Below are 144,179 nucleotides of genomic sequence, written 5' to 3'. Positions count from 1 at the left end.
TCTTAGTTCCACTCCTCAGCTGAGGCCTCTCTGGCTTGGTTGGACCTGCCGGTAGTTACACTACCGCCAGCACAGCCCTCATACATCATTGGAGTGATTAAGCCCCCCCACCACGTTAAGGTGGCACCTGCGGGGGGGTCAAGGTGGCACCTGCAGGGGGAAGACCTGGCTCTGGCTCACAAATGGGACACTGAAGAAGGAGACAGAAGGCCTGATCCTTGCAGCCCAGGAGCAAGCCATCAGAACAAATGCAATTAAGGCCAAGATCAAAAAATCAGCTGATGACCCAAAATGCAGACACTACAAGGTAACCGACGAAACCATTGATCATATCCTCAGCTGCTGTAAGAAAATTGCACAGACAGACTACAAACAGAGGCACAACTATGTGGCCCAAATGATTCATTGGACCTTATGCCTCAAGTACCACCTGCCAGCAGCAAAGAACTGGTGGGATCACAAACCTGCAAAAGTATTGGAAAATGAGCACACAAAGATACTGTGGGACTTCCGAATCCAGACTGACAAAGTTCTGGAACACAACACACCAGACATCATAGGTGTGGAAAAGAAAAAGGTTTGGATCATTGATGCCGCCATCCCAGGTGACAGTCGCATTGATGAAAAACAACAGGGAAAACTCATCCGTTATCAGGACCTCAAGATTGAACTTCAAAGACTATGGCAGAAACCAGTGCAGGTGGTCCCGGTGGTGATCGGCACATTGGGTGCCGTGCCAAAAGATCTCAGACGGCATTTGGAAACAATCGACATTGACAAAATCACGATCTGCCAACTGCAAAAGGCCACCCTACTGGGATCTGCACGCATCATCCGAAAATACATCACACAGTCCTAGACACTTGGGAAGTGTTCAACTTGTGATTTTGTGATACGAAATCCAGCATATCTATCTTGTTTGCTGTGTCATAATAAAATAATAATAATAATAAAAATAATAATAATAATAATATTTATATACTACAGCTGGACAACATCAAACTTGAATTTGTAAAAACTGGTCAGCAAAGAATACACTCAAAGGCTCAGAAAAATTCTCAAAAGCAAGCTCAGTGGAGGCAACACCATCAAGGCCATAAACACCTGGGCCATACCTGTCATAAGATATACTGCTGGCATTATAAATTGGACACAGGTGAAACTGGACAATTTGGACAGAAAAACAAGAAAACTCATGACCATTCATCATTCACTTCATCCTCGCAGTGATGTTGACCTGCCTAGAAGATCAGGTGGCAGAGGACTCTTACAAGTAAAACAAGCAGTCAAAGAGGAAAAACATGCCCTGGCAGAATAAGTAAAGAAAAGTGAAGAACCTGCTTTGATTGAAGTCGAAAATCAGAAACTCCTCAAAACACAGCAGACAAAGAATCTGTACAAGAAGACTGCACTACAAACTAGAGCTGACAGCTGGTACAACAAAGCATTGCATGGACAGTTCCTTGACAAAATTGAAGGAAAAGCTGATAAGGAGAAGACCTGGCTATGGCTCACCAATGGAACACTGAAGAAGGAGACAGAAGGTCTGATTCTTGCAGCCCAGGAGCAAGCCTTCAGAACAAATGCAATTAAGGCCAAGATCAAAAAATCAGCCAGTGACCCAAAATGCAGACTGCGCAAGGAAGCTGACAAAACTATTGATCATATCATCAGCTGCTGTAAGAAAATCGCACAGACAGACTACAAACAGAGGCACAACTATGTGGACCAAATGATTTGTTGAAACTTATGCCACAAGTACCACTTCCCAGCAGTAAAGAACTGGTGGGACCACAAACCTTCAAAGGTAGTGGAAAATGAGCACGCAAAGATATGTGGGACTTTCGAATCCAGACTGACAAAGTTTTGGAGCACAACACACCAGACCTCAAGGTTGTGGAAAAGAAAAAAGTCTGGATTATTGATGTCGCCATACCAGGTGACAGTCACAGTCTTGAAGATAGGTTGGACCCGAAGCATAAAGGGCTTTATAGGTAATATAACCTGTCCTTTCATATGCAAAAGGAGGCTTCCATTTACACAAGTGTTGTTCAATTCCATGCTGTGATGTGGTGGGCAAAGGGCAGTCCCTGTCAAGTGAAGTGGTCCTTCAATACTTCAGTGTTCCCAGAAATATATTTTTTTCCCAGAAAAAAATATAATTAGGTTTGGAGTAAAAGTTTGTGGCAAACTATTATGCACTATGAGAGAATGCACTGCACCAAACATGTGTTAAATTTTCTAATAATATCATTTGAATTAATTCTAATTAATTAATTAATTAATTTTAAATATTTTGAAACTTTAATTAGCTAAAAAACTAAAAATTAAAGAAATACCTTAAAATCTAATATTTCCACAGCTGATGCTCTTTCCCAGTAATGCCTCCTTCAAAGGAAAGCTACAGTAATTTTTAAAAAACCTGGCCAACCTGGAAAATGCTCCCCTTTCACCTGCATCGGTCCATTTCATCTAGTGAAATTAATGGCTGTAATGGAACAACCATGAAAAAGCAAGGATCCGATATTATTTTTGCAAGACCCATGGAAGTGAATGGATACTATAATAAAACACTGAATATATGAAATCATTTGTTGCGATGCAGATTTCATGGAAACTTGGACAGGTAATGATCAGTCTCTTTTCTTTAGGTCATATGGATTATCTATGAAAGGCCCCTACTTAACAACTGTTTATACTTTTGTAAAAGAGTTAGAAAGGGTTCCAGAGCATCATAGGTCTAAAATAGAACAATATAGAAGTGATTATCAACCTGTGGGTCCCCAGATGTTTTGGCCTTCAACTCCCAAAAATCCTAACAGCCGATAAACTGGCTGTGATTTCTGGAAGTTGTAGGCCAAAACACCTGGGGACCCACTGGTTGAGAACCACTGATATAAAAGATAGTGCAGGCATTTTTTTCACTCCTTTTTATCCCCCTTTTTGTTCTTCTTCTTTATACTCTATGTTTCTCCAAAAATAGGACTCAAGGTGACCTCCAATTTAAAAATACAGTACAAATAGGACATAAAAATTGAACATTAAAACAGGATTACATTATTGACAATAATAAAATGGTTTAAAACTATACTTAAAAAGATACAATACCATTAAAAGATTAAAAAGCCATAAAACTGTTAGGTCTAAAACAATACAACCTAGTAGTTAAAGAACTTTCCATTTTAAAAGTTTACTGGAACAAAAATCTCATTGCCTGTTGATGGAAGTACAGAAGGGTGGGGGCAATACTGACCTCTCTCGGAAGGGAGTTCCAGAGTCTAGGGGCAGCCACCAAGAAGACTCTCTCTTTCATATGTAAATTAATACCTTTAAAGCTAGAAGAGACATGTCAGGCACCATTAACTCATGGTAGTATATCAGATTGATCAAGAATTGTCAGCTCAAAAGGAAGAGACAACTAATTAACCAGAGAAAACAAAATAAATAGAATGCTATAAACAGACTGAATACGCAGATGTTACTGAAACAGAAAACTGGTTACAAATCAACCTTCAGACTGAGTAAATTTATTTATTTATCTTATTTACAATATTTATATTCCGCCCTTCTCACCTCGAAGGGGACTCAGGGCGGATCACAATGTACATATACATGGCAAACATTCAATGCCATTAGACATACAACACACACAGATAAAGACACAGAGGCTATTTAACATTTTCCAGCTTCTGACTTCATGAGGGTATGCTCGATTCCAGCCACAGGGGGAGCTGCTGCTTCATCATACGCTGTGAAACCAAGTCCTTGATGGAGTACCTCCTCATCTTCCACACGCACACTGTGGACATTTTTATGGTGAAATTAGTTAAATTAGCCTCCCCACATAAGCGGACCCTAAATTTTCCTACTTGGCAGATGCAACTGTCTTTCGGGTTCTTAGGTAAACAACGAGCTAGGCTATTTAATGGTCGGGCACTCAATCTGACCTGGGCTTCGAACTCATGACCTCTCAGTCAGTAGTGATTTATTGCAGCTGGCTACTAACCAGCTGCGCCACAGCCCGGCCTGCTGTGGTGCAGCTGGTTAATAGCCAGCTGCAATAAATGAAAAACAATTCTATTTTGAACCTCAGACAAAAGGTATTCAAGCTTTCAAGTTTTACTCAAACAAGCAATGCCTGCATGAACTGTATGAGAGCTTATATCGATGAGAAAAACATGTTAAAATTAAATGGCTAAATTGCTATTTTAAGGATGGTCTGCTGTGCAAGAAAAGATTCAGAATGGACTGGGATAAACAAATGGAGAACTCTGGGAGAAATAAAATGAAATAGTGACTTCTTTTTAATATGTAGGGGGTGAATTGATGAAGCAAGGTAAACAACGAGCTATCAAGGCCTAGAGATAAGCATGCAAAGGCTAAAGAGAGAATTGGACATACTGAACAAGTACAAAGCAGTAGAAGGACAATAATCTGAAATAAACAGCTAGGGGGAGCGTTCCATGGATTTCAATGTCTCTACACTAATACAGACAACATGGGAAATAAAGGAGATGAACTGGAAGTCTTAGCACAACAAAACAGTTACAATGTAATAAAGGTTAACTCAAACCTGGTTGGATAATTTGAATGTAGAGGTATAACTTATTTAAGAAAAATAGACAAAAAGGGAAAAGGGATAGAGTAGTATTATATGTCAAGACTGTTTGTACCTGCAAAGAGATGAAGGACTTAAATCCTGGCAACCAGTTTGAGAGCATCTAGGTAATAATTTAGGAAGGGAGAACTGGAAAAGATATAGTTGTGTGGTCTACTACAGACCTTCAAGGCAGACTGAAGACCTGAATGAAGCCTTCCTTGAACAAATGATCAAACATGCAGAAAAAAAGAAATATAGTAGCAATGGGAGATCCAGCTATTTTGATATTTGTTGGATATTTGTCTGTCGAGAATACAAAATTCAACAAATTCTTCACTTGCCTTGCAGACAATGTTATTGTCCAGAAGATGGAAGAGGCAGCAAGGGGATCCACTATTCTGAATCTGATCCTAACCAACATCGAGGATCTGGTCAATACAGTGGATCCTTATTTAGGAGTGTCCATGTTTTCCTAGAGTTTGTGATATGGAGGAAAGGTGAAACTAAGAGTAATCAGAAATGCATTCTAGACTTTAAGAGCTAATTTCATGAAATTTAGGGAAATATTGAGAAATTGTACTTACCATGAAGATTAATTCTGGGATGGCAGGAGGAGCAATTCACTACAGCAGGGTTTCACCACTGTGCTTCACCTGGAATGGCAGGATCTAAGGTTCTTTTTCAGTTGAGCTATTAAGAACCCACCCCATCTCCAAGAGTTTTTTTCAATCCTGCCTAACCAAACGGTCATGTTTTCCCTTCTCTAATAAACTTAAACAGCAAGGATGTTAGTAAGGATAAATAACAAGGAGAAAATTAGGAAAGATAAGGAATGATACATCTTCTGGTAAGGCGCAACTTGATTTTGAAAACTGAAGCTCAGAGGCAATGTCTCCAGAGTGGAGAAGGACATTGCGGTGAAGGGGCAAAGACTCATTTGTACTTCCACAATTTCTCTGCAGGCAGCAGGCTCCTTTTGGGTTGAGGACAAGGCTAGGAAAAAACACCAAAAGATGAATCTTCAAATTGCAGAAGCTGTTTATTGCGAGCTTAGCAATAACGACAAATAGCATACAGGAATGCATTCAAAGGATTTGTCGTGTCTTCAAAATGGTTGCAAGACTTTTTATAATCATTACAGAAAGTAGAAACATATTATTGGTTTTCAAAAATCAATCATTTCTTTGGATTAACAATTGATTACATCATCAACATCCTTTCTAACACGCGTTCTTATTGGTTTTTCAGTTCTAACAAGGAAGACAATAGCTTCTTATGTGTTCTTGTCCCTGAGCTATACTTTCCAGGCCAGGTTTTATCTACCCTGTTTCCCCTAAAATAAGACATCCCCAGAAAATAAGACCTAGTAGAGGTTTTGCTGAATTGCTAAATATAAGGCCACCCCCGAAAGTAAGACCTAGTAAAGTTTTGGTTTGGTAGCATACCCGCCAAAGAGAACACCAGAGCATGCAGGATCGGTAAATGTACTTACCATAGAGTGTTGTACATGGAAATATTGGTAGTAACAAGAAATTCTTGATAGGATTCACAGTTTGACTGGTTATGCTGGTTTGTGATGACAACTACCGTACTGTACAGTATATAATAAATGTTCTTTTTTTGTTCAACAATAAATGTGAATTCTTCTTCATGGAAAAATAAGACATCCCCTGAAAATAAGACCTAGCGCATCTTTGGGAGCAAAAATTAATATAAGACACTGTCTTATTTTCGGGGAAACACGGTACTTGTTTGTTTCATTACAAGCCTGTGAGAAATTAGGGAGTGCTGGGGAGCGCTGGCTAGTTTCAACCTTGAGAACACAGAGAATAATCATTTTCCTGTTGTAGCTTTTTCTCTAAGCATCAGCAGGTTTTGGTTAGCAAGGGCTCTGAATCAGGACATATGTGACTTGTAATCATTAGAAAATTTGTATTTAAAATCATGTGCCTCTCAGCGGTAGCAATGATATCTCTTCCAAAAAGTTACAACTGTCATTTTGAAAACTGCAGCCATTTTTAAAACTGAAGTAAATTGATTTAAAGAACAGAAATATCTTTGGAGGCTGAGAAATTGAAAGAGGAATAGTTAAGTATTTCAGTCCCAGCGATTGCAGAAAAGCAGATCGAGGGACGGCAATAGCTGAAAAAACAAGTCGTTCAGTTGACCACTCGTCAGTGGGTCACCGAGTATGAGCATAAACAAGAATTTAAAAGCTCAGAGGCAATGCCTCCAAACTGGAGAAGAACATTGCAGTAGCAATGATATCTCTCTCAAAAAAGCTGCAAATTTCATTTTGAAAACAACAACAATTTTTAAAACTGGAAATCAAAGGTGATGCCTCCAAAGTGGAGAAGAACATTGCTTATCTTTCTTAATTTTTTCCTTCATATTTATCCTTACTAACAATCTTGCCTTTTATGTTTGTCAGAGAAAAATGCAAATATGACCGGTTAGTTAGGCAGGATTGAAAAAACTGTTGAGAAGGAGGCGGAGTCTTAACTGCTCAACTGGAAAAGAACCTTGGAGCCTACAATTCCAGTTGGAGCATGGAGGTGAAACTCTGGGGTAGTGGATTACTCCTCCTAGCCATTCCGAGAATGAGTGTGATCTCATGGCTAGGAACACTAAAAGAGAAGGAAATTAATGGCGGATGGGAGTTTCTTAAAAGTGAAATATTGAAGACACAATTGCAAATAGTGCCAACAAGAAGAAAAAAGAAGAGGATATCCAGAGAACTTTCAGTGGAGCTAAGGTTTTAAAGGGGCATATACAAGAAATAGAAAAGGGGAGAAATAACCAAGGATGAATTCAAACAAATAACAAACATGAGTAGATTACTGTGTGTAGTGTATATGACTACTAGCTGAGCCCGGCCACGCGTTGCTGTGGCGTCGTCTGGTGGTGTTGGTGAGAAATTGTTGAGGTAGTGGTGGTATTGAATGTCTGTTGTATGGTTGTCTTTATGTTTAGTATGCATTTGGTAGTTTGTGTACTGTGAAAGTGGTGAGGGTAGAGGGGGTCTATGTCCCTGTGTAGTATTGTATAGTATTTATATATGTTGTCCATGTGTTGTGAATGCTTGGATTGTGTCCTGCTGCCTAGTAGAAAGGGTTGGGCTGGATGGCCCTTAGGGGTATCTCCAAACTCTTGTGCCTGTCCCCTGGGCTGAGTAGGTTGCTAGGAGACCAAATGGGCAGAACTTAGCCTTGTAACTGGCAGCAGTTGGATAAAAACTATTATTCCTCTCCCTGTAATTAGGACTTTATTTTTCTTTTCTTTTTGTTGTATCAACCTAGAGCCGTGGATGATGGGTTGTGTTGTCAATTTTCGAGGTTGGGGGGCCTGTAGTTTTGTCGGTTTGTCCGCTGCCCTGATGCCATCACTCTTTTATATATATAGATAGTGTCTACATCAAGGGAAATCATGGTGCCCCTCTGTTTTGCCTTAGTCAGATCTCACCTGGAATAACATTGTGTCCAATTTTGGGCACCACAAAGAGAGATACTGACAAGCTGCGATGTGTCCAGAAGAGGAGGAACTAAAACGATTAAAGGCCTAGAAACCATGCCCTGTGAGGAGCTGTTTAAAGAGCTGGGTATGTTTAGCCTGCAGGAGAGAAGGTTGAAAGGAGACAAATAACTGTGTTGAAATATTTGAAAGGATGTCATTAGGAAGAGGGAGCAGGCTTGTTTTTTTGCTTCCCTGGAGACTAGAACTTGGAGCAATGGATTCAAATTAAAGGAGATTCCAGCTGAACATCAGGAAGAACTGCTGATCATGCTGTTTAGCACTGGAGCTCATTCTTTCAGAATGTGGTGGAAGCTGGGTTGCTGTGAATTTTCCGGGCTGTATGGCCATGTTCCAAAAGCCTTCTCTCTTGCTGGAAACTGTTTCTTTGGAGTTTTTCAAACAGAGGCTGGATGGTCATCTGTAAGGGCTGCTTCGATCATGCTTTTCCTGCCTGGTAGGGGGTTGGACTAGATGGTCCATGTGGTCTCCTCCAGTTCTATGATTCTAACTGAAAGGCGGCAATGGAAAGGATGAAGCCAATAGAATTTGAAACTCAAATTACAATTAGCTTCCAAAAAAATTCCTGGTTGTCAAAGTTATTAGACAGTGCATAATGTGATATATGTATCCAAAAGCAATGAGAAACATATAACTAAATACGTTTCAGAAAGTTCTAAAATGGACAGTATACTATTCAGGGATATTACTGATTTTGACTGGATCTCACTGATAACTGACAAGTATATATTTATAATTTTTGAGGCCTGGGGGAAAGGAAATGAACTCTATTAAATTTTTATTTTTATAATGTTTGTTATCTTGGAATGTAGACTTTACACTGGAGCATGTAATTACAACACCATGTCCTGTGTTAGGCACTAAATTGTCCATGTCACCACCTGAACTTCACCATGAAATATAGTGTAGAGGGACCAAGAACACATTCTGTGAGGAGATAATGGCTGAATGTGCATTCAGTTGCGTTGGACAGCTTCAGTCTGCTTAATCCATCGCTCTAGTCCCACTGTGACCATTTAATATTATTACATGGCTTTTGCCCTTGAAATTTGCTTCCAACTCACTTTCCAAGTGAAGTACTTGAAGAATAAAGGTCAAGGCTAGGGAAAAGAGCAATAAAACATGACTTATTTTTAATGGGTAATCGGACTCCTGTTAAGTTGTGAAGAAGCCTCGAGGAATGTCAATGTTCTGGATCATTTTTCCTTTCATAACATGAAAGATAGCTCTGCTGATTACTGTGTTTCAAGACAAATTGCTGCAGAACTGGCACAAAGCCCACAATGCTGTCTAATCTGAAGATGGCACTAGTTTATTCAGAATGTACAATCCCTAACTAACCATGATTCATTTCACCAAGCTAAATTTAACAACAGAATGGTAGGTGGAGTTCACTGTCAACCCTTTATTCTCAAAATCCATCTTATCTTCAATTTTGTTGAACAACATACACTTCCCAGCTAATGATACATACAGCACTAGCGAGGCATATCAGCAACCTAGATGGGATTTGGGATTTTTAGGGAGATTACCAGCGTTTAGCTCTCTATCAATCCTCATGTACTCATTTGAGCAGAGGTGGATTCTCACCTCTGCTTGTATGAGTGAATGTTCTCAATCTGCTCTTCACAGATATTTTAAAATTCTACTCTTTCCAAAGACACACGGTTTTGTTTCTCTTGGGACACTATCTCATGACAGTTAAAATGAATGGAACATGGCCATACAGCCCGGAAAACACACAACAACCCTGTGATTCCAGCCACAAAAGCCTTTAGCAACACAGTTAAAACAAATATTTCATCCACAGCATGTAGACAGAGTTTAGCAAATTAGGTTGTGCTGTGTATTTATTTACAGTATTTATATTCCGCCCTTCTCACCCCAAAGGGGACTCAGGGCGGATCACATTATATACATATAGGGAAAACATTCAATGCCCATATACACATAGAACTGAAACAGAGACAGACGCAGAGGCAATTTAACCTTCTCCTGAAGGGAGGTTCGATTCTGGCCACAGGGGGGAGCAGCTGCTTCATCATCCACTGTGACAGCACTTCCTTATTCCAATGTCGTAAATTAGTTAAATGTGCCTCCCCACTTTATAAGTGGTACCTTATTTCCTACTTGATAGATGCAACTATCTTTCAAGTTGCTAGGTCAGCAACGAGCAGGAGCTATTTTTTATTTTTTAATTGATGGGTGCTCAATTGATGGGTGCCTCGAACTCATGACCTCATAGTCAGAGTGATTTATTGCAGCAGGCTGCTCACCAGCCTGTGCCACAGCCCGGCCTGCATGGAATTGATTTATTGACATCATCATAATTATCATCATCACCACCATCAGGAGCAGGAAAAACCTAGCTTGGAGATCTTGAAATGTTGGGTTGAAAAATCAATTTCTTAACACAACCATTAGCATGTGAGTAACTGAGAAGATTGCACAGTCAATAGTCAGTTAACAAGCTTGCAAATTAGGCTTGCTAATTGCACCCCTTTCACATTTAGTTAATAAACATTGGTTCTTTTTTTCCACCCTGGACATTCCATAGGTATATATAGTCCACTTGCTTGACTACCAGTAGATCCTCTAACCATGCCAGCCACAGATGCAGGCAAAACATCAGGGGAAAAGGCTGCTAGAAGACGGCCATATAGCCCAGAAACCACACAACACTCCTATATTATCTTAACTTGTTAAATTATTTAAAATGTTTTCAATCTTCCAAAGTAATTTTATTGTTTATATTGTTTTAAATTGACTTTATTGTATGTCGTCAAGACATATATACAAAGAAAGTAAGATGATGTTTCTTAAACAAATACTATACGGTTTTTTTTTCCAGAAAGGAAAATTGCAAGATGAGTAACATAATCAATTTAAAAGCCTTCAATGGGATTGTAGCCAAAGGCTCATTAAGAGCTAAGTTAGTGATTCCCAACCTTTTTTTTTAAAACCAGAGACCACTTGATCAGGGACCACTTTGACCAGGGATCATTTTAGCCAGGGATCACTCTCCAACATTAGCAGATCAATTTTTGGTCAACTTTAGATTCGGTTTGGTTATCTGGGGTGCTGATTCAGAAAATTTTATTGGATAGACCACATCAGCTCTAGTTTCTGATACAGAACATATGCCATCCAGTAGTCGCCATCTGTTCGTCCGCAAAAAAAACATATTTAATAATCTAGAACTGATGTGGTCTATCCAATGAAATTTTCTGAATCAGCACCCCAGATAACCAAAGTTGACCAAAACTCCAAGCCCAGGAACAGGCCTAAAAACCAAGGCGCCTCCACTTCCAGGCACCACATGGAACGGCTCCGCTCAGGAGGAGGGAGGAGGAGAAGCAGCAGTCAGGAGGCTTGTTGTCGTGCCTTTCATGGGTAGTCAGTCTCTCCTCTCCCGACATCCCCGTTGCCTCAGCACTATAAGAGGGTTTCACGAAATCAGTCACTCTCATTGCAACGGTGTAGTAACGGTGAGGCCGCGGACCATATTTTAGTTCTTGGGGGCCACTGGTGGTCCACGGCCACAGGTTGGGAACCACTGAGCTAAGTAGAAGCTCATGATTTAGTTACCTTTTTGTTACCTGACACAGCACAGAAAGAGTCATACATGAAAGATGAAAACAAGGCTATAGTAGCAGCAAAAGGTACTAAACTTGAAATTGGCTCTGTTCACTGCACCTTGTATCTGAAAACATTCGTTGTGTTTAATCAAGCATATACTTAGGGGAAACAAATAGCTACAAGAGTTTTCCAGTTGCTTTTGATTAGCATAAAACCATCTGAAACATGCTATTGTCTTTAATACTTTTTATACAATCCCACATTTATGTACATATTCATGCATTTCAAAAATGTTTCTTATACAGGGACGGTTGTGTGTTTTTTTAAAGAAAGAAAGTTTTATGGAAATTTAATCCAAGTGATTTGCCCAGAATAATAGAAATATGTGCTTTTGCATTTCCTTTGGATTCCAAATGTCTGAATCACTCATATCTGCTTTAAAACATTTGGTTCTGTAAAATTAATTTCCCAATAAGTGCACTAAAATTGAAGCCTTAACCGGTACTGATCATTTCTAGGGGCAGAGGTGTAGTTTAATCAAACTTTCTGTTATATTCCCTCCCTCTGCACCCCAGGCACTTTTGACTCTTTTAAAATTCTTACGCTTCTCAACTTGGTCCCAGTGATTTATTGCAGCTGAGTTTTTCTTCTTATCCCACAAGTCTCCTACTGAGATGCCTCCCTTTGGTCAAGGTCAGGCTCTAATTCTCTGTAAAATGTCTTTTGGAATAAAAATTGCCCAATTATTTACAATAATGACACAAATAACATAATTTAGGGTCATTAAACTTCTTGTGTGTATGTGTGTATATGTGTCTATAATTTCTAAAAATTGCTTTCCTTCCCTTGTGACTATTCACATGTATAACTTCCTTGTTTTTTTAATTTTCTGATCAAAACACTTTAGCAAAGGAACTCTTTTATCCAATAGGCCTTTTCTTATGTTAATATATAATCCTCTTGTATATGGACTTCAGATGGTACTTTTACACATGTATTCTACCTACGCTTGTTTCTAAGCTTAGGTTTCTAGGACTGCCATATCAGCAGCATCCCATTCCTTGAGATTGAAGGACCAAACCCTGAGCCCAAGGCCTGACTATTTTTGGTTTTACAGCACTAAGCACTTCATCAGATAGGCAAAATTGTTCATCCTATGACACTTGGACTTCTCTTCAGACATGGAACCCACCGGATCCCATCACATGACGTTGATGTACTTCCAGTGGGGCTCCGTACCTGAAGAGAGGTCCAAGTGTTGCAGGAGGCAGCATAGGCAACACAGAAGGCTTCCTGTGTTGCATAGAAAACAATGGGGAGAAACTGGGCAGCTATGCTTCTCCCTGTGAGATGATATGCGGGGTGAGGCGGTGCGCTGGGATTGCTCCACTGTCCTGTGGATTTGCCACAGAGGCTGGCAAATCGCCTCACTGCTCCTCATCAAAGTGATGAGGTTATAAGCCTGGTAAGAGCTGGGAAATGGACCCTGGTTTTCAATCTAGATCAGTGGTTTCAACCTGTGAGTCCCCAGGTGTTTGGCCTACAACTCCCAGAAATCCCAGCAAGTTTACCAGCTGTTAGAATTTCTGGGAGTTGAAGGCCAAAACATCTGGGGACCCATAGTTTGAGAATCACTGGTCTAGATGCTACTACAGTGACACTATAATCTTGGAGCTGGATCGAGCGGAACTGGTTTTGCTGCGTATGTCATTTGATTGACAGATTTGGAACCGGTTTCGAACCCGGCCAGGAAGATGGTGACATTTACTATGGATGTGGCATTTTTTGGCAGTCCCTGTTTAGGATTCCTTACTGCACTTTAGTAGTGATGGGTATCTATGCACTCCACATTGTGTGTAGCTGATTCCACCTTGGATCTGAGATTCACTGGGATTTGCTGTAGTGTATAACAGACACCCCTCACTCTACACCCTTCACACACGCAAGCACCCTTATGTGAGAGGCAAAAGATGTCAGTTTGATTTTAGATTTTCTTTTAAAATGGTAGCTGCCACCAACCTAAAATGTTTTAGGATTTTTGTTGTTAAATATACTTGAGATAAGTTTCTCCCATTCCCTGCCCACACTGTTTCCACCCCCTGGCTGCCAAACTGATGTTTACTATGAGGCTTTTCTGTGGTATTTAATTGTTGTATTGCTGGAACTATTATAAAGGCTTCTTAATAGAAAGATATACTATAGAGGCTTTTGAAAGTTGAAAATAGAATAAAAAAATATTTTCTTAAAACAGGCAAACAATTACTTCAGAGAGGTACATAAGCATAAACGGTTACAGACGTTCTTCAGCTTAACTTAGTTGTATGTTTCAGATTACTTCACTTAGTTTCAACAGTTCCAACCAAACCAAACTATCTATTGGTCACAGAAACCCTCGCTCTATTTTCTGAGAATAGTCATGAGTTCAACTAACCTAATCTAGATAGCCCCCTGGGTTGTTAACTAACTCTAACCTAGAGTCCTTCTATTAACCAGCCCAGTAGTGAGAGTCAATCTCTTGGATTATCTCCCCCAAGAGATCCAAACTGCCTGACCTATCCTGTCAATTTCACAGCTCTCAGTTCTCTCACACACAACCAAAACTCCAAACTGCTCTTTCCTCTCCAAAACCCAAAACCGAACTGCCTTGGAGCTCTTTTTTTTCCTCTCTACTCCTTGGCTCCTCCCATCTGCTCTGGCCAATCCTAGGATTCTCTCTCTAAGCTCCTCCCTCTTTCTAACCACACTCAAGATGGCTGCCTGGCATTCCTCTACAAAATGGAGGCCTGCCTCACTCACTGTTACCCAGGCTTCATTCCCGGCCTAATAGGTAAGGTTCACTACACAGTGCATGGCTTTTTAAAATGCATGATTCTTGTTTATCCATGCGGTAGCATACATTGACAGTGTACATTTTGTGGGCATTGTAGCAAGTCGGCTTTGAACTGCATTATATGGTCAGTGTAGAAGAACCCACTGATGGCTCTCGTAATGTTTCCTTAGCCTTACCAGGTATTGGGGCCAGTCTTTCTCTCACTGACCTTATATATTCTAGGTTCCAAAATGTAGGCAGTCATACTTGAATATTAAATAAATTGTTTTATCATTATTTACAACACAATATAATACACCTGGTTGTAGTAAAATTGGTGTCAAACTACATTAATTCTACAGTGTAGATTTTGGTCATGTCCACACTAACCACTTACAACACAATATAATACACCTGGTTGTAGTAAAATTGGTGTCAAACTACATTAATTCTACAGTGTAGATTTTGGTCATGTCCACACTGACCACTTAGGTCAGTAATTCTCAACCTGTGGTTCCCCAGGTGTTTTGGCCTACAACTCCCAGAAATCCCAGCCAGTTTACCAGCTCTTAGGATTTCTGGGAGTTGAAGGCCAAAACATCTGGGCAACCACAGGTTGAGAATCACTGCAATAGAGACTGTGTGCTGAATTATATCCACCTTGATTTCAATGCAATCTGCAAACTACTTCAAATAAAAATAAAAATAATTCTAAAATATTTAGATTCATAATCTTAGATTAGTTGTGTTTTTAAACAATGTTTGCAAGCTTTCATAAAAGTCTTAGGGTTACCTGCTGGCGAGCAGAATAATAAAAATCACTAGGGTACTGATTTAAATAAATGTATTTGCAACTCTATATTAATTTCCTTTTTTTCCTTTTAAAAATCACATTCCAAATATCAAGATTGTATGCACTGGAGAAACTTCAACTTATTAAAGTTTTGAATAGGAGAATGCTAACCCATTTGCACTTTGTTTCAAGATGCTCTGACCTGATCAGAGCTTGGGGGAAAAATACTTTTTTACATTCATGCTTTTGCAAAAAGAAATGTGTCCATACTCTCTAACTTGGAGATGAAAACCAGTACACAGGTGGCTGAGCAACATCAGTGTGTTGTCAGACAGGTGTAGTCTGGAAATAAGAAGACAAGTGTTATTAATGCGGAAGAAAATGGGAAACCATTATTTTGATTCAGAGTGCATATGTGCAGTGGCTGGCTACCTATTATAATGAAAGAGCATCAGCACAGATGGCTATAGAAAATAAATAAAATTTTATTACAGGAACTCCATTAGAGATTTGAAAGTTTTCTAATGCTGCTAAAATAATCTATAATGCTTTCTTTAAGAACCACTCAGTTTTAAAATAAATTGAACATTGTTGCCTTTCTGACATATTTTAAGCAGAGAAACCTTGGAATCTAGTTTAATAAAATGTGTAAGTACACATGGAATGAATTTAGCAGTCTTTATAGACTCCAAGTTCAACATGAGTCAACAGTGCTGTTTTCGAACTGCTAGGTTGGCAGAAGCTGGGGCTAACAGTGGGTGCTCACCCTGCTCCCCAGATTCAAACCTGCAATCTTTTGGTCCACAAGTTCAGCAGCTCAGCGCTTTAACACGCTGCACCACCAGAGCAGCGTGTTAATTTTTAGGGAATGTTTTGTTAGTGCATACAATCATGGCTAAGATTGTTCTAAGTGTGGTCATGGGGAAAAAGGATTTCTAGTCCTTGGAAGGCAGAGCCCAGGAAGAAATAGTGGTGTGGATATGCTGAGTCCCTGATTAACTCAGATGTCCAGTTCTATGACAGACAAAAGGTACAAGACCCAAAAGACAAAGGTGATGATTTCAGACACTCAAGAGCTTAACTGCTTCTATAGAGAGTTAATGTATTCATATTTGTTGAGCCATCTCTTCCGTGGGACTCGAGTGGCAGAATCTCAGCTACAAGCTGAACGAACGAACATCCTGAGTTTACCCTTGTGTATGAAGATGGGGACAGCATGGATTGAAAAGAATCGTGTCCCTGCATGTGTGGTAAAGTCAAGTGCAGTAAGGCCCATGAGCTCAAATCACGTTTAAAATTAATTTGTGCAGTAAGAAGAGGGACTAAGCAGGCATGCTCCCATCTCAACCAAGATGGGAGAACCCATTTTAGGAGATATGTGTGATAACGCCCTAAGTCCCTGTGCCACCGGTAGCAGTGGGTTACATGATGACAAATGCAAGTTTATTCTGGAAGCTTTTAAAAGTAAAAGCTCTTGCAGTTCCTGGGATGTGGTTTGCTACATTGCCTAAAGAAGTCTAAATAATATATCTGCACACTGGACCCAGGAAGTGGGCCTTAATTTGGATTCATTTGATTCAAGATTTCAGAAACTTGCATAAATGAAAGAACTCCACTTCCCTGCTGTGTTTGATCTCCAGAATTGCCTGATAAATCATTAGGACCAATATCTTTTTTTTTCCCTACCACAACCACTTTTTCAGTTCAATTACTTTAGCACCTGAACACAAGTGAGGATAATAAATGTCAAAGAAATATTTATAGCTGAGTTCCCAGTTCCCTCTTCTGCCATAACACGGATCCATCTGCTAACATCATTAGCATTGCCTTTTAAAAACAAATAAGATACAAAATTGGATGACTATGACTCTAATTCTGGACACAACCATAGGATATTATTCCTTGCCAATTTATATCCAGATCTGTAATCCAAGCTCTGATCTGGTCTCTCAACTTCATGCTGGCATGTCATAGATCGATCCACTGTAGGAAGAACGAGGTCAGTACATGTATTTTCAGGTGGTGGGATAATCCAAAACTCTTCTCCAATGAGTTTGGGGACAGTGGCATGTGATTGTGGGCATACTGAATTGCTTCACTTCCCCATGGCCAAAGTGCTACTCATTTAGTTTCCAGTGAGAACACTCAGAGAATCTCTGGCTGCAAAGCCATAACTTCCCTCTTTCACCTCATTTGCTTCCTTTTTCAATCCCTTGCTCCCAAAGATTACACCTTTTCCAAACCACTCTGATCTTAACTAATGACACCCCATTCAAGCAATGGACCAAAGATTGATCAAAATGTATATGGCAAGGGGAGATTTAACACTAAGGTAAAGGTAAAGGTTTCCCCTGACGTTAAGTCCAGTCGTGACCAACTCTAGGGGTTGGTGCTCATCTCCATTTCTAAGCCAAAGAGCCAGCGTTGTCCATAGACACCTCCAAGGTCATGTGGCCGGCATGACTGCATGGAGCGCCGTTACCTTCCCGCCGGAGCGGTACCTATTGATCTACTCACATTTGCATGTTTTCGAACTGCTAGGTTGGCAGGAGCTGGGGCTAACAGCGGGCGCTCATTCCGCTCCAGGGATTTGAACCTGGGACCTTTTGGTCTGCAAGTTCAGCAGCTCAGCACTTTAACACACTGTGCCACACTAGCTGACTTTAAAATATACTTTGCGGCATGCATATTAGTCTGGTTCAAAGACTGGATGATCGTGTGAAATGAAAGGTTATTACAAGTAGAGGGACTCAATCAGCATTTTGGTTGGCATGCCTGTTTATGGTATGAGAAAACCAAACTACATGTTAGCTTCAATAACCATTTTATGAGGAGAGTGATATTGAGGAAATTGAATAGCTACAAATCCAAACTATGTTTCAAAACTCCACTTTCAATATCCATACAAGAAGCATTTTACAAGTTGTAAATGAAGAAAGAGGAGAAATGTCTTACATATAGAGACTTGACTGCGGGTTCATAGCCTGGCGTGTCAAGCTTGCCAGAAGGCCAGATGAGATGCAGATGGGTTGAAGATAAAATCAGAAGTTTATTCTCAATTACCAAGGAGGATCTCAGCAGAGAAAACACCAAAAAAAAAAAAAAAGAACCCTGACATACTGCAATTGTGAATACAGAACATATTTATTGTAACAGTTATTAAAGTCTCCTATGCTGGCTCCTGATTGGCTTAGATTGACTGAATTAAACTTAGCCAACATCAACCTGGGCCAGTCAACAGCAGACATGGCAAAGCCTTCTTGCTTGAGTAGCTGTCAAAGTTCTATAAATAAATCTGTATTTATGTATGTTCACAATTACACTTATGTCATTTTTTTTGGACCTCAGATTTTGCAGATATCCATTCTTGGCCAAAGTGAATAAAAGCCTCTGTTCTTTGCCTTTATCCTTTCTCTGTCTTTATTTGATCCTTTGGGAGTTTGACACACCTGGCCCCCAAAACTGTGATTCTTGCGGAGCTGAATTCACTCAACACTAGCATGCTCCAGTTGAAAGCAAGATGTATTTTCAATGCCAGGACCTATTTTTAAAGCCTCATGTTATAATATCCTTAGATACTATGTATGAAAATATTGAACAACTAAAACAATCACTACAGGGTCAACTCATAAGTCAGACTGTGCTACTCCGTTATTTGCCTGCCTGTTAAACAATACTCTCAAGTCCTATCTCAAAAAGATGCCGCAAAATGATAACATAGTTGACGGCACTGAAAGCTGCTGATCAGTTCAGCAGAATCAAAAGGAATACAACTCCGCTGTTCTGGGAACTGAAAATTAGCAGTATTATGGCCGGTACTCTAAGTGATAATAATAATAATAATAATAATAATAATAATAATAATAATAATAATAATAACAACAACAACTACTACTACTACTACTACTTTATTCTTTTATCCCACCACCATCTCCCCTGAGGGACTTGGGGCAGCTTACACATGGCACAAGGTGCCTAAAAAGTAGAACATGAAATAAAACACAATATAAAATACAACTGAATGAAACATATAAGCATAACTCAGAATAAAATAGCGCTCATTTGTCAATGGCGGTAGCAATGTAAACATGACCAGGCTGTAAAAAATAGGGCAAGGGAATGGGATAAAATGCAAAGCTGCACAACAAATTCGTAGATCGACTAGGGACTAGGTAAATCTCTTCAGTTCCTGAGGCAATTGCAGACATCAGGAAACATCTAGAATGAGCACAATTGAAAGGTGTTTTTAGCAAACAAACAAACCAACTGGTTTTGATCTGACTCATGATTATTCACCATCAAAACCTATTTTCAATCCAATGGCTCAGTTCTGGAAATATTAATATACTCTGACCATGAGAAGAAAATCTTTCAATATGAAATAATTACAAACAACAGTGATATCTCTGGGATTAGCGAAAATAGAATTTAGGTAGAGACAGGGTAGGTGTCAGGCAGGCTTATGATCCCATACTTTACATTTTATAAATTAACTAGCTGTGCCCAGCCACGCGTTGCTGTGGCTAGGACATTATTTTTCTTTTCTTTTTGTTGTATGAACGTAGAGGCGTGGATGAGAGGTTGTGCTGTCAATTTTCAAGGTTGTGGGGCGTTTAGTTTAGTTGTTTTGTCCGGTGCCGTGATTCCATTACCCTTTTATATATATAGATAAAAAAACCTCCTACGCTCATCCAGAGGAAAGTCAAACATTCATGAAAAAAATGTTAGATGCATTGGTTTCATCCCTATATAGAAGTCAATCAAAGTATGTATGTATTACGCATGTATGTACCAGAAAGGCTTTTATATGGCTTGATCGATCTAGTCAAACATGGCACACAAATCCTTCACAATCCAGTCTAAACTAATTGAAGAGTTTGCTCTGTGAAATAAATGAAGTGGGTTAGTTGTGGCTAGGTGAAAGATTTCTGTTTTTGCCTTCAGCTCCTATGGTATGTGTTTCATTAGAGCAATTGGGAGCTATAGCACACCAATAGGACCCGAGATTTCAGACACTATGCAAAATAGCAATGCTTCCCAGTTGGATTTTTTTCTACTGCATTCTGGGCCTTTGTTACATGCTGACAGTATCCCTGAGGGAAAACAACTTTGGTCTTGATACGTCTCTGTGACATTATCCTACTGAAAGATAGTACCAGAGCAATCTCTTTCATGTTTATTTAGAAGTAAGCACCACTCAGTTTGTGCATCTGCAACCTAAAAATCCATTTTCTGCTCTTCGATGATTTGAGATTACAGTTGTGTTCCAGTGCCGGTGTGCAACGTTACAGCCAATTTAAATCAAATCTGACGCCACATACCTTGCTGTTTTCTCAGCCTACCAACCCCCCAAATTTTCTTCCAGATCTGACAGAATCTGTATTCATGGAGTTGTCCTAGAATAACAAGTTTTCATTCTGGAGAAGGTTGTGCAGGGAGCTTTGTGGTGTGGCAGCCTGCCAAACAGTGAACATTTAGCAGGGAGTGCTCACTGTTGGGTGGTTTGACATACACAACAGAATCATTAGGTTCCCTCTGAACTCACCAGGCTTCCAGTACTAAATTATGCCTAACATTTGGATTGAGCATTAAGCCATGAGGGTATAAAATCTGACTTCAGCAAGCTTGATCTGTCAAACAGCTATTTACTCCCTTTGGACCAATCATTTTTTTCTGCAGGATTGTGTGATCATTATTTTCATCTTTAGAATGCTATGTGTGTCTTACAAAACTTTCAAAAGTTTTGGCACTTGATACGGCTGCCTAAAAAGTAAAAAAATATATAATATTGGCAAGCAAACTAGTTAAAGGAAAGTTAAGCAAGCCAGACTTTCCACAGAGTGTTGTTTTGAAGGCCTTGGAAGTCAATCCCTGCAGTAAGGTGTTTTATTAATCCAAAGTAAATTTGGAAAACACAGTTTACTTAGGATTGATCTGGGTTTTCCTGAGGCATTGTTTGGACACTCGAGGTAAATCTGTTCCGTATCACGGGTTTTGGGCCTGTGTAGAAGGGCCCTCAGTCATTCCCCATAGAGCTTGGCTTCCAAATCTGTGATTATTTTGGTTGCCCTTCTCTGGACACATTCTAGCTTGTCAATATCCTTTTTGAACTGTGGTGCAGAGAGCTGGACGCATTATTGTATGTGAGGTCTAACTAAAGTAGAATAGAGTTGGACTATGATGTCCCTTCATCTTGACATTATACCCCTATTGATGCAGCCTAGAATCAAATTGGAATTTTTTAGGTGCTCCATCACATTATCGACACATGTTCAGCTTATAATCTACCAAGACACCTAGAACCCTTTCACATGTGCTGTTTTCAAGCCAGGTGTCACCCAACCTATATCTATCATTTATTATTGCCAAGTGTGGCACTGTAGATTTCTTCTGGTTAAAGTTCATTTTGTTAGGTTTGGACCAGCTTGCCAAACTATTAAAATCATTTTGGATTCTGATCCTTGCCTCTGGGATATCAGATTTCCTTCCCAATTTGGTGGAATAAATATGGCTTCTATTCCATTGTTGAAGTCATTGATAAAGATGTTGAATTTCACTGGCCCCAGGACAGTAGCCCATGGCACCTATTTCCCATTTTCCAGGGCCCCTTTCACAGACTGTTCAAAACCAGTCCAAGGACAACCTGCAAAACCAAAGCAAGAGATTGCACGTAGTTGTTCTGGTAGTAAAGAACTGCCATCTGGAAACCGATGTCCTCACTGTGGAAGAACATGTGGATCAAGAATAGGTCTACAGACCCACCACCAAGACTCTACGCTTGGAAAGCCATTCTACTCAGGCACAAGTGATCGCCAATGATGATGAGAGAACTGCCACTTTTTGTCATTAAGCTTTCTGCTTGTAATGGTACTTATTCAACACACTGGACACAGTGTCTTGAACAATGCTAAGAGTTCAAGACATACTGTAGCCATAGTGCTCATCATGAAAAAGTAATCACAAATAGTTCAGGATAACAATGGCTTTGAAATGAGAAAAGACTAGAGTGGCTTCTCCTACAAGGCAGTGAAGCATTTATTCCACGCGTCAGGTTTTGTGCAAATTTGTTCTAACAAAAAAGTGTTGCTAAATCTTCTAGATCTGGATTTCCTGCCAAAAGCAAAAGAATTGAAATCCTTGAAGTATATCTGGCGTTAATATGATATGCTTCAGATTCCTGAACTGATGAAAAATACAAGATGAAAGCTGACTTTCCTCTAGTGAGCAATAACTTTTCTTTGTTTAGTCGTTAAGTTGTATCATATGTGGGGAAAAAGGGAATTGCTTTGGCTTTAGTACCTGAAACATGGCTGTACATTTTTGTATTGAAAAGGACACATTTATTTGAACCAAGCCAGTTTAAACCCTCTTGTTGTACAGCATTAGTTTCTCATTCAAGCACTTATTGGAGCAATCATGCTGCTCAACTGGACTACTCCCAATGTTGTGAACCTGCTGTCTTCTATACTAGCCATGCACCCCAACAGCTAGCATTTTAATTTTATTTATTTTTTTTTAAAAAATATTGCTATTGTGTGCCTCCCAGTCAATTTATGATGATCCTATCATGGAGTTTTCTTGGCAGGATTTGTTCAAAATGGGATTTGCCTTCCTCTGAATCTGAGGAAGCGTGACATGCTCAAGATCACCCCATGGGTTTTCATACCTGAGAAGGATTCAAACCCTGGTCTTCAGAGTCATAGTCCAATGCTCAAACCACTACAATATGCTGAGTCAAAAACATTATACCCTGCTCTATATCTAAAGATCTCAGAGGTGTATAATTTTATTGATTTAGTTTTTAAGCTAATCAAATTGGTCTAAATCATATTAAAGAACAGAATGATTTACCCCCCCCCCCCTCGTCCTTCTCCTCAGGGCCACTAACCACTCACCAGGTCAGCCATGAATAAAATCAGTCATTAGAGGAGATCTGACCCTTTATCACTGAAAAGGCAATATAAACTGTAAACATTTAATGCCATTAGACATACAACATATATAGACAGACACAGAAGCAATTTAACATTCCAGCTACCGGATTCATGAGAGTATGCTCGAATCTAGCCACAGGGGGAGCTGCTGCTTCACCGTCCACTTGTGAAACCGAGTCCTTGATAGAGTACTTCCTCATTCTTCCGCACCCTGCTGGAAGGCTTTATGGTGTTATAAATTACTTAAGTTAGCCTCCCTGCAAAAGCGATACAGTGTTCCCTCACTTATCATGGGGGTTACGTTCCAGGACCACCCGCAATAAGTGAAAATCCATGAAGTAGGGATGCTAGGCTTCTCCTTAGAAAGAGGGAGGGAGGGAAGAAGGGAAGAAAGAGGCAGGGGAAAATGATGCCACTTACTTCTCCCCTTGCTGCCATTTGGGCTTCTTCTCTGCCCTGCCGCCTGCACCCGACTGAGACCACCACCACTGTATATCATATTTTTTATGATTTATAATATTATTTTAGTGTTTATTAAAAAAGCGCAAAACAGCAAGTTCGTGAAAACCGAAGCGTGAAGTACTGAGGGAACACTGTACCTAAATTTCCTACTCGACAGATGCAACTGTCTTTCAGGCTGCATAGGTCAACAACAAGCTAGACCAGGGGTCCTCAAACTTTTTAATCCGAGGGCTGGTCCACAATCCTTCACACTGTTGAGGGGCCGGATTATCATTTGAAAAAAAAACAAACAAACAAATTCCGATGCACACTGCACATGTCTTATTTGTAATGCAAAAACAACAACAACAACAAGAACAATGAAAGAACAATACAATATTTAAAAATAAAAACAATTTTAACCCAACATACATTTATCAGGATTTCAATGGGAAGTGTGCTCCTGCTTCTGGGCAATGAGATAGTCAAGTTAATTAGGATTGTTGTTGTTGTTGTTGTTGTTGTGTGCCTTCAAGTCATTTCAGACTTTGGGCGAGCCTAAGTCTAAAATGTATTTATTTATTATTTATTTATTTACTGCATTTATTTACTACATTTGTATCACACTCTTCTCACCCCAAAGGGGACTCAGAGTGGCTTACAAATTATATGTACATACAATATATTATATTATTAGCATAGCACAATATTAGCATTCTATGTTACTATATTGAACTATACCACTATACTGTAATATTATTAGTAATATTATATGTAATATAGAATATATAATTAATATTATTATATGGTATTATTATTAGTGTTATATTGTATTACATTATAATATTGTCAATATTATATGTATATACAGTAGAGTCTCACTAATCCAAGCCTCGCTTATCCAAGCCTCTGGATAATCCAAGCCATTTTTGTAGTCAATGTTTCCAATATATCGTGATATTTTGGTGCTAAATTCGTAAATACAGTAATTACAACATAACATTACAACATTGAACTACTTTTTCTATCAAATTTGTTGTATAACATGAAGTTTTGGTGCTTAATTTGTAAAATCATAACCTAATTTGATGTTTAATAGGCTTTTCCTTGATCAGTCCTTATAATCCAAGATATTCACTTATCCAAGCTTCTGCCGGCCCGTTTAGCTTGGATTAGTGAGACTCTACTGTACAATATATTGTATTATAAAACTGAGGGCGGGGGCCAGGTAAATGACCTCGGAGGGCCGCATCCGGCCCCCGGGCCTTAGTTTGGGGACCCCTGAGCTAGACTATTAATGGTTGGGAGTTTACTCCAACCCATGCTGGCTTCGAACTCATGATCTCTTGCTCAGTAGTGATTTATTGCAGCTGGCTACTAACCAGCTGCACCACAATATGGTGACGGGTGTGCAAAACCAAACTGGAAAAAAAATCTGATGTCTTGTGCTTTAGGAAACTTAAGACGTCATTAACAAAAGAATGGTATCTTCTTTCCCCTTCAGTTTTTCAGTGTTCAGTGTTCACCACTGTTTTCTTCTATGGGTGATTTTATGGGAATAATCTATTTCAATTCATGCAGAAATACTAATAAAATTGTTTACAAATAAACAAAACATCATGATTGTCTTTATTATGGAAGCACCTGAAAATACCAGAAAAGATCCAAAAATGCTTATATCTGCTGACTTAATCCTTTTAGCTTGGCATCCATCTAAGTGACAGTGACATCCATCTAAGAAGGTTCTGATCCTACTTTGTTTAGAGGAAGAGAAATCTACTCTTAAGGCCAAATTTTTATCCACGTATTATATATCTGTGAATAAGCTTTTAGGTTGGTTTTTGATGCGGAATTGTCTTCACCACACTTTCCTTTCTCAATAATAAAAGACTGGAAGTAGAATGTGCAATGATAAAGCTTTTGAACGCGCCGAAGCAGGGCTACCAGAATGAATGAAATCGCTTTGGTGCTCATTATTTTTCTCAGTTTTTTCTCTCTCCTGTGGTCTGTTGTATCAGTATATTTTCTTCTGTAAGGAAAACATGACAGGAATACCTCAGAGTAAGTGATTGTTGCCATAAATCAGCAGGATTTTAGCATCTGATGACAAACCTAAGTCCTGTCAGAAAGGAGCTGAACTGACCCTTCCCAAACTGTCATCGAAAGAAGGCCATAAAAATCACAGCTGTCACCAAAGCATGCTTGGCCTTCTGAGGAACATGCCATCCTGGGGACTCATCTGCTATGTTCATAGCCAAATTCCTAACCCACAGGCACATTCCAGCTGACATTTTGTCACATCCCTTGTTGGTGCATCTGTTCCAGGGCCTTTACTCATCCTAAATCTCTTTATCCCACCCACCCACCCCCTTTTGCTCTGGAAAAAAAGAGGATGCAAGACATAGATACTGGCCTGCAAGCTTGAGAGAACAGATGCTTTAGAATTAAAGAAGCTTAAAGTCCAGTTGATTCCTTGTACCACCTGATTAGGCAAAGTATCAAACTTCTATTTATTATATACCTGTCGTACAATTTTGTTTGCATTTTCCTTTATGTTTTCTGACATACCTTCACAGCTTACTTGCCTACGAGAAGTCCTATCCCCACCTAGGAGAAAGATGTCTGTTCTGATTTTAGGACTTTGTTGTAGACATTGTTAAGCATAATGTGTCCTTCTGTGAGTACATTTTGGGAATGCACAATCACCCTTGCATCCCAGCAACATCACTCCAGGTGATGAGTGACAGGGCGCTTCCAGACATATTAATGATCTTGTCACACAGTCACTTTGCTTTGTTGGGGGGCGTGGGGAACTTGGTGCCTCACTCTCCACATCACTTGACTCTTCTTCCAGCTGATCCCATGGGGAGTGAAGCATGGAGCACGCGACTTCCCCCCATAGATTCCAATGGCAACGCATGCACCGGCTCTGCCATCCTTCACACACAAAGCCACACTGGCTCTGTGACTGACCTGGGCTAATCCGACGCATGCTTCTGAATGTAGCCCTCTGTGATGCAGACTGCAGCCAGGAAATCAGAAGACGTCTACTTCTTGGGAGGAGAGCAATGGCCAACCTTGATAAAATAGTGAAGAACAGAGACATCACACTGGCAATGAATGTCCGCATAGTCAAAGCAATGGTTTTCCCCATAGTAATCTATGGTTGCAAGAGCTGGACTATAAAGAAGGCTGAGCGAAGGAAGATAGACACTTTTGAACTTTGGTGCTGGAGGAAAATCCTGAGAGTGCCTTGGACCACAAGAAGATCCAATCAGTCCATCCTCCAGGAAATAATGACCGGCTGCTCACTGGAGGGAAGGATATTAGAGGCAAAGGTGAATTATTTTGACCACATAATGAGAAGACAGGAAAGCTTGGAAAATATCATGATGCTGGTGAAAATGGAAGGAAAAAGGAAGAGAGGCCGACCAAGGGCAAGATGGATGGACGGTATCCTTTAAGTGACTGGCCTGATCTTGAAGGAACTGGGGGCGGTGACGGCCGACAGGGAACTCTGGCGTGGACTGGTCCATGAGGTCACGAAGAGTCGGAAACGACTATGTGATTGAGCAGCAGCAGTGATGAAGTTGGTAAACCCATTCCAAAATGGGCTAAAGTAACCCACCCCTCGACCCAAACCCTGGGCTTTACTGGAGGGAGGTGGCTACATGCCATCCCAAGTCAAATCGGGATAGCATGAAGCCCCCCATTTAGCTACCCAAATTTACTGGTAAAGGCAAGAAAGGTCTCACTTTTAAGACCTGTCTGGAAGGGCCCTAGGTCAGGAGTACTACCTTTTGTTTTTCGGGTCTTGTACCTTTGTCTTCTAAGAACTCGACACTTAAATCAATCAAGGAATAATCTGCATACCCAAGTCATCATCCTCTTCAGTTTCCTGCTCTCCATGGGGATGTATCTGCGACTGGACCTTTAATTCAATCAATTATCAGCTGTTCTTCTTCCCTTTTGCCTATGCCAAAAGGGAAACACACAGCCCATCCCTGCACAGTTCGTAGCTGATCCATTTCTCAGCCAACCTGGTGTATAAAAGTGTATAAACATCTCATAGTTTTCTATGAACTTGTGCTTATACATTTAGAGCAGTAACTCAATACTTGCATCCCATATGGCGAAATTGTAATAAATCTCTGTAGCTTGCCTTCAAACCTAGAGTGCTTTGTTCTCTTTCCTGGCTGATCTGGTTTAGTGGACGCTCACCGGGCATAGACCTTCTTAACTGTGGTCCTAACTGAATATTACTTACTTTACTTACTTACTTACTTACTTACTTGCTTACTTAGGCGATCCCTCGTAGTTCGAGGAGGATTGTCTTCCATCTTTGGTGTCTTGGGGGTGGGTTCTTAGGTGGCTGAAGAGACCTATTCTTGATTTGCATGTTCTCCCGCAGTGAGGACATCGGTTTCCAGGTGGAAGGCGGTCCCGGTCAGGGTTGGCTTGACGGGTCTTCCTCTTGGCACGTTTCTCCCTTAAGCCCTCCATTCGTGCCTCTTTGAACTCCGCAGCACTGGTCACAGCTGACATCCAACCCTAACTGAATATATTAGCCTTATGAAATCAGTACATCAATGCCACCATTCTTTCCCACCACAATGCTCTTTGCAGGCACTTGGCCATCATCTGTTGCATCCACTAACATCAGCATGGGGACTCTATGCAATCACCAAGGAGGAGGGAGTTGCTCTACCCCCTCTTTGCTGATCACACAGTTGCCCCATTATGACATCAGCAGATGCAGCACATGATGATCAGGCAGACATAGAGAGCAATGGTGGTAGTGATATAGGGACAAAGGGATAAGCTAGCCAGGGGACAGCTGGACTATCTGGACACTGACCAAAAGTTCAGCATGTGTGTGCTAGATCCAGGGCACCTCCATGGCAGAAATACTGTGGAATAACCTGACCAGGTAAAATTTTTTTAAAAGCAATGTTTTTGGGTTGGAAACATATTTATTATGCAATGCTTTTGACAAGAAATAAATAAATAAACCTGACCAGTATACCCTGTTTCCCCAAATATAAGACATCCTCAGAAAATAAGACTTAGTAGAGGTTTTGCTGAATTGCTAAATATAAGACCTCCCCTGAAAATAAGACCTAGCAAAGGTTTTGTTGGGAAGCATGCCCGCCAAACAGAACACCAGAGCATGGAGGATTGGTAAATTATACATACCATAGATTGTTGTATATGGAAATAATGGTAGTAACAAGAACTTCTTGATAGGATTCACAGTTTGTCTGGTTATGCTGGTTTGTGCTGACAACTACTGTACAGTATATAATAAATGTTCAATTTTTTGTTGTACAATAAATGTGAATTCTTCTTCATGGAAAAATAAGACATCCCCTGAAAATAAGACCCAGCGCATCTTTGGGAGCAAAAATTAATATAAGACACTGTCTTATTTTCGGGGAAACACGGTAGACACAGCCTCAGCTCCTTTTTAAACCAACACAACCCTATTTTCTTCTCTCCTGCCTAGCATTTCTGCTCGGCAGAGGGAAGATATCCCGAAAAAAATATTATTTTTTTGGAAATCTCTCACAAAGATTTTAGCTGGGAAGTTGATAAGATCTACCAACAAGATTCATATGAGACCAGACAGAAAAAAATTGCCTAGAGATGCGGTGGTTAGTTTTGTAAGATCTCAAAAGGAAAGCCATTCAAATGGGAGAACTTGGAAAGAATCTCTCTTAGGTTCAACCAAAAGAGATTTAGTCTAAAGACAGTGCAAAACACAACAAAATCATAGCCATAGAGTTGGAAGAGAACACAAGGGCCATTCAGTTCAACCCTCTGTTATGCAGGAATATACAGAACCTTATCACACATGTTGCAGGAAAGTGTATTTTTAGCTGTCATTTAAAAATGTTTGAGGGGGACTGCCTATCTACTCACCCTATCATCAGCGCTCCCCTCCTTTCCGTATCTAATAAAACAATATGACTTTAACTTATCACAAGGTCGAGGGATGATTCCTCCAATCTATCCAATATTCCCCTATATCACTGTCTTTCTTTTTGGAGGGGGACACAGACTTTGCACAACATCATTATTTCATCCCAACAGAGAAATAAATAGAACTCAATTTGGGAAAGCCTATTTTACAAATCACTAACAATTCAAATTAGAGAATACACACTGAATGTCACTTTCTGGGAAAATAGTGGGGAGAACCATTATATTGGCTTTCAATATGGGTTGCTACACAAGATGGATATGTTGTTCAGTGCAGCAGTCTATTTTCAGAATATCATGTGCAACAAAACAAACATTTTTTAGGATTCTCAGTTTTAACTGTTCTGAAAGGAGAACTAGTAAAAACATATGACTGTAATGGCTTTTCTGAAAGCATGAAGCAACGCTGTTGCCTGTCATCCGGTGTCCACTTTCCTGTTGCTGAACCTCCAGCTCTGCTTCTGTTTCCTCTCATCTGGTCGTTTTCAGAATAATCTCATCCACCTGTTGAACCTGAGAATGTCATCTTGAATTTACAGCAGGGACTGGAAACAGGATGCTCCAGAAAAAGTATTTTAATTAAAGTCCTCTAATTGAATACATACTTCTCAGCTGGGAAAAGCAGCTGGTGAGAGAGGGCTGGTGGTGTCACTGGCTCTCATACTGTGTGCTCTTGGGAATGGACAACAGAGAGCTGCATCTAGCTCAAGGTCTTTCAAATATCTTTAACAATGTTTACTCCATCCCCCAAATATTTCCCATATGTACTTGAACAGGCTCGCTAAAAGAAGAATATACCTCTGTATTACCCTGGGAAATACGTAACAATGTATAGGCACTCGTACATTCAGCCAGGCGTACTGGGCACTCGGAAGCATACCTCAGATTATTACATTTCAGATTCATGGAAGTTCTGGAATCTATTCCAGCAAGTACACAAGTCCTAGAAGAGAGCCAGGGTTATCAGCTGACTTCAAACAAGTTGTATAATTTAAAAATATTATTCAGTCAATTAATCTTGATAAGTTTACATTCAAATAAATTAGATTATATCAAAACACAATGACATTCAGCATTCTATTAAAAGTATATATTTGAGATTTTAGAGTTGGTAAATATACAATTTATGAAATTTCAAAGTGGTTTGCCACTGCCACCTTCTTAGTGTGCGTGACTTGCTCAGGGTCACACAGGCCCCTTCTACGCAGCTGTATAAAATTCAGATTACCTGCTTTGAACTGGATTATATGGCAGTGTAGACTCACATAATTCAGTTCAAAGCAGATAATGTGGATTATTTGCTTTGATAATCTGGATTATAAAGCAGTGTAGAAAGGGGCCCGAGATACTATTGTAATGTATTCTTTCAATGGTAGTGGCTTTCCAAGATCTGGGAAAGGAGCCTTTCCCAGAGCCACTCTACCCTTTGCCTATTCCTACACTAGTATCCCACCCCACTTGCCCACTTACTATCTTAAAATTCATATCTCCCGATGCTGCTTTTAGTAATCATCATTGCCATTGCTACTTTCATTGATTATATCATATGATTTATGCTGTAACTCTGGGGTTCCTAACCTTTTTTTTTGACCAAGGACCACTTTGACCAGGGACCACTCTCCAACATTAATACCAAAAGGGTAACAAATCGGTTTCTGGTCAACTTTAGATTCGGTTTGGTTATCTGAGGTGCTGATTCAGAAAATTGCATTGGATAGACCACATCAGCTCTAGTTTCTGATACAGAACATATGCCATCCAGTAGTAGACATCTGCTCACCCACAGAAAATTATTAAATATGATTTTCTGTGATTTTCTAAGGCTGATGTGGTCTATCCAATGCAATTTTCTGAATCAGCACCCCAAATAAACCCAAGAACAAGCCTAAAAACGAAGACATCAAAGCTTCCCTGCTTCCAGGCACTACATGGAACGGCTCTGCTCAGGGAGGAGGAGGAGAGGAGAAGCAGCAGTCAGGAGGCTTGTTGTCACGCCTTTCGTGGGTAGTCAGCCTCTCCTCTCCTGACATCTCCATTGCCTCAGCATTATAAGAGGGTTTCGTGAGACCAGTCACTCTCGTTGCAACGGTGTAGTAACGTGAGGCGGCGAACCATATTTAGGTTTTGGGGACCACTGGTGGTCCGTGGACCACAGATTGGGAACCACTGCTGTAGCTTAACTGATTTATGCATTTGTGATCTTTTTCCCCACCTATGGCTCATATTTCACAGTGAATCCCACCTGTTATCTAGTGATATTTGTAACAGTAGAAATTTCTTGAGTCCAGGGAGACCCAGGCTTTGTGACAGTCTATGTGACCCCTGACATTTTAAAATGCTTTTCCAACTTTTTTATAGTGCAGTTTAGTACGGCTATCACCTCAAGTAACAGCTGTAACTACTTCTTACCTGAAATTCTCCCAGCAAGGGTTCCTTCTATGAGATGCAACAGAGGCACAAACTGTACTCGTGTTTTTATGTGTAAAACTGAAATGGTGGCCTATATGAATTGACTCTTGGAGGGTTAAATGTTCTTAATCCTGAGGATGTAGGCCATTTCTGTATGTAAGAAACTACAGGTGCTAATGCTCCACTGGTGATTATGGGCAGAAAAACTTCCAAAGCTGCATATTTGCCTGCTTTGGAAGAAGGAAGGGAATGAAAGGCTGACTAAAATATGTATGGCAAGTCCAAGCATTCCAGACAGCTTTTGTCTGAACAAAAATGGTTTTTATGGGACTTTTAAAAAGGAGTAAGGAAAAGAAAAAACAAGGAAAATCTCTCAGTTCAAAAGATCAAGTTCCATCTTCATTGATGTTCGACTTGTAAGAGCTACTCCATCAATCACAGTTGCCTAAAAAACTCCATTAATGGTCCCAAATGTTGGAGATTTCCATATGGTTTATCTTTATAACATTTGGGCATTTTCACTTGAAGCAGCATGTGAATCTGTCAGTGTCAGAACCAGATGCTAGGCTTCAGTTACCCTTCTTATTTACCCAATCATGACCACAGAGAATCCTATGGCAAAAAGTTGGTAGACAACCACTGGTTTCAGAGATATTCTTAAATGCAGAAAATCATGCTAAGCTTTCTCACTGTTCCCAATACAGTAAAGTCTCACTTATCCAACAATCACATATCCAACGTTCTGGATTATCCAATGCAGTCTGCCTTTTAATAGTCAATGTTTTTGTAGTAAATGTTTTCAATACATTATGATATTTTGGTGCTACATTTGTAAATACAGTAATTACTACGTAGCATTACTGCGTATTGAACTACTTTTTCTGTCAAATTTGTTGTATAACATGATGTTTTGGTGCTTAATTTGTAAAATCATAACCTAATTTGATGTTTAATAGGCTTTTCCTTAATCTCTCCTTATTATCCAACATTCTGCCGGCCCGTTTATGTTGGATAAGTGAGACTGTACTGTATATTTGCAAACTGTCAGTCATCAGTGGCTCTTGGTTTGATGGTCTGAACTGCTCAGTTACAGCCCCTTCTCTTTGCAATATGTAGTTATTAAAAGCCATACAACAACTCTGTAATGCATTTCATAAAGTATGTGAAGTGCTTTGGAGACTTAAAAATACTATACGTTGCCAAACATTATTATTAACTGGCCACCATATAACTATCAAACTCATTTATCCTCCTCTGATTTGTTCCCACCAAAGTTTTATGCACACATTTTAATGCTAAATAATGTGTGAAGAGACAAGGGACATCTGTTTATGATTTGGTCAACAGAATCAACATTTGGCATCCAAAAATGTTGCAATTGGAGTCAAAATTTGATCATATATGGCATGAAGCAGTCAGTATTTCATCATATTTGGCAAGCAATGTGTTGTAACAATCATTATTTCACATAGCTGTGCAACAGTGTATCTTGGTAATTTTACAGGGCAAAAATATTATTTTGAAGTTGAAATTTTATTTCTGAATTTGAATATTGAATTTGAATATTAAATTGTGCCATGAAAATATATGGCACATTTTGAATTATGAAATATTTGCAGTTTCATTATAGCTCTATATTTTGTTTCCTTTATGGAGCAATTATGTAGCCCCTGAGTCCACCCTTCAAGGCAGAGGAGTGGAAAAGTCACCTGTTGCCCATTTTTATTTTTACTGCACTTTATTCCTTTAGCCGGCCATAGTCTCCTTTGTTTATGCCTTCCCCAGCACTTTAATGGGATAATGATTTTGTATCGTCCTCTCCCCGACTGTATCTGACACTACTAGCACTTTTATGGCCCAGTTCTTTTTAGGAGCCAACCCAAGATTTTATCAAGCATGTTTGTTTTATATGACCTCATTTGTTTTATGACTTGCTTTATTGTTGATTGATTTGTTTTATTGTTGTGTTTTATATTGTCTGTTTTGCCAGGGCTTGGCCCCATGTAAGCCGCCCCAAGTCCCCTCGGGGAGATGGGGTGGGGTATAAAAATAAAAGTATTATTACTATTATTATTATTATTATTATTAAAAGGGTAGATGTGCAGGGCCACCCTCCCTAGCTTGCTTGCTTCCTTCTTGCTAGGCCCTCCTCCCTCCCTCATTCCCAAGAGCAGCTCCAGGGTGGTGGATGTTTTCCTTTGAAAAGCTTCCATTCCTGCCAAGGTTCCAGGGCTGGTAGGGTTAACCTGGTTGCCATGGAGACCAGGGCTTCCGAGGGACCTCCAGTCGGTTGGCTGTCTGGCCCAGGCCCAGAGGCGGTTCAACCACCAGGCCAACTAGGCAGTTGCCTGTGGCCGTCTGCAAGGATGTTGCCCAGGGGACGCCCGGATGTTTTTACCATTCTTGTGGGAGGCTTCTCTCATGTCCCCGCATGGAGCTGGAGCTGATAGAGGGAGCTCATCCGCGCTCTCCCTGGGTGGGATTCAAACCTGGCAGCCTTCAGTACAGCAACCCAACCTTCAGGTTACAAGGCTTTACTCCATTACGCCACCGGGGGCTCCCATGTGGGAGGTGATTGGCTGGACAGGGAGAGGAGGGAGGGGCCCCTGTGAAGGAGGGGGATATGCAAAGTTTGGCAAGTGGGGATTGTGAGGTAGAGGGGAATTTGCATGTGGGAGGTGATTGGCTGGGGGAGGGAGAGGAGGGAGGGGCCCCTGGAAGGGAGTGAATATGCAAAGTTTGGCAGGTGGGGAATGTGAGATAGAGGGGAATTTGCATGTGAGAGGTGATTGGCCGAGTGATGGAGTGGAGGGAGGGGGCCCTGAAGGGAGTGGATAAGCAAAGTTTGGCAGGTGGGGATTGTGAGGTAGCGGGGAATTTGCATGTGGGAGTTGATTGGCCGGGGAAAGGAGGGGCATATGCAATGTTTGGCAGGTGGGGATTGTGAGGTAAGTGGAAATTTGCATGTGGGAGTTGATTGGCTGGTGGAGGGCAGAGGGAAGGACTCTTAGGAGACCTATTTCAGCACATAATAGTCATCACCATGCAATAGTCGCACCCCTCTTTTTGGCTCGAAACTTGGCATTTTGGCTTCTTTTTTTCATAAGTTTTTCTTGAGCATTTTCAAGTTTTTTTCAAGATGAGAAACAAAAAAGAGGATGAGGGTAGTGGAGTTCTTGTTAGTAAATCCCTGGGCTTTAGTGGGGATTTTTGGGGTTTTTTTCAGATTTTATTTTATTTTTATTTATTTATTTTGTGGAAACTTCTCTAAATTTTCTCACTGGCTCATATTTTTCCCCTGATAACTGAGCTTGGCAAAATATACTATTTAATTGATGAGCCTCCACAGTAATTGTAATTGTTTTTAAATGTTTTTAATGTTTAATATTTATTTATATCTTATTTTTGGACGTTATTATGCTTTGTGTGATTTTTGTCCTTTATTTTATGTTAAATGTGCTTTGATTTGTATTGTGTTATATTTATACACTGTGTCTTTGCAATGTGGCACTGAAGTGGCCAAACTGTAAGCCGTTCTGAGTCCCCTTTGGGGTGAGAACAGCAGAGTAGAAATATAGTAAATAAATAATAAATTCTCTCTTCCCCTTCAAGACCTCCGGAGCCAAAAGGAACCCGCGTGAAGGACGAGTTCCTCTCCGGATGCACATCATCAACGTGAGGCCAGCGTCAAAGGTAAGGAAGGTGGCCTCTCCCTCCCAGGAACCTTCTAGAAATACAGGCAGTCCCCAAGTTACAAACAAGATAGGTTCTGTAGGTTTGTTCTTAAGTTGAATTTGTTTAAAAGTTGGAACAGGTGCATATTTAAAGTGTAACTCCAGAAAGAGAAAGAGAGAGCTAGCGCTTTGGATAGCATAGGGAAGGGTTAACATCGCTGTGCTGTTTGTTTGCTGTCTGTGCTCGTTCAGAAGATTTCACCTCACTTTCTGTCCCTGGGATTATTCGATTTTGAAAAATTTCTTCTGGCATGCCAGGGAAAGACATGGTTTACTCCTCTTCAGAGGACCTTGGCCTACAGTTGACTCAGGACTGCCAAAGTAGGGGGCCATGTGTCATGTCATAGTAGCCTTAGGAAAGACTGTGTGATGAGGCCTCAAGTAAAAACTGTTGGACGGAGTTGTCTGCTGCCGCCTTGGAGTCCACTGAAGTCTCCTTAGAGGTTTTTACACAGGGGCTGGATGCCCATCTGTCAGAAGTGTTACAGATTGATGATAATAAATGGAAGCTCTTACGTGTGCCCACAATCCAGAGTCACCCGCAGAACAATAACATGCCACTCAGGTTTGCAGAACAAAAACACAGGAACTTTACTGATTGCAAGAGATCAAAACAGTAGTATTTACAATGGTCCCTCTGATCACTTCCAGAAGTCCACACTTATAAATAGTGCTTTCTCAATCCACAGTCTCAGCAGCAAAACAGGCCTCAAAATAGCAAGGCCTCTCTGAGTACACTCTGCTCTCTAGCAGTACTCAGCCAGCACTGAAAAACATGTCCAAACTGATTTTGCAGCAACAGAAGAGAAACAGTATCAAATCAATCCCCCAGATCTTTGCAGGCTCAGCCAATCGGCTTCATGCACTTCATTTTCCAGTTAACATACACAGCACAGTGCCTTTGCAAACCATGACAAGAAGGGCTCTCTTTGTGTGTTCATGCAGGGCAGAAAGGGATTGGACTGGATGACCCTTGGGGTCTCTTCTAACTCTATGACTCCAGGAAATGGTTCTCATGGGGCCAAACCCCACCCTCTGGACCCTCCGCTCCCCTTCACCTCCAACTACCTTTTCCCTGGCAGACTTCAGACAGTCAGGTTTAGAAGTCAATAATGAGAATGAATTAATGTGATTGACAAATGGACTATGATTTGAATTTGCATGATTTTAATTGATGTTTTAATAATTGATGTTTTAATTGTCTCAATTTTAATTGTAATAGTTTATTTTGGAATTTGTGTTGTTGGCATCAAATTGTTGCCTGTTGTAAAGCCATCTTGAGTTGGCTTCAGGGTGAAAAGAGCAGGGTATAAATGTGGAAATAAATAGAAGGGGTCCCAAGGGCCATCCAGTCCCACCCCTTCTTCCAGGCAAGAAGGCCCAGCCAATCTCTCCTAACAGATGGCCATCCTCTCGACACATCCAGCCTCTGCCGAAAAGCCTCCAGAGAAGTAGGCTCCCACACACTTTCTTTGAAAGTCTCACAGTCATTGTGAATGAAGGGGATGCTGTGGGTGCAGCAGCACACCTTGATTTCAGGAAGGCCTTTGAGAAGGTTCCCCATGACATTCTCACAAAGAAGCCAGTAGAATGGGGACAAGACAGTGCTCCTGTGAGGTGGATCAGGAACTGGTTCACAGGCCAAACCCAGGGGGTGCTTCTGTCCAGTGGCTCCTCTTTCTTCCTCCTGGAGAGAAGGGACCAGTGTCCTGGTCCTTCCAGGGCTAAGCAGTGTCTTCATTGATGACTTGGATGATGGAATAGAAGGGATGCTTCTTGGATTTGCAGATGGGACCAATTTCGGAGGGAGAGCGGATACCCAAGAAGGGAGGATCAGGCCCCAAAGTGGCCAACATGGTTAATTAATAAAAACCATTTATATTGAATTAATTATGAAAAAGCTTTGAAGGAGTCAAAAGAACTAAGATGGCAAAGACTTCAACGAAATTGGATTGGGAGGATGACAGTGATCAAAATGACGTTTCTACCCAAAATGCTGTTTCTATTCCAAAACCTACAAATTATCAAAAGAATAAAGGTTTTCGAACAGTGCAGGAAGGATTTGGTTAAATAATTATATGGTCTGGTTAAAAAAAGCTAGAATTGCTAATAGAAATGTAATAGATGCTAAAGATAGAGGGGGCCTAGCCCTTCGAGATTTTAGGTACTATTATGAAGCTAAAGGTTAAACCACTGGGCTGCTGATGCAGCAGCTAAAAAGGCCCATGCAATTCTAGATGGAGGGAAGTTCTAGTCTCACTTTATTTTGCTTTGGTCACACTTCTTCACCTGGAATAACCCTGTGTCCAGTTCTGGGCAAAGCAATTCAAGAAGGCTGTTGACAAGCTGGAATATGTCCAGAGAAGGGCAATTAATATAATCAGAGAGTCTAAAACACCAGGAGGAGCACAGTGCTGGTGAAGAGGGTGGTCTGGGTGTCTTTCAATGAGACCTCCGAGAAGATGCTAGATGAACCCAGCATCTGCCCCGAGGGAATGGCCCTCCAGTTGCATTAAGGAGCTAAGGACTGGAGGAGGTTCAGGGAGGAGGCCCAGCTTGATCTCTCTGACTGAATTCCCTCATGGGCAGACATGTAGCCAGGGGGGGGGGGGCTTGAGGGGCTTCACCCCCCCCCCCTCCGAAATTCTCAGAGTGGTCCGTGAGAAGGCCTTACATTTATTATTTAAACTGTTATGTTTATTCATATCATGATCTGATCACCATGCTCAATATATCCCATATGCATGGGGGTATTGGGATAACAATACAAAAGGTTTGTTAGGGTAGACCCTCTCCCGCTCAGACTCAGCCCCCCTCCCTGAACCAAAATCCCAGCCCCTCCTGAAACAAAATCCTGGCTATGGGCCTGCTCATGGAGGTCTCTCTTGTCTCTCTTGTCTTCTAGGAGCCTCCTCAAGTCCTCCTCCTCCATACTCCAGCATCTGCTTTCCACCTGGGAGCAGAAGCGCTGTTGGAGCATTCAGCTGGCATGGTGGCATTCTAAATCCAGGTGTGGAGGGGTGGTCAGCCTGGGTTTTGGGGTTGGAAGGGGCCTTAGGACAGGGCTGGGGAGGCAAGGAGTGGAGAGGCAAGTGCTTCCCTTCCTAGCTCCAGCCCTCTATGCTTCTCTTCTTCTCTTTCAGCTGCTGCACATCGGCCAGCACCCTCACTCCCCAGAGAAGACCTGGACGGTGCTGACAACCTGGCCCCAACATCGCAGCCTGGTTGTCCAACATCAGAGCAAGCAGGGCCTTCTTCTTCTCTGCAAGACCTACAGAGAGGTAGGTCAGACACAGCCCATGCTCTGAGCACCACAGAGAGGCCCAGCAGGCCTTGCTCTTCTGATCATAGGAGGAACGTACAATATAGAAGATCCTGGAAGATTCCTTCTCTAAACAAGCGGGGAGGCCTGTGGTCAGGTGTTCTCTGCAGGGACCTCTTAAGCAGGGCTGCACTTTGACTTGACCTTCCTTTTTCTCTCTTTGCAGACCATGGCACTCCAGGAGCTCCTGGATGAAGTCCTCAGGGGGCTGCAATCCCCCCACACTGGTGTCACTCTGGAGTTCCTGGACCTGGCTGAGGCCCTGCTGCACAATGAAAACTGGGCCCCCGCGAAGGCTCACCTTGCTGCTGGGTGCCGCCTTCTCTTCCCCAAGCCCTAAGAAGGGGCTTCACAAAGGGAAACTGGGAAAAGAAGGTCCCCTTCCCCCCCCCCCCCCTTTTAGGGAGCGGCCAAGATCTGGAAGGCAAGCCTAGAATGCTTCCAGCATCTTTTCTGGCACCTGGAGAATTCCCATCAGGAGTGTTAGACCATCCATGGCTCCTGGCAGTGCTGGTTCATGTGGAGGGTGAGGACAATGAGGTGGCCAAGGTGGGAGGGAGGGAGGAGAGAGAGGGGGAAGGTGGGAAGTAAAGGGGCCCTTGCCCTCCAAGTGAGTCTGACTCAGCTTTCTTCTTCCTTCTCCTCTTTGAAGACTGCAAGGGAAACCCTCAGGGAGGCAGTGGAGGTCCTGTGATGGCACCTGGAGGACAGCATTCTGGCGGAGGATACTTTCAGCCTGCAGGAGCTGCTCCACAAGATCTCCAAGCGCCTGGTCAGTGCCCACCCTGAGGCTTGGGGGTCAAGGGGGCCTTATGTGTGGCGGGCGAAAGGAGCCCCCCTTTTGACCCCGGTCTCTCCTTCAGATCCAGTACTGCAGCTCCAGGAGGGAGGTGAAGGAGCAGGTGTATGGCTGTCTGCTTTTCTTCAAGAGCCGGCATCCCTCGGCAAATAAGGCAGTTGCCATGTTGCTCGGTAAGGGAATGGGAGGGTCTTGACCCCCTTCGTGCCCATCCCTTGCATCCAGATCAGCCTTAAGCGGGGCCTTTTCTCCAGAGGGACCCCCCCCCCACAACACACACTTTAGACCAGTGGTTCCCAAACTTATCTGGCCTACCGCCCCCTTTCTAGAAAAAATATTACTCAGCGCCCCCTGGAAAGGGGGGCATGGCTTAGAGGGGTGGGAGTGGCTCCTGCTCAAGAGGGCGGGGCTGAGCCTCTCCCCTAGTCCAAGATGCAGGGCTGGGAGGGGGAGGTGGGTGGGGCCACAAATGGGCGGCCAGGACTGGGATGGGCGGAGTTACGAGCTCTGAGGCAGGGCTGACCTTCTATCCCTGTTCTGCAGCACCTGCCAAGACACAGGGGGTGGGGCTAGAGGAGGGGTTGGGGCCTCTTCCCAAGTGCCTGACGGGGCTGAACCTCTATACCCCGCCCCCGTGTTCTAACAAGCATCTCAGGGGAGGTATACAGAGGCTCAGCCCTGTCTCGTGCTCTTGGGAAGAGGCCCCACCCCCACCCCTAGCCCCGCCCTTTAGTCCTAAAAGGCCTCTCAGGAGAGGTATAGAGGCTCAGCCCTGTCTTGGGCTCTTGGAAGGAGGCCCCGCCCCCTTTCCTAGCTCCGCCCTCTGTGTCCCAACAAGCGCCTCAGGAGAGGTATTGATTCTCAGCCCTGTCTCGGGCTCTTGGGAAGAAGCCATGCCCACTCCTCTAGTTCCGCCCCCTGTGCATCCTAACAGGTGCCTCAGGGGCTCAGCCCTGTCTCCGGCACTTGGAAAGAGGCCCCGCCCCTCCCCTGGCCCCTCCCCTGGCCCCTCCCCTCCCCTGGCTCTGCCCCCATGTAATAATAGGTATCATCACTGCCCCCCTGGATCGTTCCAGCGCCCACCAGGGGGCGGTAGCGCCCACTTTGGGAATCACTGCTTTAGACCATTGCAGAACGGCCCTTGAAGAGCCTCTAGGAACCCTGAGCCTCTTTGAGGAGAGCAAAGTTCAGGTTCCCCTTCCCTCACTTCTCCTTGAGAATACCCCCCGAGCCTCCTCTGGGGCTTCCCCCTTCCTTGGGTCTAGTGTGGAGTCAGGGAACTCTAGGACACCCTTTGCTCATGAAGGTGGTTCCTCTTTTCTCCACTGTCCGCCTTCTCTCCAGGGAGGGAAGGAGGGAGGGAGGGAGGAGGGAGGGATAAAAGGGAAGAAGGGAGGGAGGGTTCGAGGGACTGTCATATCTTCACCTTAAGCTTTATGTCAGGTATTGTATAGTCAAATCTTCATTTAACTCAGCCGGCCCCAGTGCTTTGTTTTGTGCTTGTGGTCAGGACCCAGAAACCCATCTCTGTCTTGGGAAGTGTGTACCTCCCATCCTTTCATTTGTCAAATTGGAAGGCGCTACCAGTTTAAATGAACATTTGAATGAACAGTCCCTTATATAAAGATTATTGTGGAGATACAGCAGTAAACTGAGGCTGGAACTACACTGCCATAAAACGCAGCCTCTATTGTGTTATAGTCAGTGTAAACCCATATAGTGCCCTTTGAACCACACCAACTGTATTATTTGAGTGTACACCAGGTATGGGAATACCCAGGTCTAGGGGATGGATGCGGCCCCTTGGGCTCTTCCTCAGGCCCTCCTCTCTCTCACCATCCTATCCTTCCTTCCTTCCCTCTTTCCGTCCTCCTTCTCTCCCTCCCTTCCTTACCTCTTTCTCCTTCCATCCTTCCTTCCCTTCCACCCTTTCGTCCTTCCTTCATTCCCTCTTTCTCCTTCCCTTTTGTCTTTCCTTCCTTCTCCCTTCCTTCTCTCCCTCCCCCACTGCATTCCCTTCTATCCTTCCTTTCATCCTTCTCTTCCTCCCTTTCTTCCTTCTTTTTCCTTCCTCCTTTCCTCCTGGGGGATGTTTAGCTGGGAGAAGAGAAGGTAGAGTCCCCTCGGGAGATAGGGCGGGTTATAAATAAAATATTATTGTTGCTGTTGTTGTAGAGAGGGAACATGAAAACCATGTTTCGAGATTTAAAAGGGTGTCCCATTGAGGCCCCTGGTGGTGGCGCAGTGTGTTAAAGCGATGAGCTGCTGAACTTGCCGACCGAAATGTCCCAGGTTCAAATCTCGGGAGCGGAATGAGTGCCTACTGTTAGCCCCAGCTCCTGGCAACCTATCAGTTCGAAAACATGCAAATGTGAGTAGATCAATAGGTACCGCTCCAGCGGGAAGGTAACGGCGCCCCATGCAATCATGCCGGCCACATGACCTTGGAGGTGTCTACGGACAACGCCGGCTCTTCGGCTTAGAAATTGAGATGGGCACCAACCCCCAGAGTCGGTCACGACTGGACTTAACGTCAAGGGAAAACCTTTACCTTTACCTACCCATTGAGGAGGAGTGGAAAAACTGATTTTCTGCTGCCCTAGAGACCAAGGCACAAGGGAGCAATAGTTTCAAATGGCAGGGAAAGATTCAACTGAAAAGAATTTCCTATGGATAGTGGCATAGGCTGCCTCCTAAACCTACAATGCAGCCAGCCTAGACTACAAAGCATGTCCCATAACAACACTTCACAGTTCTCAAGAGAGTATTTTATGATTTGGCTCTTCCTGAAGTCCTCACAGTTTCAGACAAGTGACTTTTTGTTTTAAATGTGTGCTATTTTGCTAGAACTATTTATGCTGCCAATTGTCTAATGTATGTGCTTATCTATGTCCCGTTCTGTTGGCCTATACATATCAGTCATTTAACAGCATAATAGTTGACATGTCTACACCTCAGTGCCAATGAGATCAGTGGAATCTCATCTCAGATGTTTACATAATTGCAGTCAAAAGAATTTAATAACTAGGATGTTTATGAGATTTAAAAGCAGACTTGTGAGATATTATGGCAAAAATTGGCCATTGTTTTTTGCCATCCCCTTAGGTGGCCATTTCATAGCCACTTCATTTCCAGAGCAGTACAAATCAGGGGATTATTTCCTGCTCTCAGTTGGCAGCCAAAATGGGAAACACATGGGCAGCAGGTGGCTCAGAAATGTTGCTTTGAGGCCAATAATGGGATGAGTTTTAATGTGGCATCAACATTGCCTTGCAAACTAGAAAGCAACAGCTGTATGAAAAATAACTGACCAACTGTGTTTATTTCTCTCAAGTTCATAGATACACTACAATGTTCCCTCCAGATCCATGAGTTCCGGATCCATAATTGCCATCAACTGTGGATTGTCACATTCCGTATTGATTAGACTGCAATGAAGTGAGTACAAATATACTGAAGTATGTGCATTCATACAGATGCCATTTAACGTGATCATCTACATAGCTACAAGGGGTCCCAGAAGTGAACCCTTCCAGATACTCTAGGTCCACTGTTCTTATCAATGTGATGTTAGAAAGACTTAAAAGAGTGGATTTATATAGTATGCACTTTTCTGCAGCATTTTGCTTTGTGGCTCATGATTTTAAAGCTGTTTTGATGTCATTCAAGTCATTGAATCTGAAACCATACGTAGGTTGTCTTTCAGAGGTCCAATGACTTGAATGACATCAAAACAGTTTTAAAATCATGGGCCATGAAGCAAATCCCTGATTTTTTCCAAAATGGTTTTGATGCCTGGGTTAAACAATAGCGCAAATGTGTACAAATTGATGGTGACTATGTTGAATTGTAGTTTTGTGTAGAGCAGTGCAGTCCAACCCGCAGACTGCATGCGGCCCACCAATTCATTTTTATTGGCCCTTGCACTTCTTACTGGAAAAATATTTTAATTATGTAGTAAGGTAAAGATAAAGGTTTCCCCTGATGTTAAGTCCAGTCGTGTCCGACTCTGGGGGTTGGTGCTCATCTCCATTTCTAAGCCGAAGAGCCGGCGTTGTCCATAGACATCTCCAGGTCATGTGGCCGGCATGACTGCATGGAGCACTGTTACCTTCTCGCTGGAGCGGTACCTATTGATCTACTCACATTTGCATGTTTTTGAACTGCTAGGTTGGCAGGATTATTTAATTATGTAATTAAATATTAATTATGTAATTCGTTTTCTTTCTGGAATGTCTGTGGCTCTCACATTCCTATACTAAAGTTTGATTGGCCCTCGGTTAACTAAAAGTTGGACTACACTGGTGTAGAGGATACAGTGGAGTCTCACTTATCCAACATAAACGGGCCAGCAGAATGTTGGATAAGCAAATATGTTGGATAATGAGGAGGGATTAAGGAAAAGCCTATTAAACATCAAATTAGGTTATGATTTTACAAATTAAGCACCAAAACATCATGTTATACAACAAATTTGACAGAAAAAGTAGTTCAATATGCAGTAATGCTATGTAGTAATTACTGTATTTATGAATTTAGCACCAAAATATCACGATGTATTGAAAACATTGACTACAAAAATACGTTGGATAATCCAGAACGTTGGATAAGCGAGTGTTGGATAAGTGAGACTCTACTGTAATTCAGGCTATGATCTGTAGCAACTTATGCTATTATATGTTCATTCATAACCTTTTTATGACACAGGAGGCAAAACTTTTTGACCCACCCTCATATATGTATGCTTTCTTCTAGATAGCCTACATGCTTATAATTATGGATTCAAAACTAGGTAATTAATTTCAGCTCAACCCCACTGGAAACAGAGTTGTCTTTTTCTCTCCTTGTCTTCCTGCACTGTTGCGGATGGCTTTTTTTACTAGTCAATGTAACAAAACATTAAAAGAGTATTAATTTTATATACAGTAAAATTGATATTATAAATGTACCATGATTAGAGAGCAAAGATGAAGAATATTTTTAAAAGGAAGACAAAATATATCACCCTGTAGCAAATAATGGTAGTGATATAAAGGATCTGGTGCTGTCTTTTTCTTGCTACATGAAAAGAATACCACAGAGAGAGAAGGAGAAGTGATGAAGCCAGGCAATTCACGATTGAAGACTGCTTGGATGGATGAGTATGATGGGAACATTAAATATAGCGCTGGTTCACTGAAATCTTCATGGCTCCTTTTGCCTTTCCTAGCCTGGGAGAAGCATTAGAGCAGTAATTTAGATATCATTAATAATCTTGTTCTACTACAGCTATAAAGGTGCTAGGGGAAAATTAATAATAGTAGCAGAATACTGAACTAAAGCATCTCCCAGTAGAGCAGTTTTGCCAGGAACTGATAAGGGGGGAAATATATATATATCACAGCTGTGGACAGAGAACATTTCTGCTACACTTGACTTCTGTTAAATGGCAACTGAAGATATTACATCGATATAAGCAGGAGACACAGTGGGGCATTTATTCATCTTCTCCTGTCATAGAATAGAATTGCTTGGCCATTTCCCTGCACATACGGAATGGGTCCCAAGGCCAGTCTTCCAAGATTTGGAACATCGTATTTGAAGCCCGACAGTGAAATTAGGAAACCATCCAACAGGCTTAAAAAAACTTTGCTACCATGGGTTTTCTCAATAATAGAGCCTGTATTTCTGCTGGTTTGCTCAGACAATGATAATGCTAGCCATACCATCTGAAAGGCACTGTTATTGAAAAAGCTAATTAATTTTTTTCCAGCTATGACATCCTGGTGCACGCAGCACTCCATTCTGCTATTTGGAAAAATTAGGACTAATGAAAAGTCTGGTGTAACAGATTAGCCTACCCTGTGGGGATGGCGTGTAGGGGCAGCCATTCTGTTTATATAAGCCTTGATTCCAAAGGCATGGCTGAAGCCGGGGGGGGGGGGGGGGGGAGCGATCCGGCAGCCAAATCAGGGAGAGCAATCTGATTGGCGGAGGAAGGTGAAGTGTTTGCCCAGTAGCAGAATGTGGGTGGGGCCAAAGTGACAGTTACAGCTGGAAGCCAGAGAGGAAGTTGGAGAGTGAGTGGTTTTAAAAAGGGACAGTTCTAAGGAGAATGGGAGTTAGGAGGTTGGAGAAAGGAGAGTGGACATATTTTTGGGAACTGTAATTTGAGTTGAGGAGCCTCCGGTGGCTCAGTGTGTTAAAGCACTGAGCTGCTGAACTTGCAGACCGAAAGGTCCCAGGTTCAAATCCGGGGAGCAGAGTGAGCGCCCGCTGTTGCTCCAGCTTCTGCCAACCTAGCAGTTCGAAAACATGCAAATATGAAGTCAACCCCTCCCACATACCTTTTTTTTTCCTTGTTCTTTCTTTCATTTTTTTTCTTCATTTTTCATTCTTTCTCTCCACTAATATTGTTCTCCCACTTTCCATGTATTTTTTATTTTTATTTTTAAATTTACCATTAATAAAAAATTTTCGGGAAAAAAAGAAAACATGCAAATGTAAGTAGATCAATAGGTACCGCTCCGGCGGGAAGGTAATGGCGTTCCATGCAGTTATGCCGGCCACATGACCTTGGAGGTGTCTATGGACAATGCTGGCTCTTCGGCTTAGAAATGGAGATGAGCACCAACCCCCAGAGTCGGACACGACTGGACTTAACGTCAGGGGAAACCTTTACCTGTACCTTAATTTGAGTTGAGAGCATATCATTGAGAATTAATTTGAGACAAAGAGAACTAAGTGGTGATTCTCTAGGCAGAGAAAGAGATTTAAGAAATCTGAAGAGTTCTGTTTGTTGAATTATTTAACATAGTGAAGTTACCTCAGCATTCAAAGTTTTGGAACTGTTCTAACTAAGCCAAGAGCCTGACTTAAGTGCCTGACTGTAACCACTATGCATTCCTGATCAAACTAATAAATATAATATCTTGTTTTCCTCAAAAATACTGCCTCGTGTGTATCTTTCCTCAGTGCTGTAAAACACCTAATAAAACTAGAAGAGTACATCTGAGATACAAGAAAGAACATCTATATTTCTCTCTCTCTCTCTCTCTCTCTCACTCTCCCATACAAGAGAAGAGGGCTATCCGCTGTGAAAAGCTCCCCCCTCGCCCTTACATCTGGCCTGGGTCTACAAAGAACATCTGATATATCTCCTGGACACAGTTCCCAGTTGTGCTCGAAGAGCAGCATAACTAATTCTGCCAACATCCAAAAGATACCAGAATAAACAAAAATCAGGTTTTTCCACCCAGGCTTGTTTTTAAAGAAAAAAATTGTGCTGGTGAATTGAACAGTCTGATGTCAATGCCCCCATATTACAGGTTAAGAAAAGGGGGGACTACAGATGGAAAAAAATACATTTTAACAATCCTGAAAATTAGTTCAGCTTTATCATAACTATCCAGAGGGCTTGAACCCCTCTGGGATTGTGTGGTGCTAAACCACACTGAAATGATCTGTCCAAATTGGACTACCAAGACTCTTATATAGTTGAGCTTTCTTTGGTATTAACAGTTAGAAGAGTGCTAAAATATAAGGTATCAAAAAGTATTGAGACAGCTGTGTTTTTTTTTAGTTCTCGCAGGAATAGTAAAGGTTGCCTACACTCTATCTATTATTTGGAATTAAACTACACTGATTGGGAGGGGAGTGTTACTTCTAAGTATCTCTGTACTTATAGAAGTCTTGCTACCTAAGAATGTTTCAGTGATAATATAGAAGTAATTTGCTCTCCTGCAAGTATTTTGATGCTATTGTTGACCCCTCAAACCTTATACACAGTTCTTGCTATTTTTGGCACAATGGTTAAGAAAAAGCAGTGTACAACAACCCTGCAACCCTAAGAGTTGGTGGATAAAATAGAAATGCTTTTGTGTTGCAATCCAATGTTAAGTATCCCTGACAAGAGCAGTGTCAAACTAAAGATAAAAATAAGGGGTTAAGGTGGAAGATGTTCAAGTTTTACAAAACAAGACAGGCAAAGCTGGTGTAAGAGGGACCATCTACATAGGAAAACCCTGTGTGGACCTTTTGAGAGTCCATTTTGATGCAAGAAACATGTTAAATTAAATGGACATATGTTTACTTTAAGGATGGCTTGACTTACAAGGAAAATAATGAGCCTGGATGGGGGCTCAACGAATGGAGAACTCTGGAAGGATTAAAATAAATTAACAACTTCTTTCTTGATGGAAGCGGTGGATTTTTGAAATTAGTAAAAGGAAAGTGAAATATAAAGAAGAAACTACAAAAATTTAATTTCTGACAACATGTTTACGCTACTTGTAGTAATATCATCTGTGGGCAGGTGGAATATTTAAAATGAAGGAGGGGGAAATAAAATATATTGAAAAAATATTGAAATACAATATTGAAATAGATTAGAGAGAAAAATGGAGGATAATATTAGGCCCATCTACACTGCCTTATAATGCAATTCCAAACTGCATTATATGGTCAATAAAATATGCAGTTTAACTGCACTGAAGGGCATTGCCTACACCAGGCCTGCACAACATGTGTCTCGAAAGGAAGGAATGAAGGAAGGAAGGTAGGCAGGAAGGAAAAAGAGAGGGGAGTTGAGTGAGAGGAAGAAAAGTAAGAAAGAAAAGGAGGGAGGTAGAAAAGGAAGAAATATATGTAGATAGGAAACAGAAAGAATTCACAAAGCATGGTGTAATGGTTTGTACCTTAGACTATGGATCTGAACTCACTGGGTGACTATAAATATGTCAAACGCTCTCAACCTCAGGAAGACAAAGGTAAACCCCCTTGTTAAGAAAACTCTATGATAGGGTCACCTTAGGGTTTGTCCTAAGTCTGAAATAGTTTGAACACACACAACAAGAGCAATCCAAATTAAACATGAATTATACCCAGGGCCGGCCCAAGGTAATTTTCAAGTATAGACAAACAGAATTTTGGCGCCCCCCCCCCCATCACTGAAAAATAAAAGTATTGGATAAGCGAAAATGTTGGATAATAAGGAGGAATTAAGGAAAAGCCTAAATAAAGAACAACACTATGAAAATGGGGGAAATCCAGACAGGAAACAATCAGGGCCAGCTAACACCTCCCAACCAAGGATGCCCCCAGTGAGGAAGCAGCCAGGCTTTGAATCTGCAAGACCATTAAATGCTAATCAAGCAGGCCAACTGCAACATTCACACTAGACTCAAACAGACAAGAACTCTTTCTCCCACCCTGGACTTTCCACAGATACATAAACCCCACTTACCTAGCTTCCAACAGAACTCAGAACCTCTGAGGATGTCTGCCATAAATGTGGGTGAAACGTCAGGAGAGAATGTTTCTGGAACATAGCCAGGCAGCCCAGAGACCTGGCCTCGAGGAAGGGGCGAGAAGAAAGGCGTTCGCTGCTTTGGGGAGCAGAGAAGCGGCGTGACTCTGCTCTGCAAAGCGGGGAACGTCTTACTTTTTGCCAGGAAGGCATTTGCTACTTTGCCGAGCAGAAAAGCGCCCCTTCTCTGCTCTGTAAAGCGGGGAACGTCTTTCTTTTCGCCAGGAAGGCGTTCATCACTTTGCCGAGCAGAGAAGCAGCGCTTCTCTGCCCTACAAGGCAGGGAACATCTTCCTTGCGGAGGCAGGAGCGGCGGCGGAGGCAAGAGTTGCCTTAATGGCGCCCCCTACAGGATGGCGCCACAGGCAACTGCCTAGTTTGCCTCGCGGTTGAACCGCCCCTGATTATACCTTACTTGGAAAATGAGGTGCTAACTATTTGCAGTCCCAAGAGGCTTAACCTTTCTAATTTCGGCCCCTTACTACTCTCAAGATGTGCAGACCTGGTCTGCATTGACCATATAAAGGAAATTCAAACTGCATTACATGGGAGTGTAGATGGTATCTACAATAAGATTTGATTAATTAAAATCTATTTAAATTCAAAGAGATTCAAATTTGGGAGACAGTAAGATGATGATTTAAATATGAATTTACAAAAATTTAGAAGAGCTGGAATTCTAGTAAAAAAGGATACATTGTTCATATGAATATTATTCATGGTTCATACTTCAGCTTACAAATGAAACAACATACAATTTTTTCGACATACTTGCCGGCACTCAGCCTGTTTCTCACTTTGCGATACGGGCAGCGATCCGAGTTGTGTGCTGAAGGCCTCCTTGCAGCGCCTGGTGGAGGAGTCCACACGGAGCTCTTCTCCATCTGATGTCCCACTGAAGGCTGAAAGCGGGCCTTGCTCTGGGCCTCCAGGCACCTGGTGGAGGAAGAGACTCCAAAGGCCACAAGCAGGCCTGGTGCAAGAAGAGGCCCTGCCAAAGGCCATACTTAAGACAGCAAGTACTCTCACACTAATGCTACCTCTTGCAAGGCTTGGGGCGGCTCTCTCGTGAGAGAGATGAATGTGATTTCTTCCACATCCTGTAGTCTCACCCCCATTCTTAACTATGAATTATTTGTAAGTCAGATGTTTGTAACTCATGAATTGCCTACTGGTAAGTTTTATGTTGGTTAAAATTGTTTCTTATTTCAAATACAGTGATACTTTGCTTGAGAATTTCATTGTTCCGTGACTGTGCTCTTAAGTCAAAACATTCTTATCTCAAAGTGAATTTTCCCATTGAAATGCTATTAATCTGTTCCGGCCCCCAAAAACCACCCCAATTTTTGTTATATGCTTTTAAATATGAAAATGTGCTTTATAATGATTAAATAATGTATAAATCCACATTCACATGGAACAATAAAGAAATATCAACTTTAAAATACTAGAAGCACAAAGTTGTGGCAAGAAAGCACATTTGAGACAACAAAATGTGTGCTGACCAGTGTAACAGCAAGGTAAAACAGCATCATTTTCTTCATACTGTAATTCCAGTCTGTCTGTCTGTCTCCCTCTCTTGCTCTCTCACTCCCTCTCTCTTCTTGATGAAAAACATATAATACCAGGAATAAAATGCACACAAAGTGAAGTAACCCAAACTTCCCTCAGTGGACAGCAATCTCCCAAAGCAGAGAAGAGCAAGTGGCAAGCAGACAAAGGCATGCAGGCTGAGGCACTGAGCTAAAAGATACAAAGGCAGCCCGGTCTGCTAGAAGCTCTGTGATAGGGTTAGTCTGAAGCTCTGCTGCACCAGGGTGAATGGCAATCTCTGGAGTGGAATCTCCAGTGTGGACTCCTCCCAGAACATTCAGGGGAAACAATTACATGGAGTGGAGTTTCTGCCTCGCAGAAAGAGGAGCCAGAGCTGCTCTGGCTAGGAACCCAATCCAGATTTTGTTTCTCTCTGCTTTCCTGTTAGAACTGGATATATGCAGTCAGCATAGTAATTCTTTCATTTTTTTCAAACTAGTCTAGTTTTGTGTTCCTGTGTATGTATCTTTTTTATTTTTGATGCATTTTATTTTTAAGTTCACATTCTGCTATTTTTAGTAGGTACTTAGCTGTAGTGTAGTAGTTGCAATAGACTAAAAGTATATGTGTAGTTTTTAAATAATATATAATCTAAACACTTTTTGTATGTATTATTACTAGTAATCATATATTTGTTTTTAGAATAAAAATTATTTTTTAAAAAAAGATCCCAAGATTAATTGCTATGCTCAAAGCCCTGAGTTCTTGATTGAATATATCAATCTGTAATGCACTTTTCCTATTTTCCTTCTACTTTACTGCATTATCACCTTCTCCAATGAGTCACATCATGATATGTTCTAATTATAACAGGTTCAGTTTAGCCATCTTGGCTTCTAGTGAGAGTTTAGGCTTTTTTTACTTTAGGGCACATTTGCTTGTTTTTGTTTGTTTTAGTAATTCATGGTGTTGACAAAAAAAATTTCAAGCATCAAATTATGAATGTCCCAATTTTCTTCCCATTAGATTTCTTTACTTTTCAGCTTTCATAACCATATATAGGAGCCGCGGTGGAGCTATGGGTTAAACTCTTGTGAACTGCTGACATGAAGGTTGCCAGTTTGAATCTGCAAGACGGGGTGAGCTTCCATCTGTCAGCTCTAGCTTGTGGGGACATGAAAGAAGGCTCCCAGCAGGATGGTAACACATCTGGGCGTCCCCTGGGAACATCTCTGTAGATGGCCAATTCTCTCATACCAGAAGCAACTTGCAGTATGTTCTCAAGTCGCTTCTGACATGATAAAAAATAACCATACATAAAACCAGAAATATTATGGTCTGGATGGTTCTGACTTTGGTATCTAATTACCTTTCTTTCTATCAGTCTTTTTCTATTTCCATTACTGCAGTCTCCACTTTAATATTTGAGCTAAGATATAGGAAATCTTTAACTATTTTAATGTCTTTGCTACTTACTTTAAAGTTATGTAAACCATTTGCCGTCTTTATTTTTGTCTTCTTCATATTCAGTTGTAACTCTGCTTTTGCACTCTTTTCCTTAGCTTTAGTAGTGTGTTGCCACCTGCCTATCTCAAATAGTTGACATTCCTTTCTTGGCTTTTCACACCTGCCTTCCATATGATATGTTTTGCATATAAACTGATAGGGTGAGAAAATGCAGCCTTGGCTGACCCACTTGTGAATGGGAAATCATTCTGTTTCTCCATATTAGATCTAGTATCACTCTTTAAATACTCAACCCTCTTTTGCAATGGAGATTGTTATTTTGATACTAACTTTAGATGCTGTTGGTGGCTTTTTTCTTTGAAGATAGTTGTCAATTGTTTTTTTTCTCTCCAATCTCACTCCACTCTCTCTTTCTCTCTTTCCAATTCATTGTGATTTAGTATATCTAGTAATTGGGCAATCTACTTTATCCCTGGAATAATAAGCATAATGCACTGGAAGTTACAGCTGTTCAAGCTTCAGTGAGATAAACAATGCAGATTATCTGGGATCAGATCCTGGGATATCAGGCAATGTAGATCCAGCCTAAGTAGAACTTGAGCAGAAAATCCTCCGGGAAGCAGTGTCCAAATCAGTCTCTGAAATACTTGGTTTGGATGTAATGGAAATGCCATTTCACAGGGTAAATAATTTTGTCTCATTTTGAAATGGGGAAAACCAATGTGATGTAGTAGTTAGATTATTGGACTAGGACTCTATAGGCCATAATTCAAATTCCTGTTCAGCCATGGAAAATTACTAGCTCGCTTCGAGCAAGTAACACTCTCTCAGTCTCAGAGAAAAGCAAACTCTTGCTGAACAAACATTGCCAAGAAAAAGCATGATAGCTTTGCCTAAGGGTTATTTTATATCAGAAATGACTTAAAGGCACATAACAACTCGAAAAGCGGGGAAACAAAGAACAGAATTGTAGAATTGGAAGAGACCACAAGGTCCATCCAGTCCAACCTGCTGTCATGCAGGAAGATACAGTCAAAGAATTTTCAACAGATGGCCATTCAACCTGCTTACAAATTACATAACATAGGCTAAGATAGCTTACTCCACTGTCAGACAGCTCTTACTGTCAGAAAGTTCTTCCTAATATTTAGGTAGAATCTCTTTTCTGAAATTTGGATCTATTGTTCCATGTCCAAGGACCTCATCACACTAGGTAGCATCTTCTTCCCATCATGTTTCATGGTGTTCTGTCTTGAAAGAAGACAGAATTTACTCCACCCCATCACACAGGATACACCTTTGCCCGTTTCTAGTTAAAACGTGTCCTTTATTTTTCATCACACATCTATCCTCCTTTTTAAAGAAATGTTGCTGTAACTGCAATTTCAAACCTTTAAAATGCTGCAATTTCACAAATGTGATGTGGGCACTCTGCAGATGATGCGAGTGGAAAGTCACAGATTTTTTTTCATTTTTTTAAATGTGCAATTTAGAATTTCAAAGGTTTGAAATTGCACAGTTTCAGAAACAATTTTTTTTCCAAAATAAGGAGGCAATTATTTACCAGTCCTTCTCCTGTGTCTGATGAACTACGGTGGCATTGAGGGACATGTGCACGTCCATACTGAAACATCAGAAAACGGACAGAAAATGGGCAAATGCACCATTTCCTGTCCCATGGAAAAATCCAATTTCTAAGCATTTCTAAGTGCAGGAAGACAAGTGGAGTTGATTCCAGCCCATCTTTAAAATCCACCCATTTCTACACACTGCAGAAATGGAATCTCACAGGCAACTAATGGAACAGGTTTCATGTTGTTTGATGGGCCCCTGGGATTTCACCTTTGAAGTATGTAGAAATAGAGGTCACATTCTGTGCGATTAGGCTCCTAGTCTCCAGAGCAGAAAAAAAATTGAGCCCCTCCTCAATGTGACACCCTTTCAAATATTTAAACATGGCTATCATGTCCCTCCTCAGCCTTCTTTTCTCCAAGCTAAACATACCTAGCTCTCTAAGCCATTCTTCGTAGGGCTTGGCTTCCAAACCTTTGATCATTTTGGTCACCCTTCTATGGACATGTTCCAGTTGTTCAATATCTCTTTTGAAATGGGATATTGAAAGCTGATTTTTCACTACTAGAAGGCTGCTTGGAACTACAGCTAGGTTTAGATTTTTCTAAAAGAAAATTTCTGGATGCAACAATAAACTCTTGGTTTTGCTTGCCCTCAGGTTTTGCTTGTTTTTGGCCTTCAACTCCCAGAAATCCCAGCCAATTTACCAGCTGTTAGGATTTCTGGGAGTTGAAGGCCAAAAACATCTGGGGACCCTAGGATGAGAACCACTGCGCCACTCTTCAAATCCTCCGTACAGAGAGTGCATTTGCTAGCAGGTCTAAAAGATGGTATTTTTCAACTTTGTTTGTGTACATGTATGCTATTTCTATGACTTATGGGTGCTAACGTGCCATGGTCAGAGGCAAATCTGTTGCTTTGTAAAGAGGATTTATCTTTTTATAACATGTAAAATATCTGATTGTACCATCTCCTCAGTATGGTCGAATTTGGAAAAGATTCATTTATCATAATCATATAACCTATCCCCCAGATCCTTTTGACAGTTGTATTTCAAAGATGTCTTTAAAGGGATATGTGTGAATGTATACTGAATGCAGTAAAGTGTAAAGCTGTATTCTACAAATAATAGTTTTTAAAAGCCATGTAATTTACCTAATGCACAGGAGAGAAGCAACACTGGCCTAGAACTCAATTGTTCATGGATATGTGGAGGAACATGGAGGAAGATGGGCTTATTCCAAGCAAGAAGAGGTCTCTGTAATTCTTTGTTGATATAATATCTTCTTCCATTCTCAACGATATCATATTTTCTTTCATTCTCAATAAGCAAAACCAGTACTTTGAAATCTTTTACTTCCAGAGAGACAAAACACAAAAGGAACGAATATTTATTTTGCATCAATCATGTTTCTTTCACCTCGAAACAAGAGTTCCCTGCATAGGGCAAAGCTTTATACTTTTTCTTTCTTGATATATATTTTACATGCCCATTTATTACCTCTTTAATGTTCATTATGTTGAATACCCTCCCTCCCCCACACACTAGAGACATAAATACATTTATCTACAACACATCAAAACAAATCTCTATATTGCAGTTTCTGTATTCTGTTACTTTGCATTTGGATTTTCACACATACTTAAACTTCTTAGCTTGAGCATAATTTTTTTTGCTTATTACACAAAGAGCTGGAAAAAATCAAAAGGGAGCAGTATTTTCAGAAGGCACTATTACTTGGCCAAACTTGGAGGATACCACAAGGGCTAATGATTGTTCCTGCCATTAATAATTAGCATTCTTCTGTAGAACTTGCAAGGTAGTTGGAGCTAAAATGTGTACGTATGCTCATGACCTTTTTCTGGCCATTGTTCAATATGAAACCAGTTCAGAAACTTCCGTTTGTTACCATAGGCTTTGTGGGTGGTTTTGGGTAGATTTAGATTAGATTTTAATTTGGATTAGTATGTAGATTAGTAGTAGTTTTAGTATGATTTGCCATTTATTTTTTATGTCACCAACTGTACAAATAAACATTATTTCCCCCTTCACAGCATTTTCAAAATGGGATCCCATGTGATAATGATCTTGCCTCCCCCTACCAAGCATATTACCAAACTTACAGTAAACTTTTAACATTAATGGCTACTCCTGTCCACATCACCTTTCAATCTGAGAAACTTCAGTAAACGAAAATATATATTTCTCTTGGAAGCACCACAAACTTCAAAGGTGGGGAAGAGATAGATTTTTTCGTTCATACACAATGTTCTTTTGCTAGAATGGATTTGAATTAATAGTTACAGAAGGCAAGAAAAAGGAAGTGCAACATTATGAGATGAGGTCTTCAGGGACTGTTGGCTGAATATGGAAAACATGGAAGAAACAGCAGGACCATGGGATTTTCTTCTGTTGTGAAGAATTCGCACCAAGATCAGATAATTATTGCTTATACCATATAGGTCATTCCACCCCTGCCAAACGCTGTCATTGTTTTGCAAACAATGCAGTTTTGAAAGAAATCCGCTGGGCGAAGTAGCTATTCAGTTATGCAAAAGCCTTTTAATTCCAATGTGCAGCTGTCATATTCTTTGGAATATAGCTAGAAATCACTTGCATTTCAAATACACATCATTCAAATACACATCCTCTTTTCTACTGCAAAGCAACAAGGATAAAATCACCATAGGAGAAATAATGAGATTTTTGCACATTGTTGAACAAGATGATGAGTTGTGCCAGTTAGACCATGTGCACAGACATTTGTGAGGAGGGTCCTGGAACAGCCCCATACTGTCTATTCTCGCAGGCGTTGGCTGTCGGCTGGTTGTTGCTGGGAGGACTGATAACATGCATCCCATGATCCATCCCAGCTGGGAGATATTGCCTCTCACCAAAGGCTCCGTTGGAAGGTGAAGAGCAAAGTAAAGTGCTTTGGGTAGTGGCTAGTTTCTCAGGGCTTCCTGCCAATCTTGGAGAAGCTGAGAAGTTGTACCCATACAAATTGTATGGGTTGTGAAGGGAGAAGGCATTGTAGGAGCTCTGTTGCATGTGCCCACTGCTATACATGGGAGAAGAAGAAGAGCTGGAAGCAGAATTACCTGTTTGCATGACGTACTGGAACTGAGAAGTTGGCAGTGATCCCAGCTGGCCATTATAGGACTCCATCTTGCCATTGTTAGGCAGTGAAGAAGGCATAGGTATTCCTGAGATTAAGGATTGAGTCCGCTGAGGCATGAAATTTTCAGAAGGCTGAATGGCAGAACCAGCACCACTCTGGAGCCGATTGTAACCACTGTCACTCAGCCCGGGGTAGCTCTGCAAGGCAGTCATGTTGCTTCTTGCACACGGAGGGTAATCAGAGAGGTTAAGGTTACAGAGTTGGCTCTCCCGACAACCAACATTGAAAGAATTGGGAGGCAAATGAAAGGCTGGTGGTGAACATGATGGAGAAAGCAAGTGAGAAGATGCAGAAGGTGAGGGGGTTCCTGTGCTTGAAGTAGTTGGGGAAGTGCCGGTGCTGCCCCCTAGAAAATAAAAATAAAATTTAAAAATCCATGAATGCAAAATAAAAGCCAATAAAATGTGTTGGAAAAACCTATACAGATATGTTAAGAAAGCCTCTGACAAAGACATTCTTTTTTACAAAGTCTTTTTTATATCTTTAAATTTTCCCCCTTATTCTCTGTCTAGTTGGATGTTTTAGAATTGGAAGGATAGTGAAGGAGTTGTGTTAAAGCAGCATGCCTGCAATAAACCATGCAATAAAGCTTGAACTGGGAATGAATGGGATTTTTTTCTTGCCAGTCCCACTCTAGTTGTGTGTACCTGACTACATGCGAAGGAAATAGTCATGATCTCCAGAAACCCTTACTATTCATAGCAAATAAAGCAAAGAGAAGGGGAGAGCAAATGGACCTTCTCTTCAACTATTCTCAGCATGTAAACATAGATTTTTAAGTATTGCCGACAAAATGGAAATTGCAAGAAAGGTGAAAGCTGGTACAAGAAAAAATCCCTAAACTCATGTTGGTGCAAGAACATATCCCTTCTCTTTCCATATAATGCCTGTATCTGGTGCCACATATGTTAAGAAACACACCTATTTTTCCCTGATGTATACTGCATTTATCTTCTCTGAGCATTTTTCTTTTATCCATTTTATTGAAGAATTATCACATGTATAGCAAGAGTAACAGTTAATACTACCCTCTAGACATCATTCTCAGGGGTGGGGTGGCTTCCAGATACGGTCAGTCAATATCTGTCATTGTGATTAAATAACTAGGATTGATGGCTACCATTCATGCACATGAGAGCACCATTCATGCACTTGGAGACCAAGAGCTCCAGGAGTGAAAAAACGTGGGCAGAGGAACTTAGAAGAAATAAGACTCAAGAAGGCACTGGGTGTTAGCTAGAGCCCACAATGGGAGCATTCCACATGGCAACGTCCTAGCTGTTCCTTCAAACAGTGAATTTAACATACTTGAGGACCTGTCACTCTGGATGTGAAAAGGGGACATTCTGGTTCCCATACTGTGTACGTAAATGTAGATGTTTGGACTTTTAATATAAATATATCACAAAACCGAAGCTGTGGACAGGATCCTTGGAGAAGTGAGAAGCATTGCATCCTTGCCCTTTCTGAGTCATCAAACAGACCAGAGAAGGACTTGTGGAAGGGGTAAGGGAGGTGATGATTAATGCCTCTTTGCATCCCAGCATGCCTTAAGAAAATTGTGATTAGACTTCTTCAAAAGAAACATCCCATGGACTCTACTGTACTTGGCAATTATAGAACAGTCTTCAGTCTTTCTTTTCTAGGCAAGGTGTTGGAGTGTGTGGTGGCCTCCCAACTCCAGGAGATTCTGAATGAAATGAATGATCTAGATCCATTTCAATCTGCTTTCAGGACTGGTTATGGGACAGAGAAAGCTTTGGTCACCTTGGTGGATGACCTATGCAAAGAACTGGACAGAGGGTGTGTGTCTCTGTTGGTTTTAGGGAACCCCTCAACAGCTTTTGACACCATCAATCATGGTATCCTTCTAGGCCACCTTACTAAGATTGGACTAATGGACACTGTTTTATAGTGGCTCCATTCATTCTTAGAGGATGAGCTCAGGAGTTCGTGCTGGGAGATACCTATTTGAGCCTCTGGCCATTGGCCTGTGGGGTCCCTCAGGACTCTGTTTTGTCTGCCAAAGTATTTAATGTATTCACGAAACTGCTGGGAGAGGTCATCTAGAGTTTTGAAGTGCAATGCCATCTTTATGCATATGACACCCAGCTCTCCTACTTCTTTCCACCCCATGCCAAGGAAGTTGTCCTGGTCCTAAACCATTGTCTGACATCAGTAATGGACTGGATGAGAGCAAACAAATTGAAACTTAATCCAGACAAGACAGAGGTGCTTTTGATCAATTTCCATCACATTTTCCCATTCCACATAGACTTTGCACAGATATTATGGTGAGTTTGCCTTAAGCTGTCATACTTTTCCCCCTAACAAATCCTCCACAATCTCCAATCATTCACATTATTAAGGGACATACAGCCCTGGATTCTTCACTTCTTTTTCTTCCCATCATGCATATAAGTGTGTGTGTGTGTCTGCTCATTTTAGTTGTCAGTAACCAATGCTATTACTTTCCCTTGTCATGTTCCAACTGCCATTTGACAACCACTATTGTTGTAGACCAAGCATCCTCAAACTGCGGCCCTCCAGCTGTTTGGGCTTCCAACTTCCAGAAATTCTGATCGTTGAACAATTATCAGTTGGAGTTGGAGGCCCAAACAGCTGGAGGGCTGCAGGTTGAGGAGGCCTGTTGTAGACAGTCACCTATTTGTGATTAAACTTTATTAATTGTTTTTTTGGTAACTAGTGGCATGATGGAGGCTACTTTGGCATGTGTCTGGTATTACTTGGTTGCTGCAAGTGAATATTGTATCACAGTATGTGATGGACACAAATCATTGCAGGTATAAATCGCAGCAACAAAGAGCAGCAGCAAAAGAGACAGAGTTCCTGCAATACAGTGCTTGGCTTTGCAGGGAGTTCTGACACTGATCTGGATACTCTACCCACAGCTGTGAAGATTCCTCAGGGGCCCAGGGAGTCTCGGTGGTGGGAATACCCAAGCAGCAAGGACTGATGGAACCAGTTTGTCATATCAATGTGGTTGGAAAAACAGTGGCTCCACAACTTCAGAATGTCCCATGCCATGTTTTTCAAGATAGTGGATGTACTTCATCCACAAGTGCAGAAGAAAAACACCCTCATGAGGAGGGCCATTCCTGTGGAGGAAAGGGTTGCTATTACTTTTTGGCTCCTCACAAATTGGTCTTTTTATTGCCTGGTTGATCATCAGTTTGGAGTTGGCCGATCTAGTGTGGTGAACATTTTTGTTGAAGTGAAACTAATGATCACTTCACACCATTTTCGTCTGAAATTCTCAGGAGGTAGGTATTGTATGACCACAGTTCCCAAAAGGTTTATTACTGATATTCTGATTTTGCATAAATTGTCATTCCATTCCATTTCAGCATCCCTTTCCCCTTAATGATATGCTGATATGCACATAAATCATAATTCCAGCCCATATTTTTGTCATTATTATTACTATTATTTTATTAATTATTGTTATTTGTTATCCACTTCTCTTTACAGCTTGAGATATTTTACACAGTAAAATATATAGATAAAACAATATCATTAAAATACATAATTAAAATACATAGAAATTAAAACAGTTCTGTGCATCACAATTCAAGAAGGATATTGAAAAGCTGGAATAGGTCCAGAGAAGGGTGACCAAAATGATCCGAAGTTTGGAAGTAAATCACTACAAGGTAGTGACTAAGGGAACTGCATATGCTTATTGTAGCTTGTAGAAAAAAAGTGCTGAGAGGAGACATGATAGCTATGTTGAAGAAAGAAGGATGTCACATTGAGGAAGGGGCAAGCTTGTTTTCTGCTGCTCTAGAGACTATGACTCAGAGCAATGGATTCGACTTGCAGAAAAAGAGATTCCACCTAAACATTAGGAAAAACCTTCTAATGGTGAGAGCTTTTGGCAGTGGAATATGCTGCCTTGGAGAGTGATGAAATTGAGGTTTTTAAGCAGATGCTGGATAGCCATCTGTTGGGAGTGCTTTGAGTGTGTGTTCTTACATGGTAGAGAGTTGGACTGGATGGCCCATGTGGTCTCTTCCAACTCTGTGATTCTATTATTCTATCTCTCAGTGGCTTCCAACACCATCAATCATGGTATCCTTCTGGAATGCCGGGGGGGGGGGGATCAGAACTATACCTCTCAGGCAAGTTTCAGATAGTGGTGCTTAGAGATAGCTACTCCTCCAAAAAAAAAAAGGTGCTGTTGTGTGATATTCTACAAAGTGCCATTCTATTCCCAATGTTTTTTAACATTTACATGAAACTGTTGGGAGGAATCATCCAGAGGCATTGATGTAGCAGGCCACTATCAGTATATTGATGACACACATATATTTCTCCATGCTTCAAAAACAGCCTTAGCTAAGTATAGTGTGTCTCTTCTGAATGAATACCTGGAGGAGATAATGGGCTGAATTGAATTGGGAACTGAATCCAGATTAGACAGATGTGCTTACTATTAAAGCAGTGGTTCTCAACCTGGGGTCCCCAGATGTTTTTGGCCTTCAACTCCCAGAAGTCCTAACAGCTAAACTGGCTGGGATTTCTGGGAGTTGTAGGCCAAAAACATCTGGGGACCCCAAGTTGAGAACCACTGTATTAAAGGGTTCTAACCTGAAGTTGGTGGTATGTCAACCAGTTCTTGATGGGGTTACACTCCCCTTGAAAGGCGGTGTTAGTGGCTTGGGAGTGGATTCTGGATCTGTCTTGCCAAATGTAAACCCAAATAGATGTGATGGTCAAGGGTTCTTATGATCAACTTATGACCTTATGTCCCTCTCTAGAAGCTAAGTCTAGGAGTGAGCATATTACACTTACACTAAAATCATTCCACTGGTTACCAATTAGTTTCTTGGCAAAGTACAGTGTTGGTTATTGCCTTTGAAGCCTACATGGCTCTGATCAATTCTAAACTATGGATTTTAAATGAATTTTATTGGTATTGGTGCTTAAAATGTTTGTTCTGTGTCTTTTAATATTTGTATTTTAATAGTCTTACATTTTATCTATATATTTTTGTTACGTTGGGTAACAAATAAAATTTATTATTATTTTAATATTATTATTAAAACACAAAATGTGATTTTGTATAGATCAGCTACCTTACTGATGGACCATTTTTCCTAAATATTTGAACGAAGAAACTTGTATCAATTTTTGTCCATTTAAAAACTCTTTGGTATATTAAAATCATTTTAAGCAAAATTAATCAGCAGCTCACTATGACAACATAAACTAATCTGCTTTAAGTGTCCATGCATCCCACTTTTAATTAAGGAAAATATAACAGCCTTATCAGAATACAAAATAATAATTATTCTGTTATGAGCTACTTCCACTGGAAAACACTGTTACATGATTTCAGAATAAACTGAAATATAGAGGAATAAAAATGAAAACTAGTCTTACATCCTAAGATTGAAACACTATTTAAATGTTGTTCCACCAATTTCTAGAACACATTCATATTAAAGAACTAAATTGTTAATTAATATACAAAAATATCAACTGTTCCTGTATGCATTTTGGAGGGTGGAGGAAGAGAGAAACCAGAATGTGTGTGTGTGTATATATATAAAACATTTTAAAAGTAGACAACTTTGATCTGTGTTATCAAATACAATTCTTTCTCCTTCTCTCTTTCCTTCCCCCTTTCCTAAATAGGAATTCTTTGCCCCCAAAAATATGTCCCTCACTAACTAATATACTAAAATAAAACTAAAAAATACAGTATAACAACAAACACCTAGTCTGCTCAAACAGATTGTATCATTATTTACAAAAGTGAGAACTTATGGCCATTGATGATGGAATAGAAGAAATGCTTTCAAATTTGTAAATACCTTGGGGTGGGTAAGAGTTGCTTACAGCCCATGAACTTATCCTTACACTAGAGCAGTGTTAATCAAAGTGTTGATCTAGCGACTGGGATTGGGCCTCAGGCCATTAGCTGCCAGTCCCTGAAGAGTTTTCAAGAAAGAAAGTAAAGAAAGTATCTGTGTGTGGTATTCCCCAGATGTTACACAAGAAGGAACTGAGTTTTCACTTGGTAATGTAGCAATGAGAATTCTGCAGCTTCACTGAACTTATTGAACACCAGCTCCCTGACCATTTGTCATCCGGCTGAAACTGATGGGAATTCCCATTCAATAACAACTGGAGGACCACAATTGCTGCAATCTTGTGGCAAGGAGTCCTTTTTTACTCTCTGGCCTTTGTTTTTCTAAAGAAAAGTGACATTAATAAGAAGCAACACCTACTTTACAGGCTATGTGGAAGGATGAGTTAGTAATTGTATCTGTCTGATGAATCCAGAGATCAATTTAGCTCTCAACCACTTTGACCTGGAAACCACGTGCGCAAGTATTGTTCTGGGTCTGGTTTTAACACAAGCAATTTGTTTTTTATATCCAGCTCTTATGCTGATACCTCCTTGTGAGCTACGTTAAACTGCTTCAGTAGTTAACTGTATGGACTAGGCCAGTGGTTTTCAAAACGAGCATACTGAAAAGTTCCACTGTTCCCTTTTCCTCCCCCTCCAAGCTTTTCCTTCTCTTTCTTGTTCCTCCCCCTTCCCCTGCCTCCAAAAGCCTTTTTCCTTTGGTCCCCTTGCTCCAAAAACCTTTTTCTCTCACTTCCCTTGCCCCCAAAAGCCTTTTTTCTTCACTTCCCTCACACTCAAAAGCCTTTCTTCCTAAGCTCCCTCACCCTCAAAAGCCTTTTCTCCTCACTTTCCTTGCTACTAAAAGCCTTTTTCTTCACCTTCCTCACCGCCCAGATCCTCTCTCTTCCCCCCCCCCCCCTGCCTTCCTTGCTTCCAAAACCCTATTTCCCTCCCACCGCTCAGAGAGTGCTTTATTGTATTTTTCCCACAAGGCTGGTCAGAAAGTTTGTTCATCCTCTCTCTCTCTCTCTCTACACACACACACACACACACACACACACTTACATCATATATCATATATAAACATTTCTGGGGGCTCCACAAGAAACTTTTGCTTTAAAAACGGCTTCGTAGCTGATAAAGTTTGAGGACCCCTGGACTAGGCAACCTAAGACATACATTACTCCTAGGCAATGAGCTCTAATGAGTTTGATATTATGCATACTTAGAAGAATGCAACAGTTAATATTACTTATATACTGTAATGATTTGAAAGGAATTACAAAGGCAATTTTATCCAATCCCCTCCAAGCAGGACTACACAGTTAAATCACTTCTGCGGTCGTATCTATCTGTTTATTTATTTAACTCCTGGAACTTTGAACAATGGCTAAGTCTCTATGAAAAATTCCAATGTGAAGACTATGCATTTTATTTTATTTTTTAATAATTTTTATTATACTTTTGTACATATATATGTATATACAGATAAGATAAAATAATATTAAAAAACAAAAAAAGCAAAAACAAAGAACACACCATGGGAGGGGGGAGGAGGGGGGGAGTAAAGTGGGGGGCAGGGAAAAAAGAAGAGGGAAAAAAAAGAAAGAGAGAGAGAGAAACAATAGGGAAGATGGGGAAGGGGGGGGTCGACTTCCACTTCACTCGGCAGGTAGGTCTGTCTTTTTCATTTTGAAAATTCTTCATCTGTTCCTCTTTACTTGCTTCTTTTCCCATTGCTATTTTATTGTCTTGCATTTTATTGACCTAAAGTAGGTTATCTGTTCAGGATCTTTCTAGGATCTGAGGTTTTTGGACCAAAACCTGATATCTAGGGAGGGCCCTAGGTAATGTCATTAACTATTATGCTACCACACTTGCTCACAACTTGTCATTCAAACACACTCACAGACAGAGACAAAGATAGACACACAGAGACAGAACATATTTTCCTGTTTAGAAAACAGGAATTTTGCTAAATTGGCTATTCCTAGATAAAAATGAAATTGGAGATTATTCCTCTTCATCTACTTTAATATGGTTAACATTTAATCTAGCCCACTTGTTTCTAAACAGAAGATGGATGCAGAGCAAAGCCTGAATCCTGGTGCCAAATTAATGAATAGAAGGGAAGGTGGAAACTAAGTAAACACAGAGATTCTGGGGAGTCTTGGCAAAACACAGCAAAAAAATCAATTATGGCTTGCAAGTCATAGTAAACTATTGCTTTCCTGGTTAAAATGGAGATTTGCACCCAGACCTTTCTTTATATTTTGAATTGAGCCCATACAAACTGGATAATTTTCATTTTTATCTCCATTCTGAATATAGCCCACAAAAACTGGACACTTAGTATTAGGTCCTAAGATCTGGAAACCCTGGTTAAATTATGTTACATTCATGATTTAGCAAGTATGTTCTGAAATGGGGCAGACTAAAGTTGATGCCAACCTGACTGAATAGCCAAAGTAACAGTTGGCAGATGCCTGAAGGGAGCTGAACAGTCACATGGCATTGGCTTGCTTCCTGGTTATTCCGCTGCCAAACTTCATTTAAAGAAGCTAAAAATACATGAAATATTTTCCTTTCCTTAGATTACTTGACTATGTCAGCAGTTGTTGTAGTTGCTATGAGTGTGTTATCTGATAACCAACAGGGTTAACGGTGTAAATATGAATACAAGGCTAATAGTTCATCTAGTGCATAGAATGTCACAGTAATCTCAATCCAGAAGTGTTCAAATCGATCCAAAAAAGCATTGAAACCTATTTTATTCAGTGAGTTGTACCCAGTACCAGACTAACTACCTTAGCATACGGCCACCGGATTCATTCCACGTCGTCGGGGGCGTGGGGAACCCGGCGCCCCAAGCCTCGTATCACCTGGCTCCAGAATTTGGCAATCCCATGGGGGGAAGTGTCTATCTCGTGGCTTCCCCCCATGGCTTTCTATGGCAACACAGGAAGCCTCCCATGTAGCCACAGAAGTGGCATGTGCCAGCTCCGACCCACATCACCCACAGAACCCTGCCAGCAGTGTTTGATGGGAGCCGGCGGGCTCCATGGATGACCTGGGCTAAATTGACGTATGCCTCCGAATATATCCCTTTGTGATGAGGTCACTATTCATAAGATTAGGAGATTACAGTTTAGGGCCTGATTTTCAGAATATTTGGACTGTTTATTGAGCAGCCGTAAACATGGTGCACATCAGGGATAAGCTAGGCAAGACTGGAAAATATGACATAAGATGCTAAGACTTCATATCTACTGAGATTTACCTGGGCATCCTAATGCACAACAGGAAACCAAACCTGGTTACAGTGTGGCATCAATGGTAAATGAATCATGTTTCAAGATAATTCAATTGGGGATGGGGGCATTTTTTCACCCATCTGAAACTGGCAAGGTCCAACGTAAATTGGCACCATTTAATAAAATTCATCAGATATTATGCCTATTACACCTAATTACTCCTGTACTAGAGTAATAAGGATAAGAAAGCTGGCATATGCTACACCTTGTTTAAGAAATATTTTTGCCAAGTGCCAAAGACAATTCTGGCTGTCCTCAAACTGGCTGTCAAAAAATGCCCCCTTTACACATGTGCAACACAAGTGCAACAATGTTGTATACATTTGCAGCAGCCAGCTTAACAGCTGTTAGGAACTGTGGGAGCTGAAGTCCAAAACACCTGGAGGCCCAAAGGTTGGGAACCACTGTCCTAGATCATCCCAGTGTCTATTCTTAAGGCTCACCGGGAATATAATAATGTATTTTCACCCAGCAAATTCTTCCACTACATTATTTAAGCTGTGGTGAAATGGATGCAGGTATATAATGTAAACAAGCAAGTGAAGGCAATAATATGAGCCATTCCTCCCTGCATTATTTCTTGGTCATTCCCCAAAGGACAGGTTATACCTGGTTATTTCCGAGTATTTCCTGGTTTTCACTGAGGTTGTCACTGTTTCTATGCCAGAATGGAAATCCCCAAGGGGTACTTGTGATGTATGCAGTAGAAATTCCGTCAATATTTCTGGGAAAATGATTTCACATTTGCCTTTTTGCTGAGGGCAGGAATCATTTGACAGTGCTCCATGTTCTTTGGCAGTGTCAGGAAACTGCCAAAATCAGTAGGGAGGCAGTACAGAAGCAAAAAACACACAAACAAGCAACATCATCTCAGTTGTCAGTAAACCAGAGATGAAACCTGATGAGAGGAAGCGGCAAGCCAGCCATTTAAAACAGTTGATTACTCAGCTGAAAACATACTATGTTCTCCATACTGCCAATACATTGAGTGAATAGGTTAATTTAAGCAGCTATCTTTTTCATCATTCGGTTATTTATTCCTCCACAAAAGAACATCTGAAGCCACCTTTTGCTGAGTTAGTTCAGCACCTTGTGAGTGGTATGTTCTGACTAGCTCTACATTTTCAGGAAGAGGAAGGCTGGTAACCAGAAATTCTTCTTAACAAAAATAGCCTTCTGAAAGCAAAGCACATGTGCTGCTATTGAATAGTAGCCCTTTCTTCCTGTAGGAGAGGCTGCTCAATAGTACTTTTCTATGAGGAATTTGGCATTATATAGCTATGTTTTTTTTACAGTGTCAACATTATGTTGCCCATTATAAAAGAGCTCACCTTGCTGTTTCTGCATGGTTGTGAAATCTTCAAAGGTGAGCGTGCGCACTGGGGGCCTCCAGAATGCATATGTTTCCATAATGGCCTCCAGCCCAGTTCTGTGGAATGGGAAAAAGTGAGGAGGGGAGAGAGTAAAATATAAGTCAACGGGTATATATCCCAAAATAAATGAGTGTACTTGCACTTTGTTTTTTCCTCAGCAGCAACTTGACTACATTGATTCATGTATTATGCAAAATTGCATTTTTATAATCCAAATATTCAATAATACAATAGATTTCCCCTTGTCATTCACCCAAAACATTCAGTCTTTTGTGATGAACAGTTTAATGATAAATTCTACAGTGTTCTTTGATCAGAAAGTTGATTTTCCCAAGCTGTGCAGAAATGAATCTGTCTGAAATGTTATGAAGCTGAACAGGATTATTCCTGGGAGGAAGACCTATAAATTAAACAGCACATGCAAAAAGAGAGGAAGAAAACTGCACACCAGAGGTCACACCAAGGCCCACAGCAGAACTGTAAACCGAAGTCAGGGTTCAACCTGACATACTGAATTATGTACCATGAAGCTGAAGTATTGTTATAATTAGGAAAGGTTGGGTAACATTGTTTTTACTTTATTTCTTGCTAGCTTGAGTTAGGGATTTTGTAATAGTGTTTATGAGATATGGACACTATTTGTTTTTTAATTTTTTGAATGGTTCCATTAGAAAATGCCTAACAGTATAATGAGAACTTTTATAAAACTGCACAGATGATGGGCTGCACCTCACATCAGCTCAAGACCTGATCTGGCTGAAACTCCTATGAATCCCAGGACTGACTGGCTATAACTCCCATACTGTCATATGTAGCCAGCTGGAGCTCCCTTCAGTCACAGATCCATCCGGGCTTCAACTCTTAGAAAAAAATACTGTGATCACTAAAAATAAACATTGATTTCTCAAAAACAAGTCATGCCAGACTAATCTTATCTCTTTTTTTATAGTGTTACAAACTTGGTAGATACAGGGAATACTATGGATGTAGCATATCTTGATTTCAGTAAGGCATTTGACAAAGTCCCCCATGATCCTCTTGGAAACAAACTAGTAAACTATGGGCTAGACAATACTACTGTTAAGTGGAACTGTAATTGGTTAAGCAATCGAACCCATAGGGTGCTCACCAATAGTTCCTCTTTATTCTGAAAAGAAATGGCTAATGGGGTGTCACAGGGTTCTGTCCTAGGCCTAGGGCTCTTCAGGGTCTTTATTAATGACTTGAAGATATAGAGGGCATGCTTGTCACGTTTGTAGATGACACCAAATTAGGAAAGAGAGAGGAAATACACCAGAAGGCAGGATCCGAATTCAAAATTACTTTAACAGGTTAGAGAGATGGACCAAAACTAACAACTTGAATTTCAACAAGGAGAAATATAGGACACTTAAGGCAGAAAAAATGAAATGCACAGATACAGGATGGGTGACATCTGGCTCAACAACAGTACATGTGAAACATATCTTGGGTCAACAATGTGATGTAGCAGATTAAAAGCCAATTGGATTTTAAGATGGATCAAAAAGAATATAGTATCTCAAGGGAAGTCATGGTACCCCTCTATTCAGCTTTGGCCAGACCTCAGCTGGAATACTGTGTCCAGTTCTGGACACCACAATTCAAGAGGGATATTTACAAACTAGAATGTTTCCAGAGAAGGACAACTTAAATGATCAAAGGTCTGGAAACCATGTCCTATATGGAGCGGCTTAAAGAGCTGGGGATGCTTGAGAGGAGACATGGTTGCCATGTTTAAATATTTGAGAGAATGTCATAAGGAAGAGAGAGCAGGATTGTTTTCTGGTGTCCTGGAGACTAGAATCTGGAGCAATGAGTTCAAATTACAGGAAAGGAGATTCCATTCGAACATAAGGAAGAATTTCCTGACTGTAAGATCTGTTCAAGAGTGGAGCTTGGACTGTGGTGGAAGTTCCTTCTTTGGAGGCTTTTAAACAGAGGCTGGATGGCCATCTTTCAGGGGTGCTTTGATTGCGCTTTTCCTGCATGGAGGGGGGTTGGACTGGATTGGCCCACGTGGTCTCTTCCAACTCTATGAGTCTATAATTCAACTTCAATCCCACCCATGATGCATCTGAATCCATGATGCATGAAACACATATCCTTCAGGATCCAGCTCAAAATATTAGTGGAGTTATGGGTTAGGGACAAATAGAAGATGATTGGAGTGGTAGTCCAGCCACATCCGAAGAAATTTGTCATTCTCATCAACAGTGGATCTCACTCAAACCTGATACACATGCCCTTCATGATCCAATTTAAAAAAAAAAAGATGGGATTTGGGCGCCTCATAGAGGATGATAAGAGTTGCACTCTTGCACGTCTCATTCCCACTCATGACTGAAGGTGCAGCTCTTCACCAAAATTGAACAGAAAGCTCAGCCTTCTTGCCAAGCCACATCTCCCAACATCCTTACCCTTTCCCTAGCCAGATGGGAATGATGTGTGTTGTAGCCCAACTACTAGGCTGCTCTGTCTGACTGGTTAAGAGCAGAGCCATGATTTGAAACACAAACAAATATAGGGCTGTTGGAAGTTGAAGCCTAGTTGGATTAGGTGCTGATGGGTGTTCCAGTTGCTAAGATCTGCTACTGATGTGAGTTGCAGATGGTCAAACCGAGAGCTGATAGGAATTGAAGCCAGGCCAGATCTGGGACTGATGGGTCTTACAGCCAGTCAGTTCTGGAACTCATGGGAATTTCAGCTAGTCAGATCTGGAGCCAGCCTGACCAGGTCTTGGGGTAATGTGTGTTGCAGCCCACCATCTGTACAATTTTATAAAATATCCCATTATATGATTCTGTATTTTCTAATGGGGCTATTCATAAAATTGAAAAACAACCAATGACTATTTCTAAGTCAGATGTTTGTTAGTTGGGGACTGCCTGTACATATAGTAGGGCTACAGGCCTGCAAGACAATCTTTCCCACACAGGACATGATATATAAAATCAACATGCACACAAGCTGATCCATATTATTTCATAGTTCACCCTCCTTTTTCAAGCATGCTATGTCACAGATGTATGGAGGAGAGGGTTTATGCCTTTAATTATGCGTTTTTGGTTTGCAGATGTGTGAATCATGTCAACATCTCACAAAGTCATCATTTTTCTACTATGTTTTTCTATTATTATGCATGCTATTGGTTGAAAGAATGAATAAAACCGCAAAATTTCACAGTTTTCCTTATGTACAGCCCTAGCCTGTCTCTAGCAGAGCCACAGTATCTAGCTTTCTCTGTCATCTGTCAACATTGTGGTCCCTTTACTGGGTCCACTAATATAGACTTCACCACAACTTTATTCTTTCCAATTGCTATTCCCTCATTTACAGACATCTCCATTTGTGACAATGTGAGATCTGAAAAGCCACCCACTCAGTTCAATATCCAGTTGTAAGTCATGTAGGATAATTCTCCAGATGCAGTTACTACAATCATCCAGTGAGAAGGGAACACAAGGGCCATTCAGTCCAACCCCCTACATGCAGGGATAATAGAACTAAAACTAGAACTTACTCCCAAAAGATAGCTATCCAACATCTGATTTAAAACATCTATTTCACTTACAGGCAGCTCCTACAATCAAAATATTATTCCAAATGTTTAAATAGAATTTCTTATAATTTGAACCCAAACGTAATTTTACCAACTACATCTGCAGCTGAGAAAAAGGCACCCATGTGAGGCTCCTCAGACCTAGATGCAACTATGAAGGATGGCAGTAGGCCAATGAAGCCAGTTTTCCACTGCTTCTGTCCAGTTTTATAAACCAGAATTTAGAAAGTTGAGTATTGATATGAGAAAGAATATTTTAAAACACATAATTGGCAAGGAGTCCTTTCATTCACACAGCTGCCATAGAGAAACACCTTCAACCCACAAAGCCTTCAGGAAGAAATTTAAATTTATCTTATAAATTGTACACACATGCACACATGCCTGCCATATGTGTTCATTTTACTTAAAAGACAGGGTAGGGAGTCTACTCTGAAACAATAAGCTAAGACATTAACAGGTGGTATTAGACATGAAAGCACACACAAGAAGAAGAAAATTGCAAGAATAAGCACTGGAGGTACTCCACAATGGACCCTCGGAACTTGTGAAAGAGAAGGGTCTAGTATTCTCTAGTATTAAGTTACATTCCTTCCCTGAAACCATTGATTAGACCTGCTGCACCATCAGTTGTCCACATTTTACCTGAATTCTAGTTATGACACCTGGTGCATATTTGAAACACCATCTGACCCAGATTCCAAGCTTTCAATATTTTTAAGAAAAGCAAGTTTCTAATTCTTGTTGGAGTATTGTTAGGAGCCATCACCCTTCTGTTCAATTGTTTTGTAAGACACAAACTTGTGTTGGCCTTTGAATGTTTCTAGCCAATAAGTTTAGTCTCCTTCCCATGGCTGACATATTTAAAGAAGGCTAGAATTGTAAATGTTACCCATTGTCTTTTAAGTTATAGTTTCTACATTCCCTGGGCGAGTTTACAGCTCTGCAAGAAAATCTAGTTTTTTGAAGGAAATACAGTACTAGCAATCAGCAGCAAAAGGGTGTTATTTCCTTCAATGATATAAATGAAATGTATCAGCCTTGCTATCTCAGATCCTTTCAAAACTTATACTCCTATTCCATTTACAGTTTTTGGGTAAAGACAAAAAAACCCACAAAAGCATGTCTACATGAATTACAAGTTTTGATATTTATCTACATTCTAACCACAACTACTACCCTACCACTAGAGGCCTATTAAAGATAACTAAACATAACTACAAAAATGAAACAGACAAAGATAGATACCTACATAAAAAGAACAATACTAATAAACATATACTAGTCTGTGACTTCTCACTCACTGTATGCTGATTTTTATTTCTCTTTAATCTATTCCCTTTAAATTCTGTTTATAAAATTACCCCTCTACTTTTAGTAACATTATACTAATTCCTAAAACCTACAATAAACAAATCCCTCCTCCATCATTATAATTAGTACATCCCAATTGTGGGTGTAGTTGGACAAATATTTCTCCTTCATCTGCCTAGTTAATCTATCCATCTCAAGAAGAGAACTCAAGGAAGCAGTAGACTGCCCCACTAATTTATAAGGATTGCTGTTGAGTGTTGTGTTTTGAGTTGTTGATGTTATACTACCAGTTGTTCATAAGCCATCATAATAATCATTGGAGGGGACAACATGCATTTTGAAAATAAGTATGTGAATTTATGTGTAGCATCTAGGTGTTAGATATGGCATCTAGGTGTTAGATATTGTTTATTTGTGTTGACATTGTGCAAGGAACTCGCTGGAAATGAACAACAAAGCACTACAGACAGGAAAGGAAAGGCAAGGAAAGGAAGATTAAGATCTTACCTGTTTCTTCCAGAATCCCTGAATCCTTTTGCAAATGGATTCCGGTCAATTTTTAGCCTTGTGATCTGCAATAGAATGCAAATTGGATTAAATTCTAATGTGACTGTTTTATTCAAGCTTTTATTACTCTATAATAGTCTTCTTTTTACTGATATGTGATCACTCCTGTTCATTTGCCCTGAGACATTTTTATCATCTCTCTATTAGAATACATGTGTTACAATCAGCACTCATATTTGCAGGTTTGACTTTTGTGGTTTTAATTATTTGCAGATTGACCCAGCGTTGCCTGGATTATTTGAAAAAGTCTTTATTTTACAAAATGCATAAGGTTGTGGGTGAAATACAGGACCATAGCCAGAATTTTTTTCGGGGGGGGGGGGGGGGTTGAAACTTTTTTTAGTGAATCATAAAGAGTAGTTCCATAATGCAAAAATAATTTAGAAATCAGGCTCCATCGATAAACTTCAGTGGACACTCAAGACAGATAAATTTCAGTGAACGCTCATGGGGATTTGGTTAACCAGTTTAAATTCATGAAAAAACCAGGTTTTAAAAAAACCTGAAAAAATTAAGGGGGGTGAACCCCTAACCTCCCCCCCCCCTTGGCTATAGCCCTGGTGAACTATAGCCCAGATTAATCCCCAGAAACTCTGTCAGTACTTAAAGTTTGTTATGTTAGGCAAGTTTGCTCTAGATGCGTCATTGGTGGGGTTCAGTATGCTCTCTGGTTGCAGAATAACCTACAACTCCCACCATGGTTAGTCAGTCCTCTCAAACCCCTACTGTAAGTTCAGTTGGTCATGGGGTTCTGTTTGCCAGGTTTGGTCCCAGTCTATTGTCAGTGGGGGTCGCAGTGTCTCTCGATGTAGGGGAACTACAACTCCCAAATGTCAAGGTCAATTCCCCCCAAACCCTTCCAGTATTTAAATTTGGGCATATTGGGTATGCATGGCAAGTTTAATCCAGATCCATCGTTGGTTGAGTTCACAGTGCTCTCTGGATGTAGGTGAACCACAACTCCTATAAATCAAGGTCAACTCCCCCCAAACCCCTCCAGTATTCAAACCTGGTCATGGGGGTTCTGTGTGCCAAACTTGGTCCATGTCCATTGTCAGTGGAGGTCATAGTGCTGTGTCTTAATACAGGGTGAGCTAATTTTTTCATCATGTTGAGTCAGGCCCCCAAACCCCTCCAGTATGTTTAGTTGCTGATCAATTCCTCTGTTTACTGTGTGCCATAGAAAATAGTAGGAAAGGGTTATGGGAGAGACAGTGGGCGGGATCGTGCAACTTCCACACCAATGGAGAAAGAAACAATGGGATGTCTGTGGTGGAGGAAAAACAGAAAATCTAGGATGAAATGGTCCCCATACGAAAGCCTTCACTTGGGTAGTGGGCAGTATGGTGTTTGTGAAGGACACTGACAAGGCTCTTGTACATGTTCATGACACTCGCTATAACCTGCAATGTCATTGGAGGGAGGGACATTGGTGTCTCCTGAGTGGTGAGAGTTATAACTGTTTATGGAGGCAGGAGTTTGTTTGGGTAAGTGGGCACTCCAGCCACACACACATGAATACACATTTTCACTTTTATTATGTGTCTAGATTCTGTCTATGAATCTCTAGGTCCTCCAGGGTGACTCTGTGGTTCGCTTGCACTAGAGATTCCTAGAGGGGCATTCTGTCAAGTTTTTTAAAATGCATTTTTAATTCCCAGTTTTCCCACTTATGTGGAGGGAGGGATGACTGTAGTACATAATTCATGTAATAGCACTTTTAAAGAATGATCAAAGCGCATACTTTTATTCTATCATTTTCTGATTGTTTTGGAGGTTACATCTCTTAATATATGAAAAGTTGTTACTTTCTTGATTTCCTCAACATAAACATTTTGAGAGAACATGATTTCAAAGCTACAAGGGTTTTAAAGTGCTAATATATGTTCTTGAGAATCTATCTACAGTATATATTTAAAACAATGTTTAACTATTTTGACATTAAGTATTTATTTCAGGTCAGAATTTTCCCTAAAACTTGGATTTTATCCTTAACAGTCTCATAAATTCAACTGTTCATGTTGCAGATTTCATTCTGGTTTTGATTAATGGCAGTTACTAGACTTTGATGAAAGGTCACAGTGTCTGCCCCCCACCCATATAAATTAGGTTATAGCACCTGTCTTTGTCTTTCATACTAATTTGTGTTTCATTTCATTTGCTTTGCTGACATATAGTTAAGATCACTATTTTATTAACATATTACAACAGTAATGTGTTTGTTGTGGATTTTTTCTTCCCTAATTCAGAAATCATACATTCATCTTTATTAATTTATTTTTCTTTACTTAAATTCATTAATAGACATTTTGATGCCAGAGATTGTTACTAATTCCATATTAACAGTGAGTCATAGGTTCAAAATTTAACTTGTTTCAATTCAAGATAAATGCTGTAAAAAAACAAAACAAAATGGAATGGGAATAATGCAAGTATGAGGCAAACAAGAGATCCAGATATTGTTCAACTAGACATGCATAAATACATCTGCTAATACCTAATTACATTAGAAAAATGACAGCTCTGGTCACTTTAGAAACACTGTAAGATGTATTTTTGTTCTCAAACTTATTAACTGCCATGTATCATAAAATAAAGTAAACATAGGGCTGATCGAATAATTTTTTCATGGTTGCTTGCTGGGAAAAAATAAAAAGCATCCTCTTTTCTATGATTTAGCAGGTATTTACTCCAATAAGCATGTGTTGCATTTACTCTCGTTTTATTTTGTAAAGTGGTTATGCAGTCAAATACGAGTGGCTATAAACCTACTAAAACACTTCTAACTTATGCTACTTACATTATATAGGAAGGACACGTTTCCCAGACACTGGCTGGACTGTCTTGGAATCCCATTGCCAGCCTGTGCTTTCCATGTTAGGGAGCTGGTGAATCTACTCTGAATTGTAGTCCAGACCTTTAAAGGAGCAATCTAAGGTAATGGGCACCACATCCAAAATAAATTTGGAATATTGATTTTGTCAAAATTGTTGTTTCTATAAATGTTATTCATGATTGTTTATTAATTTTAAATATATTTCTTTACATTTAGCAGAAGCTATAATGAAAAATAGAACAGAAGTATATTATCTTAGTTTGATAGCTATCTTTCCTTAAGGAGGGGAGAGGTCAGTTGTGTTTTAATGTATTTCTTATTTACTTAATTTTATGTTATTTTTCAAAATAAGTGGGGATAGACCTTATTTCTTAGTGTTAGTTGGCAGGGATGGGGGAAGGTTATAGGATTATTTTTGTCCTTGTTTTTTATGTTTAAAATCTATTTTAGTGTGTGTGTTTTATTTTTTATTTTTAACTTGTTGGATTTTTGTAAATTTAATAAATAATAATAATGTATATTTGTTATTGTTGTCGTTTTGGACTAAAACCAATAAGAAATTTCCACTTCCATGGCACGAAAGTCTCCTGCAGCCTCCAACCTCTCTCCCACCATCAATGCATTAGAATAAGAGTAGAAAACAAGAGGTGCTCCAGATGCTACTTGGCTATAAATCCCAATGGTCTAAGCTAGCAGAACCAATAGTAAGAAATGCTGGAAGTTGCAGTCCAATTATATCTGGAGGATCACATAGTTCCTACCCAAAGTGTTGAAGAGAACACATTGAATAGTAGGCAAAAAGGGTGGTGACGATATCATAAAATTGGTTCAGATTCTCTCCAGCAGATGCTACAACATGCTTCCCTTTGATTGCTGAAATCCATTATTTATCAGTTTCAGTAAATGATGTCACTTTTTGTAATTTGAAAAAATAAGTTTGTACATGAAAAGTTAATTTTGACAAATATTCAGGCTTGTTTTCTTTAACAAATGCACCGAGAGGAGAGGTTGTATTTGCACAGCAGACCAAAATCTAGGGAATAACTAGCACATGGTCTAAAACTTGTCTTGATCATTACCTGTTGATTTTGATAAGCAGTGACTGTAGTGAAGACTGTCTCTGGGAAGCTGAAGGCTTTCACTCCATCCCCTGTAGGGATTGGCTTGGTGGGAGACAAGTCACTGCTAAAGTCTTTGCGTATAACATGGACCCGTGGTTGGTACTTGTGCATTGAATGCAGAATGATCTTTAAAATAAAAAGGGAAAGAGAAAATTAGATTAGTATTATCATCATCATCCCACTTTTATCTCCGTGAGTAAGGCGCCAACACACTATTCAGAACCTATGATTTGCAGGGCAGGGTTGAGTACTGAAGAAATGTCACCAATAATTTTAAACTACTGAGAATTATAACCTGTAATGATTGGTGGGGTAGAGGCCAGAACCAAGACTGGCATGTATAGACGATTAAAATCAGTGACTCCAAAAACATAGAGCAGAGCTGATCTGACAATGTAAAGGTTAGGAAAGTTCAATTTCTCAGATGGGAAAGTTGTGATGATATTAGCTGTGTTTTATAAACATGGGTATGATCCAAAACAGCTAGCTGTACTTTATAAACACAGAGATAAAATTGATGCATCTGCTTGTTCCCAAAACAATTCCAGAAAAGACAGTTATATTTTTCTTTTTTTTAAATCATTACATTTTTACAATATGTACAATATAAAAGTAAATCAATCAATGTCAATTTACAGTGTTGCTTTTATCTTATCCACCCTCCCTCTCCTCCCTAATCCATAGGCATATACAAACTATTTCCCTGTCATCTCTCTAATAATACTCTATTGTCTAATTTGTAGTGCTTCTCCTTCTGGTTTGCTTATACATGCCTTCTGAGCAGTGATTTTCTTTAACTCTTCTTGTAGATGTCTTATTCCTCTAACAAACATATTCTCACTGCCCTCCTGTTGCAAAGCTCAAGAAGGGAAGACAAATTTGAAGTATGTTGGATCATAACAGATAGTTAAGCAGACCATGGAGTCATAAAAGCTGCACCAGTGCTGTGGCCCTGATAGTGGGTTGTCGTTAATTCATTCAGTTGCTTCCGTCTCTTCATGACCTCATGGAGCAGCCCACATCAGAGCTCACAGACTTCCCCACCCCCTGCTCCTTCAAGGTCAAGCCAGTCACTTCAAGGATACCATCCATCCATCTTCCCCTTGGTCGTCCCCTCTTCCCTTTTCCTTCCATTTTCCCCAGCATCATTATCTTCTTCAAGCTTTCCAGTCTTCTCATTATGTGGCCAAAGTACTTCAACTTCCCTCTAATATCCCTCCCTCCAGTGAGCAGTCGGGCTTTATTTCCTGAAGTATTGACTGGTTGGATCTTCTTGCGGTCCAAGGCACTCTCAGAATTTTCCTCCAACACCACAGTTCAAAAGCGTCTATGTTCCTTCTCTCAGCTTTCCTTATGTCCAGCTTTCGCATCCATAGGTTACTATGAGAAGGGTACTGTGGCATTATATGAATTATTATTGTACCTTAGTAGGTTGTGTTGTAGGCTGAGTGTGTGGGGAATACAGTGAAAGACAATTGAAAGTGGAGCACACTTACATGGCCTTGGTCATCTAGCTCATTGTTAGTCAGTTTCAGTTTATCAAAACTGACCACTTGTCGCATCCAGGTGTCTCCAGATGCCAGTGAATCGGGGTGAATATAAACCCTTGGAGGAACAGGAGAGTCAGCATTCCCTGCTACCATCCACTTGGAGCTGTGATACACATACCTGTGAGATAGAAAGATGGGAGAAAAGAGGCTTTGTTACTCAAAGTATGTGTACACACATATAAACATGCCCCTCCCTCTCCTTGTGGCTTCTTTCTCTTTCCTTCCTCGATTTTCCCTGAGATATTGTCAAATTCTCACATTATATGTGAAGGGAGGAGACTGTGTTCTCTATCCTTAATGGAAACCAGATGATACCTGGAATCACTTCATCACTTTTGCATCTCTATTAATCCTCTTTTTCAATTTATTGTCCCTAGAAAATAACATATGGAGCAGACTAATTGGCCAACCAACTAATTCACAGATGAAAGCTTTTAGATATACCAGGGAATATTTCATTACTTACAGATAATTCCTCTAATACAATCTGCACCTGCAGATGCCTTTTGCTGCTCAGTTTACACTATGGACATCCACGATTTCATCCCTAAAGTTCAGTCTCCATAGTGGTTGCTGCATTTGCAGAGTCTATTGAGTTAAAGTACAACCATTAGCCCATGTCACCCCATGCCCAAATTCTCCTGTTAGCCTAGTTGATATAGCTGATATAATTTGGTTGTGGCTGATATCCTAAGAAGCTGGATGACATACAAAAAAAAAAACAGACTTGCCAGTCTGGACAGAGTGTCTGAATGACCCCAGAAGCACATCTAGCAAAGACATTGACATTTAGTTATCCAAAAAGCTCATAAAAAACTAGTTGAACTGTCTGGCTGAAGAGGTTTCTGGAATCTCATTTAGGGGCAAGTGACCTACTGACAATCATATCGTTTTCTACTAGATGGTGGCAAATAAACAGTTTTGTAATATGGATTGGTTAGTCCCAATCTCAGTTTCAAGCAAAAGCTAAAGTCACTTTGGTTCTTAAGACTTGTTCTAGTTCAGAAGAGTTTTAAAAGTATTAATAGACCTTCTTCAGAAACACTGTACATTTCTGGATTTTTTGGATTCACATAGTTGCCACCATGTTAGACCTAAACTCTGCCTAGCTTTGATAAAGAAGAAACTGGACCTTGAGTGTATTAAAAGTGAAATTCCAGCTACACGCTCTACTGAAAGTGATATCCATCTTTTAGAGAACAGCAATGATATCTATCTAAGGGATGCTACAAAAAGGTTACTAGACATCTTCAAACCTATTCATCAGGGTAGCTGAACATATTCTTAAGATATCCGCCTTCTGTGGCACTTTTTACATCAGTAAAATGCAGCACACTGAGCACTGCTGGAAAGCCCAAATCAATCCACAAAGTAGGATGAGACAACAGTCATATTTTGCAAGTGTAAAAGCTGAAAACCCTATTACTATTCTAAGAGCCCTGTTATTCTTGATTTGATTACTATTCCTCACCCTCTGCCCCCAGATTTTGCTAAGCAGATAGCTTGGCACTTTTCTCTCAATACATAAAGAAGGCTATGTCTGTGTGCTTATAAAATTTTGGCTGCATCGGAGACTATACACATGCAGCCTTTAAAAATTTCTAAGTAGTCATGCAACTACTTTTACACTTTTGTAGTGCACCCATGAAATTTCCAGCCTATGTTTCATTTAACTTTACTTTTGATATGTCATGAGACAAAGTGAGCCATCACTAGAAAAGACAACAGCATTCATTAAAATGCAAGGCAGTAGAAAAAGAAGACCTCATGACAGATGGATACATTCAATCAAGGAAGATATGTGTTGTCGAAGGCTTTCATGGCCGGGATCACAGGGTTGTTGTATGTCTTTCGGGCTGTGTGGCCATGTTCCAGAAGTATTCTCTCCTGACGTTTTGCCCACATCTATGGCAGGCATCCTCAGAGGTTGTGAGGTATGGATAAACTAAGTAAGGAAAGGAAAGAATATATATCTGTGTAGAGTCCAAGGTGTGGCAAGAGTCCTTTGTCACTGGGAGCCAGCATTAATGTTTCAGTTAATCACCCTAATTAGCATTGGAAATGTTTTGTCTCTTGCCTGGGGGCATCCTTTGTTCAGTCAGGCCCTCAGAGTGTTGGTTCCCATCTACTGTTTTGATTTTGGAGTTTTGTAATACTGGTAGCCAGATTTTGTTCGTTTTCATGGTTTCTTCCTTTCTGTTGAAGTTGTCCACATGCTTGTGGATTTCAATGGCTTCTCTGTGTAGTCTGACATGATAGTTGTTGGAATGGTCCAGCATTTTTATGTTCTCAAATAATATCCTGTGTCCAGGCTGGTTCATCAAATGCTCTGCTATGGCTGATTTCTCTGGTTGAATTAGTCTGCAGTGCCTTTCATGTTCTTTGACTCCTTTCCTTACTTAGTTTATCCATACCTCACAACCTCTGAGGATGCCTGCCATAGATGTGGGCGAAACGTCAGGAGAGAATACTTCTGGAACATGGCCACACAGCCCGAAAGACATAAAACAACCAAGGAAGACATGGATCTGAGTTTGCAGGATCTGGACAGGGCTGTTGATAGTATGGTCACTTACAGGGCTCTCATTCATAGGATCACCTGCTAGTCAAAGCCCATTTGAAGACACATAACAACAAATAGCAAAATGTGTTTCTCAGTCTCTCTTGTTTTCAATGAAGTACTTTAGAACAGTTTTTATTCTTCAGCTGTCCTTACCTATACCTCTTGTTATCCACAGGTACTATGTCCATTGCAATGTAATACTGCTGGTGAGGATCCAGCCCTGTAATCTTCACTCTCATTGCAGGAAACATTCTTCTACAAATAGAAAAAAGGAACAAAAGACGGAGGGTGAAGGGAGATTGGGGAAGAAATACAGTAAACATTAGGGCTTTGCGATCTATGAAAAAATGTTGTAATGCTCATTACTAAATTGGGGGGGGGGGGTCATTTTAAAGTGTTTCTAAAATATTGTTAGGGATCCGTATTGTAACTATAATGATATAATGAATTTTTGTTACTTTTTAGTTAAGTAATTGCACAAGGGTGGGGGAAGTTTCCAGGATTCCTTTCTCCTTATTTTTAAAGTTATTTGGATGAAACTTGCTACAATGATAGAACACATTTACAACTGTTACCCCACACCCCAAGTTTCTGGACGTTTCACTCATCCGCTAATTTTTGGGAATTTTCAAAAGTTTTTATGAACGTTTTTTTTTTAAGCAAGAGCTTTTGAATTTCTTTTTTGAATTTCTGTTTTCAGTGATACAATATAACTAAGGTAATAGGCATAATTCCCCACAAGTTTCAGAAAAATTGTCCTCTGATTTTTTTGGGAATTATAATCAACATAAACTTAACAGTACTATTTTACTGGAAGACCCCAAGGGCCATCCAGACTAATTCTCTTCTGCCAGGCAAGAAAAGCAGTCAAAGCACCCACAATAGATTCACATCCAGCCTTTGAGATAACAACAACAACAACAACAACAACAACAACAACAACAACAACAACAACAACAGGAAACTTACTAGGTAAACTTTGGAGTTACTGCCTCTCAACTTTAACTACTTTCAGAGTTGATTCAACTCCCAACAATCCTCTTTTATCTCAAAATGGAGAATGAACACCAACATTTTCAGGGAGAAAGAGGAGGCACAAGGCAGTAAGCAGAATTCTGGGAAATGTAATTTGGGTAGGTGAGGAATCTTGTGGCAGAGAATTCAAAAGGCCCACCTTAAATTGCATTTCCCAGAATTCTGTTCTCTTCCCGCATTAAAGCTTCAATGTGAGTGTGGTCTCTGTCTCTCTCTCTCTGGGCTGGCCATGTGTCAGCGGGACTTCGACATTCAGGTATCCCTCCCTCCCACCCTCCCCAGCCCCCCTTGCCATCCCCTTTGGGGAAAGAATGGGGCTTTTCCCTCCACGCTGGCCTCACCATCCTCTTCAGAGCCCTTTGGGAGAACCAAACCCAGCTCTTTTGGGGAAGAAGCAGCACACGTGACTGAGACCTGGAGCCATTGACGAGACCTACATAACTCTTCTGAAAGTCATAGGTCAGTGTTTTGAATCTTAAGTGTTAGTTACCTTAGAATAGGCTGAGGGAAATCCCTTCCCCCCTGACACCTGAATGACAGTTGGAATGTATCTATTTCTTTTCTCCTCTCGGTTTCTATTCTCATTCTAATTGGTTATGTAGAATGGATACTTTGCAAGTGCATGACTTTTGTATTTGACTTCTTTTTACTTCTGAGTGTGTGCTGTGTGTATTGAGACCTCTCTCTGTTTGTGTGTCAGGAGCGATGTGTGGAGTTTTTTCCCTCTCTTTTGATGCCTAGAAGAGATGGGGTTAATTATTGTAGCTCAGATGCAATTATTTACAATTAGGAAATCTAGTTATTATTTTTATAAATAAGCCTTTTGTGATTTTAAAGACTGAACTCTGGATCTTTGCCTCCTAAGTTCTTAATTCTTTACAGCCACATGACACTTCACGCTCTGCTTGCTGTGAGCTAAATGCTCAACTGTAAGTATCCTATTTTTGTATTTTGGATGCTCTGCTATCCTAACAAATATCACTTTGTATGTACGAATTTTACGAAATAGACATGACAATCGAATTACTAACTAAGTTTTGCAGAGCCCCAGAAAACATGATTAATCTAAGACAAATAAATCTGAGAATGTTAAACCCTTGAATGTGGGTGCTTACGATGTGTGTTATTCTTATTACTATTCTTTACTGCTCTAGTAATCATTCTACTAATTTTATTTTATTAGAATATTGGACTAAAATTAAGACAGTGAAATTCAACAGAGACAAATGCAGAAATCTATATTTAGACCACAAAAATCAACTGCACACTTAAAAGGATGTGGGATTCCTGACTTAGCTGCAGTTCAGTCAACCTTGCTTCCACATTTGCAGTGGATTTGATTAGTTGAAGTTTTTATTAACATTTTCTAAGAATTTCTAGATCCTCCAGTACAGCTTTATGATCAACATTTGGTGGAATGTAACTATAGAGTTGTGCTGGCAGACCTCAAGATTCCTAGTGAGAATATTTCTCCAGGCACTTATAGGTCCTCCAGAACAATTCTATTGAAAGGGAACCATAATGTCACATTGGAAGCCCTAGACAATCCTAGAGAGGTATTCCCTCAGATTTTAAAAACCTCTTTTTTATTCTCAGCTTTTCTACTTTCACAGGGATCATGTGGTCCTAATGCCAGTGAATGTGACATGATGACTGTACATCACAAGGACAGAAACTGAGGTGAAATCTCCTGAACAGGGGAACAGACAGCAAAACAAACTTCATGGGGGGAGGGGTTAGGCTTTCCCTATGCTATCCACAGATAGATAGAAAGATATGGTTGGAGTTACACTAAAAATGTAACTGTTCTGATTTACATACAAATTCAGCTTAAGAACAAACTTACATAACCTATCTTGTTTGTAACTTGGGACCTGCCTGTATATGGAGACATACAAGGTTTATAGGAGACAATTTAGCTGGCTCAAAATGGAAATTGAAAAAAGGGGGAAGCAAGAAATTGTATTTATGCTTAGGATTAGATGTGATTGGGAGATTGAACTTTTCTCACAGTAGTTCAAGGGCTGAGGATATGATTTACAAACCTATGAACAGCTGGGTGTGCAAGGCTTTTTATGAGGATGATTCTGTAAAGATTTCCAGTTCTATCAAAGAATGTCATGAGTAGGATGATACTGCTATTTGTTAACAAATACAGTATTATTTGAAAGAGAATACTTTTCCTTGAAACAAATGGTTATACAATTAGAACATCTGGCAAATGGTCAAACCTCCTGTCTTCATTTCCAGATCTCTACCTCAGCAAACATAGTTAAGGACTATTGAGAGTTAAATGCAATTACCACTAGCCCAACTCCAACAGTTTGAAGACATGCTGGCTCATCTGAACACAGGGAAGATTTTCACTAATCTAAACCTGAAAGTGGCTTACTATTCAGTAAGGATGAAAAAAGATGAAAATAAAACACCTTAAATTGTGCCTTCAGAAAATTTAAATTTTAAATAATTTCATTAGTGTTAGCAAGAGCCTCAATAATTTTCCAAAACCTCATAAATGAAATTTTAAGAGAGCACATGTAGAAAAGGGTGATAGTTTATTTGGATGATATACTCATTTTTCACAGAACTATACATCCCATGTGAAATTGATAATGCCTTGCTGAAAAAACTCTTAGCAAAAAAGTTGTTTGTTAAACTGTGTTGTTAAAGTGTGTTTTCCGTCAAGAAAAAACTGGACTATCTAGGGTACAGGATATTGGTCCAAGGCATAGAAATGAATACCAATAAAGTTCAAGCAGTTATCAAATGTGAGGTGCCAAAGACAAGGAGACAGCTTCAAAGGGTTTTTGGGGGGTTGTAAATTTCTATAGACAATTCATACCAAATTTTTCTTCAGTTGCCCTGCCACTCACAGAATTAATAAAAACCACAGAAGAAGGAAGAGGGGCCCTGAAACCATATAAACCCAAACCTAGTATCAAATTATAGTGGACTAAGGAGTGCCAAGAGGCATTTGGAACATCAAAACATCTCATGAATTCAGAGCCAGTTTTGAAACATCCAGAACCCCAACAGCATTTTGTAGTACAAGTCAATCAAGTATTTTACTCCAAGCCCATATGCTAATCTGTCGAAAAAAATTAATGAGACACAATCTAACTATGTCTGAGAAAAAGAAGCAGGCACTGAAGAATTTGTTTTAGAAGCCTAGTGGCATTTCTAAAACGGTGCACCCCACCAATTCAAACTATATACCAACCATCAAAAATTCCAAACACCACGCAGAATGAGCCCAAAACAGCTGAAATAGGCAAAGCTTTTCTCTGAATTTAAAATATTTGTCAAGCAAAAATAAAGTTATGTCAGATAACATTATCGAGGCTGCTTCAGCATCACATGTAAAAAGGGGAATTCATAGACACAATGTTTTCAACAATTGGGGTTGCAGGTGGTTAGCAGAAATCATGCCAGAAAAAAGGAGAGCAGAATCCTACCAAAAGCAGGAGTACACTTCCTGATTAGTATAAATCAAACTAATTGTCAAACCCTGCAAGTGTAATCTTCTCACCATTCTTTTGTATATACTGCAATAAATAAATAAATTATCTATTGCTTTTTCTTTTACTAAAGTACCGGTCGTTAACTTGTCCATTTCTGCCAGTTGGAACATATTTAAAGTCCACACATTTCAATCAAAGGAATTCTAAAACTCCTCTACTTCTGTGTGTACTGCAGTGATCATATATTGTAGAGTTCCATCCCTTTTGGTGAGTTATCTGACCATCTGTCAATTTCAGTAAGAAAAGTTTTGGCTTGAAGCAGATTTTCAGTCTGAATATTTTCTGAATCACATTGTAAAGGTAAAAAGGGCAAACATTTTCCCCTGACTTTAAGTCCAGTCATGTCAGGCTCTGGGGGTTGGTGCTCATCTCCATTTCTAAGCCAAAGAGCCTGTGTTGTCCGTGGAGCACTGTTACCTTTCCGCCAGAGCGGTACCTATTGATCTGGTCACATTTGCATGTTTTCGAACTGCTAGGTTGGCAGAAACTGGGGCTAACAGCGGGCGCTCACTCAGCTCACTGGATTCGAACCTGCAACCTTTCGGTCCACAAATTCAGCAGCTTAGCACTTTAAAACGCTGTGCCACCAGTGGTTCCTACTGTGGATCTGTCTCAATATGTTCTTTGCTTTGTAAGACCTGACCTCAGCTATTGATGATGACAGGGCAACTTGAAGATCTCTTATTCACATGACCAATATACATCTAAGTTGACTTGTTAGAAGTTAATAACAACACAACAGTACTATAGAGAAGGGCCTAGTAAATTCAGGAGATGGCCTAGGGCAAATCATTCTCTTCTCCAATGCAGATTCAAGCAGAAGAATTTTTCCTTTTGGGTACTATGCTCAGAGCTGGCCCTAGGTATTTTTCAAGTGTAGGCGAACAGAATTTTGGTCCCCCCCCCCCGAAACCAATCACTGAAAAATAAAAGTGTTGGATAAGCGAAAATGTTAGATGATAAGGAGGGGTTAAGGAAAAACCTACTAAACATCAAATTACATTAAGATTTTACAAATTAAGCACCAAAACATCACGTTTTGCAACAAATCAACAGAAAAAGCACTCTCGACTGTGCCCCCGTATGTTTTGTGCCCCAAGCGACCGCTTAATTCACCTCATTATTGGACCAGTTCTGACTATGCTACATCATATTCAAACATTAGCCACAATGGGAGGAAGCCGGGCGGCACACGTGGGATTACATGTAAGTCGGGTGATGCAGAGCTTGGGGCGATGGGTTCCCCACACTCCCCGCCGGACACTGCCAGATTTGTCACAATCTGTGGCAATTCCAGTGGCCAATGTGTAATTAGTCACTCCTGTCAAATTAGAGTTATAAAATTGGTGCCTTCTAGTATTCTGTTACTTTTGTCACAGCATTTAATGATGTAAGTGTGAATACAGTAATTAGTTAGACTGAAAGTACTAAGCCTACCCCAATGCATGATTCCAAAACATCTGCTTTACTTTGGTCTATGAAACAAAATGGAAAGTGTACAGAACTGAGCCTGTCCCAACACAGGTAACTCCACAGCCACAACCAGAGGTTATGGAAACCTAGTATATCATATGAGTAGATAGGCAGATAAAAGACAGATACTTTAAAAACCACTGAATGTGTTCTAACCACACTGGGGTGGGGGGACCACAATGATTTCTCTTAATCTAGTATATACCAGACTTTATATTTCTAGGCACAAAGATCACTGCAGATGCAGACTGCAGCCAGGAAATCAGAAGACGTTTACTTCTTGGGAGGAGAGCAATGGCCAACCTTGATAAAATAGTGAAGAGCAGAGACATCACACTGGCAACGAAGGTCCGCATAGTGAAAGCAATGGCATTTCCCATAGTAACCTATGGTTGCAAGAGCTGGACCATAAGGAATGCTGAGAGAAGGAAGATAGATGCTTTTGAACTTTGGTGTTGGCGGAAAATCCTGAGAGTGCCTTGGACCGCAAGAAGATCCAACCAGTCCATCCTCCAGGAAATAATGCCCGGCTGCTCACTGGAGGGAAGGATATTAGAGGCAAAGTTGAAGTATTTTGGCCACATCATGAGAAGACAGGAAAGCTTGGAAAAGATCATGATGCTGGGGAAAATGGAAAGAAAAAAGAAGAGAGGCTGACCAAGGGCGAGATGGATGGATAGTATCCTTGAAGTGACTGGCTTGACCTTGAAGGAGCTGGGGGCAGCGACAGCCAACAGGGAGCTCTGGCGTGGACTGATCAATGAGGTCACGAAGAGTCGAAAACGACTGGGCGATTGAAGAAGAAGTATGTGCATAAAATTTGTCCTGCTTTAAATCCTTGGGGCTAGGGCTGAAATAGCATGCAGTCAGTTACGAAAGAAAGCCCAATGAGATGGCACTGGCTAAGTTTCTGGGCAATTTTAGTAAGTATCAAAGGAATCTTAGGCATTGTGATGCTTTCTGAAAATACATAAACTACATGTCTAATTGGTGCTGCAGCTAGATGCACCTAGAATTAAGATGTGAAATACAGAAAGTTCAATGCACGTAAGTTTGATATGCTATATGTTCTACAGTAGTTTTGCTTATCCAACATAAACAGGCCGGCAGAACATTGGATAAGTGAAAACACTGAATAATAAGGAGGGATCGGAGAAAAGCCTAGTAATTGTCAAATTACGTTATGATTTTGCAAATTAAGCACCAAAACATGTTTTATGACAAATTGACAGAAAAAAGCAGTTCAATACATGGTAACATTATGTAGTAATGACTGTACAGTAGAGTCTTGCTTATCCAACCTTCGCTTATCCGACGTTCTGTATTATCCAACCAATTCTGCCTTTTAGTATTTAATGTTTTTGTAGTCAATGTTTTCAATATGTTGCTATATTTTGGTGCTAAATTCATAAATATAGTAATTACTACATAATGTTACTGTGTATTGAACTGCTTTTTTGTCAATTTGTTGTAAAACATGATGTTTTGGTGCTTAATTTGTAAAATCATAACATAATTTGATGTTTAATAGGCTTTCCCTTAATCCCTCCTTATTATCTAACATTTTTGCTTATCCAACATTCTGCCAGCCCGTTTATGTTGGATAAGCGGGACTCTACTATATTTACAAATTTAGCACCAAAACACCACACTGTATTGAAAACATTGACTACTAAAAATTGACTACAAATAAAGATGGAATTGCTGCCTAGAGAAACAGCTGTGGATCCGGGCAGGAGGCAGACTGCATTGGATAATACAGAACATTGGATAAGCGAAGTTTGGATAAGCAAGACTCTACTGTATATGTATCTGCTGTAAAGAGACTATGGGGCAATAGGGATAGTGTCCCTAAGCCAGTATAGACACCAAAGGACTGATCAGTATAATGGTATGTAAGGACTCCATACCCAAGTTTAAATTCTTGTAATTTCTGGGAATTGAAATTGTCACAATGCAAGGACCATACTATGCTTCTATTTTTTTTTCTAATCAATGGAACATGGAAATTTTCCATCCCCTGTGGTATTCATCTTACCTGCCAGCTTTAGTGATGATCATTTCTGTGCCAATGTCATGAAATCTTTTCCAGAGATCAGCACACTGCAATTCCACCTGGATGTCTTCCATAGACGAGGTAGGGGGTGGCTGAGAGAGTGAGCTGCTGGATGTGAGGTCGGAGTGGGATTCAAATGAGCAGGACCGTCTCTCCGGCAGCACATCAATGTCTGATCCCATGCTCTGTTCTGAATCTTTTAAAAATAAATAAGAGAATACACAAGATCAACATCTCAATGTCTACAGTTCTTTAAAGAAGGAACAGATAAAATGAAGTCAACATATTTTTGAAAACAGGACAGTTGCATCTCTTTTATTATATGTATGTTGTTGTTGTGATTTACAACCTCTTTTCTGGTTTTTCTCTTCAATATGATATATAATATTTCAGTTAAGTTTTAAAGATGCAGAATGAAATTGTCCACAATATTGAACATAAGTAGTAACAAAATGAATGAGAATGCTGCATATTGAAAAACACTAGAGAGAAAGCAGAAAGGAAGAAAATGCATTCAGCATGGGCAAAATGATGCCACACAACATCAGCTGCTCTTGAAAAGTGAGACATTTTTAGACAAAGGATTTTTTTTCTGGCCTTTTGGCATTTTTGTCCTTAAAAGTCACAAACAATACCTTTTAGTTTTGGTTTTTGCTAGTGTTTGCTAGTGTTTTCTTCAAAATACATTACTTGTTCCAGCACCATAATTTTAATTTTCATTAATTATTATTATTATTATTATTATTATTATTATTATTATTATTATTATTATACATAACAAAATTACTACACAGCAAACAAGATCACTATGCTGGCTTTTGTATTGGATCACATGTCGGACACTTCCCAAGTGTCCAGGACTATGTGATGTATGGGTGAATAGTGCATGCAGATTCAAGTAGGGTGGCCTTTTGCAGTTGACAGATGGTAATTTTATCAGTGCCAATTGTTTTCAAGTGCTGGCCAAGGTCTTTAGGCACTGTACCCAGTGTGCCAATCACCACTGGAACCACCTTTACTGGCTTGTGCCAGAGTCTTTGCAGTTCGATCTTTATATCCTCATATTGTGTAAGCTTTTCTAGTTGCTTCTCATCAATCCTACTGTTGACTGGGATTGCAACATCTATGATCCATACTTTGGTTTTTTTTCCACAATCATGAGGTTCAGGGGTATTGTGCTCCAAAATTCTGTCAGTCAGATTTCGGAAGTCCCAGAGTAGTTTGCCGTGTTTATTTTCTGTAACTTTTTCAGGCTTGTGACCCACCAGTTTGTTGTCACAGGCAGATGGTATTTGTGGCACAAATTATTATTACTACTACTATATTTCTCATTATTATTTGAACAATTTTTTTCTTGCAAAAATAACAAGTTGCTCTTCAGATTTACACGTCTCCATAGCAGAAAATACGGCAAACATATGAATCAAATCACTTCAAAACTTATTTTTTATTTAATTGTAGATTTCTAAGGGGAAAGCTAGAAAATTGGCCTGAATAAAACACATGCTTTTTGCCAGAATATGTTCCTCTTGAACAACACCACAGACATAGTGTGGGAAAGATCGTTCTTTGTACATATTTTAATTTAAAATTCTGGTTATTTGGATGTGAGACAGGGCCCTGAAAAACTGGGATTCTTGTTACATGGAAAGTATCCAACATGACCAGGAACATCTCCACTTTCCACACAAGAGAATCAAAAAATGTGCAGAGGGGTACAGAGCTAGATGCCTGTCTGGTTGTTTTGTTTTAGAGAGCATAGCACATAATTGGAGAGTTCATACTAACCAAGAAACTAAGGGCACATCTACACTAATCACTAAAGTCTATTTCAAACTGGTATTCAAAGTAATTTTGCTGTGCAGAAAATTACGGAGGACATCCTCAAACCCATTTTAGGCCCAAATGGTGATTGCAGAAACCACACAGGTTGGAATAATTTCCAAGATCCACATAGTTTTTTAAAATTCCCCATTACTGGAATGCTCATGTGCATATTAGCATAGACAGCGGTTCACATTCTGTGGAGCTGATTTTGCTCTGAGATTTGGTTTACATTAGAGTGCACTGATATGTATTAAGGGTTCTCTTAGACTTTCCCTCAACTTTGTTTATGTCAGTTTAAAGTCCTGTGTGCTGCAAACTGAGGAAGCTATATGACACAAGCTGCAAAAACTACATTCAGTGGTCAATATTATTATTATTATTATTATTATTATTGACACAACGATGTTGTATGACACAGCAAACAAGATAGACATGCTGGATTTCGTTTCACAAAACCACAAGTCGAACACTTCCCAAGTGTCTTATTATTATTATTTTATTTTTATACCCTGCCCCATCTCCCTGAGGGGACTCGGGGCGGCTTACATGGGGCCAAGCCCAGGCAACAAGCAATATAAAACCCAACAATAAAAATATAGATGGGGTCTAAGTGAAATTTGAAATTTATGAACTTGTATTACACTTGATGAAACTTAATTGTTGATAATTTTGGGTAAGGCTATATATTAGAACCACCGATCGAGCAAACATTATGAGTAACAGAATAAAATATAACCAAACACAATGCACAATTCTCATATAGGATATGTTGGAGTCATATGCAGAAGAAAAATTAGCTGCTTGGCCTCATACTCTTTAAAATAGCATGTGGAAAATGCTCAATGGATTATATTGGGCTTTTATCCCAAATTATAATACTTAGTATTCATACGGTGTTCAAAATATTTCAGATATATTATGATCTCATAACACATGCCACCACTAGTTTGGAATTATTGTACTGCATTTGTGCCTCAATCTGTTTTGTGCTTATCTGCTCAGAAATAATGCATGTTGAAAGAAAAATCCTGCATGAAAGAGCAAGCCAGCACCAAGACCGTGACCAATTCAGATGGGCTACAAAAATGTCAACTTCTATGGTATATGGAGATAGATTCTGTTTGGTTTTCTTTATATGTCTTACTGCTATGCTTCCGGTTTATTCTGCATTTCTCTCTCCATGTTTTAGTAGATACTTAAGTGGGTGCTGCCAGAGTGCCATGAAGGAGAAAGGTGCCAAGTTGCAACTGGAGACTCCTGGGACATGGGAAGAGAAATCCAGGGTGGGTGGCTAGCACCATTGAACTGTGTTTTACAAAGCTGGGCAATGGGAACTCCCTCCCACCTCCAAGGCAACTGAGGAAGTCCCTGTGCAGATTTCATGGACATGACCAGAGGAGGGAAATTGCAAAATGAAATGTTTTTGGCTAATAAATGGGTAATTCAGGAGTACCCACAAAAGGTGTCAACAGAAAGCTGTGGTGATAACCTATTAGTGCTGGTAACTTTAAAGGTTCTTATATTAATGGAAAAGGACAGACTTACCAATAATAAACTATATCAGCCAAATGAATGCTCCACCATCAAAAACAGCATACAAGGAGGTGACCAAATATGCAGCGGGAGGAAGAAATTGCTATCTTTCTGTGAACCAGACTTTGTTAGAAAGAGTGCACTAGACAGGTATTTGGTGTCATACAGAAGCACTCCTACGCCCCATCTACACTGCCATATAGGCTCCAAGGGTGGCTGCTGGAAGTGCTCCCCTCAAGCTCAGCTCTGGCACTTCTATCTACTCCTTCTCTTTGCTATCTGAGAAAAGCATAACAGACCAGCTCTAATTCAAACCAGGCCCACAGTCCTAATGGGCAAGTGCTGACATCCCCTTTTCCTGCATTCCACATATAAACAGCTCCACTGAATCTGGGGCTGGTCCAAAGCAGCAATGTTCTGGACTGGTTCCAGATTCAGGTAAATGTGTAGGACCCACAGGTGAACCATTTCACAATAAAGGAATAATTCTCCTTAACAATATACTCAGATCTCATCTACATATTTAACACAATCTGGAGAGGTAAGAGTGTTAAATAATGGATACAATTTTTCAATGTTTATAGTCATACATTTTCCTTGTTCAGCTTTCTCCCATCATTAAGTATGTTACACACAACAGTTTCTACAGACTGCAACCCAGTAACCACATGATGTGATAAATATGCTATTGGCTATTCAGTCACGCACAGATTATAGTATTTGGCTGCAATCTTGCATACTTCGACCGAGGATTCAGAGTAAACAAATTGGAACTCTAATTATTATAAAATTGCTACCTTACTCTGTCCAACTCCCTTAAAGTTCCTGGTCCAAATTGGGAGACTTATACTATTGGTTCCTGGAAAAAAAATTGCATTCAAGGGCAAACCAAACAATTGACAAAACATGTAGTTTGGCTTATCACCTATGTTCACTTGAACTATTACCAGAATCAGAAATGGATGTTCCCATCATTGAAAATTGTGATTCTAAACATAAGTAATCTTCACTCCTGAACTTCAGGGGCGAGATTACAGTTGGCCCTCCATTTTCACAAGTTTCATACTCATAGTTTTGATTATGAATTTGAAACTTAGCCACCTCCTAACGTTGGGACTGCCATGTGAACATTTCACATGGCAAGCCCATCCTCAGGAAATAAGTGAGTTCCACAAATCTCTGTTCCTCTTGGGCAAAGGAGAAGGAGAACCATGGAGAGTAAGAACAAGAGGCACGCAGGAAGAAGAGGAAGCACCAGGTGTACCAGAGCGGTTTTCTCCTCTGTTTTGTCATGTTTTTCTGGCCCTCTTTTGTCTAGGCAAAAAAACAACAACCCTGTGCCATGCAGGAGGGGAGAAAGGACCCAGCATCTGCATGTGAAATCAATAATAATAATAATAATAATTTTATTTTTGTACCCCGCCACCATCTCCCCAGAGGGACTCGGGGCGGCTTACAGATATAAAACCAACATACAATAATATCAAATACAAAAACAAATAAATTTAAAAGGCATTAAAAAATCAACTCCTTCTCCCCTGGGGACTGCAGCAGAGGCACCCTATTGCCACTCGAACTCCCCTATTACCACCCACAAAGGCCCCAACTCTCAAAGTTTTTGCTATAGGTTGCATTAATGTGCTAAGATACCTTTTCTTCATGAGGGCAAAAACATTTATCAGCACTTTTACATCCCTACTTTGGAGTAAGTTGCATTGAAAACAATTGGTCTTCCTTCAGAGTAGACATATACAACTAGTTTTCTAGGCCTAGTAGCTGCAACAAACATTAGTTTAACAATTTGTTACTTTTAAATCTAATGTTATATCTGTAAAATGATAGTGCTAGAAAATATTCAAGATTTCAGATAATAATTCTGAAGTGCTCTAACTGCTTTTAGAAAACCTTGTTCATATTTTCTTAATATTTGCGTCATGGTCTTGAATCCTTCCTCAATCACAAGATGCACACTTTAAAAGTTCAGCTTGTGCCGTTTTTAGAGTCCTTTTCTACACAAGCTTGCCAGAGCAATTCAGTTGAGTAAAATTCCTGCTACATAAGACATGGGGATGGGCCAGCTGAAAGACACATCTGCTCTGTTCTTTTTACATAGCTTCATTTTTTTTAACCATGAGATTTCAATGAAACTGAAAATATTTCATTCGAGAAACTTTATGGCATGCTGTGAGCAATTTACAGATGCCAAAACTATATTGATCAAATACACACATACAGGGCCAGCTTCTGCCAAATACTGCTCCCCCCCCCCCACTCCTCCTCTGGAAATTTCTTAAGATGAAGCAGCTCTGTTATAGGGCTCAGGTCCAGGCTTTTTGGCAGATCACATCTCCCTGTATGAAAATTGGGCCCACAGATCCTCCCCCCTCTCTTAGTCCCACAACCATCACAAGCCCATTTAGTAGGAACACGAGAGCCACTTTAAATCTCCTTCTGGAGGGATAAAGTCGCGTATAATTTATTATTATTATTATTATTATTATTATTATTATTATTATTCTTATTAGAAGAAGAAGAAGAAGAAGGCCTTCCCAGTGGCTGCCCCTTGTCTCTGGAACTCCCTTCTTCCCCTGGAAGACAAAATGGCCTCCCCCTGCTATCCTTCTGCCATCAGGCTAAAACATTTTTATTCAGACAGATTGTTAAAGAAGAACATTTTTAAGACGGAGCCAGGGGGTGTGGTGTATGATTTTATTCATTTTAAAAGGTTTTTTAATGGTTTTAATGATTTCAACTATTTATTTTGAGTGGTTTCTATGTTTAATCCTATTTTAGTGTCTGTATGGTTTTTGAAGGTTTAAAATTGTATATTGTATTGCTTTTGGTGTCATTATTTGCTTTGGTTCTCTTTTTAAAGAGAAAAAGCAAGATATTATTATTATTATTATTATTATTATTATTATTACTATTATTATTTCTACAGTTTTCTTCCTTTCCAAGAAAGCAAAGGGAATATAATCTTGGGATTTTTCATCTTAGTTTCTCCTTGCTTTCTTGCTTTCATCTTACCTATATTGGAGGTGTGCGTAAGTGCAAGGCATCCAGTTAATTTCATATACTGTATTGATTTATGTTTCCATTTGGATGTGAGGACAATGTCAAAACTGAACACTGGTAAATATTAATTTCTACTCTGGAACAGCTTTCAAAGAGAAACTAATTCAATTCCTTATGTCATCAAGCCTTGTACACAGCCACATAAATTAAGAAAAGTGGCCAAACACATATTATTTATTAGATGCAGCTCAAATGAGTGCACAATTGTTTAAAATGATGACACTCAAATATTTGAAAATAATAATCTTTCACTTAAGAAGCAAATGTGGCCCAAGCAAAAAAAAAAAAACAAGAGCTCCATGGTCCCAAACCATTTCTTCAACTACAGAACCAGAAGCTACAGGTGTCACTGTACATTCAGGTAATACTAACAATGCTAGCAGGTGCATAATGGGTTGAATAAAAGGCTTAAGGCTTCATTTCAATGAAGGACTGAAATTAGAAGCACCAAAATGCTAGATTTCACACACAGACATCTATACAGACCATTTAATGCACCCTCATTTTAAAGAAAACAGACATGCCTTGCTTTTTATAGATGATTTATCAAAGTATTTTACTGCATTGTGCCAAAGAAGAGTCAAGCCCAAAGGATCTTGGAGAAGCACATTGACATGGTTAGCATCAAGTTTAAGAGGAAACTAAATCAACCCTGACAGATTGTGGTGTTAAATATCTCTTGCATTATATGCAAGGTTTCCTTGGCATTTTGCACAGAAAAAGTGTGAGCTAAACTCCTGGACAGAATGGGTTTGTTGAAAGGAAACTTAGATATCTTCTGAAGATAACAAAATGCATGCTAGCAGATACTCATCTTTCCAGCAGACTATCGGATGGCACCATTATGTCTGCACAAGATCTCCAGAATAGGTTACCAGATAAAGGCACCACAAAAACAGAGTTTTAGTTATGGCATAGCAGAATGCCAGACATAAAGCATATTAGAATTTTTGGCATACAAAACATAACAAAAGTGGCATAATCAAGATGCCAAAATAAAAGACTGTTCTAATTGGCAGTACTCCTGGAAACAAATTATGCAGAGTAATGAACTTAGATACTACTAAACACTTGAGTTTACTTTGATGGCTGAAACAGAGCTATCAAGATTTCCTCTGCTGTATTTTTCTGATGAATAAAATATTGTATTAGGTTTTTCACAAAGAGAAGATACTTTATTAGAGTCCATGGAAGAAAAGAATGAAATAATTTTAAAGACCTCTCTTTAAAGTCTGCCAATAAGTAAAATTAGCTATGAAGTTAATACAATGTTATGAGAAGGGCAAATCTGTCAATACTGCAGAGTATCCCTGTTCTTGCATGCAAGCAACAATTTGCTTCTTCTCTCTTCTGCTGACCCAGACAGAAAGACTTTTACCACATCATCACAAAGGGCATGCACCGATTTTAGCCCAGGTCACCCACAAAACTGAGTGGCTCCCATTACATGACGCCGTGCCAGCTCCATGGGTGAAGGAGGGTGGATCCAGCGCATGCCACCAGTACAGCAACACAGGAGAGCTCCTGTGTTGCCATACAATCTATGGGGGGAAGCCATGCACACCACGTGTGCTCACGCTTCCTCCCATGTGATCGCCCTCACTTGACTCTGGGCAATATGGGGCGTGGGGCACCGGATTCCCCACACACCTATATGAACCAGATAACCACTGGTGCTAGTCACCGGCCATCTGATGAGAGCTCAAAGAGAAACAGCAGGTGTAACTGTATGTGCATTTGCCTGCTTTGCATCTTTCAGAGTTTACAGAGCGAAGTGACTTTTCCAGAAACAGTTGGCATGGGTGAATTTGCCACATTTTCCCACGTACCCATCCCCTTTTCCCTTTCATCCTGACCATATATTCAATGTCAACTCACTAGAAGATGTAGTTTTCCTAGTAAATTACCAGTTTCAAACTCTGATTATTAGACATTTCCTCTTGGAGGCCTTTTTCAGTCCTAAAGATACCATTTAACTTCTATATTTAAATAATAATAATAATAATGTTTATTTATACCCCACTTTTTTCTCTAAAAAAGAGACTGAAAGTGGCTTACAATAAAACCAATAAAATACAATTTAAAACCTAAAAGTATACAAATATTAAAATAGAATTAAATATTAAATATTAATGGTATTAATAATAAATAGTTAACCCTTAAAACTGATTTAAAAGATATTCATAGCTAAAACCACAGGACCCCAGACTTGATTTTAAGAAGCTCCTTCTTTACAAGCCTTTCTGAATAAAAAGGTTTTAGCCTGCCACCAAAAGGAATAGCAGGGAGTGGCCATTCTGGCTTCCCTGGGAAGAAGGGAGTTCCAGAGTCTAGGGACAGCCATCAAGAAAGAAGGCCTGCTCTCTCGTTCCCACCAATTGACCTTGAAATGGAGGTGGGACCAAGAGAAAGCCTCTCCTGAAGATCTCAGGGTTCAGGCAGGTTCAGTCAGCGAGGTGCAATCAGCCAAATAATCTGGACCTTCACCACATTTAGAATCATAGAATCATAGAATAGTAGAGTTGGAAGAGATCACATGGGCCATCTAGTCCAACCCCCTGCTAAGAAGCATATTTGTTTCAATAACAGCTCCACAGAATTAGGTCTAGACTTTACATTGCTTCCCCAATGTATTGTAATTCCTAATGAAGAGAGTCCAAGTGCAAGAACTTGGCAGACAATTTCCAACAAGCAACGTCATGTCTTTTTCTTACATGGCAGGGGACTTACTTTGTCCTAACAAGGAAGAGAGGTGATGATGGTCTGCCATAAGTGCTCACAACAATAATGGCCATTGCATGATGACTGCCAACAAATCTAGTTCACGTGCTGAAATCCATGGCAATACAAGCTTTTTTGATTCATACCAAGAGGTTTCCTTTATGTAACCAACACCATTCACAGTCCCCAAGCAGAACACTCCAGTGCATTTCAATGATATTTATTTATTTTACTAGGTACAAAAATATAGAATCCAAAACTGTTCTTCAGTATACAAAACCCTTTTGAAATACAAGGAACTACACAATAAACTATTGGGGAATTTCAAGTATATTGTTTAGACACGGATTTTGAAATCAATAGCTGAACAATGATAATCAATACGTTTATGCAAATCTGTGGAAATGGCAGTATGCCCCACCACCAAATAGAGAGAAAGAAAGAAGTTACCCTAATACATGGCGGAGGAGGCAGCTATCAATAATGTTGGCCTGAATGGATACCAAATGCTGGGGTAACAAATGCTTGTGAGATTTTTGGGGACATCAAATAGGCTATTATAGATAATAGGATGCTGGATGAAATCCTGGTCAATCCAGAAATACTCTTTTTATGGTCTTAATATGATTTGACAGATTGGACTGCATTGACACCCTATTCTGCATACATCTAGAGAGCCAACATAGCCTGATGGACCAGGACTTCAGAAACCTGAGTGATCTTGGGCAAATTACATTATCTCAGCCTCAGAAAAAAGCCATGGCTAACCTCCTCTGAATAGCCAGCATGGTGACAGATTGAGAACAGCACTACGACTCTGGGGATTAGAATCCCTGCTTGGCCACGAAAATCCCTTCTGTCATCCTGGGGAAGTACACATTCTCAGCATCAGAAAAAGCCATGAGGGTCACTGTAAGTTAGAAACAACCCTAGAGTTGCCATGACAGTCAACTTGTATGCAACTACTCCAGTTGGAAAAGCTTGTAGAGTAAATTTTATAGCAACAAAAAGAACACAAATCTTCTTTTCAATATACAATGAAAAGGAAATGGAGATGAAAACAGAACACAAAAAAAGCTGGGCACAGTAGGTAAAACTGAAGGGTAATATTGAATTCATTGGGCAGGAGTGACTTTATTTAAAAAGCAAAAGAATATGTCTTAAAAACATTTTCACAAATTTTAGATTCTTTAAACAACCATGCAGAAACTCTCAACCAACAATTTTGTCCCATTTACAGTGAAAAGAGTAAATAGCCTGGCCCTTCCATCTACTGGGATCAAATAAAGAAAAAAGTAATTATACTCTCAAATATTAAGTTTTGAGTTAACCATGAACATCATAAAGACTAATATAAAAAGAAATCATAGGCATAACACACAGTTGATAAAGGATACTAACACATAATCATGTATCTGCACAGGAAACAAATGGCAAAGGATGATGAAGGAGACACAGATTCAACTGGATGAGGTGAAATGGTTACAGATGCTCATATTGATAAAGCTAAATGAGGTATGCAAAATTCTTGACTTGGAGTGCCTGCAGGTTTAATGAGCTCAGTAAATGTAGACAGACACTCCATTATTTGGCAAAAAGGAAACTGGATGTGATATGTCTTCAGGAAATAAACATTCAGAAGAGGCATACAGAATGGTCATCAATTTGAAATTGGGGTCACACTTTTCAGCTCTGATGAATAAAAAATGAGTTTTAATGTATGTGAAGAAGACATTTATGGCTGAAAAGATATTCCAGGTCAATGATGGACAATATTTAGGGATAGAGATACAACTACAGGGCGTGAAAGCTCTGATAGTTGGTGTTTATGACCCTTCAGGAGCAAAGTTGACATTTTATCAAAAACTGCTAACACAAATTAATGAATCCTCCTATGAAAATGAAATAATGATGGAAGACTGGAATGGGGTGATATCACTCAAACTGTTATTATTATTAATTATTATACTATTATTATTATTATTATTATTATTATTATTATACTAATAATGGAAAACCCAGCAGAAGCTATTCATGAAATACAAATAATATTAAAAGATTTTGAAAGGTATTCAGGATTGAAAGTGAATATGAGCAAATCAGAAATGATGATATACAATATGGGGAAAAAGGAGCAGAAGGAGCTGCAGACAAAAATGGGAGACATAAAAATAATAAGAAACAAAATAAAATATTTAGGTATAACCATTACAAAAGAAATAACTAAGTTAAAAGTAGCCAATTATGGGGCAATATGGAAAAAAATCCAGGAAAAATTAAAAGCCTGGGGAGATAAACAATTAAGTATCCCACGAAAAATATTAGCACTAAAAATGTGCATAATACCCAAATTACTTTACCTGTTCCAAACCCTATCAATAAAAATAGACTATAGACAAATAAAAGAATGGGATAATACCTTGAGAGAATGGATATATGGAAAAAAGAGAAACAGAATAATGAAAAAGATTCAATATACCCCAAGAAGATTACTTGGATGGGGATTTCCAAATCTACAAAACTATTATGAGGCCTTCCAACTAAGATCTTTACTAGAAATAAGTTTAAAGGGAGAAGATAAATGGATAAAAGTAGAGAACGAAATAAATGAAGGGCGGGGAAAATATGGGCTATATACTAGAGATATTAAAGAAATAAAAGAAAAACTAACAGGTCCAAGAAAGATTGAGTTTGAATGTTGGCAAAAATGGCAAAAACTATGGGCAAATAAAATTTCTGGAAAGACCCCAATTAAGAGCATGGGACTCCCTGAAAGGTTGGTAAATACCTTAGAAGAAAAAGGATTAAGGAGGGTAAAAGATATGTGGAAACAAGACGAAGGGATAATTAACTGGCTAGACCTTTTGGAAAAAGGGAGGAAAGAATATTGGTTAAAATTAAGAGGGATCTGGGAAAAAGTAAAAAAAGAGGGTGCACAGCCCACTGAAGAACTGAAGGTAGATAAATTGCTAAATGCAAGAGAAAAAACAAGTAAAGGAACAGTGGCAAAAATATACAATTTAATGGTAGAAGATAAGGAATTTATGATCCGAGCAATACGTAACAAATGGAATGGGGTTAAAATATTAAGCACACAAGAAGTAGACGAAATAATTAGGAACATAAATAAAATAAAAACAGAAAAATATAATGAATTAGAAAAAAAGATGGTATTAAGATGGTATAGAACTCCGGAACAACTGTCTTATATGATAAAAGGGAAGAATTCAAAGTGCTGGCATTGTAATAAAGAAAAGGGCACTTATTCACATATGTGGTGGGAGTGTTCTGAATTAAAAAAATTTGGCTAATGATACAAGGGAAAATCCAGGACTTATTACAGATAACAATACAAATTAATAATGATTTGTTACTTTGGGGAATGCTGGATCATCCAAGTATAAAAACTGAGTGCCAAGAGTTATTGAAAATAACAGTAAGAGCAGCACATGCTGTGATTGCTAGAGGATGGAGAGACAAATCGAAATGGACGTTAAATAATTGGAATGATTATATGTATGATCAAGTGTTGTTAGATATTACAGGAATTATGACTAACCAAGTAACAAGAATGAATAAACAAAAGGACATTACAAACAGATGGAAAGACTACTTCAACTGGGTGAAAAATGGAGGAGCCAACGATTACATTAAAGAAAAAATACAAAGACTTTACCTGTGGCTGGATCTGCAAGATTAATATAAACATACTGTGGTTGAGGAGGGAGGGTGTGGGTGGTAGGGAGGGAAAAAATATTGGCAGATGTTAAAAAAGGGAAGTAGTGTTGTTATGAATTATGAATTGTGAATGTAAAATCCAATAAAAATGTAAAAAAAAAATATCACTCAAACTGGACAGACTATCAGAAAAAAGGATTAAGGAAGATAAAGGCAAATTACCGTTATCCTTTTTTGAATTAATAGACAATCTTACAATTTAAGATGCCTGGACATATAAATATAGTCAAACAAAGACAGAAAGTAATTTTCAAAGACTGAAATGTTTCTGGTGTCCAGTGTACTATTACTGCCTTTTTATTATCTCTTTTTAAATATAAAATACTAAACATAACAATAAGTAATAATAATAGTGTTGTTGAAGGCTTTCATGGCCAGAATCACTGGGTTGCTGTATGTTTTTCAGGCTCTATGGCCATGTTCCAGCAGCATTCTCTCCTGCATCTGTGGCTGGCATCTTCAGACATTCTGTGGCTAATAAGGCAAGTGGGGTGTATTTGCCTAGAGCAGTGGTTCTTAACCTGTGGGTCTCCAGGTGTTGTGCATAGAGGCATCCTTTATTTGGGAGGTGTTAAGTGGCATTTGGTTGTTTGCTTTCTGGAATTCCCCTGTTTCTGAGTGGTGTTCTGTATTTACTGTCTTGATTCCGGTGTTTTTTAATACTGGTAACCAGATTTTGTTCATGTTCACGGTTTCCTCCTTTCTGTTGAAATTATCTACATACTTGTGGATTTCAGTGGCTTCTCTGTGTAGTCTGACATGATGATTGTCACAGTGGTCCAGCATTTCTATGTTCTCGAATAATATTCTGTGTCTAGTTTGGTTCATCAAGAACTCTACTATAGCTGACTTCTCTGATTGCATTAGTCTGTGGTGTCTTTCCTGATCCTTGATATGTGTTTGGAGTGCTGCATTTGGTGGTCCTTATGTAGACCTGTCCACATCTACATGGTATATGGTAGACTCATGCAGTGGTTAGGGGATCCCTCTTATCCTCTGCAAATAATAATAGTACCTGCTTTCTACTTGCTAGCTACCATCTCATGGCTAACAAAATCCAGGTGTGGAAAAACAGCAGCAGAGAGTCCTGCAGCAAAAGCACAAAACCCAATGTAGAGTCTTTGTCGAAAAAGAGCATCCCCTTTAATGAGAAAAAGTTTCAGTGACCCTGTGCCTTCCTCCATACCTAAAAAAACAATACGCTGATTTTAGCAGACATCAAACAAATCACAAAAATGTAAAAGATATAAGACTGTTTACTTAGAAAAATATGTCCAGAACAGGTCACATAGTCGCTTTGAGTCTCCTTGTGGAGAGTAAAACATCACCATCATAATAGGCAAGCATCTTGAGGTAAATAAAGATGAAATTAAAAGATCAAGGTAAACAAATGCAAAAACATGCAGGCGGCTTTCATTCTAGAGTTTGTGGGAAGGGTGGCTAAAATTATCAAAGGTCTGGAAACCATGCCCTATGAAGAGCATCTTTAAAAGCTGGGTATTTTTAGCCTGCAGAAGAGAAGGTTGAGAGGAGACATTATAGCCATGTTTAAATATTTGAAAGGATATCATAAGGAAAAGGGAGCAGACTTGTTTTCTGTTGCCCTGGAAACTAGGACCTGAAAAGGGGATTCCACCTGAAAATTAGGAAGAACTTCCTGACCTTATGAACTGTTCAACAGTGAAAATCTGCCTTAAGGTGTGGTGGAAACTCCTTCTTTGGAGTCTTTTTAACAGAGGCTAGATGACCATCTGTTTGGGTTGCTTTGATTGTGCTTTTCCTGCATGGCAGGGGGTTGGTTGGATGGCCCAGGTGGTTTCTTCCAACTCTATGGTTCTATTATTGTAAAAGAAAAGAGAGAACAAAGAGGTGTTGGGAGAGATGATAGCAGAAAGCACAACATCCATTTCAGCAAAGTACATAGACTTAAAGGAATTTTTTTGAGGAAAAGAGTATAACAAATTGTGCTCCCACTGGGATACTGATAGTCTACAGAATTTGTTTCAGGAGCCCAATTGCCCAAACAATTTGTTTACAATGACCCCTAGGGAGATGGCAGTATTGAAAGAGTTTGTTGATAAGAATTTAGCTTGTGGCTTCCTTAAAACATCAAACTGCGTCGTCTTCATCATGGAAAGAAGTGACAAGTGGAGTGCCGCAGGGCTCCGTCCTGGGCCCGGTTCTGTTCAACATCTTTATTAACGACTTAGACGAAGGGTTAGAAGGCACGATCATCAAGTTTGCAGACGACACAAAACTGGGAGGGATAGCTAACACTCCAGAAGACAGGAGCAGAATTCAAAACGATCTTGACAGACTAGAGAGATGGGCCAAAACTAACAAAATGAAGTTCAACAGGGACAAATGCAAGATACTTCACTTCGGCAGAAAAAATGGAAATCAAAGATACAGAATGGGGGATGCCTGGCTTGACAGCAGTGTGTGCGAAAAAGACCTTGGAGTCCTCGTGGACAACAAGTTAAACATGAGCCAACAATGTGATGCGGCTGCTAAAAAAGCCAATGGGATTCTGGCCTGCATCAATAGGGGAATAGCGTCTAGATCCAGGGAAGTTATGCTCCCCCTCTATTCTGCCTTGGTCAGACCACACCTGGAATACTGTGTCCAATTTTGGGCACCACAGTTGAAGGGAGATGTTGACAAGCTGGAAAGCGTCCAGAGGAGGGCGACTAAAATGATTAAGGGTCTGGAGAACAAGCCCTATGAGGAGCGGCTTAAAGAGCTGGGCATGTTTAGCCTGCAGAAGAGAAGGCTGAGAGGAGACATGATAGCCATGTACAAATATGTGAAGGGAAGTCATAGGGAAGAGGGAGCAAGCTTGTTTTCTGCTGCCCTGCACACGGAACAATGGCTTCAAACTACAGGAAAGGAGATTCCACCTGAACATCAGGAAGAACTTCCTCACAGTGAGGGCTGTTCGACAGTGGAACTCTCTCCCCGGGGCCGTGGTGGAGGCTCCTTCCTTGGAGGCTTTTAAGCAGAGGCTGGATGGCCATCTGTCGGGGGTGCTTTGAATGCGATTTCCTGCTTCTTAGCAGGGGGTTGGACTAGATGGCCCATGTGGTCTCTTCCAACTCTACTATTCTATGATTCTATGATTCTATGAAACTCAAACTATCACAAGCTAAATCAGTGGTTTTTAGAGAAAAGAAAGATCCTTGAAACCAGTGTTTCTCAAACGGTGCTCCTCCAGGTATTTTGCACTTCAGCTTCTAGAAATCCCAGCCATCTTATCAGCTGTTAGGAATTGTGGGAGCTGAAGTCCAAAACATCTGAAGGAGCACAGTTTGAGAAACTTTGCTTGAGACTATTAAGGATTAAATGCAATTAACACTAGCCAGACATCCCCCCCTCCCAATGATCAAAGATATGCTGGCTCACCTGAACACAGGGAAGATTTTTACCAAGTTAAAGAGAGATTTATTATTGAATATTAATAAAAGAAGGGGACAAATATGGAGCTTGTTACCAGAAGATACCAAATTCACCCGAACAAATTTTACTGGAATAAAAAATCTTGAGAATATGTATTCTTTAACTATAAAATGCAATTTTCCAAGCCTTGTACCAAAATGATTTGATACGTTTTGATAGTTTTCAACTGTACAATCTACTCCTAGCCAATAATGTGCTGACACCTATAACTTATTTTTCAGTTCTTTTCAATTTGGTACCTTTTGGATAAATTAAAACATATATAAACAGCTTTTCATTGTGCCCTTGGGGAAGTTTAAGTTTTGAATAATGCCATTTGGGTTTGCAAGAGCTTCCATAACTTTCCAAAATCTTATAAATGAAGTGTTAAAGACAAAGCACCTGTGCAAAGACGTGCTGGTTTATTTGGACGATCTCTTCATTTCTTCACAGGATTATGCATGTGAAATTTGTGACAACAGCGCTGAATAAACACTTGGCAAAAAAGTTTTTGCTAAACTGTCGGAGTGTACACTTCATTATGAAAAACTGGACTATCTAGGGCATATGTGTCAAATTAAAGTAGGCAGGAAAAAATTCTAGCAGATCATTTATCGAGAGTACCACAACACAGCATGCTGAAAAGACTCAGTGATTATTCCACAACAACTAGGGTTGGGGACAATTACCAGGAGTCAAGCCAAACAAAAAGAAGACTATGTTCAAGTAAGACAACCTGATGCAAAACACTTAGATCCAGGAAATGATTCCAACAACTGCTTCCAGGAACACAAAGGGGAACTGACTTACCAGAACAGGATGTGATGTGCGTAAAAGGGGACAATATTTTATGTGTCTGACATACAGCTATTCTGCAGCAATGCTATAGCAACAAAAACAGCAGGGCATGTTTAGCTTTGTAAAAACCCTACATTTACTGAAGAGTAATTCCAGTCATCGTCTTTAGGTGGACGTGAAGGACTATGCATTCCAATGTCCTGTGTGTGCCATGTCTATGGGGTAGGGAGAAAACTGCCAGGACTGGTTTTATTATAGACCTTTCCCCAAGCAATAATAAAACATTTGGTTAGTCACAGATGTATTTTTGAAGCAAGGCCACATCAATCCATGTAAGGGTGTGTGAAGCACCCAACAATTAGCCAAAATGTCAATTTAAAGTTATTACAAAAATCATGGGTGTCCACTTAAAATTGTTTCATGATTGTGCTACTATTTATGTATACACATTTTGAAAAGTGTTTATACCATTATTGGGAACAAATAAACAAAACTGCCTGCCACCCTCAGTTTGACAGACAGTTTTTGGAACAATATTTGCTATGCTATGTTAATTTTCAAAAGGATGACTGAATCTATTTATTGTCATTTGCAGAAATGACTGACAATAACTCTGCATACTCAAACACTGATCACTCATGATTTGAAAGTGTGTATGGGCAAAATGCCCATGCTGATATAATGAATGGCATGAATCAAGGATGCTTGACCAGTGATTATCCAGGTTTTTGAAAATGCCAAAGACTCGTAAAATATAGGCAGACAAATGCAGAGACACTGGTTGGGACATTAAACAAAGGCAAAAGGTTTATCTGGCCACAAAATATTTAAAAAGTAGACAGCCTGCCAAGAAATTTGAGCCAAAATGTATTGGCCCCTTTCAGGTCAAAAGATTGATAAATTAAGTGACTGCAGAACTGGACTCACCTAACACATAGAAAATTGCACCCAGTTTTTCATTTTAGTTTGCTCAAGCTTGTGCCTGAAGACAGCATGTAGCACCTAACCAACCCCTCACTACCTTTACTGGTGATTGACAGTAATCAACACTTTGAAGTGTCTGAGATTTTGGATTCAGGATTTTACCATCAGACATTGCCATGTTTGTTAAATGGATTTTTTTTCCTTTCAGTGAATGGGAATGGTTGAATTCTAGGAATATAAAGACCCCTATGCTAATTATGGTTTTTCATACCACATATTCATATATGAAGTGTGATCATGGGGGAAATGTGGTGTCATGACTCCTTTGAAGTCATGCCACCAAAAGCAACATGGAACATAGAATTGGCTGGGTCCATCAAAGAAAATATTGGAGGAAACAATAAAAGTCTATTATGGAGTGGTTTGATATAACTGGGAAATAGAACTTTTATAAGTATGATTCTGTAGAGATCCTCAGTCCTGGAAAACTAATGTTATGCATTGGCTGGGTCTGTTATTTTTCAACAATGTAAGTACAATTTGATGACAATAAGACTTTTCCTTGAAACAGACTGCCAGAATCCCTGACACCAATAAACAAAAAGTTTCCATTGTCTAACTTTGAAAAACTGAAACTGACAATTATCTTTATATATGGAATATTGTATAACTCTTACTCAATACTTAAATATATAAACACACATATACATACAGTTGTCCCCTGTACATTCTGCATCCACATATTCAATCATCCATAGTTTGAAAAGATTTTTTAAAAATCCAAAAACTGTGCCATTTTGCCATTTTATATAAGGCTTGGCCATTTTACTACTCAACAGTATAATATATAATGGGAATCCACAGAATTTGGTATCCATGGGGGATCCTGGAACCAAACATCAGCAGATATCAAGGGCTCGTTTTGTTGGTGTGCAGGTGTGTGTTGGAGAAACAAAATTTAAAAACAAAAGGGGTCAAATTTTAATAAGAACTATGAATCACAATAAAATCCTAATTTTATTCAATTTAACCAGTTCTGCATTTATGTGCTTTTCATTAAGTACCAAGAATGCTCTGCATTCCCTGAGAGGTGGGGTATAAGTTATCTTTTTTAAAAAAAAATATAGTCATATTTCTGCAAACCTTGCCATTTCTGATGTCATCCTTAATACTTGTGTCAGTTCTGCCAAAACTCACTAGATCCTAAGAGATACGTTGTTGACCACCAACACTTGTAGTAATATGTTATGAATGTCTTCTTCACATTTGTGTTTAGTGAAGTGATCACATAGTAAAAAAAATACAAAAATCCAGCATGAAGTTGTGATAATTACCTGTCCAAGTTTTATTTTCAGAAAATAAAAGGATCTGAGAAGCAGGCATCCAAGTAGTGGCCAGAAATTGGTGGCAATTTGAAGTATAAACAACATGGAAAGACTGTAAAAGCCAACTGTATTGTGGCATAGCTATTTGATTATCCTATTGTGAAATTTTCTTAGTATATTATAGGTATTGCTGTTTTTAAAACTCACCTTATACTCATCGAGAAACGGATTGCTCCACCTTGTGGTTACATTATTTTTCATGCAATGATACTAATTCAGCAAATCCTTGTGTGCTCAAAATTGTTTTGATTCCAGGGTGGACAAATTATACAGTATATCCAATGCATTTAAATTTCACTGTCCAGAGCTGGGTTTTCTATTGTGTAAATTCAAATATTTTGTAGAAACTAAGTTCATGAAGCTGAAACTCATTCATTTTATTTTAGTCACTAAGTTCCAATTATAAGGAGATAAAACATAATTTCGTATATTTGGCATGTTAGGTCATGTAGTATTCTTTTTGCATAGAATGTTTTATCTAATACAAAAAGACCAGGTTGTCGTTGAAACTCTTTCTTAACTCCTGAGCAAAGTCACTAAAAGATTTCCATAATGTTCAGATGTCTACATTCACAACCAAAAAGCCTGCTTTCTGGCTTGAATTAAACACTTACTCTCCCAAAATGCCATGCTCACTATAAATAAAAATAGAAGTATAGAAAGTCTCTACATCACAAATATATTACAAGTAAACAAGATAACAATTTTTGTCTGCTTGAAGGGCTTTCCCTTTTTTACACAAAATATTTTCAGGGGCATGTTGAAATAGGATTTCAAAACAAGAAAGCTTTACAGACTCAATGAGAACATCTGCTTGATATGGTTAACCCACAATTCAATGGAGAATTTGTCTCTCTTAATCAATTATACCTGTCTTGGAAATTTACACAAATTCAGAAAACATAACTGAAAACAAATAATAAATGTTTGTTGTATCCGCCTTGTCAACTGCCATAAGCTCCTAGGACCAAACCTACTTTAAAATATGAATAATTCAAACAGTGTAAATCTCAAATATGGAGCAGACGTGAAAACATAAGACCTTTTTTAAAAAAAAATCTAAGTCCTAAAAATATACATCCTGAAGAATTAAGACCTTCAAAGTTCTGATGAAATAAATTCTTATACGCTCTGACAATCTCACTAAGCCTAATGGGTCAATGAGACTTCCCTGATTAAAAGAGGACAGGAAGGAACTGGCTGCAAAGTAATAGTTCCTGGAGATTTGAGGTTATCCCCACTTTCTTTTCACTTGTTCACCTGAAAAAAGTATAAAGACAGATATAAAGTCACAAGTGATACCACTGGAGAAGAAAGAAGCCAAGTTATGCTGAAATTTGATATAACTCAAACCCAAGTGGGAAAAGGGAGATGTGATAAATGCTTTTTAAACTAGTCTTTGACTTCTGTTTGTAGATAATTCTCTTTGGATTTGTCTAGAAATCACAGACAGGAATGTGTTCTAAATCCCACTTCATCCTGCTCCTACATATGTAATAACATAATCTTGTATGGAAACAGTGGGTATTTCAAATGAATGTAATCATTTTAAATGAAGACATCAGTTGACACAAAACTCCTTTTCTGGACCTCTTGTAGCCTTGTATTCATTTCAATTCATTCTCCCATGAAAAATAAATTACTTACACATTTATTACTCTGTTTTAAATGGCCCACATCCGATCAAAGCTGATAGAATAACCTAAAGAAATAGAAGTGGGCGACAAGATATTGTTTCCAACATGAAGGACTCTCTGCACATAGCTATCCAATTAATGACAAGTTGTATAAATGTTTTAAATGCAATGAATATCTATTAAGATACTGAAAAATCTGATTGTTACTGAATATGGTGCTATTTACTGAATATGTTTCTATTTACTGAATGATTCCCCCCCCCAAAAAATCACTATAAAATAAATGAGGAAACATCACCTCCTTCTAATAATACAATGAGTAAGCAAACTACAGGAAGAAGCTGAAGTGGCATAAGGCAGAGTCCTTTGGGAAATTCTTTTGAGTTTGTTCCATTAAAAAAACCAACACCGCAAACTACCACACTTTTGGACTAGTTTTTCGAGCAATTACTCTCCTAAATGGTACACAAAGCTCACTATAAGACACTACACAGGAATCTGATTATTTCAGCTGTGCCTGGTATTTTTTCATGCAGCTTTGTGAGAACAATCCATGCGAAACAGTACTGACTCGGCTCGCTTAGTAAGTTCACACAATGCTCTTATGACCCTTGTTAAGAACCACTTAACATTTTCTTTGCTTTATCCTCCTTTCTGGTTTTTCTTTTTTTTCAATTATGATCATATAAATTTTGCGGGAAAGTGCAAGCACTCTGCAATACTATTAAAAACATTTTTATGGGATTTGGCTTTCCAGTAGAGTGTCATCATTACATGACAATCCGTTGGACTAGAGGCCATTGTGATCTCTTCTGGCTATGATTCCATGTAACTTAAAAAAAATTTGCAACATTCTCTTAAATAGGAGCATCCAATAACCACAGTTGTAACTGTTATATGTAACAGTTTACTAAAGAGTATAAAGAATCTCTTCAACACTGTGTACAATAACGTGTTAAAAGCAGGAGAGAATGAAAGCACACTATTTCTGTATGAAAAATAGCAATATAACTGCACTGTACTATTTTTCTGAGCTCATAATTCATTAAGCTTTATACACATAATCCCAGTTACATTAAATACTGTCTTTCAGCAAGGAAAATACAATAGTGAAATACACTAACATATGATTGAGAAGACAGGATATTTACCTCCTCCTTAAACATGGCTTGCATCTAGATTGTAGAATTAATGCAGCTTCACATGACTTTAACTGCCATTGTTAGCTATTACATAATCCTGGAAGTTGTGGTTTTACAAGGCCTTTAGCTTTCTTCTCCAAAGAGTGCTGGTGCCTCACCAAACTTCATCGCATTGAGACATGGCTGTTAAAATCAAAATATAAGGCCTCCCTATCCAGAGCTCTACTTCTCCATCTACAGTGTTGTATAATGCAGTTTGAAACTACATTATATGGTCAGTGTAGCCTCATATAATGCAGCTTAACTGTATTGAACTGTATTATATGAGTCTATGCTGGCCCTATAATGCATTTTCAAACTGGGACTGTAGATGGGGCCTGAGTGGCTGTTCTAACTGCTGTCTCTATGCACTTTTTCGCGCAGAGGAAGATCTAGCAATATTTTAACATTTGTTAATCCCTATGCATGGATTTTTGACACTTTAAATGCAAATAGGCCATGTAGTGGTTTCACAAACCACAAATAAACTCCTTATATCTGCAAAACAGTCAATTAATATTTTTACAAAATAAAGGCCCACTTTTTTCCTTGAACGTGTTTCAAGCAGGGCTGGCCAATGAGATTATAGAATCATAGAATCATAGAATCATAGAATAGTAGAGTTGGAAGAGACCTCATGGGCCATCCAGTCCAACCCCCTGCCAAGAAGCAGGAAATCGCATTTAAAGCACCCCCGTGTATTATTTACTATATTTTTATCCTGATGTATAGATTAAACTAGTATCAAACATGACACAATACAATTAAAAACAGAGAAAATGAATTAAAATATAAATAAAAAATTTAATCATTTGTGTCATGGAACATACACATAAGAAAATGCTATTAGAACTACAGTTAAAAAGTTACACACACACCCAAATCCAACTCACATTACAAGATCACGAAAAACAATAACATTCACCCAATTTGAATTTTGCTCCATAGAAAGCATATGATATAGAGTTACTTTGAGCTCAGTATTTAACTTTGGTGTGCCAACACATAGATTAAAAGTAATAAATAGTTGAGGGTATATAATATTATTCAGTTAACACAAATTAAAAAGTTTGAAACAATAAAGTTGCTGATAACCATCTCTCTTTAAAAAAATATGTGGGGAGAAGTCAGCCAAAGAACTAAAATAAAGGGAGCCCAATTTATATATTATAGTCACATCCATGATAATCAAAAATCACTAGAAGTGTCCAATAAATTCAAATGCAATGAATTACTTTATTAAATCTGTTGGTTACTCATTAATTAATTAGTTGCCAATTAATGAATTGATTGAGTAATGTACTGATTAAGCAAGTGAGTCTTTTCGCCTTGCATTCCCCTACCACGGCCCAACTCCCAACTCCGAGCCTGAGCCAAGGGTATCAATGTTCGTGGAATGCTGAGCTGAGAGCAACCTGACTTCCCCTATCAAGTGAGCTTGGAATGCTTTCCTTGTTTCTCTTCCCCATGGGAGCAATAAACAAACAGACAAATAGGCACTTCACACTCTTGGACATCCACCCTCACCACCTGCCATGCCCCAAACAGCCCTCAGCCTGGGATCAGGAGGAAGGCTAAGCTGAATGGCAGTCAGCTTTATAAATATCACTCCCACAGCTGCTGAAGCTGAGGTGTCAGTCTGAAGAGCAAAAGAGATAAATTTGGGCACATCTTGTAGTGTTGCAAGAATTGCTTAGATGGCTGTCTGGGGTTACACACACACATAGGCACACATTACATTTTACAACCCTCTCAGGAGACTGGGAAAACCTTAGGCCAATCCGTCAGAGAGAGCAGTTACATATTAATTGCCCTAACACAAAACTGGCTGTTCTGAGGGTCTGGTGCGTGTGCCACACAGTTAGACCATTTAACAAGCTCCCCATTTAAATTATTCAGGGTGTCCTTTACAAAAGAATTCACAAGCTCATAGTTACTCTGTCTTCACAGACTACTCTTGGATTTGGCACTTGCAGAAGGAAACTGGCCTCAGCATGTATGAAGAAAACACAGTTCTCCTCCTATTATTATTATTATTATTATTATTATTATTATTATTATTATTATTATTATCAACACAACGATGTTGTATGGCACAGCAAACAAGATAGATATGCTGGATTTCGTTTTGCAAAACCACAAGTCGAACACTTCCCAAGTGTCTAGGACTGTGTGATGTATTTTCTGATGATGTGTGCAGATCCCAGTAGGGTGGCCTTTTGCAGTTGGCAGATGGTGATTTTGTCAATGTCTATTGTTTCCAAATGCCGGCTGAGATCTTTTGGCACAGCACCCAGTGTGCCCATCACCACCGGGACCACCTGTACTGGTTTCTGCCAGAGTCTTTGAAGTTCAATCTTGAGGTCCTGATAGCGGCTGAGTTTTTCCTGTTGTTTTTCATCTATGCGACTGTCACCTGGGATGGCAACATCAATGATCCAAACCTTGTTCTTTTCCACAACTGTGATGTCTGGTGTGTTGTGTTCCAGAACTTTGTCAGTCTGGATTCGGAAGTCCCACAGTATCTTTGCATGTTCATTTTCCAATACTTTTGCAGGTTTGTGATCCCACCAGTTCTTTGCTGCTGGGAGGTGGTACTTGAGGCATAAGTTCCAATGAATCATTTGGGCCACATAGTTGTGCCTCTGTTTGTAGTCTGTCTGTGCGATTTTCTTACAGCAGCTGAGGATATGATCAATGGTTTCGTCGGTTTCCTTGCACAGTCTGCATTTTGGGTCATCAGCTGATTTTTCAATCTTGGCCTTAATTGCATTTGTTCTGATGGCTTGCTCCTGGGCTGCAAGGATCAGGCCTTCTGTCTCCTTCTTCAGGGTCCCATTCGTGAGCCATAGCCAGGTCTTCTCCTTATCAGCTTTTCCTTCAATTTTGTCAAGGAACTTTCCATGCAGTGTTTTGTTATTATTATTATTATTTCTATCCCACTTCATTTATTTCTATCCCACTTTATTACTCTAAAAAAAGATACTCAAAGTGGGCAACAGTAAAAGCAATACCATATGAAATTTCAAACCTAGAGAACATCCAAACATTTAAAAATCAAAACCATTAGAACCAGTTAAAAACCCATTTACTTAAGATGCTTACAAAGCCAGACTGAGACCAAGCTATGGGAGACCTCACAGGATAATTGCCAGAGACTCCTATAAGGGGTCTTTGAATACCTACAGCAAATATGAGAGGACAGAAATGACAATTGTGCTTCCCTTATCAATTCCTATTAAGTTATCCCCGCAAAAAGATGATAATAAGAATATGCTGCTAAATATTTTTGTCAGACACCACAATATTATTAGTTGTAATAACTGTGGAGGGGGGGAGCAGGAGAGAGAATGTAAAAATTATTTCTAGACTTTGGGTTTTAATCACTAAAATGTAACCAACTATCAAAAATATTTTTCTGTGTTGGACGCTTCATGACTAGGTATGCTTTAGAAAATTACTTCAGCAAGTTGTTATTGTTGTCCTATAAAACTGCTTGTATTTAGAGTTCAGGTAAGACCTTTCCCATATCAAATTATTTGAAAATTCCAGTTGAATTGTATTTATACATTTGGAGAGCCAACAGAATTTACACCATTTATCATCATATACTTTAATGTTATCATCCATATTGAATCTCGGGGGCTTTGATATTTTAATGATTGCATAAAATTGGTTCCCTTTATCCATTTGAAAGAAACCTCTCAACTACAGTGTAGAAGAATTTGCGACACACATTCAGAAAGGAAGACAAACACGTCTCAGTATTCTTGCTAGATTGTAAATACATGCATCTGAAATAGAAGACCTTGGACTATATCCAACATTTGGCTGATGTACACTGCAACACTCTCTATCCCTCTTGCCCCCTGGGACACCCAAGAACCAACTCCAAGTCTTCTTTATTTTTTTCAGATCTTTAGAGATCATATTTAGGGATTTATTGCATCGGGAAGGAGTGAATCTCCCTATCTCCAAGTAATGCTTGATCTCACAATTCTACTAGTGAAAGACCATGATTTAACATGTCCCCCTCTTTGTTTTCCTTGTTTATTTGTGATTTTGTTGAACATTGTAATTAAACTTTTTCTGCTAGAGAGAGATATTCACCAAGAAATATTGCATAGCTCTAAGAAATACACGAAACAGCTACACAATTAATATTATAAATATGAACTAAAAGAAACCACTTTTAAAAAGTCACAGGGAGAGGTAATACATTATTTATTATTATTATTATTATTATTATTATTATTAAAAGATGAACCCACAGTGAAAGGATAAACACAGTGTTAGTTTTTTTGTCTTTATATTAGATCTGATAATCAAACTACAATTACAAAGTAAAGTGGAACAAAAATCTCTCTCTGACTTATTATCAACAGAAAAAGTAATAAGGAATCATATACAAAGCAAGTCCTTCCACTTGCCTTATGCTGACCTTTAGGTGCATTATTTTAACATGATCAACACTATTTATACAGTTCCCATTTTATTAAATACAGTTGCACATATTAGACTTATAAGCAGTCCGAAAGAGTTGAAGCACATTAGCTGGAGCTATATTGTCATCTTAAGATAATATATTAAGAAATCAGGCCCACTGGAAACTGATGCTTAATTCCCATAAGCCTGGATAGGATCAAACCGGACATCCTGTGACTTCAATGACCCTGGCAAGTCTGATCCTACAACACAAGACTTGTCAGGTTATTCATTCCCAGAAAATGCATAAACATCAAAGGATGCATAATTAAGTGCACATTTCAGCACTTTGCTTTAGCTGGGTGATGGAATAGATTAGCAAGTAGATTAAGAGATAGCTGTAAATGCTAAGGAAAAGGCTTAGGTCTAAGTTAGTTCCTCCAAATGCAATTACTCAAAAGGAACACAAAATCCAGGAAATATCCCTCTAGAATCAGTAGGCCTAACCACAGCCACAGCTAAACACTGGATTAGGTCTATAAAATAAAATCCCATTAATCTCCAGTCCAGTTTGTAGCTTAAGAGCTTTGTGTGTGTGTGCTTTTATGAAAACTCATTGATATAAATGAGACTTTTCTGCTGAATAATTGTGCCCAGGTAACGCTATAACTATGGTTTGAACTGCTCTACTGCAATGCAAAAAAAAAAAAAATCTGCAGTGTTAACTAGGCCCTCCTAGGGGATTCTGAAGAGGTGTGTAACTTTAAACTATCATGAAGACATGAGAGAAGCTAGCTCTACCATTAAGCCTTAGACCAGCAGGTTTGAGATGTCCTGAAAGGCAGCAGATAGATGGTACACCATGTAAAAAAATTGAAAAAAATATTCCTGGTTTGAAAGTGTTGTTTCTTGTTTAATTGTGCTGTACTTACTTTTAAAGTAGTTGTTATACTCCAGAAATTTGGTTTTTGTGGCTACCACAAACTATGCTGCATTGGTTGAGACTTGATGAGATGTTCATTGAAAAACTATAGCAAAATGTACTGCAGGATAGCCCTCAAAAACAAGGTTTTTGCAGTTCCATGTTTTTATGGAATTAGGAAATTGCATTTATAACCCAGGAACAAAAATCATGTTAAATTGTGGTTGTTTATGTTTCTAATGTCGGGGTATTTCTGGGAGCTTTTAGGGATTATGCACCTTCTGAACCTCTTTCTCCAGCTCAGGCAACAAAATGCCATGACTCGATTGATGATCTCTGGAATGTATGGGGGCCCTTCTCCTTCCATTGCAATCCAAACACAGATGAATTAAATCCTCTCAGGATTGATATTGGATTTGTGGGATGAGGTACCCCTTCATCCCTATTTGATCTGGGGGGGGGGGGGTTGTGCCAAGGAAGTTTGCACTGTGCAAATGTTTAAACTGGGACAAAGAGGTCTGGTCCGGATATAGGATGGATCTACACTGTCCTATACCCCAGAATCAGATCAGGGATCAGTTCCTGAGATATAGGACAGTATAGATCAGTGGTTCCCAACCTGTGGGTCTCCAGGTGTTTTGGACTTCAACTCCCAGAAATCCCAGCTAGCTTACAAGCTGTTAGGAATTTTGGGAGCTGAAGTCCAAAATACCTGGAGGCTCAAAGTTTGGAAACCACTGGTATAGATCCAGCCATAGTCCTCTGGCCTTTCCATGTTGCTGTTGTGGTAGAAGACCTGTTGGAGGAGGACCTGAGTATGTAACCAATTTTTGTTCCTGGTTTATAAAGTTTCTTAACTGGCTCTATCATCAAAACATGAAAATGGTTTATCCTGCATCCTGCAGAACTTTTTGCTCTAGTTTTTCAATGAATATCTCATGGAGTCTCAACCAATTCAGCATAGTTTGTGGCAGCCACAACTGAAGTATAACAACTTTCAAAGTACAGTACTATAACACAATTAAACAGGAATATCACTTTCGAACCAGGAACATAAATGTTTTCAATTTTTTGTTACATGGTGTTATTGGGCTGGTGAGGGATCCCTTTCTGCCTGGAAAATATCAGTGCTCGGGGCCCTTCCACCCAGCCATATAACCCAGAATTTCAAGGCAGAAAATCCCACAATATCTGCTTTGAACTGAGTTATCTGAGTCCAGACTGCCATATATTCCAGTTCAAAGCAGGTAATATTGGATTTAATTCAGCTATGTGGAAGGGGCCTCAGTGACCTTGGAATCTTGGGCAGGATCCCCTGTACAGGCTTTCTCTATTCCCCTGTCTGTGCACAGTCTGCAATAGAAGTAGACCTCTCTTAAAAGGAAACCTTCCTTCCCTTTGTTTGTTTTTAAGAATAACCCCTCCTTTTTTCAGGGGAGGTGGCTCATGAAACCGACAATTAATTGGAGGATGGAGCCCTGTGGTGCAGTGGGTTAAACTCTGTGCCAGTAGGACTGCTGACAGACAGGTCCCTGGTTCGAATCTGGGGAGAGGGTGTTGAGCTCCCTCTGTCAGCTCCAGCTCCCCATGTGGGGACATGAGAGAAGCCTCCCACAAGGATGGTAAAAACATCAAACATCCGGGAGTCTCAGGGCAACGTCTTTGCAAGGGCCAGTTCTCACACACCAGAAGCGACTTGCAGTTTCTCAAGTCACTCCTGACACGAGAAAAAAAATTGGAGGATGAGGGTGATAATTCTTAATTTAGGCATTAAAACAAAAAGAGCTTGTAGTATGTTATTGAATGTAGAAGTGGGTCTATATAATATTTCTTAACTGAAGTAGACCCGTTAGAATTAGAAAACAAGTCCTAGACTCACCTTTATGTTTGTTAGTTTTGTTTTAGTATCTGTGTTAAGTATGTATGTCTGTGTATTGATGTGCTTTAATTTTTTGTGTTTCTATATTTTTGTGTTGTCCGTTGTAATCTTTTTTAGTTAGAGAGTAGATTAGTTGTGCGTGTGTGTGTATATATATAACTTCATTATGTATGTTTTCACTTTAATATAGTCGAGACTTTTCCACTCGCAATCCCTGTGACCCTAGGTATATAAGACACATAGAAAAATCAAATATTTACTGATAAAAACCCGCATTTGCAGGGCTTGCTAAATAGGATGATGTTCCTTTCTGAGGAGTACGGCTGAATAATTGTCTGCAGAGTCCCGTCTCCCCCCCCCCCCCGGGGTTCGAATCCGGGAGTAGGGTGAGCTCCCGTCTGTCAGCTCCAACTTCCCATGCGGGGACATGAGAGAATCCTCCCACACCATGGGCAACCTCCTTGCAGAAGGCCAATTCTGTCACACCAGAAGGGGCTCGCATCGCCCCGATAACCGGAAGGTTGTTGCCAACAGATTTATGTAAACGGGTGGTGTTCAGAAACCCATAACCGTTGCCAAATTTATCGTGCTCCCCACCCACCCAAGGGACCCCATTTGGGGTCAACAGAATGACGTTCATGACCAAGAGAACCTTTGAGACCTTGGTGCTGGTCCGGTTTAAATATTTTGATGCAAAATCTACAAACAAATAAATAAAATATATAAACAAATAAACAAAGCCAAGCTTTGAAGCTGAAAGGCCATTCAATGCTAATCAAGGTGGTCAATTGCAACATTCACATTTGCCTCAGACAGACAAGAGTTCTTTTTTCCACCCTGGACATTCCACAGATATATAAACCCCACTTGCCTAGTTTCCAACAGACCTCACAACCTCTGAGATGCGGGTGAAAGGTCAGGAGAGAATGCTTCTGGAACATGGCGATACAGCCCGGAAAACTCACAGCCACCTAGTGATTCCGGCCATGAAAGCCTTCCACAACACAAAATAACATTACATTTATGACCAGATGTAGTTGTTTCTTGAGGTGGATCTACACTGCTATATAATCCAGTTTCAGAATGCAGATTAACTGCACTGAACTGTATTATATGGTAGTGTAGACATCCAGGTCAATTAAACTGAATTTACACTGCCAAAAATGCAGTTTCACTGCACTGAATTGGATTATATGAGTCTGACCTGCGGTATACAGTTCAATGCAGTTAATCTGCATTCTGAAATTGCATAATATGGCAGAGTAAATCCAGCCTTTGTCCACTTGGTACAATGCCATTCGTTAAAAACCATAAAACAGTAGGTCCAACCCAGTTCGTCCTCACATGGATTCAAGTGCTGAAGCCCTTCCCTGGTAATACTAGCAACATATTTTGGTGCCTCGAATATTAGACCCATTTCTGGGTCTCTTTGCTCTGCTGATTCCAAAAACAGCACCAGTTTCCCCCCTGTGGCCTCTAGCTTTTGAGATACTGAACATATGCCATCTACCAGTTGCACGCCCATAAAAAAATCACATAACCATATCTAAGATACTAGATCTGATGCGGTCTATCCAAAGCGATTTTCTGAGAACACTCCACATAACCCTAGGAAGAGGCCTAAAAATCAAGAGGACAAGATGTTTTGTTGTTGTTGTTGGGCTGTATAATTTAAGGATTAAATATATTCATAATCTCAATGATCTCAGGAGGTTTATCGGAGGTCCTTGAGATCCTCGCATTTCCTTTACTTAATGCGGCTATTTCATAATTTGATCCTTTTATGTGAGAAGTGAGGGATTTTGGGGGCCATTTCTCGAGGAAGGGTCTCCCCGCCTGCCTTCATTTGGGGGTCTCTCCAACCCGCCTTTTGCCAGCTGGGCTCCCGAGGGCTAAGGCAGCGAAGCCAAGGGAAGCAAGGGCTTCTTTTTCCCCAAAGCATGGGTGGGACACTTGTTTCCCGCTATTATTCTACTCCAGGCAGGAAAGAAAGACAAACCCGCCCGAAAGGAGATCAGCGACCGGCGACACGATCCACCGAGCACTAAGTTTTTCGAAACACCCCATTGAAACGAATAGGAATTGTGGGTCCTTGGCCTCAAAGAGAGGGAGCCAACGGCAGATCCGTGGCTACAGCAAAATCAAGGGCCCTTCCACACAGCCCTATAACCCAGAATATCAAGGCAGAAAAATCCCACAGTATCTGCTTTGAACTGGCTTATCCGAATCCACACTGCCATATATTCCAGTTCAAAGCAGATAATATGGAATTTTATTCAGCTGTGTGGAAGGGGCCCCAGTGAGAAAAGGCGCTGCTCCGGAAAAGCGTCGCCTCTCCTCTCTGGCCACAGACACATAATACGGTTTAACTCCACTGGCCTGGATTCTATGGCAGTGTAGACGCACATAATCCATTTCAGGGACAGGGTAGTTAAACTGCATTATATAGCAGTGTAAATGGGGTCTCTCTATCTCAGAGGAGGAGAGATGTTGTTAAACGGTTTGTTACATCAGTCTACCTCTTACTAGAGTGACAATTGCCATGAATGTATTGTCACTTGAAGGTGTGTGTGTCTCTGTGTGTATGTATATATGTGTGTGTGTGTGTGTGTATATTCAAGTGACAATACATTTATGTCAATGTATCTATTGTGTGTGCATGCCTTCAAGTAACAATACATTTGTCAATCTATTTAATGTGTTTGTGCATATTATATACCATATATATATACCGTACATACCTTCGAGTGACAATACATTTAAGTCAATGTATTTAACGTGTATATGTATGTGTGTGTGTATATGTGTGTGTATGTATATATATATATATATATATATATATATATATATATATATATATATATCCCATCAAGAGACAATACAGTACTTGTATGCCAATGTATTTAATGTATGTGTGTATATATCCCTTCAAGAGACAATGCATTTATGGTATGTCAATGTATCTATTATATGTGTGTCTATATATGCCTTCAAGTAACAATATATTTATGTCAATCTATTTAATGTGGGTGTGTGCATATTATATACCATATATATATATACCGTACATACCATAGGGTGACAATACATTTATGCCAATGTATTTAACACACACACATACACATATATCCCTTTAAGCGACAATACTTTTATGCCCATGTATTTAATGTGTGTATCCCTTCAAGCGATTTATGTCAATGTATTTAATATGTATGTGTAACAATATATTTCTCTCTGTGTGTGTGTGTGTGTGTGTGTGTATCTTCAAGCGACAATACATTTATGTAAATGATATATATATATCAAATGATCCTTGGGCTTAAGGCGACCTTATGAATTTCATATATCACAGACTTTTCTTTATGTTATATCAGTTTCCTCCTGTGAAATGGAGCCTATAGCCTCGGGTATTCACTGACAGGTTCCCATCCTACTGACATCCTTCCATCCGAGTACTAACCGGGGCTGACTCTGTTTAGGGGATCTGGTGCCTTTGGGGCATTAATATCTACACACTACAACCCGACCACTTAAAAAGAAAAAGGCCGTGGAAAATTCCAGGTAATTTTTTCCACCCTCTGTCTCGGACTCTCCTATTTTACTATTCGCTCGGAGGGAAAGAACGGGTGTTCTGATAAAAATAAAAATTATACACACACACATATAATCGGATTCAGAACAAATGAGATTTTTGAGGATGCCTTTGAAATCAGAATACTTTATATTTTAAAAACGGCTCAAAAAAAGCACAATCTAAGCCGTAAAAGCCGCTCGCCTGAAGGATATTTTGTTCAGTAGGGAAATCTGGCCCTTTTCGACGGGACTATGTGTCCAACTAAAGAAATGAAGGGCCCGCCTTGTCATTTTATTATGTGGCCCTCCAAATTATTATCTGCTGGATTACAACTCCTGCCTTCCTCACTGGACATCAGAACTGGATCCTATGGGAGTTGGGATACAGTAACATCTGGGAGACTACAGTTTGTCGGGAGAGAGGGGTTTGAATGTCGATACAAGGCTTACGGTCAGAAATTAAAATGTCCCTTTACCTCTCCCCAACCTCAGAGTCACAAGTGCTATTGGGTCGCAATTCCCACCATCCCCAGTCCGCATGGCGGATAACACTATGTAACACGGTTTTTATTCCTAAGTTATACATGTCATTTCCTAATTGGTAATTGGTTCTATTATGAAACCATGGAAAAAGTTGATTAAACTGCAAAAACTTTGTTTTTGTGGCACCTCCTGCAGCCCATTTTGCTATAGTTTTTCAATGAACATCTTATGGAGTCTCAACCAATTCAACATAATTTGTGGCAGCCACAAAAACGAAGTTTCTGGAATATTACAGGTACTTTCAAAGTAAATACCGCACAATTAAACAGGAAATGACACTTTCAAACGAGGAACAGAATTGTTTTCAAATTTTGTTATACAGTGGATAATCAAAAGTGAAGGAAGTTGTCCTTCAATAACATCTTAGGGATCCAAACTGGGTAAAAACTAAAGCGCATCGGAAATTCACTCTTGGAAGCCTTATCTGAGGAAAAGGTGTTTCCAATGAAGCTTACTCGCCAATCCTTGTTTCTACAACAAGCCACGTTTTCCCAAATCCAATAATCCCAGGGACTAAAAGTGAAGCGAAGTCTTCTGAACAGGGGAACAGGCAGCTAAACAAATTCCACAGGGATGTTAACGCTTCCCTATGCTATTCAAAGCTTATGTGATTTTAATAATTGGATTATGTGATTTTAATAATTGATGTAATTGATTTTATATGTTTTAATTCTCTGGTTTTAATGTAGATGTTTACCAATTGTATGTAATTTAAAGTAACGGAATTGCTGCCGATATGTGAGGCCGCTCTGAGTCCCACTCGAGGTTGAGAAGGGCGGGGTACAAATATGGAAAATAAAAAACATAAATAAATAAATAGCTGTCCCGAGTCCCTTTGGGGAGAGGGGCCAGGAATACGGCAAATAAAGCATTATTATTATTATTATTATTATTATTATTATTATTATTATTATTATTATTTTCCTTATTATATATGTGTGTATATACCTTTCATTATATGTGTGCGTGCGTATGTATATATTTGGCTAGAGTTACACTTTAGAAATAGACTCTTTCTCACATACAAACAAATCCAATTTAAGAACAAATCTACAGAACCTATCATGGATTGCTGTGAGTTTTCCGGGCTGTCTTTAGGAGGGATTTTCTCCCAGTCTTAAATTGTCTTACAATATGTTGTGGAAGGCTTTCATGGCCGAAATCACTGGGTGCTGGCTAGGATCCACAGACAATACACTCCAATTGGAAGCTGTTGGGTTGTTGTGAGTTTTCCAGGCTGTATAAATCATGTTCCAGAAGCATTCCTCCTGACGTTTCACCCACATCTATGGCAGGCATCCTCAGAGGCCGTGAGGTCTGTTGGAAACTAGGCAAGTGGGTTTTACATATGTGTGGAATGTCCAGGGTGGGAGAAATAACTCTTGTCTGTTGGAGGCAAGTGTGAATGTTGCACTTGGCCAGTTTGATTAGCCTTTAATGTGGGCGAAAGGTCAGGAGATAATGCTTCTGGAGCAAGGCCATACAGCCCGGAAAACTCACAGCAACCCAGTGATTCCGGCCATGTAAACCTTCTACGACACACAGAAACCTATCTTGTTCCTAACTTGGGGACAGCATGGACTCAAGGGCCCTTTGAAGACTCATGAAAAATACTCTGACTCCCCTTAAGGCACAGGCCTTAATCCAGAGGGATTGGGGCCGTCCTGAGCCCCCCTCTTTGTCTGAGGGCAGGGCTGCAGCGAAGGGGGGGGGGTAGGGGTTCACCCCCCCACCGAAAAATTTCAGGTTTTATAAAAAAAAACTGGTTTACTTATGAATTTTAACTGATTAATCAAATCCTCATGGGTGTCCACTGAAGTTTATCTGTTTTGAGTGTCCACTGAAGTTTATCGATGGAGCCTGATTTCTACATTATTTAGCGCTATGGAACTACTCTTCATGATTCGTTTAAAAAAAGTTTCAACCCCCTCCCCCCCCCCCCCCCGCCCGAATTTTTTTCTGGCTATGGTCCTGTCTGAGGGCCACCTTCCAAAGGAGAAAGGGAGGGACTCCGATGGAGGCTGGAGCGAAATCTTTTGCTGGGAGCCTAAAATGAACAAGAGGTGCCTTTCCCCCCCCCCTTCAACCCTTCCTTCAGGGGCCCCGGCGGTGCAGTGGATTAAACCCCTGAGATGTTGAACTTGCTAATCAAAAGGCTGGAGGTTTGAAACCGGGGGATGGGCCAGCTCCCGCTGTTAGCCCCAGCTTCTGCCAACCTCGCAGTTCAAAAATATGCAAATGTGAGTAGGTCAATAGGTACCACTCCGGCGAGAAGGTAAGGGCGCTCCATGAAGTCATGCTGGCCACATGACCTTGGAGGTGTCTATGGACAACGCCGGCTCTTCGGCTTAGAAATGAAGATAAGCAGGGCTGTTGCCAAGGCATAATAAAGCATACTGGATAAAAGTTAACTAGCAAAGAAAGTGGGATGATGGTCACAGTGGGAGTCAAGGCTCTTCTGGACTCTTGGACGAATTCTTGAACAGGCTTCTGGAATGAGCTTCGTGTATTCCAAGTAGACTGGAATGTACTTAATCTTTTTTATACTTGTTTTAAACCGCTTCATTGCATGTGTTCCAATAGCAGATTCGCAAATTAGTTTAGCGTTTACATCTTATTTTATTTTATTTTGGTTATTTAATATGCAATGTTAATTTTACTTAAGTGATATTGGTCTTTACTGTTCTAATGTAGCACAAATCCTATGTAAAATCGTACCTATTTTTGACATTAATATCTAAATCTGAAAATCTATACAGAAAGTCTTTACGAATTTTTTCAGGTAAATAAACCTGGTTTACTCATGAATTTTAACTGATTAACCAAATCCCCAGGAGTGTCCACTGAAGTTTATCTGTCTTGAGCGTCCACTGAAGTTTATCGGTGGAGCCTGATTTCTAAATTATTTTGCCTTATGGAACTACTCTTGATTCGCTAAAAAAAAGTTTCAACCCTACCCCCCCCCCCCCACCCTCGATTTTTTTTTCTGGCTATGATCCTGGGCACAGGCCTTAATCCAAAGGGCTTGTCTGAGAGCCACCTTCCAAAGGAGAAAGGGAGGGAGGCCGAAGGAGGCAGGGGCCAAACCCTTTTCTGGGGGCCTAAACTGGATGGGAGGTGCCTTTTCCCCCCTTCCATCCTTCCTTCAGCCCCTCCCCCCTCCTGGCATAGCGGGTTAAAACCGCTGAGCTGCTGAACTTGTCGGTGGTTCAAATCCAGGGAAAAGGGTGAGCTCCTGCTGTTAGCCCCAGCTTTTGCCAACCTAGCAGTTCGAAAACATAGATCAATAGGTACCGCTCAGTGGGAAGATAAAGGCGCTCCATGCAGTCATGCCAGCCACATGATCTTGGAAGTGTCTATGGACAACGCCGGCTCTTCGGCTTAGAAATGGAGATGAGCACCAACCCCCAGAGTCGGACATGACTGGACTTAATGTCAGGGCAAAACCTTTACCTTTGCCTATCCTTCCTCCCTCCCTTCTCGGTCTGTTGAGGCTATTAATAGGCCCTGCCTGGCCCATCTATTCCTGTCCCGCTGGAGGAGGGAACGGGCTGCTGTCGCTGAGGCGAAAGAAAAAGCGGCCTATATACAGGCGAAACTAGTTTCCAGACACCTGTCAAATGGGAAGAAGCCCCACATCCTTCGCGCCCAACTCACCGGCGTGGAGGCCCAGGCCTTGGGTGCCGTCGTCGCCGTCGTCGTTGTCAGCTTCGTCGCCGCCGCCTCCGCTTTCGTCGGGACTGAGGCCTTCCATGGACAAATCCAGGCCTTTGCCGCCCCAGTCGCGGAGCTTGCGCTTCTTATGGGAGCCGATGAGGGCCTCGACGGAGAAGGCGTGCGCGCGCGAGCTCAGGGCCACGGCCGAGCGCCTCCTGTCGTTCATGGCGGCGCCCCCAAAAGGAGTGGGCCCCGCTCTACATGGGTGCCCCCCCCCCCCCCGAGAGGGAGACAGCCTTCCCTCAGCGCCCGGCCACTCTGCTGCTTCTGCTGCTTCTGCTGCGCTTCATGGCGCTGCCCCCCTCCCCTCCCTTCCCTCCTCTGAGCGCTCCCAACTTCGGAGCGAGCCTTTTTCTCTTCCCTTTTTTCCTTCCCTCAGCGGGGCCGCCTGTCTGTCAAAAGAGAGGCGCGTTAAAAAAAAAACACACAAAGCCCTGACCAATAGGAAGGCGAGAATGGCCGCGAGAGTTCCAGGGCAGGAGCCAATCAGGAAAGGGCGGGCCGCGAGCGAGATAGAGACGGAGCGCGCGCCGAGGGGAGGGGGCGGGGTTAACTCTTTGGGCTGCAAAGCACCTCTGGCCCAAAAAGGCAGCCCAGCACCATCTCCAGCCAAAACCAGATGTCGCACCGCTGCCTTCCCCTCCTCCTCTTCTTTCCTCTTTCCCTCGCACCCCTCCCTCCCGCCGGAGAAAACTTCCACGCCAATAGGCGCCTGCAGGGCCCCGTCGTTTCCCACTTTCCAAAGCCTTGCATTGATTCATATATACATACACACACACACACACATATGAATGTGTATGTATATATACATACACACACACATACACACAGATAGATAGATATATACACACACGCACACACAGTGTATATATATATATATATATATATATATATATATATATATATACATACTCTGTGTGTGTGTATATATATATATATATATATATTAATACAATGCAGTGTAGATGAGGCCTCATTGCAGAAATACTAAACTTGCCTTTCTGGAGCGGAAACCTCATGGTGGAGTTTGACAGCGTTCCCTGCAATGAGGCCTCATCTACACTGCATTGTATTAATATGTCATGGAGTATTGCCGAAGACTTTCATGGCCGGAACCACTGGGTGATTCCGTGGGCGAAACGTCAGTAGAGAAAGCTTCTGGAACATGGCCATGCAGCCCGAAAGACTCACAGCAATCCAATATGTCATATGTTTTCATTATTGTGTGAGTATAATGCTTGGTTTGGTCGCCTGTTTATTATGATTATCTCTATCAGGCATGGGCAAACTTCGGCCCTCCAGGTGTTTTGGACTTCAACTCCCACACAACCAGGAACACAATTTCGCCTCACATTTTGTCACATAGTGTTATCTGCTTTGAAATGGATTCCAGGGCAATGTCGATCCGGCATGAAAAGGGAGAATTTTGTGATGAAGCAGGAAAGGCTGGCTGCTTGAAATAACGCTCTACCCGCCGTTTAAAATGCTCCGTTTGACCCTTCTCCTTTCAGACAACAACTAACCAAGCAGCCGCTTACCTCGGAAGGAAAGGCAGGAGGACGCGAGCCGAGGAGGGAAGCTTTTTCCTGCCTTCCTTTCCTTCCTTCCTTCCTTCCCTTCCCTTCCTTTCCTTCTTTCCTTCCTTTCTTCCTTCCCTTCCCTCCCTCCCTTCCCTCCCGCCCTTCCCTTCCTTCTCTTTCTTCTTTCCTTCCCTCCCTTCCTTTCTTTTTTCATTCCCTTCCTTCTTTTCCTTCCTTCTCTACCTTCCCTTCCCTCCTTCCTTCCTTCCTTTCTTCCCTACCTTCCCTTCCTTCTTTCCCTTCCCTTCCTTTCCTTCTTTCCTTCCTTTCTTCCTTCCCTTCCCTCCCTCCCTTCCCTCCCGCCCTTCCCTTCCTTCTCTTCCTTCTTTCCTTCCCTCCCTTCCTTTCTTTTTTCATTCCCTTCCTTCTTTTCCTTCCTTCTCTACCTTCCCTTCCCTCCTTCCTTCCTTCCTTCCTTCTCTACCTTCCCTTCCTTCTTTTCCTTCCCTCCTTTCCCTCCCTCCCTTCCTTCCCTTCCTTTCTTTCTTCCTTCCCTTCCTTCTTTTCCGTCCTTCCCTCCTTTCCCTCCCTCCCTCCCTCCCTCCCTCCCTTCCTTCCTTCCCTCCCTCCCTCCTTCCCTTCCTTCTTTTCCTTGTCTTCCTTCTTCCTTCCCTCCCTTCCTTCTTTTCCTTCCTTCCTTCCCTCCCTCCCTCCCTTCCTCCCTCCTTCCCTTCCTTCTTTTCCTTCCTTCCTTCCCTCCCTCCCTCCCTTCCTCCCTCCTTCCCTTCCTTCTTTTCCTTGCCTTCCTTCTTCCTTCCTTCCCTTCCTTCTTCTCCTTCTCCTTCTCTTCCTTCCTTCCTTCCTCCCTTCCTTCCCTTCCTTCTTTTCCTTCCTTCCTTCCTTCCTTCCTTCCTTCCTTCCTTCCTTCCTTCCTTCCTTCCTTCCTTCCTTCCTTCCTTCCTTCCTTCCTTCCTTCCTCCCTCCCTCCCTCCCTCCCTCCCTCCCTCCCTCCCATCCCTCTATCCCTCCCTCCCCAGAACTCCACTGTCTGCCCCCATTAGGAAAAAGGAGCGGCGGGCAAAGTGGTGGCGACGGTCCGAGCTGGAACTGGGAGAAAGAAGGTCTGCGATGCGGAATAGAAAGCTGTTTGCAAGAGGAAGCGGGCGGCGGCGTGCTCCTCCCGAGGGCCCTGAATAAGGGAATAAACAAGACAAGAGATGGAAACCCACCTTCAGAAGCAGGCGCCTTGCTTCGACTTCTTCTCTAACTCACCCCAAAGTAATTATGTATTATTTATCCCTCTATTTCCTTTTTTCTGTGTCTCAATAAAACGGCTTCTCCGGTAAATACAATGTTGGAAGGCAAACCAAAGTTGGAAAAAGACACTATTGTGAGAGACATCCACAGATTATGTCTTTTTTTTCCAGATTTGAGATGTTGTAGTGGAGGGCCAAAAACAGAGAAGTGCTCGGTTTTGAGAAACATATATAAGTGTATGTGTGTTGTGGAAGGCTTTCATGGCTGGAATCACTGGGTTGTTGAGAATTTTTCGGGCTGTATGACCACGTTCCAGAAGCATTCTCTCCTGACGTTTCGCCTACATCTATGGCAGGCATCCTCAGAGATTGAGGGGTGTCAACCTCTGAGGACGCCTGCCATAGATGTGGGCGAAACGTCAGGAGAGAATGCTTCTGGAACATAGCCATACAGCCTGGAAGACTCCCAACAACCCATATTTTTATTTTTTATATTATATATACACACTCACACACTATATATATGTGTGTGTGTGTTTCTCATAAAATAAGAAAAATATATATTTACATGCGGTTAAATACAATATATAATATTTTTATTTTTGCATTTATATATATGTGTGTGTGTGTGTTTCTCATAAAATAAGGAAAATATATTTACATCCGGGTAATATATATATACATACATATATATATATATATATATAGTTAAAAATTTTTAAAAAAGATATATATTTTATTTAACCGGATGTAAATATATTTTTCTTATTTTATGAGAAACACACACACACATATTTTGTGTGTGTGTGTGTGTGTGTATATATATATATGCAAAAATATATTGGGTACAACAACATCCCACTCCACAGCCCACGCTTATACTATTATTTCCCCTGGTAAATAAATCCCATTGTGATGTTTGCAGTTTGAAGCCAGGGTATACTGGCAGAACTTCCAATGTAAGAGCTTAGGCCAAAGGGCCCCGATCCATCGTCTTCTTAAAAAGGACATAGGGCCTATCTACACTGCCGTTTAATGCATTGAACTGGATTATTTGAGTCTTCCCTGCCATATCATGCCGTTCAATGCAGTTAAACTGGCAGTGAAGGCTTGATTCCCGATCTGATCTGATCCCAACAGCGCATGTCCCTAATTGGGAGGCCAGGGGACGCCAAGAAGTATTAACCTTCCTACTGAGATCAGTGGTGTCAACATCTTCCAGTCTGAGATGGATTTTATCCGTTGTCAAAGTCGCCAGCAAGTGGTGCAAACAGACAGAAGTATAGCCTCATGTATGATCAGTTCATAGTACTGCTTAAATCTTATCATATAGAATAAAGATTCACACATCTGTAACTGGAGACCTGATACTATTACAGAACGATGCAGAGATGTATTTACTATGTATATGTGGATGCTTTATGAATTCGCTGCTGTTACTTTTTTTTAGGTTTAGAATTTTTCCAGACCTGAATGAGCACGACATTATTCAAGTCTGGAAAATCGTAAGGCTTTAAAAATTGAGTTTTTATGATAAAAAAAATAATAAAGCAACAGACAGCCCATCTGGCAAACGAGTCAAACTACACGCAAATTGGCCTGGGTTTACTCGAAAAGACTGAACTGGAGAAGAACCTCCCCATCGGACTCTGGGTGGGGGTCTCTCTCTAAACTCCCATCTATACTGCCATTCAATTCACTGTATTGAACTGGATTGTATAGAGCTGTAGACTCAGGGCCCTTCCAGACAGGCCCTATTTCCCAGGATCTGATCCCAGGTTTTCTATTTATCCCAAATTACCTGGCATAAATCATACAGTTTAAAGCAGAAAAGCTGGGGGGGTTTATTTTCTTGCCAGGGGCGACTTGAGAGGGTCGCTTCTGGTGTGAGAGAATTGGCAGGGCAACCTTCAGGTCAGCAACCCAACCATCAGGTCAGCAGTCCTGCTGGCACAAGGGTTTAACCCAGTGGTTCTCAACCTGGGATCCCCAGATGTTTTGGGCCTACAACTTCCAGAAATCCCATCTGGTTTACCAGCTATTAGGATTTCTGGGAGGTGAAGGCCAAAAACATCTGGGGACCCCAGGTTGAGAACCACTAGTTTAACCCATTGCACCACAGGGAGCAATGGATCAGATCCTGGGATATAGGAAGAAACTGTTTTAACTGTCATTTTTCACTTGGGAGAGCAAAGAGAGTCCTGACTGGAAACAGGGAATTAATGGCTGCCCACTTTCTGAATCCTGATCATTTTAAGGCAATGAGGCATATCTGAAGACTGTTTTAAAAGGACTGTTTACTCCCTCTGTTCTCTGTAAGAAGCCAGAGAGACTACTGTATACATTGTTGCTCTGTTTGATCTGTTGAACTGAAGTAAAGTTACTGTTACTTATTTCAAAACCTGAGTGGCACGTTATTCCTGACTGGAAACAGTTAGGGAATTAATGCCTGCCCGCTCTCTGAAGCCTGATCATTTTAAGGCAATGAGGCATATTTAAAGACTGTTTTAAAAGGACTGTTTATTCCCTCTGTAAGAAATAAGAGAGACTACTGTATACATTGTTGCTCTGTTTAATCTGCTGAACTGAAGTAAAGTTACTCTTACTTATTTCACAAACCTGAGTTTATTCCACTGCAGAATAAACTTTGCTTGTGGTAAAGCTTCTATTTGTTTACATCTGCAACTGTCTGGAAGGGCGCTCATATAGCCTAGTTCAATGGGGTTCAATCTGTATTGCATGAGCTGAAGCTGGCCATCATAATGCCGTTCAGACACCACCAACAACAATAATAACAGCAAAATATCTAACGAAATGTGAAGGGAAATTGTGTTCCTGATTTGAAAGTGTGATTTCCTGTTTAATTGTGCCATAGCTACTTTGAAAGTAGTCCTTCAACTCCAGTAACTTCGTTTTTGTGGCTGCCACAAAATAGGTTGAATTGAGACTTCAGATTAGTTTATTCATTGCAAAACTGTCTAAAATGTGCTGCAGGATGTCCCTCAAATTAGGAACTGACATTTATAATCCAGCGACAAAAATCATGTTAGGAAGTGTAATCTGGATTCAGAACCTGGATTATACGGCAGTGTAGATGGGGTCTTGGAGCCTCCCTGATGCAGAGGGTTAAACCGCTGAGCTGCTGAACTTGCTGACGGTGGGAGGTTCGAATCAGGGGAGCGGGGGGAGCTCCCGCTGTTAGCCCCAACCTGCAAATGTGAGTAGATCAATAGGTACTGCTCTGGTGGGAAGGTAAGGGCGCTCCATGCAGTCATGCTGGCCACATTACCTTGGAGGTGTCTACTCGGTGGAGATGGTAGAAATGGAGATGAGCACCAACCCCCAGAGTCGGACACTAGACTCGATATCAAGGGAAAACCTTTACTCAAAGTGGAAAGCAATGGGGCTTTTTCCTTCTCCTCCTAAACAACAACTTGGGGCGAAATCCGAATGAATCCTTGTCTATCCTCTCGCCTGCTTCAATATGACAGAAGGCTGAGTTACTTCGGAGAAAGGGTCCTCTTTCTGCCCACTGCCCACCGGTTGCCCCTGGGGCTGTGGAACGGGGAAAGCAGCCAAGCGAAGTGCAGAGAGAGACCAAGCGAAAGGATTCAGAGGGAAAGCAATCACGGGGCCGCATCTTCGGAAGATTGAGCCGCGGTGGCGCAATGGGTTAAACCCTAGTGCCCGCTGGACTGCTAACCTTAAAGGTTGGGTTGCTGACCTGAAGGTTGCTGGTTCGAATCCCGCTAGGGTCAGTTGACAAAAAATTCAGAAGATGTTGAGGCTTTTTCTGAGCCTTTCTGATAACGATGCTGAGGAGCCCGCCCTCCTAAAAGACCTCCAATATCAAGACACACAAAAAATATGGAGTTTTAGAAAATTACTCTACCAAAAAAAGGAATTGCTGGTTACTAATAGGAAAAAAAACACGCATTGGGATAATTGTGCGAGGAGAAACCGCTTAACAACACATCGCAAATCAACGCGGGTGAGACAAGAGGAAGTGAGAGGAAATCAACTATTGGAAGAGTTATTATTATGAGGGAAAGGTGCCTCCACTGAAGCTTTATCACCCTTCCTTGTTTCCACAACAAAATCCAGTTGTCACAGGGACAAAAAGTGAGGTGAAGTCTGAGTTGCTGTGAGTTTTCCGGGCTGTTCCAGAAGCATTCTCTCTAGACGTTTCGCCTGCATCTATGGCAGGCACCGTCACAGGTTGTGAGGTCTGTTGAAAGCTGGGCAAGTGGGATTTCTATATCTGTGGAAAGTCCAGGGTGGGAGAAAGAACTCTTGTCTGAGGCAAATGTTAATGTAGCAATTGGCCACTTTGATTAGCATTGAATGGCTTTGCAGCTTCGAGGGCTGGCTGCTTACTGCGAGGGGGAATCCTTTGTTGGGAGGTGTTAGCTGGTCCTGATTGTTTTCTGTCTGGAATTCTCCTGTTTTCTGAGGGCCCTTCCACACAGCCCTTTATCCCAGAATATCAAGGCAGAAAAATCCTACAATATCTGCTTTGAACTGGGTTATTTGAGTCCACACTCAGATCATGAGTCATTTTCTGCCTTGATATTCTGAGATATAGGACTGTGTGGAGGGCCCTGAAGTATTCTTTATTTACTGTCCTGATTTTAGAGTATTTTAAATACTGGAAGCCAGATTTTGTTCATTTTCATGGTTTCCTCCTTTCTGTTGAAATTGTCCACATGCTTGCGGATTTCAATGGCTTCTCTGTGTAGTCTTAAAAAACTCTAGAATCAGGACAGTAAATAAAGAACAAAACTCAGAAAACAGGAGAATTCCAGACTGGAAATATTCAGGGCCAGCTAACACCTCCCAACAAACGATTCTCCCAGGCAGGAAGCAGCCAGTCCTTGAATCTGCAAAGCGATTCAATGCTAATCAAGCTGGCAAATTGCTACAGAAACATTTACCTTAGACAGACAAGAGTTCTTTCTCCCACCCAGAACCTTCCACAGATATATAAACCTCCCTTGCCTAGTTTCCAACAGACCTCACAGCCTCTGAGGGTGCCTGCCATAGATGTGGGCGAACCGTCAGGAGGGAATGCTTCTGGAACATGGCCATAGAGCCCGGAAAACTCACAGCAACGCAGTGATTCCGGCAATGAAAGCCTTCCACAACACATAGAGATGAAATCTCCTGAACAGGGGCACAGACAGCAAAACAAACACCACTGCGGCGTTGACCCTTCCCTAAGCCTATATGTGTATGTGTATGTGTGTGTGTGGCTGGAATTGCACTTAAAATGTACCTCTTCCGACTTATGTACACATTCAGCTTAAGAAGAAACCTACAGAACGGATCTCGTTCATAACTTGGGGGTTGCCTTTCCAGGAGGTGAGGAAGATTTTCCCTTAGCATCACTCGCCTTGAAGGCTTTGGAAAAAAGCGGGGCTTGCGGGAGGAGGGTTGCGGGTATTTGTGCTCAGTTCTGGAGAGACTTGGAGGAGAATTGGTCCTAATTCTCTGCTGAAACAGCTTCCAATGAACATGAAAGGCACTGCAGACTAACTCAACCAGAGAAGTCAGCCATAGCAGAGCACTTGAGGAACCAACCTTGACACAGAATATCATTTGAGACATGCTTGAACCACTCTCACAACTATCATGTCAGACTACACAGAGAAGCCATTGAAATCCACAAGCATGTGGACAATTTGAGCAGAAAGGAGGAAACCATGAAAATGAACAAAATCTGGCTACCAATATTGTTGTTTATTCCTTCAGTCGCTTCCGACTCCTCCTGACCTCCTGGACCAGCCCACGCCAGAGCTCCCTGCCGGCCATCGCCACCCCCAGCTCCTTCAGGGACAAGTCATCCATCCATCTTGCCCTTGGTCGGCCCCTCTTCCTTTTTCCTTCCATTTCCCCCAGCATCATTCTTCATGACCTCATGGACCAGCCCATACCAGAGCTCCCTGTCGTCTGGCCTGTAGCCACCCCTAGCTCCTTCAAGGACAAGCCAGTCCCTTCAAGGATACCATCCATCCATCTTGCCCTTGGACAGCCCCTCTTCCCTTTTCCTTCCATTTCCCGGCATCATTCTTCATAACCTCATGGACCAGCCCATACCAGAGCTCCCTGTAGCCGTCCAGCGCCTTCAAGGACAAGCCAGTCCCTTCAAGGTTGCCATCCATCCATCTTGCCCTTAGTCGGCCCCTCTTCCTTTTGCCTTCCATTTCCCCCAGCATCATTCTTCATGACCTCATGGACAAGCCCAGGCCAGAGCTCCCTGTTGGGCCATCACATCATTCTCTTCTCCAAGCTTTCATGTCTTCTCATGATGTAGCCAAAATACTTCAGCTTTGCCTCTAAAATCATCCCCTCCAGGGAGCAGTGGAGCTACCAGTATTAGAAAACTCTAAAATCAGAACAGTAAATAAGGAAGAACACTCTGAAAACAGAGGAATTCCAGACATGAATCAATCAGGGGCAGCTAACACCTCCGAACAAAGGATTCTCCCAGGCAGGAATGAAGCCTGCAAGGCCATTAATGCTAATCAAGGTGATTAACTGCAACATTCACACTGGCCTCCAACAGACAAGAGTTCTTTCTCCCACCCTGGACCTTCCACAGATATATAAACCTCCCTTGCTTAGTCCCCCCCCCCCCCCCAATATACTTCACAACCTCTGAGGATCTCTGCCACAGATGTGGGCGAAACGTGAGGAAAGAATGCTTCTGGAACATGGCCATACAGCTGGGAATACATACAACAATCCTGTGATTCCGGACATGAAAGCCTTCGACAACACATCATCATCATCATCATCATCATCATCATCATCATTATTATTATTATTATTATTATTATTATTATTATCAAACAGCTTCCAATTGGAGTGTATTGTCTGTGGACCCTAGCCACAGACGCAGGCGAAAGCTCGGGAGGAGAAAATGCTTATTCAACAAGGCTATATGCAATGAAAGCAGATAGGCAACACGGCTCCCCCTGAACCAGCCCGTGACTTTATGGCGCTTCCCTGCCTGGTGAGCTGGCCCTTTAAACGGGGCCCCGGTGCGAGTTTAAGAGGCGCGCTTAATGCCAGCCCAATTGCGCGGCTTCCTCCTCCTGGCTGGCCGGAGGGCCCATTTACGAGGCCTTGTAAAGAGCAGGCCTCCGACTGCCGTTTTTATGGCGCACCCCGGGCCCGGTGCGGGTTTACAAGGCCTCGCGGGTTGGTTGTGTTGGGCCTGCTCCGAATCCAAACCCACCCAAAGCCATGCCGTGCCAGCGCTCGACTCCTTCAGCTTGCCAGATGTTGGCCGTAAAACGTCCCATCTATGCTTCGTTTTGCCTTCGGGGGAGCTCGGAATAAACTTTTACGGCCTTCCCCTGTAATGATTCTCTTAGCAATCCCTTCATGAAGGTAGATCTGGGCTATGTTTTTCTGCAGGGAGAAGGCAACCGGTGATTCGGAGAAGCGGGGAAAGCGGACAACTCTGGGCAGCGCTTTTGTTTTTTCCCAGACCAAAGGCAACGCTTCCCCGCCTGCAGATCCGAAGACAGGGGCAAGGAGAGCGGCTGAGCTTGATTCACGAAGCTGTTCCACGCAAATCTACGGACTTTCCTCTGCTGCCTTTCCTCCCAAGAAGCGATGATTCCACCATCTAACTTGGCTCATAAATGCCATTTCCTAATTGGTTTCTATCATTTTGAAAAATGGGGGAAAGTTTCTCAAACTGTTTTTGCAGAACAGCCTGCAGCACATTTGGCTGTAGGTATTTTCAATGACTATCTCAACCACTTCAACAGGGTTTGTGGCAGAAAGAAAGAAAGGAAGGAAGGAAGGAAGGAAGGAAGGAAGGAAGGAAGGAAGGAAGGAAGGAAGGAAGGAAGGAAGGAAGGAAGGAGGGAGAAAAGAAGGAAAGAAGGAAGGTAAAAAGGAAAGAAAGGAAGGAAGGAAGGAAGGAAGGAAGGAAGGAAGGAAGGAAGGAAGGAAGGAAGGAAGGAAGGAAGGAAGGAGGGAGAAAAGAAGGAAAGAAGGAAGGTAAAAAGGAAAGAAAGGGGGAAGGAAAGAAGGAAAGAAGGAAAGAAAGGAAGGGAGATAAGAAGGAAGGAAAGAAGGAAGGAAAGAAGGAAGGAAAGAAAGAAGGAAGGAAGGAAGGAAGGAAAGAAGGAAAGAAAGGAGGAAAGAAGGGAGATAAGAAGGAAGGAAAGAAGGAAGGAAGGAAGGAAGGAAGGAAGAAAGGAAAGAAGGAAGGAAGGACGGAAAGAAAAAAGGAAGGAAAGAAGGAAGGAAGGATGGAAAGAAAAAAGGAAGGAAAGAAGGAAGGAAAGAAAAAAAGAAGGAAAGAAGGAAAAAAAGGAAAGAAATTTCTGGAATAGGACTACTTTCAAAGTAAGTACCTGCATTATGCAATAGGAAATAACACTTTCAAACCAGGAACAGATTTCTTTCCTTTTTTTCAAATTTTGTTACATACTGTTATGTTTGAAACATGCTTCCAACTATTTTTTAAATGTATGATCGTATCCTTTAATCATTAATAAAATATTTTGAATATTTTTTTCAAAAATATTTTGTAAAATTAGACTGTTGCTATTTTATTTTAAATTACTGTAAGACAAGATGCCCTGAGTTTTGCGGGCTGTATGGCCATGTTCCAGAAGCATTCTCTCCTGACCTTTCATCCGCATCTATGGCAGACATCCTCAGAGGTTGTGAGGTCTGTTGGAAACTAGGCAAGTGGGATTTATATATCTGTCGAATATTCAGGGTGGGAGAAAGAACTCTTGTCTGAGGTAAGTGTGAATGTTGCAATTGGCCAGTTTAATTAACATTTAATGGCCTTGCAGCTTCAAAGCATGGCTTCTTCCTGTCTGGGATAATCTTTTCTTGGAAGGTGCTGGCTGGCCCTGATTGTCTCCTATCTGAAATTTCCCTGTTTGCTGAATATTGTTTTTTATTTATCGTCTTGATTTTATTTTTTTAAGAAATGCTGGACCACACTAACAACCACCATGTCATACTACAGAAAAGCCATTAAATTCATAAGCATGTGGACAATTTTAACAGAAAGGAGGAAACCATGAAAATAAACAAAATCTGGCTTCCAATATTAAAAACTCTAAAACCAGGACAGTAAATAAAGAACACTCAGAAAAGAGAATTTCAGACAGAAAACAATCAGGGCCAGCTAACACCTCCCAACAAAGAACCCCCCCCCCCCCCAGCTGCAAAGCCATTCAATGCTAATCAAGGTGGCCAATTGCTCAGATAAGAGTTCTTTCTCCCAGCTTGGACTTTCCATAGATATATAAACCCCACTTGCCTAGTTTCCAACAGACCTCACAGCCTCTGAGTATGCCTGCATAGATGCAGGCGAAACGTCAGGAGAGAATGCTTCTGGAACTTGCCCATACAGCCTGGAAAACTCACAGCAACCCAGGGATTCCTGCCAGGAAAGCCTTCCACAACATATTGTAAGACAATATCATGTCCCATGCGGGGAGAAAATTCCTCCTAAGGCAGCCAAACAAGTTGAGGAGCTGGATAAGGTTGGATCTACACTGCCTTATACCCCAGGATTTTATCCCAGATTATTTGTTTATCCTTGATTATCTGGCTGTGTAGATTTAGGCCCCTTCGACACTGCCACATAATCTGGATTATCAAAGCAGATAATCCAGGTGCTCTGCTTTGAATTGGTTTATATGAGTCTACACTGCCATATAATCCAATTCAAAACATATAATCTGGATTTTATATGGCAGTGTAGAAGCGGTATAAACCAGTTCAAAACAGAACATGGGATCAGATCCTGGGATATAGGGCAATGTGGAAGGGGCCTAAGGCCCATTTTACAGTGCCATATAAAATCAAGATTATCTGCTTTGAACTGGATTATACATCAGTGTAGACTCAGATAATCAAGTTCAAAGTTTATTTAAAAAATAATGTGGGGTCAGATCCAGGGATATAGGGCAGTGTGGAAGGATATAAAATCCAGATTATGTGCTTTGAACTGGATCATATGGCAGTGTAGACTCACATAATCCAGATCAAAGAAAGCAGATAATCTGGATCTTATATGGTAGTGTAGATGGGGGCCTAAGAAGGTGTTGATGGGGGGAAAGAAATGCCTTGTGTAATGGGCAGGAACAAAGTTATTTTAAAATAGGAAACAAAGAGATAAAAGAAGTAAAGGAATGGAAAATGTAAGAGTTTGAAGTTAACTTTCCATCTTCATACCGTAATTGTGTAGTATTGATGGGAGCTCCCGTGGCGCAGCGGGTTAAACAGCTGAGCTGCTGAACTTGCTGACCCAAAGGTCGGGGGTTCGAATCCGGATACCAAGTGGTCAACTGCTTGTTTGCTTCATCTGCCGGCTCTAAAGCAGACCAAAGGGTCAGAGGAAAGCTCAAGGAAAAAGGCGTATTTGCAGACTCCTTCTCCTCCCTTCGGTGTGGCTTTCAGCTAATACGAAGCGAAGCATGCAGACCCCAATCCGAAGCATTGAGCTGAGAAGAAGCTGTCTCATCCTGTTCTAACCCGAGTGCCTTAAAGATGACTAAACCGGGGCTATCCTTACTTCATGAGAAGACGGGACACACTGGGAAAGACATGAAGGTAAGGTAGGTAGAAGGCGGCAGACTAAAGGGAAGACCGCATCCCAGATGGATTCAAGCCATGGTTGTCCTGATTCTGCAAGCTGTTGAGAAGGTGAGACATGGAGATCTCTTTCTCCTGCATGGGGTCGCCATAAGCAGAAATGAGTTCAAGGCAGTTAACAACGCCTTTGGAAAAAATATGAGGACGAGATGCACCACTCAACTGTTGTTATTTTTCTGTTCTTTTACAACGCTATCTTTTGATAGTGTGATAATACTTGTACATTTTGGTGCCTCAAATGTTAACCCTGTTTTTGGATATATTTGGCCTGCGGATTCCAAAAAAATTGCACCAGTTTTCCCCCTCTCAGCTCATGTTTTTTGAGATAGAATCGTAGAGTTGGGAGAGACCTCGTGGGCCATCCAGGCCAACCCCCTGCCAAGAAGCAGGATATCACAGTCAAAGCACCCCAACAGATGGCCATCCAGCCTTTGTTTAAAAGCCTCCACCACACTCTGGGGCAGAGAGTTCCACTGCTGAACAGCTCTCCCAGTTAGGAAGTTCTTCCTAACGTTCAGGTGGAATCTCCTTTCCTGTAGTTTGAAGCCGTTGCTCTGCATCCTAGTCTCCAGGAAACAAGATTGCTCCCTCCTCCCTATGACTTTCCCTCATATATTTATACATAGCTGCCATGTTTCCTCTCAGCCTTCTCTTCTTCAGGCTAAACATACTCAGAACTCAGAGAAAGAACTCTTGTCTGCTGGAGGAAAGTGTGAATGTTGCAATTGGCTGGCCTGATTAGCATTGAATAGTCTTGCAGCTTCAATGCCTGGCTGCTTCCTGCCTGGGGGGATCCTTTATTGGGAGGTGTTAGCTGGCCCTGATTGTCTCACTTGCCCATCCAAGTGGATGGGTCGGAGTTTCCCTTGTACTATCGCAGTCTGCACTGCAAAAAGCGACACGTGTTTCTGTTGCTTTCCCACGTGCAAGAGCAGCAACGTCTTTGCATTCAAAGGCTGCTGCAGCATGCCGCCCTCCCCTTTCCGCCCCTGAACCCCTTTGCTCCCAAATAAATTGGATTTTGTAATAGGATTTAGGAGTATCCCTCGCCATCTGACAGTAATCCTAAAATATGCGGCCAACTTCAAAAGTGCATGATTATCTTTCTGCTTTAAACTGATGTAATTTTGTAACCCGAACCCAAGGGTGTCTTTGGGCGAATCTGGAGCCTAATCCTCTGTCTGCTTAAAGGGGAAATATTGAGAAGCCTGTAGATGTCAAGTTCTCAAATGTAAGTCTTCAATTAGGGTTATTTCCAAGTAAGGATTGGAGGGAAGGATATTAGAGGCAACGATGAAGTACTTTGGCCACATCATGAGAAAACAGGAAAGCTTAGAGAAGAGAATGATGCTGGGAAAAAAGGAAGGGAAAAGGAAGAGGGGCTGACCAGGGGAAAGAGGGATGGATGGTATCCTTGAAGGCACTGGCTTGACCTTGAAAGAGCTGCGGGGTGGCGATGGCCGACAGGGAGCTCTGACCTGGGCTGGTCCATGAGGTCAGGAAGAATGATGCTGGGGGAAATGGAAGGAAAAAGGAAGAGGGGTCGACCAAGGGCAAAATGGATGGATGGCATCCTTGAAGGGACTGGCTTGACCTTGAAGGAGCGGCAGGGGTGGCGATGGCGGACAGGGAGCTCTGGTTTGAGCTGGTCCATGAGGTCACGAAGATTTGTAAGCAACTGAACCAATAAACAACAAATACAGTAGAGTCTCACTTATCCAAGTCTTGCTTATCCAAGGTTCTGGATTATCCAAGCCATTTTTGTAGTCAATGTTTTCAATACATCATGATATTTTGGTGCTAAATTCGTAAATACAGTAATTACTACATGACATTACTGCGTATTGAACTACTTTTTCTGTCAAATTTGTTGTATAACATGATGTTTTGGTGCTTAATTTGTAAAATCATAACCCAATTTGATGTTTAATAGGCTTTTCCTTAATCCCTCTTTATTATCCAAGATGTTTGCTTATTCAAGCTTCTGCTGGCCCGTTTAGCTTGGATAAGTGAGACTCTACTGTATGTATGTATGCATGTGTGTGTGCTTCAGGGGGTATGTTATTATGAAAAATCCCCATGACATCACTAATATTTTTTATTGTCCAATCCTAGAGTAGTTTTCAAAGAGTGTTTTGGAAGGAAGGGGTCCCAATACAGATGTATGTTTGGGGCGCCCCACTTCCTAGAAGGCACCCAAACTCTCTCCGCTCTCTCCAGTGAGCTCACACTCTGCATGGTTGCCATTAAGCTCAGTGACGCAACCTCCTATTTTATTTCTTGGTACAAAAACAAAACTCCACGAAATGGGTGGAATGGCTGCTTTCGGAGATCAAAGCCAAAACTCCTCTCCGGTGCATCTGGAGAACTCAAGTGGGAAAGAAACCTTGTGGGACTTCAAAGGGAGCTCCATAAGGATGCCCCCCCCCCCCCCCCAGCATCATCCAAAGAGACAATGGAGTCGGTGGCATCCTTCCAAAGACATAACCTGTGTCTGAAAGAGAGGGGGGCACTTTCCTTCCTGATTTGTATCCGAAGTTTGTTGGGGTGGGCACCCTCTTGGTGCGTAGCTCCTTCAAAACAACAACACATACACAACAGGGATCTTGGGTGGGGGTCTGTGCTGTCAGCACAGGCAGCAGCCTTGCCAAGCGTTGGAGCCAAAGGTCAGGTTCAAAACTCAACCCAAGGCCGCGGAGGGAGGTGAGAGGTTGGGAGCTTCTGCGAAGGAAGGAAGGAAAGGAGGGAGGGAAAAGAGAAAGGGAAGGAGGGGAGCGGGAGAAAGAGCGAAAGAGACAGGGATGGAAAGAAGGAGGAAGGAGGAAGGGAGGAAAAGAGAAAGGGAAGAAGGAATAGAGTAATTTTATTGTCATTGGACAATGAAATTAAATGCTTTCCCCAGTGCATATCACAAAACAACACACCCATCCCTCCGCACTCCAGCCATCACCTTAACAGCCTCCAAAAGGAGAAAGGTGATAGAGAAAAGGGAAAGGAAGGGAAGGAAAGGAGGAATGAAAAGAGAAAGGGAAGGAGGGAAAGAGAAAAAGAAAGGGAAGGAAGGAGGAAGGACGGAAGGTAAAGAGAAAAGGAAGGAAGGAAGGAAGGAAGGAAGGAAGGAAGGAAGGAAGGAAGGAAAGGAGGAGGGAGGAAAGAAGGGAAAGAGAAAAGGAAGGAAGGAGGGAGGAAAGAAGGGAAAGAGAAAAGGAAGGAAGGAAAGAAGGAAGGAGGAAAGAAGGGAAAGAGAAAAGGAAGGAAGGAAGGAAGGGAGGAAAGAAAGAAGGAGGGAGGAAAGAAGGTAAATAGAAAAGGAAGGAAGGAGGTAGGAAAGAAGGTAAAGAGAAAAGGAAGGAAGGAAGGAGGGAGGAAAGAAGGTAAAGAGAAAAGGAAGGAAAGAAAAAAGGAGGGAGGAAAGAAGGTAAAGAGAAAAGGAAGGAAGGAAGGAGGAAAAAAGGGAAAGAGAAAAGGAAGGAAGGAAGGAAAGAAGGAGGGAGGGAGAGAGCAAGGAAGGGAAAGGGAAAGGAAGAAAAGAGAAAGGGAGGGAAAGAGAAAGGATGGAGGAAAGGAGGGAGGGTTTAAGGGAGGGAAAGGAAAAAGAAGAGGGAGGGAGTGAAAAGGGAAGGGAAAAGGAAGGAAAGAAGGAAGGAGGGATTGGGGGAGGAAGGGAAAGAGAAAGGGAAGGAGGGAGGAGAGGATGAAGGAAGAGAAAGAAAGGGAAAGAAAGAAAGGAGGGAGGGAGGTAGAGAGAAAGGAAGGGGGGATTGAGGGAGGAAGGGAAAGAGAAAGGGAAGGAGGAGAGGATGAATGAAGAAAAAGAAAGGGAAAGAAAGAAAGAAAGGAGGGAGGAAGATAGAGAGAAAGGAAGGAGGGAGGAAGGGAAAGAGAAAAGGAAGGAAGGAGGGAAAGGGGAAGGAAAGAGGGAGGGAGGAAAAGGGAAGGAAGGAAGCCCGTGGCAGCGGCGGGGGTCCCGATTCTGGAAAAGAGAGCTTGCCAGTCACGTCCTGTGGAAGCAGCGGGACCTTCTTGCGTGAGTGTGGATATCTGCCAATTCAAGAAGGCGATAAGCGATATCCCCACCACCCCTCTCCATCCAGGACCTACGCTAGAGAAGCTCCTGTGGGGGTCAGGAACCAGCCATGGCAGGCATTGAGGGTGGGGGTCGGGACCCTGGGGAGTAGGGGCAGGGCTCAACTTGTGCAAGCTGCCCTGGCCCGGCTGCCCCCTTCCCAGGAGCTTGAGGCGCTCTTGGAAGCGAGACCGGGGACAGGTTAGTTCTTAAGCTGAATTTGTTT

General features: G+C 40.7%; 1 protein-coding gene across 2 annotated transcripts; it reads right to left on the bottom strand.

Annotated features, from left to right (window-relative positions):
* Positions 1-55,168: 55,168 nt before the first annotated feature.
* On the bottom strand, positions 55,169-126,852 carry tbx15 (T-box transcription factor 15). Of its 2 annotated transcripts, XR_001730585.2 has the most exons (9): positions 126,411-126,852; positions 89,140-89,353; positions 81,226-81,327; positions 78,456-78,627; positions 76,918-77,085; positions 72,943-73,007; positions 67,500-67,597; positions 59,880-60,092; positions 57,230-57,319 (listed from the first exon to the last, which is right to left on the bottom strand). XR_001730585.2 is itself a non-coding variant. In XM_003223748.4 (8 exons), the coding sequence occupies exons 1-8, from the start codon at positions 126,634-126,636 to the stop codon at positions 56,535-56,537; spliced, it is 1,830 nt and encodes a 609-aa protein (XP_003223796.1). In that variant the 5' UTR covers positions 126,637-126,851; the 3' UTR covers positions 55,169-56,534. The 2 variants fall into 2 exon arrangements, 1 of the variants encoding a protein (XP_003223796.1); XM_003223748.4 differs by lacking the exon at positions 59,880-60,092 and having other exon boundaries at positions 55,169-57,319; positions 126,411-126,851.
* Between the last annotated feature and the right edge of the window lie 17,327 nt (positions 126,853-144,179).

This window comes from Anolis carolinensis, chromosome 2, assembly GCF_035594765.1.
Source record: "Anolis carolinensis isolate JA03-04 chromosome 2, rAnoCar3.1.pri, whole genome shotgun sequence".
Lineage (NCBI taxonomy): Eukaryota > Metazoa > Chordata > Lepidosauria > Squamata > Dactyloidae > Anolis > Anolis carolinensis.
This window is presented reverse-complemented; position numbering and strand designations above follow the sequence as displayed.

Coding starts and splice junctions, on each gene's coding strand:
- tbx15 (XM_003223748.4), bottom strand. CDS start 126,636: ATGAACGACAGGAGGCGCTCGGCCGTGGCCCTGAGCTCGCGCGCGCAC. Junction 78,628..81,225: donor GTGGATAACAAGAGGTATAG/GTAAGGACAGCT, acceptor TCTATCTCACAG/GTATGTGTATCACAGCTCCA. Junction 67,598..72,942: donor AGGGATTCTGGAAGAAACAG/GTAAGATCTTAA, acceptor CCCATTCCACAG/AACTGGGCTGGAGGCCATTA.